The 133,213-nt window shown below is 47.3% G+C and overlaps 1 protein-coding gene across 1 annotated transcript; it reads right to left on the bottom strand.

Annotated features, from left to right (window-relative positions):
- Positions 1–18,623: 18,623 nt before the first annotated feature.
- On the bottom strand, positions 18,624–112,187 carry RHAG (Rh associated glycoprotein). Its single transcript, XM_066595394.1, has 10 exons — positions 111,990–112,187; positions 72,751–72,934; positions 69,589–69,739; positions 59,166–59,313; positions 37,171–37,337; positions 35,042–35,179; positions 34,624–34,745; positions 32,661–32,734; positions 31,857–31,930; positions 18,624–18,822 (listed from the first exon to the last, which is right to left on the bottom strand). The coding sequence occupies exons 1-10, from the start codon at positions 112,153–112,155 to the stop codon at positions 18,757–18,759; spliced, it is 1,290 nt and encodes a 429-aa protein (XP_066451491.1). The 5' UTR covers positions 112,156–112,187; the 3' UTR covers positions 18,624–18,756.
- Positions 112,188–133,213: the final 21,026 nt, after the last annotated feature.

Genomic DNA, 133,213 nt, shown 5'->3' with positions numbered 1-133,213 from the left:
TAACACAAAGAAAAATACGTAACCCATGTGCAGGGATTCAGGGTAAACACTACATACAAAAAGTTGGCAAAAAGTTAATCCTAGCGGTAAGGTTATCATGTTTTATTTAATCAAGTGGACCTGCATATTTGCATTACGATCGGTTGATGTGGAATTAAGTAGCTAGTATTGTCTTTTCCCATCATCCACCCTGATAAATGCAACTTTTTGCCAAAGTGTACATTTGGTTTACCCCAGATTCCCCATAGATGGGATAAGCAGTTTTCTTTAAGGCACTTTAGGCACATGGGAATAGTTATTATATCATGTCAGTATTTTTCATGCACAGGTACTTTATTTATACTATTTTCTATGCATTTTGGGTTCAGCTTCAGGTATTTGTATTTATAGCTGACATGAGATGTATCCTAGAGATTAGCGAGCACCAAAATGCTCGAGTGCTCGTTGCTTGAGTCGAGCTTTCCGCGATGCTCAAGGGTTCATTTCGAGTAACAAACCCCATTGAAGTCAATGGACGACTCGAGCATTTTTGTATATGACCGATGCTCGCTAAGGTTTTCATTTGTGCAAATCTGCAAAACCTTCGAAAGTGATGGAAACGAAACAGAAACGGATAGGACAGGCGAGGGGCAACATGCAGAGCTGCATCTCAGGTTGCCCAGGTCTTGCTATTAAGCCACAATAGCGGCGCCCCTTCCAACAATTTTTACTTTGGACAAACCCTCATCAGTAAGGCACACCTTAGCTAAGCATCACACTACCTCCAACCAAGCACAATCACTGCCTGCGGGACACACCGCTGCCTCTTCTCCTGGGTTACATGCTGCCCAACCCCCCCGCACGACCTTGCGTCCGGAGCGCACACAAAAGTGCCCCTGCGCAGCCTTCAGCTGGCCTCATAGCCACACCACCCTCATATTTATTTATAAGTGCGTCTGCCATGAGGAGGAACCGGAGGCACACACTGCAGAGGGTTTAAAGGGCCAGGCAGCAACCCTCTTCAAAAGGGGGAGGGGGGCGATAGCCCACAATGCTGTTGAGAATTGATAATGGATTGACGTTCCATCTTCATTCCAATCCTTTGCTACCTCTGTCAGGAGCTGCAAACGTGGGCATAAAGGGGACTCCGCTGCCAGCCCAGCACTTCTACACATCTCAACAATGCAGCAATACTCGGTGTGGGAAGTATGTGAGCGGGCCCAGCATGTGAGCCTCTGTGCCAGCAAACACCTTGTGTGGCCCAAGGTGCTGCGAGTGACATAGCAATGGGGACTCCATGTATCCACACACTACTCATTCTGTTTGAGTGTCGGATACCTCATCGACAACGCAAGGGGTAAACCATCTGCACTCTGCATCCTACCCAAGTCTGTCAGTGTTTTGGGGACAGACAGGTACAACTCCGCTATGGCAAGTCTGTGTGCACCCGCATCATGGGTGGCTAGCAGGAACACACAGACAGTAGAGAAAGAAATCCCATTGCAGTGCCCCGGATAGCTGAGGTTACGTGAGAGGAAATACATGTTGGCTGCGGCCCACAAGCCATGCCCTAGACATTCTGGCTTTTTTTTAAAGTGCCAGGCAGGTACAACTCCGCTATGGCAAGTCTGTGTGCACCCGCAGCATGGGTGGCTAGTAGGAACACACAGACGGTACAGAAAGTAATCCCATTGCAGTGCTCCGGATAGCTGAGGTTACGCGAGAGAAGAAAAACATGTTGGCTGCGGCCCACACGCCATGCCCTAGTCAGTCTTTTTTGGGGGGCCAGATAGGTAGAACACCGCGATGGGAAGACTTGGTGCATCCAAAGTATACAGAGACCCCTGTAATATTCCTGTAGCAAAGGTATAAGCTGACCCCAATAACAGTTATGTTGCAGAAGTCTAGGGAGACCCCAGTAACATTTCTGTAGTAACAGTATAGACAGACCCCAGTAACATTTCCGTAGCAGCAGTATAGGCAGACCCCAGTAACATTTCTGTTGTAACAGTATAGACAGAGCCGAGTAACATTTCTGTAGTAACAGTAAAGGCAGACCCCCAGTAACGTTTCTGTAGCAGCAGTATAGGCAGACCCCTGTAACATTTATGCAGCAGCAGTACAGGCAGAGCCCAGTATTTGAAACATTTCAGTAGTAACAGTATAGACAGACCCCAGTAACATTTCTATTGTAACAGCATAGACAGAGCTGAGTAACATTTCTGTAGTAACAGTATAGGCAGACCCCAGTAATGTTTCTGTAGCAGCAGTACAGGCAGATCCCTGTAACATTTATGCAGCAGCAGTACAGGCAGAGCCCAGTATTTGTAACATTTCAGTAGTAACAGTATAGACAGACCCCAGTAACATTTCTGTTGTAACAGCATAGACAGAGCAGAGTAACATTTCTGTAGTAACAGTATAGGCAGACCCCAGTAACGTTTCTGTAGCAGCAGTATAAGCAGATCCCTGAAACATTAATGTAGCAGAAACATTGGCAGACCCCAGTAACATGATTGTAGCAGAAGTATAGGCAGACTCCTGTGACATTTATGTGGCAAAAGTATAGGCAGACCCCAGTATCATTTCTGTAGCAGCAGTATAGGCAGACCCCACCACCATTTCTGTTGTTGAAGTATAGGCAGACCCCAGTAACATTCTTGTAGCAGAAGTATACGCAGACCCCTGTATCATTTCAGTAGTAACACTATAGACAGATCCCAGTAACATTTCTGTAGCAGAAGTATGGGCAGACCCCTGTAACATTCAAGTGGCAGCAGTCTAGGCAGACCCCTGTAACATGTAAGTGGCAGCAGTATAGGCAGACCCCTGTAACTTTCTTGTAGCAGAAGTATAGGCAGGCAGGCAGACCCCAGTAAAAAATTTTGTAGTAATAGTATAGGCCAACCTCTGAAACACTGGGATACCATGAGCGTAGGCGAAGGCCGGAAAAATTAGTTGGATAAGAGTGTAGGCGTGGGCCCCAAAAATTAGTGTACCAAGAGTACAAGTGTACCTCTGAAAAATGTATCAACCGGGAGGGCAGGTGAGACCCATAAACATTTTTTTAAAGATACAGCTCACTGTTGCTTAATTTGTAACAGAGCCTGGAGGCAGTTCTGTTGAAAAAATTGGTTCATGTAACAGTCTCAATACTTTTGAAACTTAGAACAATTGTAAAAACATTGGTAGATGTAGATGAGCATTTGGGCTGCAGAAAAATTGGCCGTTCAGTGCGATGACATGTTGTTTCTGGAGGAGGAGTAGCAGGAGGAGGACTAATGTCAGAGACAGATTGACAAAGATAAATGCCCCGTTTTCCCGGTGATGCAGAAGAGTGCTTTTATCTGCGGTTGCAGCGAAGAGATTCTTTAGGTTCCGCTGCTCTCTGCTGGTGGAGAAGAGAAGTCTGGGGAAATCCAGGCTTTGTTCATCTTTATGAGTGTAAGCATGTCGGCACTGGCAGTTAACAGGCGGGTACACTTATCCGTGATGATTCCCCCAGCTGCACTAAACACCCTCTCTGACAAGACGCTAGCGGCAGGGCAAGCCAGCACCTCCAGGGCATACAGCGCAAGTTCGTGCCACGTGTCCAGCTTTGACACCCAATAGTTGTATGGAGCAGAGGCATCATGGAGGACAGTGGTACGATCGGCTCCATATTCCCTCACCATCTTTTTACAGTGCTCCCTCCGACTCAGCCTTGACTGGGGAGTGGTGACGCAGTCTTGCTGGGGAGCCATAAAGCTGGCAAAGGCCTTGGAGAGTGTACCCTGCCTGCACTGAACATGCTGCCTGATCTCCAGCCTTCTGCCGCTAGCGCTGCAGATGGGAAGTTTACCATCAGTTTGTCCACCAGGGCCATGTGGTATTGCATCACTCTCGAATCCCTTTCCTCTTCGGGAATGAGAGTGGAAAGGTCCTCCTTATACCGGGGGTCAAGAAGGGTGTGCACCCAGTAATCCGTAGTGGCCAGAATGCGTCTAACGTGAGGGTCACGAGAAAGGCAGCCTAACATGTGGTCAGCCATGTGTGCCAGGGTGCCAGTACACAAGACATTGCTATCCTCACTAGGAATATCACTTTCAGGATCCTCCTCCTTGTCTACAGGCCATACACACTGAACAGATGGGAGGCAAGCAGCATGGGTACCCTCTGCAGTGGGCCCAGCTGTCTCTTCCCCCTCCTCCTCCTCCTCCTCTTCCTCCAAAACGCGCTGAGATATAGACGTGAGGGTGCTCTGAATTTCAAGCGACATACTCTCTTTCCCCGTCTCCTGTTCCGACCGCAAAGCGTCAACCTTTATGGTTTGCAGCGAATTTCTCAGCAGGCATAGCAGAGGAATGGTGACGCTAATGATTGCAGCATCGCCGCTCACCATCTGGGTAGACTCCTCAAAGTTTCCGAGGACCTGGCAGATGTCTGCCATCCAGGCCCACTACTCGGTAAAGAATTGGGGAGGCTGACTCCCACTACGCCGCCCATGTTGAAGTTGGTATTCTACTATTGCTCTACACTGCTCATAGAGCCTGGCCAACACGTGGAGCGTAGAGTTCCACTGTGTGGGCACGTCACACAGCAGCTGGTGCTCTGGCAGATTAAACCAATGTTGCAGGGTCCACAGGGTGTCAGCGTCCGTAGTGGACTTGCGGAAATGTGCGCAGACGCGGCACACCTTGCTGAGCAGGTCAGACAAGTGCGGGTAGTTTTTCAAAAACCGCTGAACCACCAGATTGAAAACGTGGGCCAGGCATGGCACGTGTGTGAGGCTGCCGAGCTGCACAGCCGCCACCTGGTTATGGCCGTTGTCACACACGACCATGCCCGGTTGGAGGCTCAGCGGCGAAAGCCAGAGGTTGGTCTGTTCAGTCAGACCCTGCAACAGCTCAGGGGCCTTGTACCTCTTGTCACCTAAACTGAGTAGTTTCAGCACGGCCTGCTGACGCTTGCCCACCACTGTGCTGCCGCGTCACATTGACTGCTGGTGACGTGCTGCTCACATTTCTTAATTGAGAGGTAGAGGTTGCGTAGGAGGAGGAGGAGGGGGAGGGTTTAGAGGAGGTGGCATAGACTGCCGCAGATACCAGAACGAGGGAGTACCCGCAATTCTGGGTGTGGGTAGGACGTGTGTGGTCCCAGGCTCTGACTCGGTCCCAGGCTCTACCAAATTCACCCAATATGCCGTCAGGAAGATATAGTGGCCCTGCCCGCCAGTACTTGTCCACGTGTCCTTGGTTAAGTGGACCTGGTGAGGGCACGATTGATGTTGCGGGAGACGTGCTGGTGTAGGGCTGGGACAGCACACCGGGAAAAATAGTGGCGGCTGGGGACCGAGTAGCGTGGGACCGCCACCGCCATCATGTTTTTGAAAGCCTCCGTTTCCACAAGCCTGTACGGCAGCATCTCCAGGCTGATCAATTTCACAATGTGCACGTTTAAAGCTTGAGCGTGCGGGTGCATCGTGGCGTATTTGCGCTCCAAGGCTTGCTCTAGCGACGGCTGGATGCTGCGCTGAGAGACATTGCTGTATGGGGTCGAGGACAGCGGAGGTGAGGGCATGGGTGCAGGCCGGGAGGCGCTCGTGTCCGTGTCCTGAGAGGGGGTTGGATCTGAGTGGCAGGTTGGGGCACAGGGGGAGAGGCAGTGGTGCGACCCGAAGGCGGTAAATGGCCTTCGTCCCACCTCGTGGGGTGCTTGGCCATCATATGCCTGCGCATGCTGGTGGTGGTGAGGCTGGTACTGGTGGCTCCCCGGCTTATCTTGGTGCGACACAGGTTGCACACCACTGTTCGTCGGTCGTCTGCGCTCTCACTGAAAAACATCTACACCTTTGAACACTTAGCTGTCTGCACGGAGGCTTTCCGCGAGGTAGTGCTTTGGGAAACAGGTGGGGATTCTTCGCTCTGGCCTTGCCTCTCCCCCAGGCTACCCCACTGCCTCTTCAAACCTGTCCTGCTGCTACACTTGCCTCCCCCTCTGAAGCCCTGTCCTCAGTAGGCTTAGCAAACCAGGTGGGGTCAGTCACCTCATCGCCCAGCGGCTCTTACTCCGAATCCTCAGTGCGCTCCTCCCTCGGACTTACTGCCCTTACTACTACCTCACAGATAGACAAATGTGTCTCATCATTATCGACCTCCTCACCCACTGCAAGCTCTTGAGACAGTTGCCAGAAGTCCACAGCCTCATCACCGGGACCCCGGGAACTTTCCAAAGGTTGGGCATCGGTCATGACAAACTCCTCAGCTGAGAGAGGAACCATTTTTTCCCAATCAAGGCAGGGGCCCAAGAACAGTTCCTGGGAGTCTGCCTGCTCATCAGAATGTGTCATTTTGATGGAGTGAGGAGGCAGGGAGGAAGGAGGAGCAGCAGCGAGAGGATTCAGAGTTGCAGCAGTGGACAGGGTAGAAGACTGGGTGGTCGATACATTGCTGGATGCATTTTCTGCCATCAATGACAGGACCTGTTCACACTGCTCATTTTGTAATAAAGGTCTACCATGTGGACCCAAAAATTGTGATATGAAGCTGGGGACCCCAGAAACTTGCCTCTTTTCTAATCCCGCATCAGTCGGCTGCGATTCACCTGGACCAGGCACTCGGCCTGTGCCCACACCCTCACTTGGACCTCCGCGTCCTCGCCCGCGTCCACGGCCACGTCCTCTAGGCCTACCCCTACCCCTCAGCATGGTGTATTACCAATAGAGCAGACACAGAGCGGTCTGAATAATTATGCAATTAGTGGCGTGCAGTTGGAGGCTGGCAGCGGTTATGTTACGCACACTGCAGTCCGCAAAAAATTATACGCTAGGCTGCAAAAAGGCCGAGCTGGGTTATAGTGAGCCACTACAACTCCCAGCGGCCATGCAGTTAAATGCACACGGTCACAGGTAGCCCTAAGAAGGAGCTTTTTTTCAAATTTTTTTGAAAAGCAAACAACCTAGATAGCATGTATATGTATTTCCCTCTATCAGCGGCTGTGGGCGTACACTGTACGTGAAGTTGACGGGACGCACAGAGCGGTGTAAATAATTTTGCAATTATTGGCCTGCACTTGGAGGGTCACAGCAGTTATGTAACGCACACTGTTGGCCGAAGAAAATATATACGCTGGGCTGCAGAAAGGCCTAGCTGGCTAATAGTGAGCCACTACAACAGTAATGCACACGCTCACAGGTAGCCCTAAGGAGGAGCTTTTTGGGGGTACTTGTTGACAGGATTCTACACTATCACTGTCCCTGCCTGACCAGTACTGCCCCTATACTCTGTATAATTGGCTGCAGACTGAGAATGCAATAGTCTGCACAGCCCAAGATGAAAAAAAAAAGTGCAAAACTGCTCCCAGCTGCCACAACAGTAATGCACACGGTCAGAGGTAGCTGTAAGAAGGACCGTTGGGGTACTTGTTGAGAGGATTCTACACTACCCCTGTCCCTGCCTGACCAGTACTGCCCCTATACTCTGTATAATTGGCTGCAGACTGAGAATGCAATAGTCTGCAGAGCCCAAGATGAAAAAAAAGAAGTGCAAAACTGCTCCCAGCAGCCACAACAGTAATGCACACGGTCAGATGTGGCCCTAAGAAGGACCGTTGGGGTTCTTGAAGACACCAACACTCTCCCTATAGCAGCAGCAGCACTCTCTCTAATCTCTGCCAGCATGTGTCTGAGGCGAGCAGCGGGCGGGACTGCTTTATATACTCGGCGGTCACTTGATCTCCCCAGCCACTCACTGCAGGGGGGTGGGATAGGGCTGGCACGTCACAGGAGGAAGTTGTAATGCCTTCCCTGCATGTCTATTGGCCAGAAAATGGCGCAAAACATGTAGGGAAAGAAATGAAATTGACTCTCGTACAGCGTGGTGCTCGTCTTGAGTAACGAGCATCTCGAGTACCCTAATACTCGAGCGAGCATCAAGCTCGGACGAGTACGTTTGCTCATCTCTAGTATCTATCCATGTGAGGGGGAATCCTTGGGGTGGTTTTTCCATTATTGCTTTGCCTTTTTAGCCATTACTTGGGTATAATTAAAACATCCCCTTTGATGTAGTTATGCATGTTTTTTCTTTTTGTTTTTGGGTTTTCTTTGCATTTTGTGTGGCCATGTATATACAGTATTATTGTACATTTGGCTTCATGTTTGGCCAAATGTCCCACTATTAGATAGGTTTTATAATTCTTATATCTTATATTTTACAACAACAGAAAAATAATGGTGGGATACATCAATACTGCCATTATTTATCCCAAAGCAAACCACCATCCGCTAGGCAAGAAAAGTCCCCTTCAATAAAGAGAGTAAAAGCACAAAGAAAAGTCTATTGTAGGAGGTCTGTTAAAATAAGCATAAACTGAAAGGCCATTGTATAAGAGACTTTAGAACCTTTCACTATTGTAACATTCCTATATGGAAATTAGAGCTGTGACCTTGGAGTGCAACATAAAATCTTGTGGATCAGTTTCAGTGTAAATCCACATTAGATGGGAAGATCTGAGTGACTTCCACGGGGCTGGTCATCAATGTTTTCTGTGAGTTATGTCTTTGAGCATTTTTTCTCACCTCTGTGATTTTAGCCCGGGGCCAGTAGGGTTTTCTTATGCAGTGGTGTGGTGAGTATACCAACAATGGTGTGATTGGGGAAAAACATCAAATGAAAGAGTATTCTGTGGATGTAAGCAATTCATCATTGAAAGGGGTCAGAAGAGGATGTCAACGCAGATGGGAGTTTCTAGTAAAGCGGTCATTCTGTATATGAGGACTCCTTCTAATTTTTCAATCTTCCTAAGGCAGAGATATTCAGAGTCTCACTGCTGTTATACAAGGGGGAGATAAGTTCTTGGCTTTGCTCAATCTTTGAGATTTCACTGCAAAGGAGAGCAGAGCAGTGATGAAGTTTCTGTTTTCTCAAAGGGATTCTGGTCAAAAGCATTCACGGTGACATGGTGCAAACATCAGGCCACAAGTGTCCTCTATAGTACTCCATAGTGGAAAATTGGCATGCCAAATTTAAAACCGGTGGCCACTAATGGCTTAATAGGCCACTAGTGCCCACATGTTTCAACACCAATGTAGAATAGCATTCCAGAACACCTCTAGTGATGACCATTCCAGAAATCATAGACGCTATTCATGATGTGATTCTGAAAGACCCACAAGGCTCTGTACATTTCCAGATAAAGAGTTGTGTCCATAATTCATGGTCATCTAGACTTAAGGAGGAGTCTGCCAACTGGGTCCCAAATTGTTTGTCAGCAGCTCAAAAGTGTGCCCAAAGGCAAGCCACCAAGGGAATACTGCAGTGTTTTTGGCAGGATGCTGATGCTTTCCTTTCTCTACCAGTAATGAAGGATGATACATGGATCTTTATGTATGATCCTGAGTTAAAAGATCAGTCAAAATAATGGAGACATAGTGGTTCCCCATGTCAAAAAAAGCTCAGTTCGCAGATATTGGCATCCAAGGTGACAGTGCCTGTTTTCCGGGATAAAGATGGGATGCTGCTTGTGGTCTACCTTCCACAGGGGTCTACTATCACGGATGAGTATTACACAGCATTTTGGATAAATTGTAGGAGGTATTGAAGTCAAAAAGGTGTGGGAAGTTGACCCACGGTGTCATGTGCTTGCATGACAATACGTCATCCTACAAAGCAACCACACAGCAACTATTGACCCAGATCATCCTTCTCATTCATCTGATCTGACATCCTTGGACTATCATCTATTTTGTAAATTGAATAAACATCTCAAGGGAACCAAATTTGCCTCTATTTATGAAGCAATTGCAGTGGTTGACATCTGATTGGCTGCCCAACCAAAGGAATTCTATCTCGATGGGATGAAGAAGTTGCATCACCGCAGTCAGAAGTGCATTGATATCCGAGGGGACAATGTAGAATAGCTGTAAAATGTAATTATTTTACTATATGTCAGTTTTTTGGGTTCAAAGCCAATCGGTTTCATCTTTTTATAGCATACATAAATTATTAGATTGTTTTACTGTCCTTTGATATATTTGTATATCCATCAGCCATATTCTTTCAGAACTAAATAAACTCAGTTTTATTACTCTGAGTTCTGCAGTCTACTCATTCCATGTACAGGGTGTCTCAAAAGTGTGGAAACACCCATATAGAAAAAAAATGCCTTGAGAAACGGTGATGCAACTTTGCATTCAACCTGTGGGGGGAGGGGGAAACTTGTTAGGCCATGTCACCAACTTGACGGCCATTTTGAATGTGGCTATCTTGTAACGAATTCTCATTTCTCCAAGAGGAAGTTAGGTGTGTCATATCAAACTGGCAGAGAATTTCACAAAAAAAACACGAGGGTCCTTCATTTTAAAATAACTTTATTTGTTCTCGTAAAATTTGGACGCTAATTCTTTTGCGCATGGAATTGAATAATCGAGTTGGGACCCATTAGCTTTTCCTATTTATGACATAATCAATGCTCGTGCCAAATTTCACGTTTCTATGACACCGGAAAGTGAGAAAATTACATTCCGTACGTAAAATTTGGACACTAATTCTTTTGCGCATAGAATTGAATAATCGAGTTGGGACCCATCAACTTTTCCTATTTATGACATATTCAATGCCCGTGCCAAATTTTAGGTTTCTATGTCAGAAAATTACATTCCGTACGAAAAATTTGGATGCTAATTCTTTTGCGCATAGAATTGAATAATCGAGTTAGGACCCATTAGCTTTTCCTATTTATGACATAATCAATGCTCCTGCCAAATTGCGAGTTTCTATGACACCGGGAAGTGAGAGAATTAGATTCCGTACGTAAAATTTGGACGCTAATTCTTTTGCGCATAGAATTGAATAATCGAGTTGGGACCCATTAACTTTTCCTATTTATGACATAATCAATGCCCGTGCCAAATTTTAAGTTTCTATGACATTGGAAAGTGAGAGATTTAGATTCCGTACGTAAAATTTCGACGCTAATTCTTTGGCGCTATAATTGAATAGTCGAGTTGGGACCCAATTACTTTTCCTATTTTGGAGATAATCTATGCTTGTGCTAAAATTCATGTTTCTACGACATCGGGAAGTTGGAGAACTTTTGGCGAGTCAGTGAGTGAGTGAGTGAGTGAGTGAGTGAGTCAGTCAGTCAATGAGTCAGTGAGTCAGTCAGTCAGTGAGTCAGTCAGTCAGTCAGTCAGTGAGGGCTTTCAGCTTTATATATATAGATTTTAGGGCGCCCACCCACTTGCGTTTTTTTACCTGCGTTTGCGTTTTGCGTTTTGCTTTTTTCCTGCACAGGCATAGAGATAACATGTGTTCCTGTCCACTGGCGTTTTGCGTTGCGTTGCGTTGCGTTTTTTAACATAGGAACTGTCAGTTGCATATGTGTCCTTATTTTTCTCCTAATGCACCCATGAAAGTCAATGGAAAAGCCGCGAAAACGCCGCGAAAACGCGGCAAAAAACGCCACGAAAAACGCGTTTTTCACGCACGAAAATCGCAAACGCCAGTGGGTGGGCGCCCTTAAGGTGATTGGAGCTTATTTTTTCTCACACAGAGCTCCAAATCCCCTGCAGGGACCTGAAGTTAAAGGGGAGGTCTCGCGAAAGCAAGTGGGGGTATACACTTCTGTATGGCCATATTAATGCACTTTGTAATATACATCGTGCATTAAATATGAGCCATACAGAAGTTATTCACTTACCTGCTCCGTTGCTAGCGTCCTCGTCTCCATGGTTCCGTCTAAATTCGCTGGCAGCTTGCTTTTTTAGACGCGCTTGCGCAGTCCGGTCTTCTCCTTTCAGCACGAGCCGCTTCAGTGTGCTCCCCGCTACAGCTCTTCTGCGCATGCGCAGACGAGCTGTCACTGCTCGGGAGCGCGCTGGAGCGGCCATTCTGTACCATCCTCTGTTAGAGGAAGGTGCAGAAACTGGAGCTGCCCAGCGGAGAAGCCCAGCCCAGCAGCCCAGCTGTCCCGAGAAGCCGCCCAGGTAAGTGATGGGTCGGGGGGTGATCTTCACTAACAGGTGAAGGTCCCGGGCCACAGCGGTAGGCCCCGGAGCCCAGCGCTGGGCTCCGGAACCTAGCGCTGGGCTCCGGGGCCTAGTGCTGGGCTCCGGGGCCTTCACCTGGGCTCCGGAACCTAGCGCTGGGCTCCGGAGCCTAGCGCTGGGCTCCGGGGCCTAGCGCTGGGCTCCGGGGCCTAGCGCTGGGCTCCGGGGTCTAGCGCTGGGGAACCAGGGCGGTAGCGCTGGGGAGCCGGGGTGGTAGCGCTGGGGAGCCGGGTCTAGCGTGGGGGGGCGGGGGGCTGCGCCGTTACCTGCTGCCTGGCGGTGGGTGACTGGTCAGCCGTGTTCACTCCAGGGGTCCGGTCGGCGGCTGCGGGGCGTCGTGTTGTCATGGAGACACAGCTGGCAGCGTCTCGGGAGCGCGCACGTCGGGCTACAGCAAGCGACGGGAAAAAAGCCGGCGGCCATCTTGGGGAAACTTTTATAAGTTGCTGAAACGCTGGAACAGTAAGTACAAACCAGCTAGAAAAGTCATTTACAGGGGGGCTTAGTAATGTATGTTTAATAAGGGGGACTGGGCAAAAAAAAAAATTCACTGCTTCCTCGAGACATCTCCTTTAAGCCTTTCGAGAAAAAGGCCTTCAAATGTCCATAAAATTTCACCTTCTGGAAGGATCTTTCACATGGAATTTCACCAGAACATCTAATGACCTGATAATCTGAATGTGTCAATCGATGAACGAGCAATTGTTTATTCATTCGGAAATCCCATGTATTATGCCGCACAAAAAGTCATTGTTTGAAGAGCTTTTTAGATCTTTTTTTTTGTAATTTATCTTTATTATATATTTATTGTTTTTATCTTTATTTCATCTTTTTTTATTTTAATCTTTTTTATTATTATTATTATTTGTTTTTTTGCAACACAGATGATGTTTAAATGTGGTAAAAAAGCACAACTAATATTTGAAGGGGTTGTATCAAGATTGAACCCACTGTTCACATGTCCAATTAGGGCAAAGGAGCATCATAGAGTGGGGTCCCCCCAATCAGGAAACCCCTCTATGTCCCAGAAAGTTGAGCCAATCAATAGGAGCGACTGCCATCCTGGTGGATCATGCACTGTACTCTTATTACAGGACTGCCATCCATGTGATTGACAGTACTCTAATACTATATGCGATTACTACAGGGTATGATGTTTGGTTGCCTGCAGCTTTACCTGGCAAAACTAGATGTTGGCTGAGGGTGCCGAGAACCCCTGGAGAACTGATTGCCTTGGCCCACAATTCTCAAAGCGATTCTGCATCTCTGTACGGCTGCATTCAGACGAACGTATATCGGCTCGGTTTTCACGCCGAGCCGATATACGTTGTCCTCCTGTGCAGGGGGGGGGGGGAGGCTAGAAGAGCCCAGGAGCAGGAACTGAGCTCCCGCCCCCTCTCTGCCTCCTCTCCACCCCTCTGCACTATTTGCAATGAAGAGAAGCGGGGTGGAGGTGGGGCTAATTCGCAGCCCTTAGCCCCGCCCCCGTCCCACCTCCTCTCATTGAAAATAGTGCAGAGGGGCGGAGAGGAGGCTAAGAGGGGGCGGGAGCCTCAGGTCCTGCTTCTGGCTCTTCCAGGCTCCCCCCCCCCTGCAGACGAGGAGGACGTATATCGGCTCGGCGTGAAAACCGAGCCGATATACGCTCTTGTGAACGCACCCTACAACCCATTTGATGTTTTTACCTTTAATTAGGTAAAAGTAAAGGCCCATTTAGACACAACGATTATCACTCAAAAGATGTCTTTTGAGTGACTTTTGAGCGATAGTCATTGTGTCATTTACAGTGCAAGATGATCGCGCAAGATGAGCTATCACCTTGCACTGCCAGCGGGGAATGCAGAAGACAAGCGAGGTGTCTTCTGCATAAAGCTGTTCCCCACTCCGAGCGCCTGGCTATTATACAGCCGAGCGCTCCATGCGGGGTATGGAGAACAGAGCCGGACTGCTCTGTTTTTCATACACAGTCTGTGATCAGGAAGCGGAATACAGCTGAAACAAAGACAACGATGAGCAACGGCTTAATGAAAACTGCACAATGTCAGTGCAGCTAGACACAACAATTCTCGCTCAAAAAATGTCTTTTGAGCTAATTTTGAGCGATAATCTTTATGTCTAAATGGGCCTTTACAAAGCAATGAATTTATTTTTTTCATCTACAGTATGTTTTAATTTGATTAGATCGTAAATTAGCTCAGAAAATCATTCAGGAGAGGTGAACGAAAGGATCGGAAGACCAAGCAATCAGACAGCCAGTATGACGGAGGTGCTAGTGAAGGGCATTCTGCAGCATTCTCTATTTTGTTACACATAGAAGCTGCAGAAGCCAAATGCGGCAAAATCATCAACAAATCCCTAAAGCTCAAATTAGTTTTATCCAGCAAAACATGCATTCATTTAATGAGTGTGTCCGCAGCCACCACCTCTATGTCTATGCAGAGAAAGTAAAGCTCCGTATCAGAAAAACAGTTCCCCGATTGTTGTAATAATCTATATATATAAAATTGAACTGTCTGTCTGTCTGTCCTCATTCATCTGATTGCCATGAAACTTTGGGAAGTTGTTGAGTACACTCCTGGGAAGATTACTGGCATAGTACATCTATCCTATGGCACGCATGCGAGCGTCGTCGACAGTTTTGCCCCCCCCCCCCCCCCACGTAGATCATTCGATTTCCATCATTGCCACTAATTCTCTCACTTCCCGATGTCGTACAAACATGAAATTTGGCATGAACATTGATTATGTCATAAATAGGAAAAGCTAATGGGTCCATACTCGATTATTCAATTCTAAGCCCAAAAGAATTAGCGTCCAAATTTTATGTACGGAATCTAATTTTCTCACTTCCCAATGTCATAGAAACTTGAAATTTGGCACGAGCATTGATTATGTCATATATAGGAAAAGTTAATGGGTCCCAACTCCATTATTCAATTCTATGCACAAAAGAATTAGCGTCCAAATTTTATGTACGGAATCTAATTCTCTCACTTCCCAATGAAATTTGGCACGAGCATTGATTATGTCATAAATAGGAAAAGTTAATGGGTCCCAACTCGATTATTCAATTATAGCACAAAATAATTAGCGTCCAAATTTTATGTACGAAATCTAATTATCTCCCTTCTTGATGTCATTAAAACTTGAAATTTGGCACAAGCATTGATTATGTCATAAATAGGAAAAGCTAATAGGTCCCAACTCCATTATTCAATTCTATGCGCCAAAAAATTGGCGTCCAAAATTTTACGTACGGAATCTAATTCTCTCACTTCCTGAGGTCATCTATTTATATAAAAAGGAATGTATGTCTGTCTGTCATTTTTGCGCTACTACACCATTCATCTAATCACCATGAAACTTCGGGAAGTTGTTGAGTACACTCCTGGGAAGTTTACTGGCATAGTACATTTATGCTATTATAAATAGCGCACGTGCGTGCGTCGTCGACAGTTACACCCCCCCCCACGTAGATCGTTCGATTTCCATCATTGCCACTAATTCTCTCACTTCCCGATGTCATAGAAACATGAAATTTGGCACGAGCATTGATTATGTCATAAATAGGAAAAGCTATTGGGTCCCAACTCGATTATTCAATTCTAAGCGCAAAAGAATTAGCGTCCAAATTTTACGTACAGAATCTAATTCTCTCACTTCCTGATGTCATCTATATATATAAAAATGAATGTATGTCTATCTGTTTGTCCTTTATGCATTACTACACCATTCATCTAATCACCATGAAACTTTGGGAAGTTGTTGAGTACACTCCTGGGAAGATTACTGGCATAGTACAACTATCCTACGATAGGTGGCGCGCGTGCGAGCATCGTCGACAGTTATGCCCCCCAGACAAAGATCGTTTGATTTCCATCTCAAGCACGAAAGCAAAAGGCATGACGAGCAACAGGATGAGTGTTCAACCAGAAAATGATGCATCCGCCGAACGTTTCGCAAGACAATTGCTGGATATTGAGAATGCTGAGGTAAAATGAAAGCTGTGTTGTGATTGGTTGCTATTTCTTATACTGCTGAGGTAACATGAAAGCTGTGCTGTGATTGGTGGCTACTTCTTATACTACTGAGGTTGCATGAAAGCTGTGCTGCGATTCGTTGTTATATATTATACCACTGAGGTAACATGAAAGCTGTGCTGTGATTGGTGGCTACTTCTTATACTACTGAGGTTGCATGAAAGCTGTGCTGCGATTCGTTGTTATATATTATACCACTGAGGTAACATGAAAGCTGCGCTGTGATTGGTTGCTATATATAATACCGCAGAGGTAACATGAAAGCTGCGCTGTGATTGGTTGCTATTTTTTATATTGCTGAGGCAGAATAAAAGTTGCGCTGTGATTGGTTGTTATTTCTCTTACTGCTGAGGTAACATGAAAGCTGCGCTGTGATTGGTTGTTATATTTTATACTGCTAAGGTAACATGAAAGATGCGCTGTGATTGGTTGTTATATATTATACCACTGAGGTAACATGAAAGCTGCGCTTTGATTGGTTGTTATCTAGATATATAAAAACGAATGAATGTATGTCTGTCTGTCTTCGCAGCAACACGCGACGGGTAAGCTAGTATGTTATAAAAATAATCAGCACAGAACGTGAACCTAAATGCTACATGGTGTTATGAGGTTGCGATTCATATCCAGGCTTTATACACAATGGATAAGCCCCCATTTGTTCCTACAGATGGGACAAGTTTTGCCTTTATTGTGTGTTACTTCACATTAATGCTGCTTTTACACAGAACTTACAATCCAGCGAGAATCTTACCAATTATCGTCCAGCAGGCCCTGACTGAATAGCAAACTTCTCATTTCCTTTCTTTGTGCGAACATTCACCACGTGCTAAAAAAAATAGGACCTGCTTATTTTTGTGCACATATGCGCCCAAAAGGTCCCCCGGGAAGTCTAAGGCTGCATTCACATGAATGTATATCGGCTCAGTTTTCACGCCGAGCTGATATACGTTGTCCTCATCTGCAGGAGGGGAGGATGGAAGAGCCAGGCACAGGAACTGAGCTCCCACCCCCTCTCTGCCTCCTCTCCGCCCCTCTGCACTATTTGCAATGGGGAGAGGCGGAACGGGGGCAGGGCTAATTCTCATAGCTTAGCCCCACCCGTCCCGCCTCCTTTCATTGCGAATAGTGCAGAGGGGCGGAGAGGAGGCAGAGGGGGCGGGAGCTCAGTTCCTGCTCCTGGCTCTTCCATCCCCCCCACCCCTGCAAATGAGGACAACGTATATCGGCTCGGCGTGAAAACTGAGCCGATATACGTTCATGTGAATGCAGCCTAAGGGAGGTGCGCACATGCTCGCTCAATTGACACTCAATTCAGTGAAAAAAGAACACATCTGGACCTCATAAGGCTAAATGGCCATTTAAATCCGGGCAGGGGTTTAATGCGTGTGCACATGAACAGGCCCTGCGCAAAAAAGTACAGTACAATGTCCAGACACACTTAAATCAACCTCGTTCAGAGCGCAAATACATTGTGGAGCCCTAAGAGTCAAGCTAAAGTGAAGACACTTTTAGATGAGCCAAATGTCAAAGTTCACGCGGGCAGCCTGTTTGTACAAGCAGATATATCGTTGGCTCGTTCAAACGAGAATCTTCAGTATTTCACATTCCTTTATAAGGGCTTATTTAGACGGGCGTATATCGGTCGGGTTTTCATGCCCGGCCAATATACGCTGCCTCTCTCTGCAAGGGAAGGAGGCGGGATGGGACGGGAGCTAGTGCACTGAGCTCCTGGCCCCTCTCCGCCCCTAGCCTTTTGCAATGGGAGAGGCGTGACAGGGGCAGAACTAAGTTCCGCCCCGCCCCTCCAATTGCAAACAGTGGTGAGGGGCAGAGAGAGGGCAGAGAGGGAGCCGGAGCTCAGTGCACTGGCTCCCATTCCATCCGGCCTCCTCCCCTTGCAGAGAGCAGCAGCATATATTGACCTGGCGTTAAAACCAGATCGATATACGCCCATCTGAATAAGCTCTAAAAGAGGAACTGAACAAGCGCTGTTTAAACCAAACGATAAGCAAACAAGCCAACAATGATTTTTATGCCTGCATAACATTAAGACGAGTGAAGAGCGAACAATTTATCATAGACTGAACAATTATCGTTCACTTTTGCTCGTTTAACAATTTTTGAACTATAATCATTCCGTCCAAAAGCAGCCCTACCCATCTGTACAATGTTATATGATTGAAGTGGAAGCATCTGTAGTACCTGCCAACATAGAGATTAATGGTATCTATTATAAAAGAGCATTCTGTATTAACTGCTGCACTGATGGTCATGATTGGCATATGACAAGTAGAGATAAGCGAACGTACTCGGTAAGGCCGATTTCGCAATCGAGCACCGCGATTTTCGAGTACTTCACTACTCGGGTGGAAAGTACTCGGGGGCGCGGCGTGGTAGAGCGGGGGGTAGCAGCGCGGAACAGGTGGGAGCTCTCTCTCTCCCTCCCCCCCACTCCCCTCTGCAACCCCCCGCTCACCCATGGCGCCCCCCGAGTACTTTTCACCCGAGTAGTGAAGTACTCGAAAATCGCGGTGCTCGATTGCGAAATCGGCCTTACCAAGTACGTTCGCTCATCTCTAATGACAAGCTTACTAGATGCCTTCAACACTTGACCTGGAAATAATTATAGTGTAGTCTTAACTATTGTGTATAGAGCCTATAATTCCCAAACATTTTCTTCAGAAGAGGGACAATGGTGACTTTATAAATCTACTCGGATACTGCAATGTTATGCTTGATAAGGTTGTTCACAGTTTCTTCCTCCTCAAGGGGAACCTAAAAGAAATAATCAAGTTACAATAAGGTACATATGAAAGGAATAAGACTGCAACACAAAGTAACTCCAGAGTAATTTTCATAAATCGGATACATAGTAACATAGTATGTAGGGCCGAATGAAGACATTGTCCATCTAGTCCAGCCTGCCTATCCTACTGTGTTGATCCAGAGGAAGGCAAAAAACCCCAGGGCCAGAAGCCAATTAGCCCTTTTGGGGGAAAAATTCCTTCCCGACTCCCTAATGGCAATCAGACTGTTCCCTGGATCAACCCCTAATAGTTCCTACCTGCCTATATACCAGGATTGACACTTAACCTAATATTTATATCCTGTAATATCCTTCTCCAGAAAGACATCAAGTCCCCTTTTAAACTCCTCTATGGATTTTGCCATCACCACTTCCTCCGGTAGAGAGTTCCACAGTCTCACTGCTCTTACAGTAAAGAACCCCTTTCTGCGTTGGTGATGAAACCTACTTTCCTCTAATCGTAGCGGATGTCCTCTTGTTACCGTCGTGGTCCTGGGTGTAAACAGATCGTGGGAGAGATCCATGTGTTGTCCCCTCATGTACTTATACATGGTTATTTGGTCGCCTCTTAACCTTCTTTTTTCTAGAGTAAATAGTCCCAATTTGGATAGCCGTTCTGGGTATTCCAGTCCCGTCATTCCATGTATTAGTTTAGTTGCCCTTCTTTGAACCCCCTCAAGCACTGTAACATCTTTCCTGAGCACTGGTGTCCAGAATTGTACGCAGTATACCATGTGAGGCCTGACAAGTGCCTTATATAATGGAAGGATAACGTTCTCGTCCTTCGCCCCTATACCTCTTTTGATGCACCCCAGGACTTTGTTTGCCTTTGCAGCGGCTGACTGGCATTGGTTACTCCAATTTAGTCTATTATCCACTAATACCCCCAGATCCTTTTCCATATCACTTTTCCCTAGTGGTACCCCATTAAGTGAGTATTTGTGACATTCGTTCCTCCTGCCCATGTGCATAGTCTTACATTTTTCAACATTGAACTTCATTTGCCATTTTTCTGCCCAAGCCCCCAGCTTATCTAGGTCCGTTTGTAGCCTCACATTGTCCTCCGTTGCATTAATTATATTGTATAATTTTGTGTCATCTGCAAATATTGATATTTTGCTGTGTAGCCCCTCTATCAGGTCATTAATAAATATGTTGAACAGAGTGGGGCCTAATACTGAACCCTGTGGCACCCCGCTAGCGACTGTGGTCCAATCAGAGTACGAACCATTTATTACCACCCTCTGCTTTCTATCGTTGAGCCAATTTTTTACCCACTTACACACGTTTTCGCCCAGTCCGAGCTGTCTCATTTTGTATATTAGCCTATTATGTGGCACGGTGTCAAAGGCTTTAGAGAAGTCCAGATATACGAGATCAATAGATTCTCCCTGGTCCAGCTTAGAGCTTACTTCATCGTAGAAACTGATCAGATTTGTCTGACATGAGCGACCCTTCATGAATCCATGCTGGTGAGGAGTTATTCCCTTAATCTCCTTGAGGTACTCATCGATGGCGTCTCTCAGAATCCCCTCGAAAATTTTTCCCGTTACTGAAGTGAGACTTACTGGCCTGTAGTTACCAGGCTCACTTTTGCTCCCTTTTTTGTAAATTGGAACCACGTTGGCAATGCGCCAGTCCAATGGTACTACTCCGGTCTTGATAGTGTCTAGAAATATTAGGTATAGCGGCCTGGCTATTCCGTTACTTAGTTCCTTTAGTATCCTTGGGTGTAATCCATCTGGGCCCGGTGATTTATCAATTTTAGTTTTCTTTAGACGCTTCCGCACCTCCTCCTGTGTTAGGTATGAGATATTTTGTGAGGGGTTCGTTTTATTCCCCTGCATCTCGTGTGGCATTTCCTTTTCTTTGGTGAACACACTTGAGAAGAAACTGTTTAGTAGATTTGCTTTCCCTTCGTCATCATCAATGATTTCTCCTGCATTGTTTTTTAAAGGACCAGCGCTCTCCCTGCAAATCCTTTTGCTGTTTATGTAGTTGAAAAATAGCTTCGGGTTGTTTTTGCTCTCTTTGGCGATCCGTCTTTCTGCTTCCTCCTTGGCAGTTTTAATCGTATCTTTGCATATTTTGTTTTTTTCCCTGTATGATTTTAGCGCTTCTTCGCTGCCTTGTTGCTTTAGTAGTTTGAACGCTTTCTTCTTTTCGTTTATTGCCCCTCGTACCGTCTTGTCGAGCCACATTGGTTTCCTTTTAGCTGAGTTTCTTTTATTTTTAAAGGGAATGAACTGCTCACATGAGGCGATTAGGATCCTTTTGAACTTTTCCCATTTTTCCTCCGTACTGATATTTTTGAGGATGTTGTCCCAATTAATGTTACCGATAGTAGCTCTAAGCTCCTCAAATTTTGCTTTACTAAAGTTTAGTTTCTTCGTCTCTCCCTGATAAGGCTTCCTATTGATTGACAGCTGGAAGTTGATTATATTGTGGTCGCTATTCCCCAAGTGCCCCTCAACCTGCACCCCCCTTATACGTTCCGGTTTGTTAGTTAGTACTAGGTCCAGAGTGACCCTCCCTCTTGTTGGTTCCTGCACAGGTTGGTTCAGGTAATTGTCTTTAATTACTCTCAAGAACTTATCACCCCTGTGAGATTTGCAGATTTCGTTCTCCCATGTTATATCTGGGTAATTAAAGTCCCCCATGATAATTACTTCGTTTCGTTTTGACACCTCTTCTATCTGCCTTAGTAGTAAGTCTTCAGTTTTTTCTGTTGCTTTTGGTGGTCGATAGAAGACCCCTATCAGGATTTTGTTATTTTTTCCTCCCTGTATTTCTACCCACAGAGATTCCACCTGTTCGTCTCCTACCCCTATATCCTCCCGTAGCCTCGGCTTCAAGTTCGATACATCACACAGTATGAAGATGATTCTGCTATAATGTGATGAATAGTCCGCCTCGTCTCTTGTGACCATCCTACAATGTATTCAACACAATCACTGAAAATGGCCTATTTATTACACCACGATAATTCGGCGGGTTGCCCTGCATTTCCAACAGTGAACCACATTAAGGAGTACCAATGTGGTTCGCGGTTGGAAATGCAGGGCAACCCACCGAATTATCATGGCGCCATTAATAGGTTGCTGGTCTGCATGGTGAACCACATATATCAGAATTAGAGATGAGTGAGCATACTCGGTTCAGGTGTTTTTGCACTCGAGCACCGCTTTTTCCGAGTAACTGACTACTCGAACGAAAAGATTCGGGGTGAGCGGGGGGTTGCAGAGTGGAGTGGGGGGGGGGAGAGAGAGAGCTCCCCCCTGTTCCCCACTGGTACCCCCCACTTCACCACGCCGCCCCTTGGCGCCCGCCGAATCTTCTCGTCTGAGTAGTCAGTTACTCGGAAAAAGCAGTGCTCGAGTGCAAAAACACCCGAACCGAGTACGTTCGCTCATCTCTAATCAGAATGGTCTGGCACCTTGTATCCACTATGTGTGGGAGTGTACGCCAAGCAGCCACCCCCCTTATTATCAGGAGGCAGTGTGAGTGGCTGTCTTATCGGTGTCCTGCACAGGTGTTATTGGCTCCTCCATTTGGTAGTCCGCTACCTGCATGGGGAGAGGAGGATGCATCTATATGCACTCCTCAGTCAGTAAGTAACGGCCATTTTCTGTGATTGTTTTTAATTTTTTATTTCCCCTTCTGTGATGCGCTACAATTAGAGATGAGCGAACGTACTCGTCCGAGCTTGATACTCGTTCGAGTATTAGCGTGTTCGAGATGCTCGTTACTCGTAACGAGTACCACGCGATGTTCGGGTTACTTTCACTTTCATCTCTGAGACGTTAGCGCGCTTTTCTGGCCAATTGAAAGACAGGGAAGGCATTACAACTTCCCCCTGTGACGTTCAAGCCCTATACCACCCCCCTGCAGTGAGTGGCTGGCGAGATCAGGTGTCACCCGAGTATAAAAATCGGTCCCTCCCGCGGCTCGCCACAGATGCATTCTGACATAGAGGAGGGAAAGTGCTGCTGCTGGTGCTGCTGATATAGGGAGATCGTTAGGAGTATTTTAGGCTTCAAGAACCCCAACGGTCCTTCTTAGGGCCACATCTAACCGTGTGCAGTGCTGTGGAGGCTGCTTTGTGCAGTGTTGCACTTTTTTTTTTTGGTATATCGGCCGTGCAGAGCATTGCACCCTGCAGTAATACTCCAGGGACAGAAGTGCGTAGGAAGGGACAGAAGACATAATGATTGAATATAGGCAGTGGGCCTTTGCAAAAAAATTTGGGGCAAAAAATCCATTTGGCCTGCCTGTGACTGTGCTCAGTGTTCTGGGTCTGTGCTGGGTGTAGTACTTCTACAAAATCATACGCAGCCAGCTAAGTGTTACAGCAGGCTTGCACCAAATTATTTCCTGGCTCTGTCTGGGCTGTGAAATCACTGCTGTATTGCAGTCCACAGTGCAACACTTTGCAGTTCTTTGACATACCCCAGGGCCAGAAGTGTGGAGGCAGGGACAGAAGACATATTGATTGAATATAGGCAGTGGGCCTTTGCAAAAAGATTTGGGGCAAAAAATCCATTTGGCCTGCCTGTGACTGTGCTCAGTGTTCTGGGTCTATGCTGGGTGTAGTAGTTCTACAAAATCATACGCAGCCAGCTAAGTGTTACAGCAGGCTTGTGCCAAATTATTTCCTGGCGTTCCGTAAGCGAAGTCAGCCTCCAACCACAGGCCAATAAGTGGCACATTTAATTACAGCGTTCTATTTCTGCATTACTGGTAATACAGAATGCTGAGGGGTAGGGGTAGGCCTAGAGGACGTGGACGCGGGCGAGGACGCGGAGGCTCAAGTCAGGGTGTGGGCACAGGCCGAGCCAATGAGGTGGCCAGGGGTAGAGGCAGGGCCAGACCGAATAATCCACCAACTGTTTCCCAAAGCGCCCCCTCGTGCCATGCCATCCTGCAGAGGTCAAGGTGCTCTACAGTGTGGCAGTTTTTCACAGGGACGCCTGACGACCGACGAACAGTGGTGTGCAACCTTTGTCGCGCCAAGATCAGCCGGGGAGCCACCACCACCAGCCTCACCACCACCAGCATGCGCAGGCATATGATGACCAAGCACCCCACAAGGTGGGACGAAGGCCGTTCACCGCCTCCGGTTTGCACCGCTGCCTCTCCCCCTGTGCCCCAACCTGCCACTGAGATCCAACCCCCCTCTCAGGACACAGGCACTACCGTCTCCTGGCCTGCACCCACACCCTCACCTCCGCTGTCCTCGGCCCCATCCAGCAATGTCTCTCAGCGCAGCGTCCAGACGTCGCTAGCGCCACTGTTTGAGCGCGAGTGCAAGTACGCCGCCTTGCACCCGCACGCTCAAGCGTTAAACGTGCACATTGCCAAATTGATCAGCCTGGAGATGCTGCCTTATAGGCTTGTGGAAACGGAGTCTTTCAAAAGCATGATGTCGGCGGCCCCGCGCTACTCAGTTCCCAGTCGCCACTACTTTTCCCGATGTGCCGTCCCAGGCCTGCACGACCACGTCTCCCGCAACATTGTACGCGCCCTCACCAACGCAGTTACTGCCAAGGTCCACTTAACTACAGACACGTGGACAAGCACAGGCGGGCAGGGCCACTATATCTCCCTGACGGCACATTGGGTGAATTTAGTGGAGGCTGGGACAGAGTCAGAGCCTGGGACCGCTCACGTCCTACCCACCCCCCGAATTGTGTGCCCCAGCTCGGTGGTGGTATCTGCGGCGGTGTATGCTTCCTCCACTAAACCACTCTCCTCCTCCTCCTCCTCCTACGCAACCTCTGTCTCGCAATCAAGATGTGTCAGCAGCAGCACGTCGCCAGCAGTCGGTGTCGTGCGGCATGGCAGCTCAGCGGTGGGCAAGCGTCAGCAGGCCGTGCTGAAGCTACTCAGCTTAGGAGATAAGAGGCACACGGCCCACGAACTGCTGCAGGGTCTGACAGAGCAGACCGACCACTGGCTTGCGCCGCTGAGCCTCCAACCGGGCATGGTCGTGTGTGACAACGGCCGTAACCTGGTGGCGGCTCTGCAGCTCGGCAGCCTCACGCACGTGCCATGCCTGGCCCATGTGTTTAATTTGGTGGTTCAGCGCTTTCTGAAAAGCTACCCACACTTGTCATACCTGCTCGGAAAGGTGCGCCAGCTCTGCGCACATTTCCGCAAGTCCCACACGGACGCTGCCACCCTGCGGACACTGCAACATCGGTCTAATCTGCCAGTGCACCGACTGCTGTGCGACGTGCCCACACAGTGGAACTCTACGCTCCACATCTTGGCCAGGCTCTATGAGCAGCGTAGAGCTATTGCGGAATACCAACTCCAACATGGGCGGCGTAGTGGGAGTCAGCCTCCTCAATTCTTTACAGAAGAGTGGGCCTGGTTGGCAGACATCTGCTAGGTGCTTGGAAACTTTGAGGAGTCTACCCAGATGCTGAGCGGGGATGCTGCAATCATTAGCGTCACCATTCCTCTGCTCTGCCTCTTGAGAAGTTCCCTGCAAAGCATAAAGGCAGACGCTTTGGAATCGGAAATGGAGGCGGGGGAAGACAGTATGTCGCTGGATAGTCAGAGCACCCTCATGTCTATATCTCAGCGCGTTGAGGAGGAGGGGGAGGAGCATGAGGAGGAGGGGGAAGAGACAGCTTGGCCCACTGCTGAGGGGACAGATGCTGCTTGCCTGTCATCCTTTCAGCGTGTATGGCCAGAGGAGGAGGAGGGGGAGGAGCATGAGGAGGAGGGGGAAGAGACAGCTTGGCCCACTGCTGAGGGTACAGATGCTGCTTGCCTGTCATCCTTTCAGCGTGTATAGCCAGAGGAGGAGGAGGAGGAGGATCCTGAAAGTGATCTTCCGAGTGAGGACAGCCATGTGTTGCGTACAGGTACCCTGGCACACATGGCTGACTTCATGTTAGGATGCCTTTCTCGTGACCCTCGCGTTACACGCATTCTGGCCACTACGGATTACTGGGTGTACACACTGCTCAACCCACGGTATAAGGAGAGCCTTTCCACTCTAATTCCCAAAGAGGAAAGGGGTTCGAGAATGATGCTATACCGCAGGGCGCTGGTGGCCAAACTGATGGTAAACTTCCTATCCGACAGCGCTAGTGGCCGAAGGCGCATTTCCGTGGCCCAGGTAGCAGGGGAGGCGCAGAGATCAGGCAGCATGTACAGCGCAGAGAGGGGAACATTATCCAAGGCCTTTGCCAGCTTTATGGCTCCCCAGCAAGACTGCGTCACCGCTCCCCAGTCAAGGCTGAGTTGGCGGGAGCACTGTAAAAGGATGGTGAGGGAGTACGTAGCCGATGGCACGACCGTCCTCGGTGACGCCTCTGCCCCCTACAACTACTGGGTGTCGAAGCTGGACACGTGGCCTGAACTCGCGCTGTATGCCCTGGAGGTGCTTGCTTGTCCTGCGGCTAGCGTCTTGTCAGAGAGGGTGTTTAGTGTGGCTGGGGGAATCATCATGGATAAGCGTACCCACCTGTCAACCGACAGTGCCGACAGGCTTACACTCATCAAGATGAACAAAGCCTGGATTTCCCCAGACTTCTCTTCTCCACCAGCGGACAGCAGCGATACCTAAACAATATGTAGGCTGCACCCGCGGATGGAAGCATCGTTCTCTATCACCATCCAAAACGGGGACCTTTTTGCTTCATCTATCTGTGTATAATATTCCTCCGACTCCGCCTGCTCCTCCTCCTGAAACCTCACATAATCACGCCGAACGGGCAATTTTTCTTAGGCCCACAAGGCTCAGTCATATAATTTTTCTAAACAATTTTTATACGTTTCAATGCTCATTAAAGCATTGAAACTTTCACCTCAACCAATTTTTATTTTTACTGGGCTGCCTCCAGGCCTAGTTACCAATTAAGCCGCATTAACCAAAGCGATTAATGGGTTTCACCTGCCCTCTTGGTTGGGCATCGGCAATTTTTCTCAGGTACATTAGTACTGTTGGTACAGCAATTTTTGGGGGCCCTCGCCTACAGTGTAATCCAATTAATTTTTTGCCCACCTGCATTACAGCTGACGTAACATCAGCTGTGTTGGGCACTGCAATGGGATATATTTATGTACCGCCGGTGGGTTCCAGGGAGCCACCCATGCTGTGGGTCCACAGGGAGTTGTAACTGCATCTGTCCACTTCTAAAGAACCCCGGTCTGACTGGGGCATGCAGTGTGGACCGAAGCCCACCTGCATTAAACATGACATTATTACCTCAGCTGTGATGGGCACTGCAATGGGATATATTTATGTACCGCCGGTGGGTTCCAGGGAGCCACCCATGCTGTGGGTCCACAGGGAGTTGTAACTGCATCTGTCCACTTCTAAAGAACCCCAGTCTGACTGGGGCATGCAGTGTGGACCGAAGCCCACCTGCATTAAACATGACATTATTACCTCAGCTGTGATGGGCAATGCAATGGGATATATTTATGTACCGCCGGTGGCTTCCTGGCACCCACCCATACTGTGGGTCCCCAGGGAGTTGTAACTGCATGTGTCCACTTCTAAAGAACCCCAGTCTGACTGGGGCATGCAGTGTGGACCGAAGCCCACCTGCATTAAACATGACATTATTACCTCAGCTGTGATGGGCACTGCAATGGGATATATTTATGTTCCGCCGGTGGGTTCCAGGGAGCCACCCATGCTGTGGGTCCACAGGGAGTTGTAACTGCATGTGTCCACTTCTAAAGAACCCCAGTCTGACTGGGGCATGCAGTGTGGGCCGAAGCCCACCTGCATTTAATCGGACGTTACCTCAGCTGTGATGGGCACTGCAATGGGATACATTTATGTACAGCCGGTGGGTTCCAGGGAGCCACCCATGCTGTGGGTGCACACGGAATTCCCATTGCGGAGTTGTACCTGCCTGTGACTATTTATAAAAAAACGCGGTCTGACTGGGGCATGCAGACACCTTGACAGAATGAATAGTGTGTGGCACATAGGTTCCCCATTGCTATGCCCACGTGTGCAGCTCCTGATGGCGGTGGCACAGGATTATATTTCTCATTGCTTCTGTACAGCATTGTGGGCTATCGCCCCGCCCCTTTTAAAGAGGGTCGCTGCCTAGCCGTGCCAACCCTCTGCAGTGTGTGCCTGCGGTTCCTCTGGCAGACGCACTTATAAATAGACATGAGGGTGGCGTGGCATGAGGGCAGCTGAAGGCTGGGCAGGGACAGTTTGGTGTGCGCTGTGGACACTGGATCGTGGGGGGGGGGGGGTTGGGCAGCATGTTACCCAGGAGAAGTGGCAGCGGAGTGTCATGCAGGCAGTGATTGTGCTTTGTTGGAGGTAGTGTGGTGCTTAGCAAAGGTATGCATTGATAATGAAGGCTTTTCAGAAGTAAAAGTTGTTGGGAGGGGGGGGGCACTCTTGCCGCTATTGTGGCTTAATAGTGGGACCTGTGAACTTGAGATGCAGCCCAACATGTAGCCCCTCGCCTGCCCTATCCGTTGCTGTGTCGTTCCCATCACTTTCTTGAATTGCCCAGATTTTCACAAACGAAAACCTTAGCGAGCATTGGCGATATACAAAAATGCTTGGGTCGCCCATTGGCTTCAATGGGGTTCGTTACTCGAAACGAACCCTCGAGCATCGCGAAAAGTTCGTCTCGAGTAACGAGCACCCGATCATTTTGGTGCTCGCTCATCTCTAGCTACAATGTATTCAAAAAAATTTCATTCTTTATTAAATAAAAAGCATAGAGCTCACAGGTCCGCGCTGAACGCGTTTCAGCTACAATAGCCTTTGTCAACAGGCTAAAAACATTTTTTACGGTAGCAGCTCCTCTCCACTTCTACTTTTCTTCATTCAGAATTTAGCCGTCTGCATTCTGTGTGAAAAGGCAGCTGACGAACTATGAAGGGGTATCTTGTGTGATTGTAGGGCAGGGGAGAGAATGAGAAGTTGTCTACGAGGAGGGGAACTATGAGGGGCATTTTGTTTAATGGTGAGGGGGTAGAACCATAAAAGGATTTAAGCAGTCTGTAAAGAGAAGGCAATAATAGAGAACAATTTGTATGAAAGGTGAGCAGTCTGTGGGAGATGGAGGCATTTTAAAGGGGGCAGCAGGAAGGAGGTTTGTGAATAGTGTTGGGTTGTGATGTGTGGTGGGAAAGCATGGAGCCAAAGATGTTTGTGTTAAAAATTCTACAGAGACGAGTGGTGGCTGGTAAAAGTTGTCATGGCAGTGTGGGCCAGGCAGAGGTGAAAACCAAAAGTGAATGGTAATAATCAGATATGACATCATCTGTGATTACCGAAGGTAACTGCACTGCAATCCCTGGCACTGTGTGGAACCAGTACTATTAGAGGTACACTAGAGCCAAACACTTTGTTTGAGCCTTATTAATATAATATAGCGAAAGGGATTGGAGTTGGTCAAAATATTTCTGTGCAAATAGTAAGCAATTGCCATTATTTGTAATTTTGCTGACCAAGTGATTTACAAACTTCAGCTGTTCGCTGAGGAAACATGTTTGTTTGTGGCTTTCACATATGAGCTGCATTTGATTTATGAACTTCAGTAGCTCGCTTAGGAGACATGTTCACTTGTTGCTTTTTCATATGAGCTGCGCGTGATTTACAAACTTCAACTGCTCACTGAGGAGACATGGTGGCTTGTTGCTTTCACATATTAGCTGCATGTAATTTACAAACTTCATCAGCTCGCTGAGGAGACTAGTTCGCTATTTGCTTTTGCATATGAGCTGCACGTGATTTACAAACTTCAACTGCTTACTGAAGAGACATGTTTGCTTGTTGCTTTCACATATTAGCTCTATGTAATTTACAAACTTCAGCAGCTCGCTGAGGAGACATGTTCACTTGTTGCTTTTGCATATGAGCTACACGTGGTTTACAAACTTTAACTGCTCACTGAGGAGACATGTTTGCTCGTTGCTTTTGCATATCAGCTGCATGAGATTTACGAACTTCAGCTGCTCCTTGAGGTGAAATTGTGGCTTGTCGCTGCATCATGTAAGCTGCATCAACTTCAGGGCAGCGTTGAACCCTCTGTGGTGACATGTTTGCACGACAGCAATGGTTTGTTTCAACACTGAACAACGGTTCACAATTAGATAAATGCTCAACTGGTGTGGCCGGCATTTGCACTTGAGATGACATGATATCACATTCAGGAGACTGAAGATAGTGGAGAAGGACTATGCTTCAACATTGAGGGTCAATATGCACTGCCAGCTATGTATGTGAACATTTGTGAGATGAGTCTCCACATAGGTATCCAGCTGTCTCATAACCAGCTACAAACTGCCACAGTTTTTATTTGTACCATGTTTTGAGTACATATAATGTATTTTAAAACTTTTATTAATACTATTTGGAGGACAGGGAGAAAAAGCACATCAACTCTGCCATTGGTTTTTTTGGGGTTAATTATGCGCGCAATTACATAGCTGAGAGCTGATGATGTCACAGAGGGAGTGTGTTCCATCTGTGAACCCTTGACATACTGCAATCTACATTGATTGCAGCATGCAAGGGGTTAACAGCGAGGACGGGTGTTCTCACTGATCCCTGCAGTTGCAGTCAGAAGCCAGCTGTTAGTACCTGGCTTCCGCTGAAAGATCCCCCCAGCTCCCTTCTGAGCCTGTGCCATCTACAGGACGTAAATTTATGTCCTGTGTTGAAAAGGGGTAAAACAATAAACAGAGGTATATTTACCACTTTGTGGCACCAGGATCCAGCACTATAACCCACTGTGATCTCAGTTATTGTTGTGACAGATGATGACATCACTGACCATTACAGCCTCTCATTTGCTGCAGCAGTCACCCGAGTTCCTGTGACATCACCTGTTAAAACAATCACCAGGACTGTGGAAGGCTGCAGCCCTGGATCCCAGCAACTGCAGAGAGGTAAGTATACTTCTGTTTATTGTTTTAATGCAGACAGTGACATTGAATCGGGGAGGAGTGAACATATGAGTAGAGGGATAAAACTAGAAGAGGTGAGGAGGGAAAAAGAGAAGTGAAAAGAGGGTAGGAGACTTAAAACTTGGGTTATGGGAGGAGGGGAGAGATACAAGGTAGATGAGAGGAGGGAAAAAGAAGTGTAGATGGGAGAAGAAAAGAGGAGAGAGCAGAGGTGAGGAAGATAATGATATAATGAAGAGTGGAAAAAGAGACAATGAGGAGAGATTATAAGGGGAGAGATGAGGTAAAAGGAGAGGTGAAAAGGGAGGGATGAAAGGAGAGGGGAGAGATAAAAAGGGGAGAAATTAAAAGGAGAAAGGAGGGTAGAGCAAAAAAGGAGAGAGAAGGGGAAATGAAAAAAGGGAGAAAAGAATAGGTGTGGAGATACAAAGTGAGGAGGGGTAAAGATAGCTGAAATGGGATAGGTTAGGAAGGAAGAGATGAAAATGGAGGGAGGGTGAGGAGAGATAAGGAGGGAGAAATAAAAAGAGAGGGGAACAGGAGAGATGAAGAGGAGAGAAATGAAAAGAAAAGGGAAGAGGAGAGTGTAATGAGGAGGTAGATGTGTCATAGAAGGGGAAGACGTAGAGGAGACGTAAGATGGAGAGAAAAGCAAAGAAATGGAGAGGAGAAGTAAGGAGGAAGACGAATGGGAGGGAAAACAGGAAACTGAGTACTGGGGGCAAGGATAAGGATAAGAATAAGAGAGGTGGGAGGGGAAAGGAGAGGAGAATTGAAATATGAAGATATGAGAGAAAAGGTAAGCAGGGAAAGAGAGAGCAGGAACAGGGATGAGAAAGAAAATGGGAATAGTGTAGGGGTCGTTAGACAAGAGCTGTGGAGCAGCAGAACGGAGAGGAGAACTGAGAATGGTTGAAGGGGAAAGGTGAGGAGGAGAAATATGAATATAGCAGAGGTGACAGAAGAGGAGAGGTGGAAAGGAGAGATAAGGGGAGAAGAGCCTGGCAGGGCCTGTTGGGAAATGTACAGTTAATGAGTAAGAAAATTAAGTGAGTCTTCTTGTGGATTCCTGCAGGATTACTTTACTTACTTCCCAGTATATGGTATCATCATAGCAGTTCTGATCAGGTGGCTGCCCCCAGAATGGCAACTTTAGAATGAAGCCTAGAAAATAGGTCAAAAACACATTACAGTACAATAATATCATGTTTCTGCTCTTTATTGATGGGTACAAAATAGCTTACACAGTAAAACAATTAGTGTTATAAGGACAAATCACCATTGTAAAATATTCCCTACTGCGGAATATTCAGCACCAAAATCCATGCTGCTAACATATGGATTTCGGTGCAGAATTAAAAATAGCAGTGCGGATTTTGGTGTGGAACTTGGGAGGCATATTCCGCAATGCGGTTGTGGAATATCCCATCCCATGTAAAAGGTCCCTTACGTGACTGAGCTGCAATACCATGCACAGCCACTACCAAATGTATGGAGCCAAGCCTGGTAAACAATAAAGATGTGGCCCTCATTGTGGCCCCTTCTGCCAACTAATAGCCTGTCTTAAGGATAAGCCATTATTTCAAAGCCCTGGAAAACCTTTTTTTTGCATTCCGTCAATCACAACTTTTTCTTTTATGTTTGCATAGCCTTTAGGGTCTTGGTATCTGTAGGATGAGTTGAAGGTTTAAGCTCTTTTGCTGTTACAGTAATGTACTGGCATATTGTTTGTCTATCTCTAGTGTGCCTTACCAGGCAATACTGGAGGGTTTACTAAGATCCCAAGGCTGGCTACGTCAAACAGTGAATCCTCAGGAATCATGGGAGTTCAAAGAAAGCGCTCTGACTTTGTTAACATTATGATCATTCTACACATTAGACCACTTCTACACACCTGTTATGACACCTCCGACAATAGCGATAGCAAAAGTGGTGGCCAAAGCAGCTCCTTGAATAGTGGGAGAAAATCTGGAAAATAGGACAAATGTATATATTTTGCATCAATCACATTTTTCTAGTATGTACTGTATATTGTATAGACTCATTGGGCCGGTGTCAACACTAGGTAAATCTAGGAACATGCAGGACCCATTGGCCTTGGAAAGCCAACAGGAGTGTTGCTAAACATACACTATGCTTGTCAGGAATAGCTTGCGAATAAAAGGAGATCAGTGTGATTATAACCTAAAGATCTGCATATACCTGGCGTCCTGGGACAAGAACTCTGCATTTTGTATTACATTCACCGTCCTGGGACAGGATATCTACTAGCGTGTACACGCGCTAGTGGATATCCTGTCCCAGGACGGTGAATGTAATACAGAATGTAGAGTTCTTGTCCCAGGACAGTGACTGCAATATCTATCTATCTATCTATCTATCTATCTATCTATCTATCTATCTATCTATCTATCTATCTATCTATCTATCTATCTATCTATTTCATACAGTTTCTATCTATCTATCTCATATCTATCTATCCATCTATCCCATATCTATCTATCTATCTATCTATCTATCTATCTATCTATCTATCTATCTATCTATCTATCTATCTATCTATCTATCTATCTATCTATCTATCTATCTATCTATCTCATATCCATGCATCCATCTGTAATGCAAAGACATCAGGTGTTTTGATTATACAATACTCAAGGCAAACCAACGTGGAGGTCCCTTTGCATGTTGATCCACTGGCCTACTTTTGTATTTTTCCTAAGCTTGCTAGCACATGTGATTACAATGATTCCTGATAAACAACATTCCAGGTAAAATCTTTGTAACTATTTTTCACTAAACTTCCCTGCAAAGTGGTATCTAAAACATTTTAAGCCAGTGAGTGCTGCGCCCGCCACCCCCAGCCCCCTCTGGCTTGATGCCACCCACATAACACAGTTCATCCCTGTACATTGCTTTGATGTTAATGCAGAATGCATCAGGTGGCTAAAGCAGGAATATCTGAGCCAAACGCGGAAAATAGTGTAAGGCTGGGTTCACACAGGGCGGATTTGCCGCAGTTTTGCCACGCGGAATTTCGCCGTGGCAAATACGCCCGCGGCCGCTAATCTCGGGATTAGCCAGCCATGTGGACGAGATTTCTCAGAAATCTAGTCCACACAGGACGGCTAATCCGCTGCGGTAAGTCCGGCTGAGACCACGGCTGCGGCTGCCGCAGCCGCGGTTTCAGAATGTGCAGCATGTCTATTTACTTTTCTTTTTTGTTTATGTTCGTCGTGGCCGCGCTCTCCTCTATGGGAGCGCCGGCCGCAACAGAAAAGCGAGTGGCTGGGCCGCTTCAAAGCCGCCGCTGCGGCCAAACCACGAGATTTCCGATGGGAATACGCCCTGTGTGAACCCTGCCTAACAGGAGCTGCTATCTGATACACTGCTGAGTGCCCGGCATAGGGCACAGTAGAGTGAGTTTGGATGAGACGGCTCCCCTTTCTCGGTACCGACCACATCATGCTGTATATACCTGTACATTGCTTCAATGTGGGCACTGACTGTGAGTGTAGTAGGAGCTGCACTCCGCTACACTGGTGAATGGGTGGCGCGGCATCATTCTCCCTCAAATCCCACCCCCAAGCTGGTAAGTGCAGGCCAAACAATTAGGTATCAAGTCATATATATATATATATATATATATATATATATATATATATATATATATAATGCCACTGTGTGACTTACGAATACATAGTGAATCACCTTTACACTCTGGAATTCGCTAACTCACCCTATCAGACTCTCCAGAACCTGCAAAAGCTTCAAGAGAAACCTGAAAACCCACCTCTACAAGTGAGTTGTAGAGTTGACTAATCGATCTCCTTAATATTAGGTAGAAAGGGACTCACCCGGGCTTAGCTTGAAGGGCTGTGGCCACAATACCTGCGATCCCACCCATAATTCCTGGTAAGCCATGCAAGTTGTGCACACCACATGTGTCCTGAACCCGAAGCTTGGAAGCAAAAATGGGCTAAAAGAGAGAATGTCAGATGAAAACAAAGAATTAAAAATAATGAAAAAATATTAAAAATGAAAAAAAACTTTAATGCATCATGTAAATCTTATCTACTGAATATACATCTATGCTGATTTCACATTAGCTGGACACAGGCATTTTTGTGCCACATTACGACTACAGATCCCGACTAGCCTTGAGATCATTTGAGATTTGCAGCCATATTATGGGTAAAAAAAAAATCACCTGTATTACACTCATATGAAATTGGCCCATTCATTTGGAGGCGGCCCATTCTGGTGTCTACTCACAGTTAAGAACTTGAATCCTAGGGTGGAGATAATTCCAGCAAGAAAACCAATAATCATTGCTCCAAAAGGTCCAATGTTCATGTCAGCACAGGTACCCACTGCTACACCTCCGGCTAGTGTGGCATTCTGGATATGGACCTGTTTGGAACAAGTTGGTGAGTATGTGACATTAGACTTACGGGCTGCAACATGTCTATGTTGTGAGTCTTTCTCCCTCTGCAGAAGCCTCATCTTCTCTTTCTCCTCCCCATAGACGTCTATGGACTACATGGGACAACCCACTTTCTATGTTCAGTGTGCATGTTTCCGTAAGTGATAGACTTTCCCTAACAACAGGCAGTGGACAGTAAATTAGAGATACCCATAGTGCCCAGCATTTCAGAGGGATTATACAGCACAAAAATTAAATTTCAGGTAAATAAAGTGATTTATACTTTTTTCCAGTTGTCATATTGCCTATCATTTTAAGGCCTCCTTCACACGGGCGTCACGGCATGATATTGCATCGCTGGTCCATACAATATCACTGTGACTTTGTAGCACCCCATGCGAGGATTTTCGGGGGATGTGTGTGTGTGGGGGGGAGGGGGCTTGAAATATAAGCCCTACCCTGAAAATAAGCTTTAACTGCAGAAAAAAAATTGATTGGTTCATTGAGTGCTGGCTGTGATTGGCTAAGCGTCAGCCAATCACAGCCAGGACTTCCGGGAAGCGGGGATTTTTCACTCCCCAGCCAGAAGACACAAAGGAGAATAGTGCTAATAAGGTGATGTATACTGTTTTCTTTTTTTTTCTCTTGTGGCTAGGGTTTAGATTAGGGCTTTGACAGTAGGATTTTCTAATGTCAAAGTTGTATCGCATCGCACGAAAATCGCGTTTTCATGTGATGCGATGTAACAGAGAGTAAGGCTCCATAGGCCTTACATGGGCTACAAAACCTCACGAGTCGCGGGCATATCGCGGGACCCGCAAGGTTTTTGTGTCGGGTTGTTGCATGCTACAAAACATCGCATGTGTGAAGTAACCCTTAGAAAATCATGGGCTTCACATGCATGTGATTTGTAGCATTGTAGCAATGCAGCTTTTTCGCCCATGTGGAGGCCTAACACACATTGTCTCAAAGTTTGGTTACCATTGAAGGAAAGTCTGAGCCAGTGAGCATTACCCCTGAAATGAGGTTGTACAGGATTAAAAAAATATATTTCTGGTTTCTTTCAGAAACAGCACCACATTAGTCTCTTGGTTGTGTCTGGCATTGCAGCTGAGTTTCACTGAAGTAAATGAGGCTAAACAGCAATACTACATACAACCTGTGAACAGCTGTGGCGCTGTGTTTGGAAAAAAAGTTCATGTATTTTCAGTCCTGTACAGTATACCAAGGAGAGGATTTGCCTAGACAGCAAATAAAATAGTATGCGTAGATTATGTAGGGGGTAGGTTTGCCACCGGGCCAGTTCCTCAATGGACCGGCTAGTAATTAGGACCAAAATTTAAGCTGATGGCATCTCCGGCGGAGCAGCAACCCCACTGCATCTAGTAGATCCCTCACTGTCTCTTTCGCTTCCGTCCCGCCACTGTAATCAGGCCTCTGACCCCTCACCTCTCCTCCCAGTTCGCATTACACATGTCAGGAGAAGAGGTCAGTGGTCACAGCTCTGATTACAGCGGCTGGATGTGAGCCAATAAGAGAGAGTGAGTGACATACCAGATGCTGTGGGGTTGCTGTCCGGCTACAGGCCCAGGGTGTCAACAGCACAGAGAGGGTATTATTATTATTGGGTCTACAAATGGGGGAATTATTACTTCTGGGGGCATTGTTACTATAGGGGCCACAACTGGGTGCACAATTACTATTGTGGGCATTATTACAATTGAGGTCACAACTGGGGGCACTATTACTATTGGGGCCACCAGTGAGGGCACTATTATTATTAGTGCGTCTATTACTATTGGGGTCACTGAGGGGACACAATTACTAGTTGCAGCCACTAGAGAAACGGGAGTAAAAACATACATTGTGATAACCCATGCCCTAAACACGCCCTAAACAGCACACCCCTTTTACTTTGGCCAGTATTTTTTGGTTGGAAAGGTAGTAACCCTAGTAGGGGATATTTATAATTTCTTACCATGTCAAACTTGCCTTTGTGTTCTACCAAACTGGAGAAGGCATAAGCGGTGAGGACACAGGCCGCCAGTGAGAAGTAAGTGTTAATAATGGCCATCTGCTGTTCTATTCCAGGATTTGCAATGGCAGAGTTGAAGCTTGGCCAAAACATCCACAAAAAGAGGGTTCCTGAAAGTACATAAGCCAGTGATGGAGAACTTGACCAGAATATAAGCACATCTTTGTGAGTAAAAATGTATTATTTAATCAATTTTTTTTCACAAAATAGCAGTGATAGCAGCAGAAGAGGAGTCTGATGATCTTGTGGAGTATAGTGACCTTTCCAGTTATATGGTTGGACATTTGAAAACATGGCTACACGTGAAAGGGGCAATTTCGGAGAGTAAGTGGGGATAGTATATACGAGGGGGTGCTGAAAAGTCTTTGGCTTTGTGTTCCTTTTTTTGTTTCTATGGTAACGAATGTTACATCACATGAAAGCCTTATGTGTCTAATATTGGTTTTTTAAATTTTGTGTTTGTAGCTTATGGCAACAGTGATCTAGGCACGCGGGAAACAAAATGGTGGAGTCTAAGGCGGTATTCACGGCAAATGAGAGCAGAGGAGTGATAAAATTCTTGTTTCTGCAAGGAAAGTCCGTGAAAGATATTCATGGTGATATGTGCCAGACATTGGGGGATCAATGCCCTTCATATTCTACAGTTAAGAACTGGGTTGCCAAATTTAAAGCGGGCCACTTCAGCACCAATGATGAGGAACGTCCTGGACGACCGAGAGAGGTTGTTGTTCCGGAGATCATTGATGCTGTGCACAACCTCAGCGAATTTCAGCTGCAGCAATAGCAGACATCATGGGGATTTCTGGTGGATGTGTTTGTGTCATTATCCATGAACATTTGAGGATGAAGAAGCTATCTGCAAAGTGTGTCCCCAAATGTTTGACAACAGATCAGAAAAGCATGCGAGTGAAAACTTCCCGGTCTATTTGTCAGCGTTTCCGGACTGATAAGAACTTCCTGGATCGACTGGTCACTATGGATGAGACCTGGATTTATTTGTATGACCCTGAAACCAAGGAGCAGTCAGACTGGAGGCAGAGTGGTTCTCCTCGCCCAAAGAGGTTCAGGGTGCAAAAATCAGCCACTAAGGTGATGGCGTCTGGTTCTGGGATAAGGAGGGCGTGCTGCTAGTGACTACCTTCAAAATGGTTCCACTATCAATGCAAGGTATTACATTGAACTTTTGAACCAATTTAAGGCAGCTTTGAAGTCCAAAAGGCGCGGCAAGCTGTGCAAAGGAATCTTGTTCCTGCAAGACAACGCCTCCGTTCACGCTGCACAAACGACCATGGCAAAACTGGTGGAGCTAGACTTCCAGCTGGTTGACCACCCACCTTATTCACCAGATCTAGCTCCCTCCGACTATCTGTTTCCAAACCTGAAGAAACGCCTCAAGGGTACCAAATTTCACACCATTTCTGAAGCCATGGCTGCTACGGAATACTGGTTTGAGGCACAACCGATATCCTTCTTTTGGCAAGGTTTACAGAACTTGGAATACCGATGTAAGAAGTCTGTTGACATCAGTGGAGAGTATGAATAAATGTAAAGTTTCATCTTCCTATCTCGCTTCTTCCTATCTGAGCTTGGTTCTTTGCTCATGTTATGAGCTTGGTTCTGTGCTCACGTTATGAGCTTGGTTCTAGTACACTATTCATTCACTGAGCTGTTCTGTTGTGGGTATGCTACTGTTTTCTTGTTTTCTGCACAAGCAGAATACATGCCGACTGCTTATTACCATAAAATGTGTCATTTTTCTTACTGGGAAGGCACCAAAACAAATTCTGCAAAGGGTGCCATCTAACCTAAGGTTGGCACTGATGTTACGTAATCTGATCTAGCTGGAGGCAATGAGTTTAATGATTCTGTTAGTGAGGCCAGGGGTGATGGGATGAAATATTTTAGAATGTGTTTATTTTGGGTGTCCTAGAAACTTTTGGCAGACATTTCATCAGATATTAACAGAAGCTGGTCACTGTATTACTGCATTAAATCTTAATTTTTATTAATTGCTGACTCATGCTGACTCTGGATGTGATTCATGTAGCTAGTAAAGAGCTGCATCAGGAGTAACAGAGATTTAGCAAGGTTTCTGTTATGTGCAGATCGCAAAAAAAAATTAACTTTGCTGGATTTTTTGTGATCTTTAGGGATTAAAACAGACAAATGTTTTTTTTTTTTGGGGGGGGGGGGGTCAGTCTAGCGGGCAAGGCGGGTAGACACGTGAGCAGGGTAGCTCCACAAGCCAGGGACTAACCTGCGGCCATCCAGCTCCCTTTGCACTTCAGAAGCGCTCCCGACCTGCATCTGAGTCCTCCTTGAGCTGCCCAGAACATGTAGAGAGGTCCTGCGGCCTGCTTCTCTCACATTAGAAATTGTGGCTTAGTCGGTCGGGGACTAAATCCGGCCCGTGTGGCAGGATCGTGGCACTGCAGCGGGCCTCCCAGCAACAGGAGACACCTCACAGGGAAGCTGCAGAGTCCCTGGGAGCAGGGAAGAAGGCGAGATCCCCTCCGAAACAGGCCAAAGCCCCGATATTGGCGGCCTGAAACTGCCTGAGAAGCACAGGCTGAGACCAGTCAGGAGGTGTGAGGCCCTTATCACAGCCCCTACAGGGCTCACAGCAGAGGGGGGTCACCACAAGAGACCCTGGGAGCAGGGAAGAAGGTGAGATCCCCTCAGAAAGTGTCCGAAGCCCCGATATTGGCGGTCTGAAACTGCCTGAGAAGCACAGGCTGAGACCAGTGAGAAGGTGAGAGGCCCTTATCACAGCCCCTCCAGGGCTCACAGCAGAGAGGGCTCACCACAAGAGACCCCCCCCCCTCCCTTTTGCCCATAAAGCGCAGCAGAAAGCAGGCCAGAGGCCTGGAAACATGCTGCCACCCAAGGCCTGGATAGATGCCTGGAACTCCACCCAACCCACGAACACTGAGCTGCCTGCTGGGGAGACCTCCTCCACTGGCTGGGCCTGAGTCAATGCAGTCCAGAGATGCAGCAGAACCTCACCCTCTCTTGCATAAAGACAATTGCTATGACAAATCTCGTCTGCCTCCTTCACCTTAGCATCCATTGTACAGATGTACAACTAAAACTCCTCCCATCACCACGAGGAACCACATAAGTCTACAGAACATCCCAAAATGGTGAAATCCCGGAGAGAAAGAAGCAAAGACCTCCTTGATACGCCAAAAGCCTTCAAGAGCCAAGCAGATTAAGACAAATAACTAAAGAAAAAACACGCCTTACCTGCTGCGCAAAAGATTAAAGCTCCACACAACAACCTGCAGGAGCAGGATCTAGAGGACTTTGATATGGAGTGCGTATCAACCAGCTTGAAACAGGCCGAAGATCAAGATCGTAATCTAATTTTGTGCTCCTTTTATAAAACAGATCTTCGCTCAGTCGCTTTCTCCAGTAATGAAAGGACTGCTGGACATACAATCTGACATGAGGCAAATAGGCCACAGAGTAGAAGCTCTGGAAAATATACAACACATCCTGCTCCAACATAGCAGCGCCACGCAACCGAATCTCATCGCTCAGCAAGTACATTTGCAGCATGCCATGCTTATGTTGGAGACCATGAGAACAGGAGCTGACGCAAAAACATCAGGTTTCGTGGCCTTCCAGAATCCGTGACGAACGAGGCACTTCATGTAGCAGCGCTCCAAATTTTCCAATCCCTGCTGGGGGATACAAGAGCAGAAACCATCGTCATCGAGCGCATCCACAGAGCCTTGCGCCCTAAACCCTCTGCCTCGGAGCCTCCTAGTGATGTCATATGTGCCCTTTTGAGTTATGTTGATTCCTCTGCCATACTTCAAAAAGTGAGAGAGACTCAGAACATCAGCTTTGAAGGCACGAAAATCACATTATTTCAGGATCTGTCTCCAAGCACATTAAGCAAGCAGCGCATCTTTAGGCTTGGTTCACATGGGGTGGAATTGCAGAAGAATTTCTGTGCAGAAAGTCCACACGGCAATTCCGCTTGCAGCTCCTAATCCCAGGATTAGCCAGCAAAGTGGATGAGATTTTTCAAAAATCTCGTCCACACGCTGCAGCCAAGCCGCATGAAAACTGACATGCGGCGCGGAATTCAATTCCGCAGCATGTCAATTCTTTTCTTTTTTCTGCAACGGCCTCTCCTCTCTATGGGGAGAGAAAGACGCAGCGGAATCCAGATGGTAAAACCGCTACAAAACCCGGCTAAAGGCCACAGGTTTTAAAGCTGTGCTTTTCCAGTGGAATTTTTGCGTTTTTTTGGTGCGGCCATTCCACGAGAATCTGCTGAAATTCCGTCCCACGTGAACCCAGCCTTAAACCTCTGATAGACGCCCTCAAAGCCAAAAAGATCCCCATAATATGGCTTTTTCCCTTTCGTCTGGCAATCTTCAAGGATGGCAACCAAATTACTATTCGATCACCTACCTGAGAGAAGCTGGACATCACACCTATCGATATCCCGTCGTAGTTGCCAATCCACCTCAACTATGAATTCCCAGTGCTTCCACCACCAGAAGAATGGAAGCTTCACTCTAAGTTTAAGTCTCCAAAGAACAAATAGTCAACTATGATTTAGGAACATTCATTGTGAAATATGTTCTTTTATTCTTTCTCTCCCCTTTTTGCCAGGCTGAGCAGATTACCCCCTGAATGATTTGTTATGAACTTGAGCGGAACTTGGTCCTTATGCAAAAGTACTGTAATCGTGAGTTACCTATGTAATCCACCCACATACCACTTAGAGCACAATATATGGTATACATGCCTGGGGGATCTCCCGGCTCCTGCCCGTACTACTGCCCCTTTGCTTGAGAGCGGCTGGTGGTGGGCCCCGGGTGAATCCTCAGCACACATCTTCATTTCCCGCCCTTTGCTTTGTATGATGTATTGTTTAAATGGCGGTGGGTCCCCTTCGTTCCCGCTATGTAGTTGGCCCCTTGCATATAAGCCGTTTCTCATGGCTGGCTGTGGGGGTGGGACCGGTGTGAATTCCCGGCTTGTGACTTCATTCCCCTCCTCACACTTTATAACATTTGCTGCGGTGGGGGACATGCGTGGTTGGGGGCTCTCCATTCAAAAGGTTCCTCGCGGCTGGTGGTGGGGATGGGTCCAGGGGGACCCCCACTGCATACCTTCATTGCTCACCATTTGCTTTCTGTGGTATACTGTTTGGCCCTTGCATATGAGTGGTGGCTCATGGACGGCTGTGGGGGTGGGTCCCGGGGAGGATTTCTGGCCCATATATTCATCCCACACCTCAGGCTTTATAACTGTTGCTGAAATGAACAGCATGTGAGGTTGGGGGTTTTCCCTGGCTCTCACCAGTGCTGCCCACCCTGTGCGTGGGTGGACAGCCCATGGTCGACTGCAGACATTGGGTGAGCACCGGGTTGCACCTTATTCCTCACCTTTGTACCATGCATACTGCAACATGCCCATACTGTAGCTCACAATGCCCTATAGACCTCATGAACATATCGCGGAAGTGGACCTTATAAATACGACCTCACTTTCCCTTAGAGGATTTGGCAAATTTTCTCTGCTACAGTTGTCTGGTTGATGAATGATTTGCATTTCTGACTTCTTGGCTCCCCTCTGGCGTAATAGTAATACATGTCATGTTAGCAAGACAAGACAGGCACCATATTGGGAGACACGGCCCCCCTGGTGCACCCCCACCGGGTCCCTTCTGATGGACGAAGGCAGAAGAGCCTGCGTGGGGTCTGCCAGAGGCAACGAACATGAGCATTAGCCTGTAGCATCCTAAGGACTTAGCCAATATCGATATCACCCTTAGTTCCCTGCGGTTTGTGTGAGTTTGAAGCGCAATGCGCTGTACACACCACCCCCAACCAAGCCCAGCTAGGTACAAACTATCCACTTCTAAATTGGTAAAAAACCTACAAAACACTCCAAAAGAACCAGCACCTACTCGGCTATGTTAACCTTTAAAACCATATGTTGGCAGTTGCCTATTTTGCATACAAGTTGTTCCCCCTCTCTTACTCAATTGGTCATCATCCCTCTAGGCCTATTTGGAGACAAAATATTTTGTGATCTGCATATTCCTGATCACTATGGCCAACATTAAATGCACGTCCATCAATGGAAGAGGGATGAACACTCCCTAAAAATGGTACCAAATATTTAATATCATAGAATCTAAAATCGGATATAATATTTCTTCAAGAAACACAGTTTAGACACAACCACGTCCCCAATTAACCAATGTACAACTATAACAAATGGTTACATAGAACACATACCTCAGCATCAAGAGGCACTACAATTGACATAGGAGAAAATCTACCCTTCCTACCCTGCCTCTCGATCTCGGACCCTAAAGGTCACTACTAGAGATGAGCGAACGTGCTCGGCCACGCCCCTTTTTCGCCCGAATACCGCGATTTTCGAGTACTTCCGTACTCGGGCGAAAAAATTCGGGGGGCGCCGTGGCGGCACGGGGGGTAGCAGTGGGGAGTGGGGGGGAGAGGGAGAGAGAGAGGGCTCCCCCCTGTTCCCCGCTGCTACCCCCCGCACCGCCACGCCTCTCCCCGCCCCCCGGCGACCCCGAATCTTTTCACCCGAGTACTGAAGTACTCGAAAATGGCGGTACTCAGACGAGTAATTACTCGAAACGAGTACGTTCGCTCATCTCTAGTCGCTACTTATTTGTGAAAGGAACCCTCTCTAACACTAAGATTTCCTTAGCAAAATCTCTATGCCCCAAACAAAAAACAAATTCCCTGACTAATCAACACGATTAATAAATTTAGTGACTTCTCCCAAGGTCTAATGGTAATTGGCAGAGATTTCAACACAATCCTCAACGCACTTCTTGACACTACTTCCAAAGCTCCCTTGACTTCAACAAAGGGCCTAACAAAGTTCAGGAGTGTAATTATGGACCTAAACCTTAGAGACTCAGGGAGAACCCTCCATCCAACACAAAAGATTTCACTTTTCACTCCCAGGTTTATGCTACGCTACATAGACTTGACTATTTCCTGATCTCACACAAATAAATTCAGGCCCTTGGATCCGCGATATGTTCATGTAGATGCAGAGATTGGTGCAATCACGGTGTCAGATCATGTGCCAATTTCTCTGACAATCTCCATTTCCAGCCTCCCTGTCAGAGAATGGATGGGGTGCCTAAACAACACACTTCTAGAAGATAATAGACATACTCCCCTTTTGTCTAACAAATTTAAAGAATTTTTTGAGCTTAACGATTCCCCAGAGATTTCCCCTTCCATGCTCTGGGAAATCCATAAGGCATTTATAGGAGGAGAATTAATTGCACTCAGAGCTAGGGTTAAGAAATTGAGGGAGAAGGAATATTCAGCCTTGAAAAACTTTATAAATTATCAATGTAAAATGACACGGTAGCAGACCTTAACGTCCTCAGAAATAAACTAAACCACTTACTAAATACAACGTCTGCAAAAACACTCCTCTTCCAAGCTTAAAATGTATGCATATGGGGACAAAGGTACCAATGCGATGTCTAAATTAATTAAGAAACAAAGAGAAAAAACATTCATCTGCAAATGAACATCAGATATCGTCACTGAATTTAAAAACTATTACGAAACCCTATATAACTTGGCCAAAAAAAGACAGAACAAACCATAACACATCAGACACCTACCCCATCACCTCATTCCTAGATTCCCTACACCTCCCCACACTATCACCAGAGGACTGAGCACAGCTATTAAAACTAGAGATGAGCGGGCGTACTCACCTCTATACCTAATGGAAAGAGCCTGGGTCCAGATGGATACCCTGTGAATTACTACAAAAAGTTCCCAGAAATCCTACTTCCACACTTTGTTTATCTTTGCAATTCACTAATGGAAGGAGGCCAATTGCCCACGCAAGCCCTAGAAGCATACATAATGCTGATCCCGAAATGGAAAGATCACGGACAGTGTAGTAACTACTGGCCCATATCCTTACTAAATACAGATCTCAAGCTTTGGGCAAAACTCATTTCCCACCGCATCTCCACCCTCCTGCCCAAACTGATACACCCTAACCAAGTTATATTCATTTCTGGCAGAGAAGGGAAACATAACACCTCCCGTCTGATACATGCAGCCCACTATGCAAAGACTGAAAAACTACTGCTCATCCTCCTGGGCAGTGACGGTGAAAAGGCTTTTGATAAACTCAACTGGAATTATATGGTAGCGGTACTATGCAAATTTGACTTCCCAACACAAATCATAGCAGCCATCCTCACGCTTTATTCCACTCCTACAGCCAGAATTTTAATAAACGGCACACTCTCGAAGCATTTTACACTCAGCAACGGCACTAGACAGGGGTGCCCCCTCTCCCCAACTCTATGCATCTTGGTAATGGAGATGCTCCTCAAAAAAATTAGACCGTCACTTGACACAAAAGGCTTGAAAATAGGAGACATCACACATACAACTATGGTATTTGCCGATGATCTATTATTAATAGTAACCAACCTAAGAGAGCCTTCCCTGCACTCTTAGATATCTTCAATACCTATGGTAAACTTTCTAATTTTAAAATCAATTATAATAAATCGGAGGCCCTAAATGTAAGTGTCCCTAGGGAAAATCTAATTGCATCCTATATTATGCCAACTATCCTTTATACTATTAAAACTGTCCCTATCCCTATCCCCAAATCATTTTTCCAAAAATTGTGTCAGCTCTTCAGTACTTACGTCTGGAATAGTCGCAAATCGTGCCTATCCAATGCCTATCTAACAAAAGAAATAGCTCAAAATTACCATATGGCAATACACATTGCCAAATGGATCTCCTTGGTAGACCCAAACACAAGCTTCCAATTGTTCCGCATGGAAAGAAATCTCTTAAACACAGAGGACTACTGTCTCCTCTGGTCAAACAAAAAAATACAAACGTATAATAGGATAATAAGCCCAGCCACTCATGCAACGATCAAGGTAATAAGAGAATTGCGTCAAACTGGAACAGGGTCTGATAAACTCTCCCCCTTCACCCACAGCCTCCCTAATACCCTTCATTTTGGAGAAGAAATCTTTACCAGCATCCCATATCTGGAATAAAATGTTTATGACAATCCATGACATCCTAAAAGGCCTCCAAATCGCCAAATTAGAACAAATTGAACCCCTTATCCCTGGCCTTAAACCCAACTTCATGGAAGCCTTGAATTTATATAAATTACTCTCAAGGTTCTATGGGCTATACCATAATAAATTAAGGGACCCATTATGGTTTGAATCCTATTTATCTCTCCAGAATCGCTGCAAAAAATTAATTTCTAAGCTTCACAAGGGAATTCCCTTAGACTCAGCTCCACACAAACCATGGTTCTTGAGAGAATGGGAAAAGGAAATAAACATTACTCTATCCAAAGATAACACAGACAAAATCCTGAGCAACTCTCATGGTTTCTCAAGATGTATCCGCATTCAAGAAAGCTGATTCAAGCTTCAAACAAGATGGTATAAAACACCCAATCAACTTTTTAAAATAAACTTAGCTTCATCTGATTGCTGCTGGAGATGGGACCTCCAGGGTGGCACCATCTCACATATTTGGTGGAACTGCTCAGGAATTGCCCCTTATTGGAAGCAAATATTCTCCCAAATCAATAAAATTTGCTCTACCTCGCTAAATTTGGCACCAGAAGAAGTATTATTGTGGCTCCCATCCAAAAATTTTACCCCCAAGAAAGACAACTTGCCAACAATCTTACTAACTGTAGCCAACTAACTAATCATTCCCTTAATGTGGCGAAACAAGGAACCCCCCTCTCCAACTCAATAGGAAAACAAAACACATCAAAGTTTCCACTTCGTGGAGCTCATGAGTTGGGAGAATGGTACCAGAGCTAAATTCTTGAACACATGGTCACCATGGATTGAATTTAAAAAGCAATAAGACTGCCAAACAACATCATCAGAATCACCCAATCTCCGTCATCCTCTTACATAGGCCCTCCAGATACTTGACGCCTCTCAAACGGTCTTTAGAAACACACCCATTACTAATAAATGATAAATCCCCAGACTAGAAACTTTTCAAAACCAACCTAGATGACGGGCTCACCCTCCACCCCACCCCCCTTCCTCACCCTCTCTTCTGCTTTATAGATTATTGTTTTATAAATAAGGTTAAGATTAGAGATGAGCGAGTATACTCGCTAAGGCACATTACTTGAGTGAGTAGTGCCTTAGCCGAGTATCTCCCCGCTTGTCTCTAAAGATTCGGGGGCCGGCGCCGGTGACAGGTGAGTTGCGGCGGGGAGCAGGGGGGAGAGAGGGAGAGAGAGATCTCCCCTCCGTTCCTCCCCGCTCTCCCCCGCCGCCCCCTGAATCTTTAGAGACCAGCGGGGAGATACTCGGCTAAGGCACTACTCACTCGAGTAATGTGCCTTAGCGAGTATACTCGCTCATCTCTAGTTAAGATCATAAATCCTTGCAATAGTTGCAAAGTAGAATCCGATCAGAGTCAAACTTGAAAAGTGTATTAATGCTGTTGTGAATTGTAAATGATTGTTTCTTATGCGAGACCTGTGTGTCTCAATCCCAATGTTTCATAACCTTTATGTCACGCTTGACCCATCTGCCTAGACATTCATTGTACTTTGCAGTTTGTTTGTTTGCAACATATTTTCTTAATTTAGTCCCATTATGTGGCTGTGATTTCAATGGTTTTGTTTTCACTATCAGGAATTAATTGTTTAGACGAGAAAAGATAGGACTTGCCCTACATTTGCGGTCCATAGTATTAACTACATGCTGGAAAGATAGAGCAGGACCTATCTTTCAACTCTTTTTTTTTCCTGTGCTATAGTGTGAAGTTTGAAAAGCCTGAGAAGAAAAAAAACCCGTTCATGCACTACTATGCTCCATAGCAGAGAGCGTAGTTGCACAAATGGTTGTCTGAAACCGCCTCATACACAAAGCAACGCGTTTTTACACCAACTGCATGGCGGACAGTAATCTCATCAAGAAACAATAGCCGTCATCGAGTCCCGAGTTTAGTTAGCGTTCTTTTTGTCCCTTCCTATGAATCCGGTGAAAAAAACCCTGCAGAATGGAATTCCATCAGTCAGCAGAAATCCTCGTAATGACTTCTAATTCTTAACTAGCCGCAGCTGTTTTTTTTCCGACCGCCAGATGCAGGTAAACTCCCTCCCCCTCCAATTTGTTTCAGCTCCCATAGGAGTCTATGAGAGCATCCAGCATTGTTTGTCAAAAGATAGCTCAAGACATTTCTTTAGACACAGTGTGAAAAATCACCGTCTGAAAACGGTTGGCGTTTTGATGGTGCAATTTTTTTCACATGCCCGAAAAATCACGCTTGTGAATGAATGCATTGGTATCCAATGCTTTTGGCTGATGTTTTATCGCAGTTAGATAGCTACGTATAGCTGCTCTGTGAATAAAGTCTCAGACTGTAGTCACAACAACTTGCAAGTAGCAATGTCACTCGATTTCAGCTCTATTAAAGGGGTTGTCTCGCGGCAGCAAGTGGGGGTATACACTTCTGTATGGCCATATTAATGCACTTTGTAATATACATCGTGCATTAATTATGAGCCATACAGAAGTTATTCACTTACCTGTTCCGTTGCTGGCGTCCTCGTCTCCATGGTGCCGTCTAATCTTCAGCGTCTAATCGCCCGATTAGACGCGCTTGCGCAGTCCGGTCTTCTCCCTTCTGAATGGGGCCGCTCGTGCCAGAGATCGGCTCCTCGTAGCTCCGCCCCGTCACGTGTGCCGATTCCAGCCAATCAGGAGGCTGGAATCGGCAATGGACCGCACAGAAGACCTGCGGTCCACCGAGGGTGAAGATCCCGGCGGCCATCTTCACAAGGTAAGTCAGAAGTCGCCGGAGCGCAGGGATTCGGGTAAGTACTGGACGGTTTGTTTTTTTTATGCCTGCATCGGGTTTGTCTCGCGCCGAACGGGGGGGCTATTGAAAAAAAAAAACCCGTTTCGGCGCGGGACAACCCCTTTAAATTAGAAGATTGCAAGTCTACGCTGCGATATCTGGCCGAATGACCTTTATTGCAGCTAATGTCGTATTGTAGTGGCTAGCCTATGGTCTAACAAAATGGAGAGTTAGATTTGGGATTTATTTACATATATGTACCTGAATTCTGCAGGAAAAAGTCTAAAGTTTTGGTGCGAACCGCATTAGCGCACACATTTTCAACCTTTCTTTACTTTTATGCCTCACTTGCCACTTTTGTCGGTGGGGCTTAGTGGGAGGAGTTTCAGCAGCTCAAAAAATGTACTAGAATTTATGTCAAAAACTGACGTAAATTACAGTGCAGATCTACACCATATTGTAACTAGAATAGATTTGATTTCTTGTTCGCAAAATAAATGAACATACTTCCACCATATAAAGCACAGACCTAGATGCACACCCCGACATAGTGCTTCGCCCAAAAGATGGCATCCTCTGGGGAATACATTTATTTTGAGTGGTAACATGTGACTGTTATTAATGTACTGTGATATGATGCTGGTTATACATTGTAACACGCATATGGGACATAAACCATTATAATAATGCATATTTGACTGATGATGTACGTTTTTTGTGTGAGGGCTGCACTCTTTTGTGAAACCTATACATTTTAAGTAGTAATATTTGAATATGATTGGTAAATAAACATTTTTTTTATATATTCGTTATCTCTACTTGGGCTCCTCTTGGGCTCCTTACTAGAGATGAGCGAACGTACTCGTCCGAGCTTGATATTCGTGCGAATATTACGGTGTTCGGGATGCTCGTTACTCGTAACGAGTACCACGCGATGTTCCGGTTACTTTCAGTTTCCTCTCTGAGACGTTAGCGCGCTTTTCTGGCCAATTGAAGCCCTATACCACCCCCCTGCTGTGAGTGGCTGGGGCGATCAGATGTCACCCGAGTATAAAAGTCGGCCCCTCCCGCGGCTCAGCTCAGATGCCGTGTGAGTTAGTGAGGGAAAGTGCTGTTCTATTGGAGTTGCTGTAGGGAGAGTGTTTGTAGTGAGTGTAGGCTTCAAGAACCCCAACGGTCCTTCTTAGGGCCACATCTACGTGTGTGCAGGCTGTTGTTAGCAGTGGAAATTTTTTTTTTTTTTTTCTCAAAATCAGCAGTGCAGAGCATTGCACCCGGTATTAGGGACAGAAGTGGTGCTTAGGCAGGGAGAGTGTTAGGAGTGAGTGTAGCCTTCAAGAACCTCAACGGTCCTTTCTAGGGCCAAATTTAACCGTGTGCAGTACTGTGCTGGCTGCTGTTAGCAGTGTTGCATATTTTTTTTTTTCAAAAAATCGTCTGTGCAGAGCATTGCACCCTCCATTGATACTACAGGGACAGAATTGTGTAGGCAGGGCCACAACACAGTTATTGTTCATTGAATATACGCAGTGGGGCCCTCCCTTTGCAAATTTGCGAAAAAATTATATTTGGCCTGCCTGTGTCAGTCCTAAGGTCTCCGTGTACGTGTGTGCTGCGTGGAGAACGTACAAAAATCAAACACAACCAGCTACGGTTTACTGCAGGCTTGCGCCATTGTCTTTCCTGACTGGCAAATACCTGCTCTGCCAGAGTTAATAACTCTGCTACACTAAAGTTGGGTGACACTTTTTCAGGGCCACAGCACAGTTATTAAACGTATTGTTCATTGAATATCCGCAGTGGGGCCCTCCCTTTGCAAAAAAGCGAATTAATTATATTTGGCCTGCCTGTGTTAGTCCTAAGGGCTCTGGGTACGTGTGTGCTGCGTGGAGAACGTAAAAAAATCAGACGCAACCAGCTACAGTTGAGTGCAGCCTTGCGCCAATTTCTTTCCTGCCTGGGAAATCAAATCACTGGTAATACAGCATGCTGAGGGGTAGGGGTAGGCCTAGAGGATGTGGACGCGGCCGAGCACGCAGAGGGCCAAGTGAGGGTGTGGGCACAGGCCGAGCCAGTGCGGTGGCCAGGGGTAGAGGCAGGGCCAGACCGAATAATCCACCAACTGTTTCCCAAAGCGCCCCCTCGCGCCATGCCACCCTGCACAGGTCAAGGTGCTCTACGGTGTGGCAGTTTTTCACAGAGACGCCTGACGACCGACGAACAGTGGTGTGCAACCTTTGTCGCGCCAAGATCAGCTGGGGAGGCACCACCAACAGCATGCGCAGGCATATGATGGCCAAGCACCCCACAAGGTGGGACGATGCCCGTTCACCGCCTCCGGTTTGCACCACTGCCTCTCCCCCTGTGCCCCAACCTGCCACTGAGATCCAACCCCCCTCTGAGGACACAGGCACTACCGTCTCCTGGCCTGCACCCACACCATCACCTCCGCTGTCCTCGGCCCCATCCAACAATGGCTCTCAGCGCAGCGTCCAGACGTCGCTAGTGCCACAGTTTGAGCGCAAGCGCAAGTACGACGCCACGCACCCGCACGCTCAAGCGTTAAACGTGCACATTGCAAAATTGATCAGCCTACAGATGCTGCCGTATAGGCTTGTGGAAACGTAGGCTTTCAAAAGCATGATGGCGGCGGCTGCCCCGCACTACTCGGTTCCCAGTCGCCACTACTTTTCCCGATGTGCCATCCCAGCCCTGCACGACCACGTCTCCCGCAACATTGTACGCGCCCTCACCAACGCGGTTACTGCCAAGGTCCACTTAACAACGGACACGTGGACAAGCACAGGCGGGCAGTGCCACTATATCTCCCTGACGGCACATTGGGTGAATTTAGTGGAGGCTGGGACAGAGTCAGAGCCTGAGACCGCTCACGTCCTACCCACCCCCAGAATTGCGGGCCACAGCTCGGTGGTGGTATCTGCGGCGGTGTATGCTTCCTCCACTAAAGCACTTTCCTCCTCCTCCTCCTCCAACGCAACCTCTGTCTCGCAATCAAGATGTGTCAGCAGCACGTCGCCAGCAGTCGGTGTCACACGGCGTGGCAGCACAGTGGTTGGCAAGCGTCAGCAGGCCGTGCTGAAACTACTCAGCTTAGGAGAGAAGAGGCACACGGCCCACGAACTGCTGCAGGGTCTGACAGAGCAGACCGACCGCTGGCTTGCGCCGCTGAGCCTCCAACCAGGCATGGTCGTGTGTGACAACGGCCGTAAGCTGGTGGCGGCTCTGCAGCTCGGCAGCCTCACGCACGTGCCATGCCTGGCCCATGTCTTTAATTTGGTGGTTCAGCGCTTTCTGAAAAGCTACCCCCACTTGTCATACCTGCTCGGAAAGGTGCGCCAGCTCTGCGCACATTTCCGCAAATCCCACACGCACGCTGCCACCCTGCGGACACTGCAACATAGGTTTAATCTGCCAGTGCACCGACTGCTGTGTGACGTGCCCACACAGTGGAACTCTATGCTCCACATGTTGGCCAGACTCTATGAGCAGCGTAGAGCTATAGTGGAATACCAACTCCAACTTGCGCGGCGCAGTGGGAGTCAGCCTCCTCAATTATTTACAGAAGAGTGGCCCTGGTTGGCAGCCATCTGCCAGGTCCTTGGAACATTTGAGGAGTCTACCCAGGTGGTGAGCGGCGATGCTGCAATCATTAGCGTCACCATTCCTCTGCTATGCATCTTGAGAAGTTCCCTGCAAAGCATAAAGGCAGACGCTTTGCGCTCGGAAACAGAGCCGGGGGAAGACAGTATGTCGCTGGATAGTCACAGCACCCGCCTGTCTATATCTTAGCGCGTTGAGGAGGAGGAGGAGGAGCATGAGGAGGAGGAGGAGGGGGAAGAGACAGCTTGGCCCACTGCTGAGGGTACAGATGCTGCTTGCCTGTCATCCTTTCAGCGTGTATGGCCTGAGGAGGAGGAAGAGGAGGAGGAGGAGGATCCTGAAAGTGATCTTCCTAGTGAAGACAGCCATGTGTTGCGTACAGGTACCCTGGCACACATGGCTGACTTCATGTTAGGATGCCTTTCGCGTGACCCTCGCGTTGCACGCATTCTGGCCACTACGGATTACTGGGTGTACACACTGCTCGATCCACGGTATAAGGAGAGTCTTTCCACTCTCATTCCCGAAGAGGAAAGGGGTTCGAGAATGATGCTATACCACAGGGCGCTGGTGGACAAACTGATGGTAAACTTCCCATCCGACAGCGCTAGTGGCAGAAGGCGCAGTTCCGAGGGCCAGGTAGCAGGGGAGGCACAGAGATCAGGCAGCATGTACAGCGCAGGCAGGGGAACATTATCCAAGGCCTTTGCCAGCATTATGGCTCCCCAGCAAGACTGTGTCACCGCTCCCCAGTCAAGGCTGAGTCGGCGGGAGCACTGTAAAAGGATGGTGAGGGAGTACGTAGCCGATCGCACGACCGTCCTCCGTGACGCCTCTGCCCCCTACAACTACTGGGTGTCGAAGCTGGACACGTGGCCTGAACTCGCGCTGTATGCCCTGGAGGTGCTTGCTTGTCCTGCGGCTAGCGTCTTGTCAGAGAGTGTGTTTAGTGTGGCTGGGGGAATCATCACGGATAAGCGTACCCACCTGTCAACCGACAGTGCCGACAGGCTTACACTCATCAAGATGAACAAAGCCTGGATTTCCCCAGACTTCTCTTCTCCACCAACGGACAGCAGCGATACGTAAGCAATACGTAGGCTGCACCCGCGGATGGAAGCTACGTTCTCTCTCACCATCCAAAACGGGGACATTTCTGCTTCATCAATCTGTGTCTAATATTCCTCCTCCTCCTCCTGCTCCTCCTCCTGAAACCTCACGTAATCACGCTGAACGGGCAATTTTTCTTAGGGCCACAAGGCTCACTCATATAATTTTTCTAAACAATTTTTATATGTTTCAATGCTCTTAAAAGCGTTGAAACTTTAACTTGAACCAATTTTTCGTTAAACTGGGCTGCCTCCAGGCCTAGTTACCACTTAAGCCACATTAACCAAAGCGATTAATGGGTTTCACCTGCCCTCTTGGTTGGCCATGGCCAATTTTTTTGATGTACATTAGTACTGTTGATACAGCAATTTTTGTGGGCCCTCGCCTACAGTGTAATCAAATGAATTTTTAGCCCACCTGCATTACAGCTGATGTTACATCCGCTGTGTTGGGCACTGCAATGGGATATTTTTGTGTATCTCCGGTGGGTTCCAGGGAGCCACCCATGCTGTAGGTGCACACGGAGTTTAACCTACATCTGTCCACTTGTAAAGAACCCCAGTCTGACTGGGGCATGCAGTGTGGGCCGAAGCCCACCTGTATTAAGCACGACATTACTACCTCAGCTGTGTTGGGCAATGCAATGGGATATTTCTATGTACCGCCGGTGGCTTCCTGGCACCCACCCATGCTGTGGGTCCACAGGGAATTATAAATGCATCTGTTTCCACTTGTAAAGAACCCCAGTCAGACTGGGGCATGCAGTGTGGGCCGAAGCCCACCTGTATTAAGCACGACATTACTACCTCAGCTGTGTTGGGCAATGCAATGGGATATTTCTATGTACCGCCGGTGGCTTCCTGGCACCCACCCATGCTGTGGGTCCACAGGGAATTATAAATGCATCTGTTTCCACTTGTAAAGAACCCCAGTCTGACTGGGGCATGCAGTGTGGGCCGAAGCCCACCTGCATTAAACATGACATTACTACCTCAGCTGTGATGGGCACTGCAATGGGATATTTTTATGTACCGCCGGTGGGTTCCAGGGAGCCACCCATGCTGTCGGTCCACAGGGACTTCACAATAGGGAGTTGTACCTGCCTGTGTCTATGAATTAAAAACCGCGGTCTGACACCTTGACAGAATGAATAGTGTGTGGCACATAGGTTCCCCATTGCTATGCCCACGTGTGCAGCTCCTGATGGCGGTGGCACAGGATTCTATTTCTCATTGCTTCTGTACAGCATTGTGGGCTATCGCCCCGCCCCTTTTAAAGAGGGTCGCTGCCTAGCCGTGCCAACCCTCTGCAGTGTGTGCCTGCGGTTCCTCCTCATGGCAGACGCACTTCTAAATAGACATGAGTGTGGCGTGGCATGAGGGCAGCTGAAGGCTGCGCAGGGACACTTTGGTGTGCGCTGTGGGGGGGAGGGGGGGCGGTTGGGCAGCATGTAAGCCAGGAGAAGTGGCAGCGGAGTGTCATGCAGGCAGTGATTGTGCTTTGTTGGAGGTAGTGTGGTGCTTAGCTAAGGTATGCATTGCTAATGAGGGCTTTTCAGAAGTAAAAGTTTTTGGGAGGGGGGGGGGCCCACTCTTGCCGCTATTGTGGCTTAATAGTGGGACCTGTGAACTTGAGATGCAGCCCAACATGTAGCCCCTCGCCTGCCCTGTCCATTGCTGTGTCGTTCCCATCACTTTCTTGAATTGCCCAGATTTTCACACATGAAAACCTTAGCGAGCATCGGCGAAATACAAAAATGCTCGGGTCGCCCATTGACTTCAATGGGGTTCGTTACTCGAAACGAACCCTCGAGCATCGCGGTAATTTCATCCCGAGTAACGAGCACCCGAGCATTTTGGTGCTCGCTCATCTCTACTCCTTACCCGAAGAGTTAGCCAACACGGCAGATCAGATCATTCAGGCGGAAAGTACTTTTGCAAAGCTTACCTGGATTCAGCAAAATTCCTACCATGGTCATCGGGGGCTTCTGTACTCACTCGCTGCATGCTCTGGCTAAAGACCTGAGACGCAGATGCAGCCTCTAAGAAGGCTCCCACAAAACTTCCGTCATTGGCTCCAGACTCTTCAGAGCCAGGCTTGACGAAATAATCTCGGAAGCGACTGGCGGTAAAAGTACCTTTCTACCCCAGAACAGATCCAAAAAACTAAAAGCCCAACAGAGAAAGAGAACCACCTTCCATTCCTTACGCCATTCCAGCTTCAGGAGTTTGTACGGGCAGTGGACGCATAACAAAAATATTTCACAGGATCAAAAGCAAGGACCCTCCTTTAAGACCAAAATATCCTGGCTTCCCCCACCTCAATTTTCCAAGCCCTCAGGTGGAAAGTCATCCGCATGAAGGACAGCCCCCACCTGATCCTTGCAGGGTGGGGGGACAGGTAATGTATCTTGTCACCACCAGCAGAATGGGTGGAGAGCTAATGATGGGCTGTATGCTGCCAGTTCATGCCCACATGCTGCTGATTGGCTGTGTGCAGCCAGGCCCTCAAAAGGCCTAGCAGCGTGTGTATTTACTTCATGCTGGGATGGAGGATTAGGGTTAGGGGTTGTTTCAGTGTTAGAGCCAGTTGGCATTAACATGGATGTATTTACAGCTAATAATAGAACCTGAACAGTGAAATGAACCCTCACCCTAACCCCCCAAGCCAAGCACACTGTCACCCAGTGCTGTCCCGGGAGTTTTCTTGCATTGTCCCCACTGCCTCCAGCCTCCACATCCCCCTCCCGTCCTCACCCACGCTCAGCCAACACTGTGCTGTCGCCAATCCCACGCTCATGCTGTGTCCCCGCTCCCCTGCAACCTTCCGCACAGCCTCCCCGTCCACCTCCCTCCCACTCTCACCCAGTGCTGTGCTGGCGCCGTGGCTCCACCACTCAAGCTGTGTTCCCTCTCCTTTGCAGCCTTCCGCACAGCCTCCCCCTCCCTCGCTCACCCACTCTCGCCCACTCTCACCCAGCGCTGTGCTGCTGCCACTGTTCCCCCGCTCCCTAAGTGTCCACTGCCGGGGATGCCGCTCTGTGGCCACTGCTCCCTCACTGTCCGCTGCCACTCCCCACTGCAGGGAGGCCGCCGATGGAGAAGAAGGTGCTGTGCCGCCGGGGAAGCTACTGGAGTGCCGGGAAATCCGCTGTTAGTAACTGCCAGGACCTTAAAGGGCGGCATGGCCGGCCTGTCAAGCAGCCTGTATCTTGTCACCACCCACACTTTCGGTGGTGAAAAGATACAAGAATACCGGGGGCTAGTTCTCCTTATTCAGGGACACGTGGCTAGCCCACGTCTATGACTCATAGGTATGGGAGATGGTCTCCTCCGGGTATGTGATAGAGTCTATGGCGTTTGCCCCGGATAATTTTTTTTTTAGATCAAAGATCACGGGGACCCCAGTGAGAACACTATCCCTTCTCCTGGCAGTTGACAACCTGTATGCTCAGGGGGCTATTGTGCACATTCCCCATTCCCAATTCTTGCAGGGGTTTACTCAAACCTGTCTGTAGTACCCAAAAAGGACAGCACTGCCAGACCAGTCCTAGATTTGAAGCACCTCAATCGTTACGTTTTGGCAAGGCATTTTCGTATAGAGTCCCTGAGGTCAGTCATCACCTCCATGGAGCAAGGTGAGTTCCTTTCGTCGATAAACAAAAAGGACGCTTATCTCCACATCCCCATACACAAGGCACATCAGAGGTTCCTCCGCTTCACAATATGGGGAAACCATTACCAGTTCATAGCTCTGCCTTTCAGTTTGGCCATGGCCCCCCGAGTGTTCACAAAGGTCCTAGTGCAAGTGATGGCCCTTTTTATGCCAGATGCATAGTCACAATCTTGTACCTGGATGACATACTGGCAAAGGCCACGACTCGATCGGACAACTTTGAAAGCCTCCCGATAGCGCTACAAACCTTGACAAGGTTTGGTTGGATTATCAACCAACACAAGTCATGTTTGTCGCCAGCGCAATGACTGGAGTTTCTGGAATTAGTCTTCAATGAAATTATTCCTGACCCAGCATCTCAAGAAGAGAGTTTGGTTCATGCTGTCTCAGAATGCAGTCTCCATACATCTCTTGATGGTCTCCTCTTTCAATGTGATCCTCTTTGCTCAATTTCATTTAAGACTTCTACAGCAGCACATTGTGTCGCAACGGAACAGATTGGTCCATGCCCTTGATCGCCAGCTATCAATGCCTCACCAACTTCAGTACTCCCTTCAGTGGTGGCTGGATCCCATGCTTCTTCCTGCCATGTCAGTGGCAAGTGTTGACCATGGATGCTAGCCTCCCTGGTTGGGGGGAGTACACTGGAGAATCTTTCTGCACAGGGGAACTGGGCCCCCCTGGAGGCCACTCTTCCAATAAATATACTGGAACTACGGCCTATCCTTCTCTCATTGCAGCACATTGCCCAACAGCTCATGGGACTACCATGACTACAGATGGACAACGTGACATCCGTAATGTATATCAATCACCGGGGCGAGTGCAAGCATTTTCAGCTGGTCCGAAGAACATCTGCCAGCAATCTCGGCAGTCTACATTCCAGGGGTGGAAAACTGGATTGTGGATTACCTCAGCAGACTTGGGAGAGGGAGAACTGCATCCCAAAGTGTTTCTAGCAGTATGTCAGGGGTGGGGATAACCGGATATAGACATGATGATGTCCAGACTCAAACACAAGTTACAACACTTCATAGCCAGATCTCAAGATCCTCTGGCACTGGACATGGGACTGAGTTTGAGTTCCTTGAAAGCCCCAGTATCCGCCCTGTTCCAGAGGCCCCTAGCCTCCAATTCAGTAATCTGTACCTTCCTACAGGGGGTCTCTCATGAAGTCCCTCCATATTGTTTGCCTACCCCTCCTTGGGACCTGAATCTTGTCTTTGACACCTTTCCGTCTCATCCCTTTAAGCCAATGAAAGAGGTACTGGTATGTTTTTTTGACTTGGAAGGTAGCCTTTTTGGTGGCAATCACATCCACTAGACGAGTTTCGGAGCTGGCGGCCTTGTCAGCGTGGTCTGATTAGTGTGGTGCCTGCAGGAGGGATATAGCTAGTAGGAGGAGTTAACACTTTCTGCTGGATGTTACCTCCTAGTGGCAGTAGCTATACCAATGGTCTTCAGTTGTGTTCCCAAATGAACGTAATGAGAAAGAGATTTTACGGTAAGTACCAAAAATCCTGTTTTTATGTGAATAGATTGGCCAGAAATGCACCAAATTTAATAAGAGACTTGCGTTTCTTAGTAAAACTGGTTAATCTTACTCCAGCACATTAATTATTAGCAAGTTTCCACCTACATTAGTTGCCTTACCAATCATTGCAAATAAATCAGAGTGATAAACTGAGCCTTCATGTTCATGTCCTTTTTTCAGTCCAGAGCGATACAAAACAGCTGAAGCAGCCAATCCAAAATAAGCTCCAAATGCGTGGATGATCATGGATGCACCAACATCTGTGGCCTGGGAGACAATAAAACAAAATGAAGTTTTCTTTAAAGGAAATATCCAGCTTTGCATATTTTAGATCACTTATCGTTTACTGATGCTGAGAGACAGAATGTAATATACTCCAGAGCTGAATTCACAGTTCTACAGTCATCAAAACTGAGATCTTCCCCAACATTTCTTGTTGCCTCAATGTCTACACAGACATTTCTCTACTAACTTGAATTTGAGGAAATGTCACCTTTACACAGTAATGTGAAAGACTTTCTGTACCATTACTGTGTAGAGGCTCAGGTCATTTAAATATTAATTGAAAAATTATGTATGAAACAGAGAATATATGGTGGGTGTTGTGCTCATAATGCAAGAACAAAAAAAGGATAGCCAGCTTATCCAATGGAAAAAATGTATGAAGACATAATTAAAATAAAATATTGAGGTCGTGTGGACCAAAAATGGCCTTAACGCACGAAAAAAAAGCTCTAAACCAACTGATGTGTTTCCGACAGTCTGAGTGACAGCTTTGAGCGATTATTTTGTATTAAGTATCTACTCAGCTACTTAAATACCAATTAAGTGTGCAAATGAAGCCTTAGCTGAATGCAGTTAATAGCCCGAGGGCTATTATCTGCGCTCAGATCCTTTGTTCTCCACGGGGAAACAATGCTATCAGCACTCCCCGTGGAGAACTACTGATAAGAGTGAACAACGTTTTGTAGGTTAGCTTGAATTTACCGATCAGCTAACAGTGCCCGAAAAGTGCACGATGGGTGCACATTTACACGCACCGATTATTGCTAAAACGATCGCCGATTAGCGATTTTTTAGCGATCATCGTCTGGTGTAAATGGGCCTTTAGTATCGCTTTCTATCTCTCCTCATACATTAAAGGGGTTGTCCCACTTCTACTTGTTTTCAGAAGAGCTCTGTACATTGCACAGTGGCCTAGGTTGGTACTGCAGGCTGAATCCTATTGAAGTGAACAGAGCTCGGCCTGCAGTACCAACCCAAGCCACTATGCAAGGTATGGAGCTGTCTGAAAATAGCTAGAAGTGGGACAACTCCTTTAAATATGCACAGATAGCATTGTCTCTCTGTCTGTAAATCATATACAGTGGGGAAAAAAAGTATTTAGTCAGATACCAATTGTACAAGTCCTCCCACTTACAAAGATGAGAGAGGCCTGTAATTGACATCATAGGTGGACCTCAACTATGAGAAACAGCATGAGAAAACACATCCAGAAAATCACATTGTCTGATTTTTAACAAATTTATTTGCAAATTATGGTGGAAAATAAGTATTTGGTCAGCTACAAACAAGCAAAACTTCTGGGTCTCACAGACCTGTAACTTTTTCTTTAAGAGGCTCCTCTGTCCTCCACTCATTACCTGTAATAATGGCACCTGTTTGAACTTGTTATCAGTATAAAAGACAACTGTCCACAACCTCAAGCAGTCACACTCCAAACTCCACTATGGTGTAGACTAGAGATGAGCGAGCACCAAAATTCTCGGGTGCTCGTTACTCGAGACGAACTTTTCGCGATGCTCGAGGGTTCGTTTCGAGTAACGAACCCCATTGAAGTCAATGGGCGACCCGAGCATTTTTGTATATCGCCGATGCTCGCTAAGGTTACCATTTGTGAAAATCTGGGCAATTCAAGAAAGTGATGGGAACGACACAGCAACGGATAGGGCAGGCGAGGGGCTACATGTTGGGCTGCATCTCAAGTTCACAGGTCCCACTATTAAGCCACAATAGCGGCAAGAGTGCCCCCCCCCCAACAACTTTTACTTCTGAAAAGCCCTCATTAGCAATGGATACCTTAGCTAAGCACCACACTACCTCCAACAAAGCGCAATCACTGCCTGCATGACACTCCGCTGCCACTTCTCCTGGGTTACATTCTGACCAACCACCCCCCCCCCCCAACGACCCAGTGTCCACAGCGCACACCAAACTGTCCCTGCCCAGCCTTCAGCTGCCCTCATGCCACGCCACCCTCATGTCTATTTATAAGTGCGTCTGCCATGAGGAGGAACTGCAGGCACACACTGCAGAGGGTTGGCACGGCTAGGCAGCGACCCTCTTTAAAAGGGGCGGGGCGATAGCCCACAATGCTGTACAGAAGCAATGAGAAATCCAATCCTGTGCCACCTCCATCTGGAGCTGCACACGTGGGCATAGCAATGGGGAACCTATGTGCCACACACTATTCATTCTGTCAAGGTGTCTGCATGCCCCAGTCAGACCGCGGTTTTTTATAAATAGTCACAGGCCGGTACAACTGGGAATCCCTAACTCCGCAATGGGAATGCCGTGTGCACCCACAGCATGGGTGGCTCCCTGGAACCCACCCGCTGTACATACATGTATCCCATTGCAGTGCCCTGGACAGCAGAGCTAACGTCAGATGAAATGCAGGTGGGCTTCGGCCCACACTCCATGCCCCAGTCAGACTGGGGTTCTTTAGAAGTGGACACATGTAGTTACAACTCCGTGTGGACCCACAGCATGGGTGGCTCCCTGGAACCCACCGACGTAACATAAAAATATCCCATTGCATTGCCCATCACAGCTGAGGTAATAATGTCATGTTTAATGCAGGTGGGCTTCGGCCCACACTGCATGCCCCAGTCAGACTGGGGTTCTTTAGAAGTGGACACAGATGCATTTACAACTCCCTGTGGACCCACAGCATGGGTGGGTGCCAGGAAGCCACCGGCGGTACATAAATATATCCCATTGCATTGCCCATCACAGCTGAGGTAATAATGTCATGTTTAATGCAGGTGGGCTTCGGCCCACACTGCATGCCCCAGTCAGACTGGGGTTCTTTAGAAGTGGACACAGATGCATTTACAACTCCCTGTGGACCCACAGCATGGGTGGCTCCCTGGAACCCACCGGCGGTACATAAAACTATCCCATTGCATTGCCCATCACAGCTGATGTTACGTCAGCTGTAATGCAGGTGGGCAAAAAATTAATTGGATTACACTGTAGGCAAGGGCCCCAAAAATTGGTGTACCAACAGTACTAATGTACCTGAGAAAAATTGCCCATGCCCAACCGAGAGGGCAGGTGAAACCCATTAATGGCTTTGGGTAATGTGGCTTAATTTGTAACTAGGCCTGGAGGCGGCCCAGTTAAAATAAAAATTGGTTCAGGTGAAAGTTTCAACGCTTTAATGAGCATTGAAACGTATAAAAATTGTTTAGAAAAATTATATGACTGAGCCTTGTGGGCCTAAGAAAAATTGCACGTTCGGCGTTATTACGTCAGGTTTCAGGAGGAGGAGCAGGAGGAGGAGGATGAATATTATACACAGATTGATGAAGCAAAAAGGTCCCCGTTTTGGATGGTGATAGAGAACGATGCTTCCATCCGCGGGTGCAGCCTACGTATTGTTTATGTATCGCTGCTGTCCGCTGGTGGAGAAGAGAAGTCTGGGGAAATCCAGGCTTTGTTCATCTTGATGAGTGTAAGCCTGTCGGCACTGTCTGTTGACAGGTGGGTACGCTTATCCGTGATGATTCCCCCAGCCACACTAAACACACTCTCTGACAAGACGCTAGCCGCAGGACAAGCAAGCACCTCCAGGGCATACAGCACGAGTTCAGGCCACGTGTCCAGCTTCAACACCCAGTAGTTGTAGGGGGCAGAGGCGTCACCGAGGACGGTCGTGCGATCGGCTACGTACTCCCTCACCATCCTTTTACAGTGCTCCCGCCAACTCAGCCTTGACTGGGGACCGGTGACACAGTCTTGCTGGGGAGCCATAAAGCTGTCAAAGGCCTTGGAGAGTGTTCCACTGCCTGCGCTGTACATGCTGCATGATCTCTGCACCTCCCCTGCTACCTGGGCCGCGGAAATGCGCCTTCGGCCACTAGCGCTGTCGGATGGGAAGTTTACCATCAGTTTGTCCGCCAGCGCTCTGTGGTATAGCATCATTCTCGAACCCCTTTCCTCTTCGGGAATGAGAGTGGAAAGGCTCTCCTTATACCGTGGGTCGAGCAGTGTGTACACCCAGTAATCCGTAGTGGCCAGAATGCGTGTAACGCGAGGGTCACGAGAAAGGCATCCTAACATGAAGTCAGCCATGTGTGCCGGGGTACCTGTACGCAACACATGGCTGATCACTTTCAGGATCCTCCTCCTCCTCCTCCTCCTCTGGCCATACACGCTGAAAGGATGACAGGCAAGCTGCATCTGTACCCTCAGCAGTGGGCCAAGCTGTCTCTTCCCCCTCCTCCTCATGCTCCTCCCCCTCCTCCTCCTCCTCCTCTGGCCATACACGCTGAAAGGATAACAGGCAAGCAGCATCTGTACCCTCAACAGTGGGCCACGCTGTCTCTTCCCCCTCCTCCTCATGCTCCTCCCCCTCCTCCTCAACGCGCTGAGATATAGACATGAGGTTGCTCTGACTATCCAGCGACATACTGTCTTCCCCCGCCTCCGTTTCTGATTGCAAAGCGTCTGCCTTTATGCTTTGCAGGGAACTTCTCAAGAGGCATAGCAGAGGAATGGTGACGCTAATGATTGCAGCATCCCCGCTCACCATCTGGGTAGACTCCTCAAAGTTTCCAAGGACCTGGCAGATGGCTGCCAACCAGGCCCACTCTTCTGTAAATAATTGAGGAGGCTGACTCCCACTGCGCCGCCCATGTTGGAGTTGGTATTCCACTATAGCTCTACGCTGCTCCTAGAGTCTGGCCAACATGTGGAGCGTAGAGTTCCACTGTGTGGGCACGTCGCACAGCAGTCGGTGCACTGGCAGATTAAACCGATGTTGCAGTGTCTGCAGGGTGGCAGCGTGCGTGTGGGATTTGCGGAAATGTGCGCAGAGCTGGCGCGCCTTTCCGAGCAGGTATGACAAGTGGGGGTAGCTTTTCAGAAAGCGCTGAACCACCAAATTAAAGACATGGGCCAGGCATGGCACGTGCGTGAGGCTGCCGAGCTGCAGAGCCGCCACCAGGTTACGGCCGTTGTCACACACGACCATGCCCGGTTGGAGGCTCAGCGGCGCAAGTCAGCGGTCGGTCTGCTCTGTCAGACCCTGCAGCAGTTCGTGGGCCGTGTGCCTCTTCTCTCCTAAGCTGAGTAGTTTCAGCACGGCCTGCTGACGCTTGCCCACCGCTGTGCTGCCACGCCGCGTGACACCGACTGCTGGCGACGTGCTGCTGCTGACACATCTTGATTGCGAGACAGAGGTGGCGTAGGAGGAGGAGGAGGGTGGTTTAGTGGAGGAAGCATACACCCCCGCAGATACCACCACCGAGCTGGGGCACGCAATTCGGGGGGTGGGTAGGACGTGAGCGGTCCCAGGCTCTGACTCTGTCCCAGCCTCCACTAAATTCACCCAATGTGCCGTCAGGGAGAAATAGTGGCCCTGCCCGCCTGTGCTTGTCCACGTGTCTGTTGTTAAGTGGACCTTGGCAGTAACCGCGTTGGTGAGGGCGCGTACAATGTTGCGGGAGACGTGGTCGTGCAGGCCTGGGACGGCACATCGGGAAAAGTAGTGGCGACTGGGAACCGAATAGTGCGGGGCCGCCGCCGCCATCATGCTTTTGAAAGCCTACGTTTCCACAAGCCTATACGGCAGCATCTCTAGGCTGATCAATTTTGCAATGTGCACGTTTAACGCTTGAGCGTGCGGGTGCGTGGCGTCGTACTTGCGCTTGCGCTCAAACAGTGGCGCTAGCGACGTCTGGACGCTACGCTGAGAGACATTGCTGGATGAGGCCGAGGACAGCGGAGGTGAGGGTGTGGGTGCAGGCCAGGAGACGGTAGTGCCTGTGTCCTCAGAGGGGGGTTGGATCTCAGTGGCAGGTTGGGGCACAGGGGGAGAGGCAGTGGTGCAAACCGGAGGCGGTGAACGGGCATCGTCCCACCTTGTGGGGTGCTTAGCCATCATATGCCTGTGCATGCTGGTGGTGGTGCCTCCCCAGCTGATCTTGGTGCGACAAAGGTTGCACACCACTGTTCGTCGGTCGTCAGGCGTCTCTGTGAAAAACTGCCACACCGTAGAGCACCTTGACCTCTGCAGGGTGGCATGGCGCGAGGGGGCGCTTTGGGAACCAGTTGGTGGATTATTCGGTCTGGCCCTGCCTCTACCCCTGGCCACCGCACTGGCTCGGCCTGTGCCCACCCCCTGACTTGGGCCTCCGCGTCCTCGCCCGCGTCCACGTCCTATAGGCCTACCCCTACCCCTCAGCATGGTGTATTACCAGTAGTGCAGAAACAGAACGCTGTAATTAAATGTGCCGCTTATTGGCCTGTGGTTGGAGGCTGACCGTTTACGGAACGCCAGGAAATAATTTGGCGCAAGCCTGCTGTAACACTTAACTGGCTGCGAATGATTTTGTAGAACTACTGCACCCAGCACACACAGACCCAGAACACTGAGCACAGTGACAGGCAGGCCAAATAATTTTTTTTCTAATATTTTTTAGAAAAGGCCCACTGCCTATATTCAATCAATAATATATGTCTTCTGTCCCTGGAGTGTGTCACAGAACTGCAGAGTGTTGCACTGTTATTAAGTGCAACAGAGCGGTGATTTCAGAGCCAGGAAATAATTTGGCGCAAGCCTGCTGTAACACTTAGCTGGCTGCGTATGATTTTGTAGAACTACTACACCCAGCACACACGGACCCAGAACACTGAGCACAGTGACAGGCAGGCCAAATAGATTTTTTCCCCAATATTTTTTAGAAAAGGCCCACTGCGTATATTCAATCAATAGTGTATGTCTTCTGTCCCTGCCTCCACACTTCTGTCCCTGGAGTATTACTGCAGGCCGCAATGCTCTGCACGGCCGATATACCAAAAAAAAAAAAAAGTGCAACACTGCAAAAAGCAGCCTCCACACTACTGCAAACGGTTAGATGTGGCCCTAAGAAGGACCGTTGGGGTTCTTGAAGCCTACAATAACTCCTAACGCTCTCCCTGCCTCCACACTTCTGTCCCTGGAGTATTACTGCAGGGCGCAATGCTCTGCACAGCCGATATACCAAAAAAAAAAAAAATGTGCAACACTGCAAAAAGCAGCCTCCACACTACTGCACACGGTTAGATGTGGCCCTAAGAAGGACCGTTGGGGTTCTTGAAGCCTACACTAACTCCTAACACTCTCCCTACAGCAGCTCCAGCACGATAGCACTGTCCCTCAGCTATGTCACAACGCATCTGAGGCGAGCCGCGGGAGAGGCCGATTTTTATACTCGGGTGACACCTGATCTCGCCAGCCACTCACTGCAGGGGGGTGGTATAGGGCTTGAACGTCGCAGGGGGAAGTTGTAATGCCTTCCCTGTCTTTCAATTGGCCAGAAAAGCGTGCTAACGTCTCAGAGATGAAAGTGAAAGTAACCCGAACATCGCGTGGTGCTCGTTACGAGTAACGAGCATCTCAAACACGCTAATACTCGAACGAGTATCAAGCTCGGACGAGTACGTTCGCTCATCTCTAGTGAAGACCAAAGAGCTGTCGAAGGACACCAGAAACAAAATTATAGCCCTGCACCAGACTGGGAAGACTGAATCTGCAATAGGCAAGCAGCTTGGTGTTAAGAAATCAACTGTGGGAGCAATAATTAGAGAATGGAAGAGGTACAAGACCACTGATCTCCCTCGATCTGGGGCTCCATGCAAGATCTCATCCTGTGGGGTCAAAATGATCACAGGAATGGTGAGCAAAAATCCCAGAACCACACAGGGGAACCTAGTGAATGACCTGCCGAGAGCTGGGACGAACGTAACAAAGGCTACCATCAGTAGCACACTACGCCGCCAGGGACTCAGATCCTGCAGTGCTAAACATGTCCTTCTGCTTAAGCCAGTACATGTCTGGGGCCGACTGAAGTTTGCTAGAAAGCATTTGGGTGATCCAGTAGAGTATTGGGAGAATGTCATATGGTCAGATGAAACCAAAGTAGAACTGTTTGGCAGAAACACAACTCGTCGTGTTTGGAGGAGAAAGAACGCTGAGTTGCATCCAAAGAGCACCATACCTACTGTGAAGCATGGGGGTGGCAACATCATGCTTTGGGGCTGTTTCTCTGCAAAGGGACTAGGACGACTGATCCGTATACATGAAAGAATGAATGGGGCCATGTATCTTGAGATTTTGAGTGCAAACCTCCTTCTATCAGCAAGGGCACTGAAGATGAAACGTGGCTGGGTCTTTCAGCATGACAATGATCCCAAACACACCGCCAGGGCAACGAAGGAGTGGCTTCGTAAGAAGCATTTCAAGGTCCTGGAGTGGCCTAGCCAGTCTCCAGATCTCAACCCTATAGAAAACCTTTGGAGGGAGTTGAAAGTCTGTGTTGCCAAGCAACAGCCCCAAAACATCACTGCTCTTGAGGAGATCTGCATGGAGGAATGGGCCAACATACCAGCAGCAGTGTGTGCCAACCTTGTGAGGACTTACAAAAAACGTTTGGCCTCTGTCATTGCCAATAAAGGATATATAACAAAGTATTGAGATGAACTTTTGTTATTGACCTAATACTTATTTTCCACCATAATTTGCAAATAAATTCGTTAAAAATCATACAATGTGATTTTCTGGATGTGTTTTCTCATGTTGTCTCTCATAGTGGAGATCTACCTGTGATGTCAATTACAGGCCTCTCTCATCGTTTTAAGTTGGAGAACTTGTACAATGGGTATCTGACTAAATCCTTTTTTTCCCCCACTGTATGAAGGGGTACCCAAAAGAAACATGAATCTTCTTTTGGTAGGCAGGGGTGTCACTAGTAGAGGCTTCTATTGCTAGCTGAATGAAAGCCTTCTGTATGGATACACCAGCAGCATTGTTGGGGAAGGTTGCGTTCAGCTCCAGTAACTTTTTTTTTTTCAATTTTTTTTCTGTTTTTGACCTATTTCGTGATGGCTGATTCATGCAAACAACGTGCAGCTGGGAAATTTTGTTTCCTTTTTTACTGCTCAAAGCACTCATAAAAACAAAAAAAAAGTTGCACGGAGTAAGATTGGGCAAATACAGAGCGTGAAGCAAAAGTGTCATGCTGTTTTTCATCACAAATTGCTTAGAACTCTGTTACAGGTGCCTTGTCATGATGGAAGAACCAGTCACCTGTTAAGCAATTAGATGAAAAACAGAATGACACCCTTACCCTCCGTTTTCACCCAATTTTGATCTGTGCGACTTTTTGTTACAAGTGCTTTGAAGAGTAGAAAACAAAATTTCACAGCTCCAATTGATCGCATGAATCAGCCATAACGAAATAGGTCAAAAACAGAAAAAAAATGAAAATAAAAAGTTACTGGAGCTGAACGCAACCTTCCCCCACAATGCTGACTGGCATACCGGCTCAGAAGGGATCCACAGGCATCCTAGCAGTAAGATCCTGAACTAGTGATTTCGTCCACCAGAAAAAGAGTAAGCAAGGATATTACTGCCTTCCCATATTTCTCTAATTGATGTAGGCACATATAGTACTACCTCCTTGTCTCTCTCTGTCAGTTATTTAGGCACAGATAGTATTACCATCCTATCTGTAAACCATATATACACAGCCAGTATTGCCTTCCTCTCTCTTTCTGAAAGTGATTTACAGGAAGCAAGAATATTACTTTTCTTTCCTTCTTTCTCTGTAATAGATGCAGGCACAGATAGTACTGCCTCCCTGTCTGATCCTGACAGCTATTTAGACACAGATAGTACTGCCTGCCTCTCCATGTCAGTTATTAGGCAAAGATAGATGTCTGGTCAATCCTACAGCAAACTAGCATTTGTTGCACATGACTAGGTTTGGTGAACTAGGAAGTCAAAGGAAGCCATCCAACCTGCGGCCCTTCCACAATTGACATTGCGGAAAGGTCGGGGGACCCATGTCATTGCCTAGCGACAGCGCAGGAAAGATAAATATTTGAAAAATTAAATCTGTACTGTTCATGTCTAATGGCGAACCAGCCGGACCATCCGCAGTACAGAGGAGACAAGAAATGACAGGTACACGCCGACTCGGCACGAGGTCGGATTCCGCTGTGGGATTTCAAATCCGGAATCCGACCCATTTATGAGCAGCCGACCTAATGCTAACAGGAACTTGGTTGTCTCTGGAAGATCTCAGGAAGACATGAATCAAAGAACTGAAGAGAGCGATATACGGGACCATTTATGTAATATTTGATGGTGCACATGAAGTATTATAGACGTAAACACTTATATAAACTTCCCCTTTAAAAGGTGTAAGTATTACAAAGCTATAATGTGCAGGATTGTACCATGTGCTGCATATGTATGAACATGACACTTACCTCGAGGATGGACCCCACAATATGTTCATTACATGCAAATACGGCTATCTCAAAGATAGCCATGATAAGCATTTGCACTGGACTCGTTTTTCCCAGCACGGCTCCAAAAGAAATTAATACAGTCGCAGTACTGAAGTCGGCATTTATCATGCTAGAAAATAAAAGGACAAAAAGCAAAAGGATAAAATAATAATATACAAGGGCTAAAACTAAAACCAGCTGTGGCAAAACTCCAACCCTCCGCATGCACTGACAACCTATCAATTCAGGCTATGCTGAAAGTTATAGTTAAGCAACAGTTTCAGAGTCGGACATTTAGGGAACTCTGATGTAATACTGTACATGACCACTAGAGTGATATCTGCTCCTTGTTGCCAGTTCTGTTTCCTTCCTACTAGAGAGGGTTCTGAGGAATGGAATCCAGGAGCGAACCTTTGAAAAGTCTAGTGAGGCCAGTTTGATGAACTTCTGCAAAAAGTTTGGTCCGTCTGAATTATTTTGAACCGAACCAGAAGTTCACCAAAATTCTTTAAACTGGTATAGAACACTGCATAAGAGCCATAAAAGTCCTTTATAACACTATGGGAGTGTTCTACATGGCTTTTATGGCTCTTAGACAGTGTTATACACCAACAGTCAGGACTAGTGTTGACTGAACTGAACCAGTAGGTTCTTTGCTAAAAGCTCGGTTCAGGTTCATGCCAAACTGAACTTATAGCAAGGCTTGACCCAAAACACTCTTCTAATGGTTCGATTCGCTCAATACTTCAACATATTAGGGTATTCTTCATTGCAGCCCCTTCACACAACTCTGTGGTGGTCCAAGCTCATGAACTCCAGCAATGAGATCTTCAGATATATTTCTATGATATATTAGAAAATCATTTTTTGTTGCATTTCCCCTTTAAGATCCACAGTTTGGCACTTTATCTTCATTCTTTCAGATTCTGTGTTGTGTCTTATGAGCTAGCCTGTACTATAGCAGGAATTAGAGCTTACTCAAATGTGCATCGGTGTCTCATGTATTACGTGCATATTTTTCACGCACATAAAATACACAGCAAATGCACTTGTAAATGTGTATTTGCTATGTATGTTGACTTCCCATAGCTTATATTGGTGCATATTACGCTTGTAATACACACCAAAATAGGGCATGCTGTGTTTTTTTTCACACACATAATAGGCACGTGAAAAAAAACGCGTGTGAGCGGTCCAATAGGAAACAATGGGCTTTTAGCACATCATATTACATGCATTAAAATTACACACATAATATGCGGGTGACATGGGCCTGTGCAAGCAAGCTCTTTACCCTACTGTCATTGTGCTAGACCAGGGGTGTCAAACTAATTTTCACTGCAGACCACATCAGCATTATGGTTGCCTTCAAAGGTTCGAACTTTATAAATGCAATTACTTAATATACTGTTAGATAACCTGAGACACAGCATCACCGTCCTCATCGACTGATCATGCTCTCAAAATAACAACAAACACATGGAGTGTATACTTTTTATCTAGGTTGCTGATAAAGTAGTTCAAATTGTTCCACCAGAGATGTTTATGGTGCCACTTGGTCGGTCAGTGAAAGACCAAAATGTCCTATAGCACTAGGTTAGATAATAACCAGCGCCTTCCACCTTTTTAACACTGCGTTTCCTACCTTGGAGGGTGGCTAGGGTGCCGGCCAGGGCTGTCAGACCTGTGAGTTGTGGAGCAGTGGGGAGTGCTGGAGCTCAGAATCCAAGATAGCACCAGCTCCCTGTTCTCGTCCCACCTTCCGGCGAAAAATGGATAGCCATTCCTTCTACGTCCTTGCGGGCCTCACAAAATGACGTGGCGGACCAGATTTGGCCAGCGGGCCTAGATTTTGACAGATGTGCTAGAGCATTTTGGCAGTAGCACTGAGCTAATGAGTAAGTACCACCATCGCTAGACACATTGGATGGACCTGTTACTCCTTCTTATAATAAAAGTGACTCCAGATGACGGTGAATAGATATTATTTATTTGTATAGTGGTCTTGGTTAGTTTTCAGAGTAAACAGTTTAAGTAAGGCCACCTGCCGAACGGACTTGCATTATGGAATACATGGTCGACATCCGCACACAGATCTGCAGCAAATACCGGGAAATCTCTTCTTCCTGCACACTCGCGGAAACCAATTGCGATTTCTGTGATTGGCGGAAAAATCACAGCATACCCTATTTTTGTGCAGTGTCTGCATGGACAGCTTCCATTGAAGTCAATGGAAGCCGTCCAACCACCGTCATCTGTAATTGACATTGCGGGTTGGTTGTGGGTAGCCACGTCCCCGCCTAGCTGCATTGCGGAAAAAAGAAACATGTCTTACGGTGGGTCACCACAGCCACCCGCAGTATGGACAAAGAAGAGAAAAGTCTGTTACGTGGGGTCGCCGGCTGGGCACAGGGTCAGATTGTCACTGCGGCCTGACGCGGAATCCGACCCGTTCATGTGCAGGCAGCCTAAAGGTGGTTTCACATCTGCGTTGGGGATTCCATTTTCCTATTCTGTTTAGGGAGCAGGAAAGGGGAATCCTTTGGGTCCCTCTTAAGACAGAACCAAACAGTGCCGAATGAACCCCATTGACTATAATGGGGGCAGTATTGCTTCCGCTCAGAAGCCCGACATTTTACCATAAGAAAAAGCACTGCATGTGAGAGAGAACCAATCCCTGCTGTTAACCCTTAACATCAATATAGACTGCAGCACGTAAGTGTTTCACATAGGGAGATCTCTGTGACTATGTAGTAGCAGAGGGTCAATGGGTATACCACGATAGAAAGCTATCCTGTATCAACAGAATAGGTGATATTCTTGTCATCAGTAGGAGTTGGACTGCTGGGACCCTTGCTGGTTCTGAGAATGGGATTTCAAAGGTCCCTGTATTAATGGAGAGCTGATCATGCATGCTCAGTTACACACTGCCTCTCCATTCACTTCTATAGAGGAGCACCGGAGATTGCCGACCACTGGAACTCCGCTACGTCCAGCTGTCCCACTGAATTGAATGGAGCTGCAACGCATATGTGCAACCACAGCTCCATTCATGCCTCGGGCTCAGTGGGGGTCTCAGCAGTCAAAACCCTCCCAATCAGATAGGGGTTTCTCTATGCACATCACTATAACACAAATTACCTTTTGATGCCAATTTCTATCTTCCCCCCGTGTAAGTGCCACAATCCTTGCATTAACGTTCCCCACTGTAGACCAAAAGCTGCAATAAGTAAGTTGATGCCGACGCTGCTGAATCCATATCTTTTCAAAAAGGTCATCAAGAACCCGAAACCCACGAAGATCATGACGTGCACATCCTGAAAAACTGCGGAGAGAAAGCAGATGCCATCATACAGCACATACATTCCCACTCACCCACCTTATCGAACTAACAGTATGCTCTACATTCTACCCATTTTATGATCATAGACAATTAAGAAATGTTTAGCATTTCGGGTCTTTGTTTTTGAAAGGATATCCAAGTGCCTAAAGGGTGTACCAGGCTTCACAGTAGAGCACAAAGATGGCTACTGAACTAGGAACATTTTAGTGAGATGATGTCAGCACTATAAAAGAACAATTTCTTGCTGCATCACAGGAAAAGGTGCTTGGACTGGTGGTGTGCGTAGGAGGTGTTGGAGAACTGAAGGGGCAACAGTCTGCAGAGACCACCCGAGCTGCAAGGCAGACGTCCAGGTTGCTGCTGCAGGAGGTGCTGTCCATAGTGCCGTCTGCTTCTTCGGAGATGAAAGATTGTGAGAAGAGAGACTTCCTCTCCTTCCATGTTCGGCCCCTGATCGTCTGGCGCTTTAGGCAATCTTCTCTACCCTTGGTCATCAGGGTTGCTTTTGTGGCCTCCTCCTGCGCTGCCCCCAAGCCTCGGGACAGTGCTGCTCTTGTAAGCAATAGCTTCCGCAATTTCAACAGCAGGCCTCGCGTTGCTCTGCTGTTCTCATGTGCTGCATGCCTCACATACACTGCTGTGTGCTGCAATACTGTGGCTGTGTCACCCTCCTGATACAGTTGCAATTCTTTACATAGTCCCCTGGAGCCTTCTCGCAAGGTTACCGTTCATACTTTCCCCTATTAGTGGGGCAGTATCTTCTGGCGATGACATGCTAGCTGCATCACTGCTGCAGAGCTTCCACTTGTACCCTCTGGGGGCCATAACAACATGGTGCCATGTTCCTCTCCTTGCCCGCTCCCTGCTGCTGTTCTAGCAGGGAAGTGTGGTTTTTTTTTATATACTTTCAGTTATTTACAGTTATTTGATTAAATATAACATTCATGTTTTTGTAACTCTGTCTTTTGCATCGTATCCTGGAATCTGCATCGCGTACCATCTCCTGCGACACTGCTACTACTCTAATGACAAATGAAAACTTATCTATAAAGACTAGAGATGAGCGAGCACCAAAATGCTCGGGTGCTCGTTACTCGGGACGAAATTATCGCGATGCTCGAGGGTTCGTTTCGAATAACGAACCCCATTGAAGTCAATGGGCGACCCGAGCATTTTTGTATTTCGCCGATGCTCGCTAAGGTTTTCATGTGTGAAAATCTGGGCAATTCAAGAAAGTGATGGGAACGACACAGCAACGAATAGGGCAGGCGAGGGGCTACATGTTGGGCTGCATCTCAAGTTCACAGGTCCCACTATTAAGCCTCAATACCGGCACGAGTGCCCCCCCCCCTCCCAACAACTTTTACTTCTGAAAAGCCCTCATTAGCAATGCATACCTTAGCTAAGCACCACACTACCTCCAACAAAGCACAATCACTGCCTGCATGACACTCCGCTGCCACTTCTCCTGGGTTACATGCTGCCCAACCCCCCCGCACGACCCAGTGTCCACAGCGCACACCAAAGTGTCCCTGCGCAGCCTTCAGCTGCCCTCATGCCACACCACCCTCATGTCTATTTATAAGTGCGTCTGCCATGAGGAGGAACCGCAGGCATACACTGCAGAGGGTTGGCACGGCTAGGCAGCGACCCTCTTTAAAAGGGGCGGGGCGATAGCCCACAATGCTGTACAGAAGCAATGAGGAATATAATCCTGTGCCACCGCCATCAGGAGCTGCACACGTGGGCATAGCAATGGGGAACCTATGTGCCACACACTATTCATTCTGTCAAGGTGTCTGCATGCCCCAGTCAGACCGCGGTTTTTAATTCATAGACACAGGCAGGTACAACTCCCTATTGTGAAGTCCCTGTGGACCGACAGCATGGGTGGGTGCCAGGAAGCCACCGGCGGTACATAAAAATATCCCATTGCATTGCCCAACACAGCTGAGGTAGTAATGTCGTGCTTAATACAGGTGGGCTTCGGCCCACACTGCATGCCCCAGTCAGACTGGGGTTCTTTAGAAGTGGAAACAGATGCATTTATAATTCCCTGTGGACCCACAGCATGGGTGGCTCCCTGGAACCCACCGGCGGTACATAAAAATATCCCATTGCATTGCCCAACACAGCTGAGGTAGTAATGTCGTGCTTAATGCAGGTGGGTTTCGGCCCACACTGCATGCCCCAGTCAGACTGGGGTTCTTTAGAAGTGGAAACAGATGCATTTATAATTCCCTGTGGACCCACAGCATGGGTGGCTCCCTGGAACCAACCGGCGGTACATAAAAATATCCCATTGCATTGCCCAACACAGCTGAGGTAGTAATGTCGTGCTTAATGCAGGTGGGCTTCGGCCCACACTGCATGCCCCAGTCTGACTGGTAATATGTACCTTAACAGTAACCTCGTTGGTGGTAATGTGGTGGTGACTGCGGACCTGGTAGCGCGGTTTTATGTAGTTGGTTTTCGGAATGTGGCCAGGATTAAGTGGGCCGTTGCGGGGGGATGGTGGTGGTGCTCTCTTGTTGTGTCGTTAAAGGTGAAATTCTTGGACTGCCACCAGACGGACCAATGCAAAGGTAATTGCCAAGAATGTTTTCATTGTTGGAGGAGGAGGGGGATGTTTTGGAGGCACTATGTGTCCTCTACACGTGTCCGTGGTTATATGCACCTTAACAGTAACAGCGTTGGTGGGAAATGGCCTCGCCGCCATCATGTCTTTGTGAAGCCTCTGTTTCCACACCCCAGTGACATACCATTAGCAGCGGTATAGGCAGAGCCCACAATTATTAACATTTCAGCGGTAGCATTAGGGACAGGCCCCACTAACATATCACTAGCAGCAGTATAGGGGGAGCGCAGTCTTAGTTCCATTTCAGTAATAGTAGCACTCAAGACAGGCCCCAGTAACATTCCCATTGCAGCAGTTTAGGGAGATAACAGTCTCTTTCACATTTCAGTAGCTGCAGTATAGACATTTATGTAGCTAAAGTGTAGGCCAACCCCACACACCTTTCTGTACCATGAGTGCAGGCGAAGAACATAGAAATTACTATGATTACACTGTAGGTGAGGGCCCAAAAAAATTGGTGTACCAACAGTACTAATGTACCTCAGAAAAAATTGGCCATGCCCAACCAAGATGGCAGGTGAAACCCATTAATCGCTTTGGTTAATGTGGCTTAAGTGGTAACTAGGCCTGGAGGCAGCCCAGTTGAACGAAAAATTGGTTCAAGTTAAAGTTTCAACGCTTTTAAGAGCATTGAAACGTATAAAAAATTGTTTAGAAAAATTACATGAGTGAGCCTTGTGGCCCTAAGAAAAATTGCCCGTTCGGCGTGATTACGTGAGGTTTCAGGAGGAGGAGCAGGAGGAGGAGGAGGAGGAATATTATACACAGATTGATGAAGCAGAAATGTCCCCGTTTTGGATGGTGAGAGAGAACGATGCTTCCATCCGCGGGTGCAGCCTACGTATTGCTTAGGTATCACTGCTGTCCGCTGGTGGAGAAGAGAAGTCTGGGGAAATCCAGGCTTTGTTCATCTTGATGAGTGTAAGCCTGTCGGCACTGTCGGTTGACAGGTGGGTACGCTTATCCGTGATGATTCCCCCAGCCACACTAAACACACTCTCTGACAAGACGCTAGCCGCAGGACAAGCAAGCACCTCCAGGGCATACAGCGCGAGTTCAGGCCACGTGTCCAGCTTCAACACCCAATAGTTGCAGGGGGCAGAGGCATCACCGAGGACGGTGCTGCAATCGGCTACGTACTCCCTCACCATCCTTTTACAGTGCTCCCGCCAACTCAGCCTTGACTGGGGACCGGTGACACAGTCTTGCTGGGGAGCCATAAAGCTGGCAAAGGCCTTGGAGAATGTTCCCCTGCCTGCACTGTACATGCTGCCTGATCTCCGCGCCTCCCCTGCTACCTGGCCCTCGGAACTGCGCCTTCTGCCACTAGCGCTGTCGGATGGGAAGTTTACCATCAGTTTGTCCCCTTTCCTCTTCGGGAATGAGAGTGCAAAGGCTCTCCTTATACCGTGGATCGAGCAATGTGTACACCCTGTAATCCGTAGTGGCCAGAATGCGTGTAACGCGAGGGTCACGAGAAAGGCATCCTAACATGAAGTCAGCCATGTGTGCCAGGGTACCTGTACGCAACACATAGCTGTCCTCACTAGGAAGATCACTTTCAGGATCCTCCTCCTCCTCCTCCTCCTCAGGCCATACACGCTGAAAGGATGACAGGCAAGCAGCATCTGTCCCCTCAGCAGTGGGCCAAGCTGTCTCTTCCCCCTCCTCCTCATGCTCCTCCCCCTCCTCCTCAACACGCTGAGATATAGACATGAGGTTGCTCTGACTATCCAGCGACATACTGTCTTCCCCCGCCTCCGTTTCTGATTCCAAAGCGTCTGCCTTTATGCTTTGCAGGGAACTTCTCAAGAGGCATAGCAGAGGAATGGTGACGCTAATGATTGCAGCATCCCCGCTCACCATCTGGGTAGACTCCTCAAATTTTCCAAGGACCTGGCAGATGGCTGCCAACCAGGCCCACTCTTCTGTAAATAATTGAGGAGGCTGACTCCCACTGCGCCGCGCAAGTTGGAGTTGGTATTCCACTATAGCTCTACGCTGCTCATAGAGTCTGGCCAACATGTGGAGCGTAGAGTTCCACTGTGTGGGCACGTCGCACAGCAGTCGGTGCACTGGCAGATTAAACCGATGTTGCAGGGTCCGCAGGGTGGCAGCGTGCGTGTGGGATTTGCGGAAATGTGCGCAGAACTGGCGCACCTTTCCGAGCAGGTATGACAAGTGGGGGTAGCTTTTCAGAAAGCGCTGAACCACTAAATTAAACACATGGGCCAGGCATGGCACGTGCGTGAGGCTGCCGAGCTGCAGAGCCGCCACCAGGTTACGGCCGTTGTCACACATGACCATGCCCGGTTGGAGGCTCAGCGGCGCAAGCCAGCGGTCGGTCTGCTCTGTCAGACCCTGCAGCAGTTCGTGGGCCGTGTGCCTCTTATCTCCTAAGCTGAGTAGTTTCAGCACGGCCTGCTGACGCTTGCCCACCGCTGTGCTGCCACGCCGCGTGACACCGACTGCTGGCGACGTGCTGCTGCTGCTGAGACATCTTGATTGCGAGACAGAGGTTGCGTAGGAGGAGGGTGGTTTAGTGGAGGAAGCATACACCCCCGCAGATACCACCACCGAGCTGGGGCACGCAATTCGGGGGGTGGGTAGGACGTGAGCGGTCCCAGGCTCTGACTCTGTCCCAGCCTCCACTAAATTCACCCAATGTGCCGTTAGGGAGATATAGTGGCCCTGCCCACCTGTGCTTGTCCACGTGTCTGTTGTTAAGTGGACTTTGGCAGTAACCGCGTTGGTGAGGGCGCGTACAATGTTGCGGGAGACGTGGTCGTGCAGGCCTGGGACGGCACATCGGGAAAAGTAGTGGCGACTGGGAACCGAGTAGCGCGGGGCCGCCGCCGCCATCATGCTTTTGAGAGCCTCCGTTTCCACAAGCGTATACGGCAGCATCTCTAGGCTGATCAATTTTGCAATGTGCACGTTTAACGCTTGAGCGTGCGGGTGCGTGGCGTCGTACTTGCGCTTGCGCTCAAACTGTGGCGCTAGCGACGTCTGGACGCTACGCTGAGAGACATTGCTGGATGGGGCCGAGGACAGCGGAGGTGAGGGTGTGGGTGCAGGCCAGGAGACGGTAGTGCCTGTGTCCTCAGAGGGGGGTTGGATCTCAGTGGCAGGTTGGGGCACAGGGGGAGAGGCAGTGGTGCAAACCGGAGGTGGTGAACGGGCATCGTCCCACCTTGTGGGGTGCTTGACCATCATATGCCTGCGCATGCTGTTGGTGGTGCCTCCCCAGCTGATCTTGGCGCGACAAAGGTTGCACACCACTGTTCGTCGTTCGTCAGGCGTCTCTGTGAAAAACTGCCACACCGTAGAGCACCTTGACCTCTGCAGGGTGGCATGGCGCGAGGGGGCGCTTTGGGAACCAGTTGGTGGATTATTCGGTCTGGCCCTGCCTCTACCCCTGGCCACCGCACTGGCTCAGCCTGTGCCCACACCCTGACTTGGTCCTCCGCATCCTCGCCCGCGTCCACGTCCTATAGGCCTACCCCTACCCCTTAGCATGGTGTATTACCAGTGATTTGATTTCCCAGGCAGGAAATAAATTAGTGCAAGCCTGCTGTTAAACGTAGCTGGCTGCGTATGATTTTTGTTTACGTTCTCCACCCACCACACACGTACACAGAACACTGAGGACTGTCAGAGGCAGGCCAAATAGAATGTTTCCCTTTTTTTGGTAAAGAAAAGGCCCACTGCATATATTCAATCAATAATATATGTCTTCTGGCCCTGCAAATGTGTCACAGAACTGCAGGGTTGCAGAGTTCTTAACTACAGCAGAGCGGTGATTTTTCCCAGGCAGGAAAGAAATTGGCGCAAGCCTGCTGTTAAACGTAGCTGGCTGCGTATGATTTGTTTACGTTCTGCACCCACCACACACGTACCCAGAACGCTGAGGACTGTCAGAGTCAGGCCAAATTGAATGTTTCCCTTTTTTTGGTAAAGAAAAGGCCCACTGCGTATATTCAATCAATAATATATGTCTTCTGGCCCTGCAAATGTGTCACAGAACTGCAGGGTTGCAGAGTTATTAACTACAGCAGAGCGGTGATTTTTCCCAGGCAGGAAAGAAATTGGCGCAAGCCTGCTGTTAAACGTAGCTGGCTGCGTATGATTTGTTTACGTTCTGCACCCACCACACACGTACCCAGAACGCTGAGGACTGTCAGAGGCAGGCCAAATAGAATGTTTCCCTTTTTTTGGTAAAGAAAAGGCCCACTGACTATATTCAATCAATAATATATGTCTTCTGGCCCTGCCTACACAATTCTGTCCCTGTAGTATTACTGCAGGGCGCAATGCTCTGCACAGCCGATTAAAAAAAAAAAAAAAAAATGCAACACTGCTAACAGCAGCCTGCACAGTTCTGCACACTGTTAGATGTGGCCCTAAGAAGGACCGTTGGGGTTCTTGAAGCCTACACTCACTCCTAACACTCTCCCTGCCTAACCACCACTTCTGTCCCTGTAGTATTACTGCAGGGCGCAATGCTCTGCACAGCCGATTTTGAAAAAAAAAAAAAAAGGGCAACACTGCTAACAGCAGCCTCCACACTACTGCACACTGTTAGATGTGGCCCTAAGAAGGACCGTTGGGGTTCTTGAAGCCTACACTCACTACTAACACTCTCCCTACAGCAGCTCTGGCACCAGCAGCACTGTCCCTCAGCTAACTCACAAGGCATCTGAGGCGAGCCGCGGGAGGGGCCGACTTTTATACTCAGGTGACATCTGATCTCCCCAGCCACTCACAGCAGGGGGGTGGTATAGGGCTTGAACGTCACAGGGGGAAGTTGTAATGCCTTCCCTGTCTTTCAATTGGCCAGAAAAGCGCGCTAACGTCTCAGAGAGGAAACTGAAAGTAACCCGAACATCGCGTGGTACTCATTAAGAGTAACGAGCATCCCGAACACGCTAATATTCGCCCGAGCATCAAGCTCGGACGAGTACGTTCGCTCATCTCTAATAAAGACTTGTTTTATTATTGCGCTACATTACAATGCCCTGTGCATTATGAAAGTCTATATAGTATTTGTTTTAGCAAGTCAACATAAAAAGCTGTCCAGAAAGTATACATCTGTATCTCTACTGATTTCCAGTGAGTCTTCTTTTAACATTGTTCTGCAATGCTGAAACTAGATTTTCCTTAAAGCAACCATCTGATAAATTTCAGTCTCAGAACATTGTCAATGCAAGCTACCTGACCAACCACAGTACATTGGTAGCAATAGACTACCAATGCAGTATACCTGCTTGGCCAACACTGCTCACATGATCAGAGCTGGCCAGTCGGGGAACATTAGCTAGTTAGAAAATTGTGACAGTCATCTTGGACAGACAAAAAGTGGAGCTGAAACTGGCACATCAGAGGGCTGGTAGAGAGGAGCAACTGCAGTTATGTCCTGTTGGAAGATGGCTCTGTGGTCAGCCAAGACTTCCTGAAAATATGGGTTTAGATGGTCACTGGTCAGCTAACTGGTAACTCTAGAGTCCGCCATTCAAAGATTGCGGTATGATGATCAAGGGTTTTAGATAATTCTAGGAAAATGCTCCCCAGACCTTTCTGTGGAACGATGGGCTCCCCAGACCTTGACACACCTGCCACTGACATGTTGAAACAGAACAGTGCATGCATGGGATATGGATTCATGCTTTTTATGCAAGATGCAGACCGGGCCATCCATATGGTTCAGCAGGAAACAGGACATGTCACTCATTCTAGACATCTTTCCTGGGTCCATGTAAGGTGCTGTTGGCAATGACTCTGGGTCATCAGAGGTACCTTTGTAGGTCTTCAGCTACTGAACCTTAGTCTATGCAAGGTACACCGCATGGTCATTGTAAAGATTTGCCTAACTTCTCCACGTTTGTACTTCTGAGTCGATTGGTCCACTGTGACACGTCATTGCTGAGATACCAGATGTGTTACTAGACGCCTCTAGGATCAACCACACATGGCCTGCCGTTGCATGATCTTCTGTTGGAAGTCTGTCCGTGGTTCAACCAGTCTTGGCAAACTCATGATAACATAGTTTGGGATGCCGTGGTCAGGAAACAGCCAACAAGTGCAAGTGTTTCAGAAATACTGGCACCACACCTTAAGGCACCGAGAATCTGCCCATGGTCAAAGTAACTCAAGTCACTACGTTTACCCATGATTGACAAATGTTGGCTTGCGCTGTGTAGAAGAGAGGTCAGCACTAGAGATGAGCAAGCACCAAAATGCTCGGGTGCTCGTTGCTCGAGTCGAACTTTCGAGTAACGAACCCCATTGAAGTCAATGGGCGACTCGAGCATTTTGTATGGGACCGATGCTCCGCATAGGTCATGACTTGTGAAACTCTGGAAAACCTCAGAAAGTCATGGAAACACCACAGAACCGGATAGGGAAGGGCAGAGGAAGCATTCATGGCTGCATCTCAGGCTCCCAGGTCCCACTATTAACCCCTTAACGACCAGCCCATAGTGTTTTTACGTCCTGCCCAAGTGGGCTTTATTCTCTGAGGACGTAAAAACACGTCTCCTGCAGAGAATAAAGCCCCGTGGGCTCTGGACGCGACAGCTCCATGCTGCGGTGCCTGCAGGTAGCCGACAGCATGGTACTGTCATCCCAGGCTGCGGGCAGTCCCCTCTGGCATTGCGATCGGCGCTATCCAATGGATAGCGCCGATCGCAAAAAGTAAATAAAAGTGCCTTAAAAGTTAAAGATTCATCGGATCCATCAGGGCAGCTGAAAATACTCACCCAGGTTCCGCGATGTCTGCCGCGGAGAAAGGGTCCTCCTGGACCTGGCGCGGCTCTTCTGCGCATGCGCACCAGACGAATGACGTCACACGCATGCACAGAAGAATGTGAACCCCAGGAAGTTTAAAATCTCCTGGTTCCCGGCTCCTGAAGGTAGCCGGGAACCAGGAGATGTCCCCAATGGATGGCGGCGATCGCAAAAAAGTTTTAAAAAAAGTAAAAATCTGCTTAATTTCACCTCCCCTCATGGATCGGATCCATGAGGGGAGGTGAAAATACTCAGCCCCGGTCCTCAGAGGCGTCCCGGTCTTCCGGGACCTGAGTCCCCTTCTGCGCATGCGCGCCCGATGACATCGGGCGCGTGCACAGAGAGGCTCAGGACCCGGGAAATTTTAAATCCCTCTGCTCCTTGTTTGCCATGTGTAGCCAGGAGCAGAGGGATGTCCCTGCAGAGATGGTCACTGTTATCCAATGGATAGCAGTGATCATTTAAATTAAAAGAAAGTGTAAAAAAGTAATAAAAAAAAAGTTAAAAAAAAAGTTTAAAATGCTTACATTTCATCTCCCCTCACGGATCATATCCACAAGGGAGGATGAAATTATGTACCTAAGGCCTCCGGATTTATCCGCAGACCTTACCACAGCTTCTGCGCACGCAGCCATCACCAAAGCGGCAGAAGCATTGGATTGCCAGGATAACTTAAAATCTCCCTGCTCTTGGCTACAAAACTTAGCCGAGAGCCTGGAGATTTCACGGGGGGCTGCAGTGAGCGGTTCCTGATCACGTGTTCGCCGTTATCCAATGGATAATGGCAATCACGTAAAAGTTAAAAAAAAAAAGTTAGTTTCATCTCCCCTCACCGATGCGATCGGTAAGAGGAGATAAAACTTTTCACCGGAGGCCTCCGTATTTGCACCCCGACGCGATTCTCATCTGTGAACTTTCCCGGATTCTGCACATGCGACCACCGGCAAAACACCGGACACAAGGGCAGGAGTCGGGGAGCCCAGGAAACTTCAAATCTCCTTGCTCCCAGCGACCAATGGTCGCCAAGAGCCTGGAGCAGTGACGGGTGGCCTCGTTGAGCAGTCCCCGGTCACGTGATAAAAAGGTAGCGATCTACCTTAGGTCTCACATGACCGGATATGAATTACAGATTCCGCATGCGTCTTATCCGTAATACGCAGATCAATTGCATTGGATTACACAATTCCGCTCACATTAGTGGGTTGGAATTTCGTAATCCACTCGCAGAAAAGAGAACGCAGCAGGTTCTATTTTACTGCAGATATACGCAACATAGAGCCCATTGTGCTCCATGGTCGTGGATATACCCGCTGCCCATATGCAACTACATTGTATACGGGCTGCGGGTACCAGCGTCATCGCTAAGCGATGGTGCGGAAATACAAGCAAAAAAAAGTACTGCGCATGACCGCCTGTGTGAGTAGGAAGTTATGCGCAGTACATTACGCGGCCGTACGCAGGGTCACAGCCGGGCTCACAGCTGGGATCCGCTGCGGGCCTCTGCAAGCGGATTCCACCTACGGCTGCGAGAGCCCGGCGTTATTCAGACCACTACCTGTAATACGTAATTTACAAGAAGCCCCGGGAACGCTCGCCTTCATGCAGTTCCAGGAGCAGCTTGTTGAGCGCCTTCTGTGTGAGATCCCCGCACCTCATCAAGCTTACAAAGACTCACAGAGCGCCACTTTTTACACCCCATCCCCGCCGCTGAGGTCACAAAATACCCCCAAGCGAGAGAGGAGGGGGAATACCCGGTTTTCTTGCCCCATGTGCCCAACCCAACCAGCCACCATAATTACCCCTGTCTTTGGACATAAAACGCGATTTATATTATTACTTTTATCTAATATTTAGGGAATGCCAAAAAATGGGGATGGCGGGATTATTTTTAGGAAGTCAATTTTTTTTCCGTATAAGTGGGCAATGGGGCCTTGAATTTATTCAGTTGTATCCTGAAATCCAGCGGGCATTCCCTCCATTATGGGCCTAGCTATGTTTCCTTTAAGTAGATTAGGGCCGCAGTGGGTATATTTCTGAACACGGGACAAACGGGGGTACCCATTTTGGGGTGAACGTCTTCATTCCTATGTACACTGTACAAAAAAAAACTGTTTTTAAATTGACACAATTGCCAAAAAATGAAAATCATAATTTTTTCCTTCTGCTTGGCTTAGATTCATTCAAAAACTGTGAAGTCAAAAAGTCATCGTACCCCTAGATAAATTCGTTAAGGGGTCTACTTTTTAAAATGGGGTCACTTGTGGGGGTTCTCCATCATTTTGGTCACTCAATGGCTCTACAAGTGTGCAATAGGGCCTAAATCTCCTTCAAGCAAAATTTCTGTTCCGAAAGCCACCGGTTGCTCCTTTCATTTTGGGCCCCATTGTGCATACAGACGTAATACTAGGGCCACAATGGGTATGTTTCTGAGCACGGGACAAACAGGGGTATCCATTCTGGGGTGCAAATCCTCATTTTCATGTGTAATATAGAAAAAAGTCCTGTCTTTAAAATGACATATTTGCAAAAATATGAAATTTTAGTTTTTCTCTTCTAAATTCCATTGACTCCTGAAAAAAACTGTGGGGTTAAAACACTCATAACACCCCTCAGTGAATACGGTAAGGGGTGTAGTTTTTAAAATGGGGTCACTTGTGGGGGTATCTATCATTTTGACTCCTATGAGCCTTTGGAATCTTGGCTTGATGTAGGAAAACAGTGTTCCTCAAAATGCTGAAAAGTAATGTTAAATTTGTACGTCTCTTAAATGGTTAAAAAAAACGAAAGTTTTTCCAATGTGCACCCAAAATAAAGTAAGCAGATGGAAATATTTATCTTAGCAAAAATTTCTATATTATGTTTGCACATATTTGATATATTGGAGTTGGAAATGTGAAAAAATGACGATTTTTTTCAAAATTTTCCCAATTTTGGCGCTTTTAATAAATAAACACAAATTCTATCGGTCTTTTTTTTTCCGCCTAAATGAAGTACAACATGTGGCGAAAAAACAATGTCAGAATCGCTTGGATATGCAAAACCATTCTGGTGTTATTCCATGTTAAAGTGACACATGTCAGATTTGCAAAATTTGGCTTGGTCATTAAGGCGCAAACAGGCTTGGTCACTAAGGGGTTAAGCCAAAATGGGGGCAAGAGTCTGGCATCACCCCCCTAACAATTCTTACTTCTGACAAACCCTCATTAGCAAGGCACATGCGCTGGCACATCTTAGGTAAGCACCACACTACCTACAACCAAGGACAATCACTGCCTGCGGGTGACACCGCTGCCTCTTCTCCTGGGTTACATGCTGGCATTGCTGTCCAACCCCTCTGCGCAGTGTTCAGCTGGCCTCATGCCGCACGCTCGCTTTATAGCCACACCACCCTCATGTCTCTTTATAAGCGCGTACTGGATGAGGAGGAACCGGAGGCACACACTGCAGAGGAGGCAGGAGGCACACACAATTGATAAAGACAAAACCGCTGGTCGAAACATCGCTGTACTATTTGCTATGGGAAAATAAATACATTTGAAACTGTTTTGCACTAATTGATGCTGCCATCTCATCTTTATTACTGCAGAGGGTTGGCAGGGCCAGGCAGCAGCCCTCTTTGAAAGTGTGGGCGATAGCCCAAAATGCTGTTGAGAATTGATGATAAATTGATGTTCGATCATCATTCCCATCCGGTCCCACCTCCTTCGCAAAATTGTCAGGAGCTGCAAACCTGGGCATAAAGAGGACTCAGGTGCCAGCACTTCTACACATCTCCACAATGCAGCAATACTTTGTGTGGGAAGCACGTGAGCGGGCCCAGGGTCAGGGTCGGTCCCAGCCTCCATCTTGTGTGATCCAAGGTGCGGCGAGTCGCATAGCAATGGGAAATCCATGTGTCCCCACACAATTCATTCTGTGTAGGTGTTAGATAGCTCAACACCGCAATGGAAAGTATTTGAGTTCCTTGGGGTTGCCTATGCTGTCAGTGCACAAAGATGGTATTACACAAGAAGAAATCAGAGCACCCAAACATGACAGAGTTTCACCTCGCCAAGGACCTTGGCCCACATTTCTACCCTAGTCAGTCAGTGTATTTGTGTCAGACAGGTAAAACACTGCAATGGGAAGTCTTTGTGCACTCACAGCATAGGCGAGCCAAAGAATCCCAAGGAAAGTATCAAACATGAAGCAATTACAGTGCCCTAACATGGCAGACTTTCACTCCGCCGAGGACTGTGGCCTCTGCACACACCCTCAGCAATCGTGGGCATAAAGCGGACTTCGATGCTAGTACAGCTAAGAATGTCTCATTTTATTAGTTGCGGTTTCTTTCATCACTCCAAAGACTGGATTAACCAGAAAGAAGTTCCACAGGCCCAACCTGGCGTAGTTGCATTTCCCCCAGGACATAGGCCTCTGCCCACACCCTCAGCAATCGTCGGCATAAAGCGTACTCCGATGCTAGTACAGCAGTTAACATCTCATTAAAGCCGTAACGCTCCTCTTGTTTGGCCCAAACCAGTGTCTCAGATAACTGTGGTAACACGAGAGAAAATACATATTGCCCAGTGCTGATCCCCTGACCCCAAGCAGGAGGAGGAGGTGGCATTACAAGGCCAAGAAACCATGACCAGGACGCGCTATAGTCTGTCTGGGAAGTATGCGAGCAGGTCCTGGGTCAGGCTCGGTCCCAGCCTCCACCTTGTGTGACCCAAGCTGCCCTGAGTTACATAGCAATGGGAAATCCATGTGTCCCCACACAGATAGCTCAACACTGCAAGGGGAAGTCTTTGAGTTCCTTGGGCTCGCCTATGCTGTCAGTGCACAAAGATGGTATTGCAAAGGAAGAAATCAGAGTACCCAACCATGGGAGAATTTCACCCCGCCAAGGACCTTGGCCTCGGCCCACATTTCTGCCCTAGTCAGTGAGTGTATTTGTGCCAGATAGATAAAACACCGCGATGGGAAGTCTTAGTGCACCCATAGTATAGACAGACACCTGTAACATTCCTGTAGCAGAAGTATAGGCAGACCCCTATAACATTTCTGTAGTAAATGTAAAGGCAGACCCCTGTAACATTTCTGTAGTAAAAGTATAGGCAGACCCCTATAACATTTCTGTAGTAAAAGTATAGACAGACCCCTGTAACATTTCTGTAGTAAAAGTATAGGCAGACCCCTGTAACATTTCTGTAGTAAAAGTATAGGCAGACCCCTGTAACATTGGTGTACCATGAGTGTAAACGAAGGCCGGAAAAATTAGTTAGATAACAGCATGGTGAGGGCCAGAAAAATTTGTGTACCAAGAGTACAAGTGTACCACTGAAAAATTGCTCAACCGCGAGGGCAGGTGAAACTCAGAAACATTTTTTAAAGATACAGCTCGCTGTTACTTAATTTGTAACAGAGCCTGGAGGCAGTCCTGTGAAAAAAATGGTTTCTGTTAAAGTATTAATACTTTTGAAACTTTGAAAAATTGTAAACAAATTATAAGCAGAGCCTTTTGGGCCACAGAAAAATTGGCAGTTCAGCGTGATGACATGCTGTTTTAGGAGGAGGAGGAGTAGGAGGAGGAGTAATAATATCGGAGAGATTGACAAAGCTAATTCCCCCTTTCTTTTCCGGTGATAGAGAATGCTTATTTCTCCGGTTGCAGCGAAAAGAATGTTTAGGTTCCGCTGCTCTCTGCCGGTGGAGAAGAGAAGTCTGGGGAAATCCAGCCTTTGTTCATTTTTATGAGTGTAAGCATGTCGGCACTGGCAGTTGACAGGCGCATATGCTTATCTGTGATGATTCCCCCAGCTGCACTAAACACCCTCTCTGACAAGATGCTATTGGCAGGGCAGGCCAGCAGCTCCAGGGTGTACAGCGCAGGTTTGTGCCACGTGTCCAGCTTTGAAACCCAATAGTTGTATGGAGCAGAGGCATCACGGAGGACGATGGTACGATCGGCTACATACTCCCTCACCATCTTTTTACAGTGCTCCCTCCGACTCAGCCTTGACTGGGGAGTTGTGACACAGTCTTGCTGGGGTGCCATAAAGCTGGCAAAGGCCTTGGAGAGTGTTCCCCTGCCTGCACTGGACATGCTGCCTGATCCGCGCGCCTCCCCTTCTAGTTGGCCCTAGGAACTGCGTCTTCTGCCACTAGCGCTGTCAGATGGGAAGTTTAGCATCACCTTTTCCACCAGGGCCCTGTGGTATTGCATCACTCTTGTACGCCTTTCCTCTTCGAGAATGAGAGTGGAAAGGTTCTCCTTATACCGTGGGTCGAGAAGGGTGTACACCCAGTAATCTGTGTTGGCCAGAATGCGTCTAATGCGAGGGTCACAAGAAAGGCAGCCTAACATGTAGTCAGCCATGTGTGCCAGGGTACCAGTACGCAACACATCGCTGTCCTCACTAAAAAATGACTTTCAGAATCCTCTCCCTCCTCCTCCTCCTCTTTAGCCCATACACACTGAACAGATGAGAGGCAAGCAGCATGGGTACCCTCTGCAGGGTGCCCAGCTGTCTCTTCCCCCTCCTCCTGCTCCTCCCCCTCCTCCTCCTCCTTCTCCTCCTCCAAAACGCACTGAGATATAGACATGAGGGTCGTTTGGCTATCAAGCAACATACTGCCATGCCCCGTCTCCTGTTCTAACCGCAAAGCGTCGGCCTTTATGCTTTGCAGCGAACTTCTCAGCAGGCAAAGCAGCACAATATGGTAATGCTAATGATTGCCGAATCGGGGCTCACCATCTGGGTTGACTCCTCGAAATTTCCGAGGACCTGGCAGATATCTGCTATCCAGGCCCACTCCTCAGTAAAGAATTGGGGAGGCTGACTACCACTATGCCGCCCATGTTGCAGCTGGTATTCCACTATTGCGCTACGCTGCTCATAGAGCCTGGCCAACATGTGCAGCGTAGAATTCCAGCGTGTGGGCACATTGACAAGCAGTCGGTGCTCTGGCAGCTTAAACTGATGTTGCAAGGTCCTCAGGATGGCAGCGTCTGTGGTGGACTTGTGGAAATGTGCGCAGACGCGGCGCACTTTGCCGAGCAGGTCTGACAAGTGGGGGTAGTTTTTAAGAAACCGCTGAACCACCAGATTGAAGACGTGTTCCAGGCATGGCACGTGTGTGAGGCTGCCGAGCTGCAGAGCCGCCACCAGGTTACGGCCATTGTCACACACGACCATGCCCGGTTGGAAGCTCAGCGGCGAAAGCCAGAGGTCGGTCTGCTCTGTCAGACCCTGCAACAGTTCGGGGGCTGTGTGCCTCTTGTCACCTAAACTGAGTAGTTTCAGCACGGCCTGCTGACGCTTGCCCACCGCTTTGCTGCCGCGTGACACCGACTGCTGGCGGCGTGCTCATACTAATTGAGAGGTAGAGGTTGCGGAGGAGGAGGGGGAGGGTTTGGAGGAGGTAGCATAAAACGCTGCAGATACCAGCACCGAGGTGGGACCCGCTATTCTGGGTGTAGGTAGGACGTGAGCGGTCCCAGGCTCTGACTTGGTCCCAGCCTCCACCAAATTCACCCAATGTGCTGTCAGGGAGATATAATGGCCCTGCCCGCCAGTACTTGTCCACATGTCCGTGGTTATGTCAACCTTCCCAGTAACCGCGTTGGTGAGGACATGATTTATCTTGCGGGAGACGTGCTGGTGTAGGGCGGGGATGGCACACCAGGAAAAATAGTGGCGACTGGGGATGAAGTAGCGCGGGTCCGACGCAGCCATCATGTTTTTGAAAGCTTCCATTTCCACAAGCCTGTACGGCAGCATCCTTAGGCTGATTAATTTGGCAATGTGCACGTTTAAAGCTTGTGCATGCGGGTGCGTGGCGGCGTATTTGCACTTTCGCTTCAAGTCTTGTGTTAGCGACAGCCTAATGCTGTGCTGAGAGGCATTTCTGGATGGAGTGGAAGACAGTGGAGGTGAGTGTGGGGGTGCAGGCCGGGAGGAACTTGTACCTGTGTCCTGGGAGGGGGATTGGATCTGTGTGGCAGGTTGGGGCACAGGGGAAGAGGCAGTGGTGTGACCCGGAGGTGGTGAACGGCCTTCGTCCCACCTTGTGGGGTGCTTGGCCATCATATGCCTGCGCATGCTCATGGTGGTGAGGCTGGTAGTGGTGGCTCCCCAGCTGATCTTGGTGCGACACAGGTTGCACACCACTGTTCGTCGGCCATCCGCGCTCTCACTGAAAAACATCCACACCTTTAAACACCTAGCCCTCTGCATGGAGGCTTGCCGCAAAGGGGTGCTTTGGGAAACAGGTGGGGGATTCTTCGCTCTGGCCCTGCCTCTCCTCCTGGCCACCCCACTGCCTCTTCCAACCTGTCCTGCTGCTGCACTTGCCTCCCCCTCTGAAGCCCTGTCCTCAGTAGGCTTAGCAAACCAGGTGGGTTCAGTCACCTCATCGTCCAACTGCTCTTCCTCCGAATCCTCTGTGCGCTCCTCCCTCGGACTTACTGCCCTTACTACTACCTCACTGAGAGATAACTGTGTCTCATCATTATCATCCTCCTCACGCACAAAAAGCTCTTGAGACAGTTGCCGGAGGTCCCCAGCCTCATCAACCGGACTCCAGGAACTTTCCAAAGGTTGGGCATAGGTCACGACAAACTCCTCAGGTGAAAGAGAAACCATTTTTTCCCACTCATAGCAGGGACCCGAGAACTGTTTCTGGGAGTCTGCCTGCTCAGAATATGTCATTTTCATGGAGTGAGGAGGCTGGGAGGAAGGAGGAGCAGCCAGAGGATTCAGAGTTGCAGTCCTAAGGCCGGGAGCAGTGGACTGCATAGAAGACTGGGTGGTCGATACATTGCTGGACTCATTTTCTGCCATCCACGACAGGACCTGCTCACACTGCTCTGTTTGTAATAAAGGTCTACAACGTGGACCCATAAATTGGGATATGAAGCTGGGGATCCCAGAAACTTGTCTCTCTCCTAATCTCGCAGCAGCCGGCTGTGATTCACCTGGACCAGGAACTCGGTCTGTGCCCACACCCTCGCTTGGACGTCCGCGCCTCGTCCCTTACCCTTACTCCTCATCATGGCAGATTAAGAATAGAGCAGGGGCCAAATAAATTACCCCACTGTACAGCACTGACAACTGTGGCTTAATTCACCGCACACAGAGACTTGTAGATAGCGGAGGCTCTATGCTGTGACCCGCTGTCTTGTGCTGATACCTAGGGGTAATTTACTGCTCGCAGAGACTTGTAGATAATAGAGGCTGTGTGGAGTGGAAGAAGACTCTAAAGCCAGTGGATAGTGCTGGTAACTGCGGCTATCTCAACCCCACCAAGGAAAGGGTATTGTGAGACGCTCTGCACAGCGGCAGAGCTGAAATACTTTGCAGTGGCCCCAGTAATATTACAGTACTGTTTAGCGGTGAGACCGCGGTCTAATTCACTGCAGACAGAGAACGGTATAAATGAGGTAGTTCGCAGCAGGTTAGGAATGATTTGAGTGCACTTTCACGGTGAGAGCGGTATTGTACGGCACTGCAGCCAGAAAAAAGTATTACTGAAAGGCTGCAATCAGGCCTAGCTGCGTAATACAAAAATGGAAGCACTACAACTCCCAGCAGGCCCCAACTAAAATGCACACAGTCAGATATGGCCCAACGAAGGAGCTTTGGGGATTTTGCACGGAGGATACAGACTGTATAGTGTATATAACTTTCCCTATAGAAGTGGCTGTGGCCCCAACACTCTGCGCTAATTCACTGCAGACGGAGAATGGTATAAATGAGGTAGTTCGCAGCAGGCTTGGAATAATTGGAGTGCACTTTCACAGTGAGAGCTGGTTGTACGGCACTGCAGCCTGAATAAAAATTTTACTGAAAGGCTGCAAAAAGGCCTAGCTGTGTAATACAAAAATAGAAGCACTACAACTCCCAGCAGGCCCCAACTAAAATGCACACAGTCAGATGTAGCCCAACGAAGGAGCTTTGGGGTTTTGAAGACAGGATCGTACGCTAACACTTTCCCTATATCAGCAGCAGCACTTTCCCTAACCTCTGCCAGTGTGTGTCTGAGGTGAGCCACGGGTGGGACCAGTTTAAGTACTCGGCTGTCATTGGTCTCGCCAGCCACTCACTGCTGGGGGGTGGGATAGGGCTGGCACATCACAGGAGGAAGTGGTAATGCCTTCCCCGCGTATTTATTGGCTAGAAAATGGCGCTAAACATGCAGGGAAGGAAATGGAATTGACTCGAGTACCGCGTGGTGTTCCACTCGAGTAACGAGCATCTCGAGTACCCTAATGCTCGAACGAGCATCAAGCACGGACGAGTGTGCTCGCTCATCTCTAGTCAGCACATTAGCTAAGAGCAGATCATGATGGAACGTTACAAAGTGCTGCTTTGATAATCACAAGATGTTATGCGACAGCAGTTCCTAATATAGTGACTGGGCATAAAAGCCCAGAATCTTCAAGTTACCCCTCTACATAACATAGGCATGTAACATTTTTGCAGAGGAAGATATTATAGACAGGTTTGGTCCTTCTCTCAGCTGAGTAGTGGATATAATTATATCCAGTCTAGACAATGCTCTGTGAGCTAAATGCATCACCAGCAATTGCACATATCTCTCTGGCTTTTAGCCCTGCTAGAAGCAGGAGCTGTGCGGCTGCATGGATGGTGACAGAATAGAGGAGAGTGGCATCGGGGAGGACATGGACGGACAGAGCGCAGTTTACCAGTGGCAGCATGGACGCTGACAGCGGGTAGGAGAGTGACAGCTGGACCGGCTGCAGCTGCCACAGGGGGAACGGGAGCAGAGATGGCGAGGAGAGGTATGAGTGTGGTGCCGGGGGGATGCAAAGCGCAAATTGCACTCCGCCTGGAACATGTGTGAGTTGACAGGGCCATGTGGGTATGAGCGTGGTGCCGAGGGGGCCCACATGGCTAGCTGCCAGCGCCATGTCTGGGGGATGTGTGAGCTAAGGGGAGCATGCCCTGGAAGTTCCCTGTCACCAACAGCAGCCAACCCATGTCTCCACCCATACATCCGGTGGAGACATAATGCACCAGTACCGTTTGCTACAATGTATTAGTTTGTGGTCCAAGCTGTATAGCTCACAAAGCATTGTCTAGCCTGGATATAATTGTATTCACTTCTCTAGTCTGAGAACAGGACTAGATATGTACAGGCATACTGACTATATATATATATATAAGCAAGAGTGTTCTCATTAACTGATAACAGGCTTATATCTTAAAATAGTGACACAAACATAAAGTATATCGGAATGTTGTAGAACTTTTCATTTATACAGTGATTTAGCTTTATTTATATACAATCAGAAAGCCCATTAAAGTTCCTTGTATAATCACAGAGGTTAATAGCACATTGAGCAGAACACGTTCTCCCACCTTGTATCTCGCAGCTTACTGATAACTTTGTTTATAGCGTTCGGATTAGTATTTTCCATATGCATTTAAAATATGTTGCGAGTTCCATGTGCCAAACACGGACTATGTCATTCTCCCTTCCCCAGAACCAAAGCAGGGGCCATCCCTGAGTGACAATCATACAGCATCTGCAGTAAAGCGTTAAGGCCCTTTTACACAAGACGATTAGCGTTCTCCCACGGGGTTTTGAATGATATCGTCCTGTGTAACAGCATTCTAAAAACTGAACGATTGGACCAGAATCGTCCAGTCGTTCACTTTTAGGGCTTTTACCCAATAGCGTTTTTTTTTTCGCTGCGATTTCGCAGAGTTTTTTTTCCAAATGTCAATTTCCAATATCAATGGCAGAAAAGCAAACTTACAATGTTTGTGCGATGCGATTTTAACATTAGAAAGTCCCATTGACATTTGGAAAAAAAAAAGCAGCAAAATTGCAGCGAAAAAACCGCTAGTGGGTAAAAGCCCTAAAAGCAGCTTAAAGTCCGAACGACATGCATTCAGTGTAAACAGCAGCTGTTCAGTATTGAGCAGCCGCTGCTTACAGTGAATGGAGAGGAGTGAGGAGAGAACTCTCCGCCAGCCGCCCCGCGTCCCTGCTGGCTGCCTGTGAGCGATCCAGTGATATTCGCTCCTGTGTAGCAGCATGGGAGCGAGTATACATGGGGATGAGTGTTGGGCGGTGTTTGCCCGACACTCGTTATGTGTAAAAGTACCCTTAATTCTGGGCAGCTCTTTTTAAATTACAGGTCCTCAGGCTACAAGCTTCCCTATTATAACAGCAAGCTATACAATTTACCCCAGTCCTGTGTCTAAATATCCGGAGCTTGTTGTGGTTTATGGGGCTAGGGGCATATAACCTAAAAGAGCTCTTCCCACCAGCAGAACAATGAGTGCAGCTCTGTAGTATATTACAGGATGTAACTCAGGATCAGTACAGGATAAGTAATGTATGTACACAGTGACTCCACCAGCAGAATAGTGAGTGCAGCTCTGGAGTATAATACAGGATGGAAATCAGGATCAGTACAGGATAAGTAATGTATGTACACAGTGACTCCACCAGCAGAATAGTGAGTACAGCTCTGCAGTATAATACAGGATGTAACTCAGGATCAGTACAGGATAAGTAATGTATGTACACAATGACTCCTCCAGCAGAATAGTGAGTGCAGCTCTGGAGTATAATACAGGATGTAACTCAGGATCAGTACAGGATAAGTAATGTATGTACACAGTGACTCCACCAGCAGAATAGTGAGTGCAGCTCTGTAGTATAATACAGGATGTAACTCAGGATCAGTACAGGATAAGTAATGTATGTACACAGTGACTCCTCCAGCAGAATAGTGAGTGCAGCTCTGTAGTATAATACAGGATATAACTCAGAATCACTACAGGATAAGTAATATATGTACAGAATAACTCCACCAGCAGAATAATGAGTGGAGCTCTGGAGTATAATACAGGATGTTTTTACAATCTCTGTCTTCTTTTTATACAGGTTAGGCTTGTGGGAAGACTAGCACTTTCATACAGAGTTGTTCTTCTTGTCAAACTAACACTACTCCAGCTAACAAACCCCATTGTAAGACAGTGAGGAGCACTGGCCACTAGTGGTTTTGTGATAATAATGCATACCCTGACTCAAGTGTAAACAGTCTTATATCTAATCTGTATAGTGGTGTTCAATAATAGACATATGTTTAAACAACATAATGAAGTACTCTGACTAGTTATCTCACTGCAAGACTTTCAATGTGGGAAGCATAAAATTGCATCGGCACTGAATTAATGGTTATTATCCATGTTCTAAGTCAATTATAAAGCTTTGAAAGAAAAAAGGAACGTTCCCTTTAACAATTTAATGAAGAGAATCTGTACTTGTCCCCATAAAGTCCACCAGAGTCCTTCCTTTTCCTATATATCACTATACAGACCTAATATTTTCATAGAGGCCCGGATACACGTGATCGTCATGGTCTATGGAGCACACATAACAATATCATATTTCATAGTCTTCATGATTAATGTTCTTGAGAAAGACCTCAGTACAAAAGAAGTCATGTTGTCAGTGGAGGAGTTTCCCTGGCCCTGATGCCAGAAAGGAAAGGAAAATCATGTGTAAGGAAAAACGTCTTAATTTGTCCTCCATTCTTCATAGATTAATGATAACACCCGATAAACTCACGCACTAATTGTTCTACTAATCAAGGAATTCTATGGATGGAAAAAAATATGTCAAACCAATGGAATGTTCTGAGAAATGTAAATCTTACAAGACAGAAGAAAAGGGGATATTCCTGCAGGAAATTATTATTGGGACCCCCACCCCCCCACCCCCTTTCCCGTTAGATTTACAACAAGGCAGCCAATGTGTTAGTCCTCAGTTTGCGCTGCAGGACCTCACGGACAAACACTGTCATAGTCTGTAATAAAGGATAATAAAGAGTGACAACATGCAAGCAGTTAATGCTAAAAATGGGAAAAGGGGCTTTTTTCATTTTTAATAATGATTTAAAAACTTTATTTCATTAATCTTTAGAGATGAGCGAGTGTACTCGTCCGAGCTTGATGCTCGTTCGAGTATTAGGGTGTTCGAGATGCTCGTTACTCGAGACGAGTACCACGCGATGTTCGAGTCACTTTCATTTTCTTCCCTGAGAAATTTGCGCGCTTTTCTGGCCAATAGAAAGACAGGGAAGGCATTACAACTTCCTCCTGTGACATTCCAGCCCTATACCACCCCCCTGCAGTGAGTGGCTGGGGAGATCAGATGACACCCGAGTATTTAAATCTGCCCCGCCCGCGGCTCGCCACAGATGCATGCTGAGAGAGATCAGGGAAAGTGCTGTCTTGCTGTAGCTGCTATAGGGAGAGCGTTAGGTGTTATATTCGTCTTCAAGAACCCCAACAGTCCTTTTTAGGGCCACATCTGACCGTGTGCAGTACTGTTGAGGCTGCTTTTAGCAGTGTTGCACAATTTTTTTTTTGTATATCGGCCGTGCAGACCATAGCGTCCTCAGTCTGCAGTCATTTTACAGAGTATAGGGGCAGTACTGGTGAGGCAGGGAAAGAGGTATACAGGCTATATAGGCAGTGGGCTTTTTCCCAAAAAGTGGAAAAAATACTATATTTGGCCTGCCTGTGACTGTCTTCAGTTTACTGCGTCTCTGCTGGGGGTAGTAGTCGGGGATTAATACCCAGCCTTGCACATAATTGTTTCCTGGCTCTGCTGTGCGTTCCGTACGCGAAGTCAGCCTCCAACAGGGAAATCGAAATACAGTGTATATCACAGGCAGTGTGGTTTTTCCTAAAAAGTTTAAAAAAATACTATATTTGGCCTGCCTGTCACTGTCTTCAGTTTACTGCGTCTCTGCTGGGGGGAGTAGTTGGTGATTAATACCCAGCCTTGCGCATAATTGTTTCCTGGCTCTGCTGTGCGTTCCGTAGGCGAAGTCAGCCTCCAACCACAGGCCAATAAGCAGCACATTTAATTACAGCGTTCTGTTTCTGCTCTACTCCTAAAACACCATGCTGATGGGTAGGGGTAGGCCTAGAGGATGTGGAAGCGGGCAAGGACGTGGAGGCCCAAGTCAGGGTGTGGGCACAGGCCGAGCTCCTGGTCCAGGTGTATCGCAGCCGACTGCTGCGGGATTAGGAGAGAGGCAAGTTTCTGGGGTCCCCAGATTTATCTCACAATTAATGGGTCCACGCGGTAGAGCAGGTCCTGTCATGGATGGCAGAAAGTGCATCGAGCAATCTATCGACCACACAGTCTTCTACGCCATCCACAGCTGAAACTCTGAATCCTCTGGCTGCTGCTCCTCCTTCCTCCCAGCCTCCTCACTCCATTACAATGACACATTCGGAGGAGCAGGCAGACTCCCAGGAACTGTTCTCGGGCCCCTGCCGAGATTGGGCAGCAATGGTTCCTCTCCCACCAGAGGAGTTTGTCGTGACCGATGCCCAACCTTTGGAAAGTTCCCGGGGTCCGGGGGATGAGGCTGGGGACTTCCGGCAACTGTCTCAAGAGCTTTCAGTGGGTAAGGAGGACGATGACGATGAGACACAGTTGTCTATCAGTGAGGTAGTAGTAAGGGCAATAAGTCCGAGGGAGGAGCGCACAGAGGATTCAGAGGAAGAGCAGCTGGACGATGAGGTGACTGACCCCACCTGGTTTGCTAAGCCTACTGAGGACAGGTCTTCAGAGGGGGAGGCAAGTGCAGCAGCAGGGCAGGTTGGAAGAGGCAGTACAGTGGCCAGGGGTAGAGGCAGGGCCAGACTGAATAATCCACCAACTGTTTCCCAAAGCGCCCCCTCGCACCATGCCCCCCATGCAGAGGCCGAGGTGCTCAAAGGTGTGGCAGTTTTTCACTGAGAGTGCAGACGACCGATGAACTGTGGTGTGCAAGGTTTGTCGCGCCAAGATCAGCCGGGGAGCCACCACCACCAGCCTCACCACCACCAGCATGCGCAGGCATATGATGGCCAAGCACCCCACAAGGTGGGACGAAGGCCGTTCACCGCCTCCGGTTTGCACCACTGCCTCTTTCCCTGTGCCCTAACCTGCCACACAGATCCAATCCCTCTCCCAGGACACAGGCATGAGCGCCTCCCGGCCTGCACCCACAGACTCATCTCTACTGTCCTCCACTCCATTCAGCAATGTCTCTCAGCACAAAGTTCAGCTGTCGCTAACACAAGCGTTGGAGCGAAAGTGCAAATATGCCACCACCCACGAGCACGCACAAGCTTTAAACATGCACATTGCCAAATTAATCAGCCTGGAGATGCTGCCGTACAGGCTTGTGGAAACGGAGGCTTTCAAAAACATGGCTGCGTCGGACCCGCGCTACTCGGTTCCCAGTCGCCACTACTTTTCCCGATGTGCCGTCCCAGCCCTGCATGACCACGTCTCCCGCAACATTGTATGCGCCCTCACCAACGCGGTTACTGCCAAGGTCCACTTAACAATGGACACGTGGACAAGCACAGGCGGGCAGGGCCACTATATCTCCCTGACGGCACATTGGGTGAATTTAGTGGAGGCTGGGACCGAGTCAGAGCCTGGGACCGCTCACGTCCTACCCACCCCCAGAATTGCGGGCCCCAGCTCGGTGCTGGTATCTGCAATGGTGTATGCTTCCTCCACTAAACCACCCTCCTCCTCCTACGCAACCTCTGTGTCGCAATTAAGATGTGTCAGCAGCAGCACATCGCCAGCAGTCGGTGTCGCGCGGCACGGCAGCACAGCGGTGGCCAAGCATCAGCAGGCCGTGCTGAAACTACTCAGCTTAGGAGAGAAGAGGCACACGGCCCACAAACTGCTGCAGGGTCTGACAGAGCAGACCGACCGCTGGCTTTCGCCGCTAAGCCTCCAACCGGGCATAGTCGTGTGTGACAACGGCCGTAACCTGGTGGCGGCTCTGCAGCTCGGCAGCCTCACGCACGTGCCATGCCTAGCCCACGTCTTTAATTTGGTTGTTCAGCAGTTTCTGAAAAGCTACCCACGCTTGTCAGACCTGCTCGGAAAGGTGCGCCGGGTCAGCGCACATTTCCGCAAGTCCAACACGGACACTGCCACCCTGCGGACCCTGCAACATCAGTTTAATCTGCCAGTGCACCGACTGCTGTGCGACGTGCCCACACGGTGGAACTCTACGCTCCACATGTTGGCCAGGCTCTATGAGCAGCGTAGAGCTATAGTGGAATACCAACTCCAACATGGGCGGCGTAGTGGGAGTCAGCCTCCTCAATTCTTTACAGAAGAGTGGGCCTGGTTGGCAGACATCTTCCAGGTCCTTGGAAACTTTGAGGAGTCTACCCAGATGGTGAGCGGCGATGCTGCAATCATTAGCGTCACCATTCCTCTGCTATGCCTCTTGAGAAGTTCCCTGCAAAGCATAAAGGCAGACGCTTTGCGCTCGGAAACGGAGGCGGGGGAAGATAGTATGTCGCTGGATAGTCAGAGCACCCTCATGTCTATATCTCAGCGCGTGGAGGAGGAGGAGCCTGAGGAGGAAGAGACAGCTGGGCCCACTGCAGAGGGTACCCATGCTGCTTGCCTGTCATCCTTTCAGCGTGTATGGCCTGAGGAGGAGGAGGAGGATCCTGAAAGTGATCTTCCTAGTGAGGACAGCCATGTGTTGCGTACAGGTACCCTGGCACACATGGCTGACTTCATGTTAGGATGCCTTTCTCGTGACCCTCGCATTACACGCATTCTGGCCACTACGGAATACTGGGTGTACACACTGCTCGACACACAGTATAAGGAGAACCTTTCCACTCTCATACCCGAAGAGGAAAGGGGTTCGAGAGTGATGCTCTACCACAGGACAAACTGATGGTAAAATTCCCATCCGACAGCGCTAGTGGCAGAAGGCGCAGTTCCGAGGGCCAGGTAGCAGGGGAGGTGCAGAGATCAGGCAGCATGTACAGCGCAGGCAGGGGAACACTCTCCAAGGCCTTTGACAGCTTTATGGCTCCCCAGCAAGACTGTGTCACCGCTCCCCAGTCAAGGCTGAGTCGGCGTGAGCACTGTAAAAGGATGGTGAGGGAGTACGTAGCCGATCGCACGACCGTCCTCCGTGACGCCTCTGCTCCCTACAACTACTTGGTGTCGAAGCTGGACACGTGGCCTGAACTCGCGCTGTATGCCCTGGAGGTGCTTGCTTGTCCTGCGGCTAGCGTCTTGTCAGAGAGGGTGTTTAGTGCGGCTGGGGGAATCATCACGGATAAACGTACCCGCCTGTCAACTGACAGTGCCGACAGGCTTACACTCATAAAGATGAACAAAGCTTGGATTTCCCCAGACTTCTCTTCTCCACCAGCGGACAGCAGCGGTACCTAAACAATACGTAGGCTGCACCCACGGATGGAAGCATCGTTCTGTATCCCCATCAAAAACGGGGACCTTTTAGCTTCATCAATCTGTGTATAATATTCATCCTCCTCCTCCTGCTCCTCCTCCTGAAGCCTCACGTAATCACGCCGAACGGGCAATTTTTCTTAGGCCCACAAGGCTTAGTCATATTACTTTTGTAAACAATGTTTATACGTTTCAATTCTCATTAAAGCATTGAAACTTGCACCTGAACCAATTTTTATTTTAACTGGGCTGCCTCCAGGCCTAGTTATAAATTAAGCCACAGTAACCAAAGCGATTAATGGGTTTCACCTGCCCTCTTGGTTGGGCATGGGCAATTTTTCTGAGGTACATTTGTACTGTTGGTACACCAATTTTTTGGGGCCCTCGCCTATAGTGTAATCCTTGTAATTTTTATGGGCTTCGCCTGCACTCATGGTACAGCAAGGTGTGTGGGGTTGGCCTACACTTTTGCTATATAAATGTAACTGGGGCCTTGTCTATACTGCAACTACTGAGATGTGAAAGAGACTGTTATCTCCCTAAACTGCTGCAACGGGAATGTTACTGTGGCCTGTCTTGACTGCTACTACTACTGAAATAGAACTAATACTGTGCTCCCCCTATACTGCTGCTAGTGATATGTTACTGGGGCCTGTCTAGACTGCTACTACTACTGAAATGGAACTAATACTGTGCTCCCCCTATACTGCTGCTTCGGAATTGTTACTGGGGCCTGTCTGGACTGCTACTACTACTGAAATGGAACTAATACTGTGCTCCCCCTATAATGCTGCTAGTGATATGTTACTGGGGCCTGTCCCTAATGGTACCGCTGAAATGTTACTAATTCTGGGCTCTGCCTATACCGCTGCTAATGCTATGTCACTGGGGTGTGGAAACGGAGGCTTCCCAAAGACATGATGGCGGCGAGGCCATTTCCCACCAACGCGGTTACTGTTAAGGTGCATATAACCACGGACACGCGGAGAGGACACGTAGTGCCTCAAAAACATCCCCCTCCTCCTCCAAGAATGAAAACATTCTTGGCAAATACCTTTGCATTGGTCCGTCTGGTGGCAGTCCAAGAATTTCACCTTTAACGACACAACAAAAGAGCCCCCCCACCATCCCCCCGCCAAGGCCCACAGGATCAATACAGCGCTAATGAGACGTGCACAGCTATGCTAGCATTGGAGTCCGCTGTAGGCCCGCGACTGCTGAGGGTTTCTGCAGAGGCCTATGTCCTGGGTGCAGTGGAAGTCCGCTTCTAGCCTAGGATTGCTGAATGTGTGGGCCGAGGCCTATGCCGTGGGCAAGGGCAAGTCTGCCATGTTTGGCCGCTCAGATCAATTTTTGGTTCATGTCTTGGGTTTTCTAGGACCCACCTATGCTGTTGGTGCAAACTTAGTTCCCATTGCGGTGTTTGACCTGTCTGGCACAAAGGCACTGACTGACTTGGGTAGGGGGCAGAGCACTGACGGCTTTCCCCTTGCAGTGTGGATTGAGCTATGCAACACCTTGACAGAATGAATACTGTGTGACACATGGATTCCCCATTGCTATGCCCACGTTTGCAGCTCCTGACGGAGGTGGCACAGGATTGGAGTTCTCATTGCTTCTGCACAGCATTGTGGGCTATCGCCCCGCCCCTTTTAAAGAGGGTCGCTGCCTGGCCCTGCCAACCCTCTGCAGTGTGTGCCTCCCGTTCCTTCTCATGGCAGACGCACTTATAAATAGACATGAGGGTGGTATGGCTATGAGGCCAGCGTGTGGCATGAGGGCAGCTGAAGGCTGCGCAGGGACACTTTGGTGTGTGCTGTGGACACTGGGTCGTGCGCGCGGGGGGGGGGGGGGGGGGTGTTGGGCAGCATGTAACCCAGGAGAAGTGGCAGCAGAGTGTCATGCAGGCAGTGATTGTGCTTTGTTGGAGGTAGTGTGGTGCTTAGCTAAGGTATGCCTTGCTAATGAGGGTTTTTCAGAAGTAAAAATTGTTGGGAGGGGGGGCCACTCTTGCCGCTATTGTGGCTTAATAGTGGGACCTGGGAACTTGAGATGCAGCCCCACATGTAGCCCCTCGCCTGCCCTATCCATTTCTGTGTCGTTCCCATCACTTTCTTGAATTTCCCAAATGAAAACCTTAGCGAGCATCAGCGATATACAAAAATGCTCAAGTCGCCCATTGACTTCAATGGGGTTCGTTACTCGAAACGAACCCTCGAGCATCGCGGAAAGTTCGACTCGAGTAACGAGCACCCGAGCATTTTGGTGCTCGCTCATCTCTATTAATCTTCCTTTTATTTCAGTCCTAATAGGGTAAGTGAACTAGCGCTCATTCTGTCGGGCCAGTCAAGTGCTGCTATCAGAATTGACATAAGCATGTAAATGGCTAACGGTTGCGATCAGAGTTATCTTTAAACTCAGCTGTTTCAACATAGTTTCAGCTGTGAGAGACAGCCAACACATGCCGTGTGTGGAGTGCGTTTGGCTCCCTGGGCTACTCTATATATAGTCCCTGCTGCCATAGAGTGTAGATGTATGCTCTCTTGTAGGAAGGGGTTAAAATTTGACAATTGACTTCTTGAACTGGGGTTAAAGGTGATATATAATAATAAAACGGTTTACAAATGAAATAGGGCAGTAAAGGGCCATAGTATGGCCCCCTCCACCCCAGGCTCACAGTTGGGTAGCACTGTAGTAAGGTATATTTCATCATATTAATTTATCCTTCATATCTTTATTATCACATAGTCGAATGGGTTAGTATGATCAATAAGAATGCCAACTTCTTTGCCCCTACTATCCTGTGGATAGGGAATAACTTGAAATTTTGGTATATTCCCTTTAACCTAAGCCACTGAAAGCTATTATAATAATAATTATCTTTATTTATATAGCAGATACAGATGACATCACTTAATATTGGATTCTGTCTCCATTGGACTCTATATTCACCTATCTGTATGTTTTTGGAATGTGGGAGGCGACCCATGCAGACACAGGAAGAACATGCAAACTCCAGGTGTTTTTCATGGGGTTTGAACCCAGGACCCAACACTGCGAGGCAACATTGCTAACCACTAAGACTACAGGTTGACCTTATTGTATCAATTATTATTGCTCCAAGTGAACTGCCGAAACACTGTGCTCCCCACCTCTGCTTAATCTGCACCATTGCTACCTTATAGTGTGGAGGTGTTGTTTATGTAAGTGAGCCATAAAACCTCTGGGTGGGTCACTAGCTAGTTGCTTAATGAATCTAATTAAATTAGTCCCTCCCAGCTGTTGGCTGTTGCTTGGTTTTAAAAGTAGTTTTCATTTACTGACACACATGTGGCAGTTCCCTATGAGGAAGTGTGACTGGGATCAAGTGTACTTTTATGCAGTTAAACATGGCAGTTCGACAGGGCAAGAGACAGGTATTCGCATAAATTGTCTAAATACCCTGCACTTCCTGACCATCACTACTACTGTAGTCTCTATTTTTATCTTTACTGCTTTCTATCAAACCTATGGTGCATTCTATCCATATCAGCTCCTCTCTCATTTTTTCGCCCATGTACAGTTCGCATGCACTCCTCACTTTCCTAAGAAGCCTCAATCCCCATGAAGCCACTGTGTAACATAACAATCGCCCTTATAAATCCCCTAGCCACCTGCTCACCCTCATTATCCTGCTGTTACTAGCAGCAGGGGACATTTCTCCCAATCCTGGCCCATCCCCTAGTGCGCCTAACTATTACCACCCCTGCTCCACTGAGACACCCTTCCAGCCCAAGCACTAGTCTGTGCATACCCTCCCTGATCTCATTTAAATGTGCGCTCTGTAATTACCAATCAGCATGCAACAAACTCCCCACCATCCGTGACATTTTCGCTGCTAAATCCATAAACCTGCTAGCTCTAACAAAAACATGGATACAGCAGTCTGACACAGCCTCCTCTGCTGCATTGTCTTACAATGGCCAGCAGTTCTCCCATACAGAAGACAGGCAAGGTGGAGGAGTAGGTGCTCTTCTCTCCCCGCAATACACCTTCCAGGTCATCTCCCCGGTACCCTCACTCACTTTCCCATCGTTCGAGGTACATGCCTTATGACTTTTCCTTCTGCTGTCCATGCGAGTGGCAGATATCTACTGCCCACCAGGTCCTCCTCGCCTGTTTCTGAATTACTTTGCTGCCTGCCTGCCTCCCCCACTTCCTCTCCAGCGAAATCCGAACCCTCATCCTAGGAGACTTTAACATCCCCACAAATGATCCCATCTGCCTCTCAGCTTCTGTCACTCACCTCCTCCCTTGGTCTCTCACAACTCACAGCCTCTCCCACTCACTGGGATGGCAATACTCTTTATCTGGTCTTCCTCCATCTCTGCTCTGCTTCCAACTTCACTAACTCCCCTCTCCTGCTCTCGGACCATAACCTCCTCTCTTTCTCTGTCAAGCCTCCTAGTATCTCCCCAGACCTACCGTACATATAGGAACCTTCAGGCCATTTACACCCAAAACTTTCCCTAAAGTCCTCTGTTCCCTATCTCTCTCCTCTTCTGCCCCAACCGGGCTGCCACACATTACAACACCACTTTCAAACTCGACCTGACAGCCAAATCGAGGGCAACTCTTCCCTACTGATCCTCCTTGATCTCTCTGCAGCATTTGACACTGTTGACCATAAACTCTTCACCTCTTCCCATGACATTACAGCAACATTCTTCCAGAATGCCAACGACTCTCTGTCTGCTGCCTCTAACACTATGTCTTCTCTCTACCTAAAAATGAACCTCTCAAAAACTGACCTCCTGTTTCCTCCCTTTTCTAACCAACCTCATCCTGACATCTCCATCTCAGTGTGTGGCACCACCATAACTCCCAGACAGCATGCCCGCTGCCATGTGGTTATACTCGACTACAATCTCCTCTTTACCCCCTATATTTAATCTCTTGCCTGAACATGTCAGCTGCACCTCAAGAACAACGCAAGAATCCATCCTTTTCTCACCATGGACATGCTAAAAACACTAACTGTTGCCCTCATCCACCCTCAGCTCAATTATTACAATTCGCTGCTAATAGGCCTCCCCTACACCAGACTCTTCCCTCTCCAGTCCATCCTGAATGCCGCAGGCTCTGCCAAACTCTGCTATTATTTCCCTTTTGCTTTTATTTTTACATTCACTTTCAGAAACAGCAAGATTTCGTGGAAGATTAGGTCTTGCGGGGAAAATGGAAGATAGTGCTGCAGCTATTAACTCTATTTTAGAGTAATACCATCTGCGATAAATCTCTTTCCTCTGGGTTCTTAATACAAACTGGTTCCTGATGAGTTGACATAACAACAGAAATGTGTCGAACCAAACCAAAAAAAAAATTGAATCTTAAATAACCATATTGGAAATAAAATTTATCCTTAAAAAATTTGACCTCTCTGTGAATATAAACAGAGAGCTTATCAAATCGATGACACTTGAGACTAACTAGTACTTGTCTGTATCAATAGGCACCTAACTAAGTGCCAGAGATTCTACATATGAGCCTTTGATATGGGCAGTGAGTTAATAACCAGACATACATAGTCTAGCGAGGGACACACGTAGCCTCGGCCAGAGCAGTGCTGGACCTCTTCCGGACACCCCTAGGAGAGGGATGGCCAATAAACATAAGTACATGAGATAAGGTTGTCATGGGTGGCACCACTGTTCGTTACCCACCGGAATGACCCTCGCGGTAAATAAAGGAGCCGCAGACTGTGCAACATAACTCAGGTCCCTGTGAATGGTCAGGGCCTAGCAAAACTTTACTTGATACGCATGATACAAGGCACAAATGCAAAAGATGGGCATGCTGGCAAAACAGTAGACTGGAGGTAAGGGAGAAAACACAGGATGACAATGGTCCTGCAGGCCAAGTTATCTGACAGGAACCACACCTGGAAGGGGAACTCTCCAGAGAAGGATAGGGGTAGGGTTATTCCACAGACACTCCTGGGTATAGTACCTCTGCACGGTAATCTCAGTCTTCTCACTCCAAGCTTAATCTCAAACTCTCTGTCTTGCTTCTCTCACTTTCTTTCTTCCCCAGTTCCCAGTACATAGACCCTCAGGAACTGCTCCTCCTCTTCCATCTCTCCAGCACATGAGGGTTGAAGGTACCCCCATGTGGCTGGCACTCCACTCTCAACTGCAGAAGATGGCTGACTGACTGACTACCACACCCAAAACACTCATACTACACAAATCACGTCACTAGACAAATATTGACACATTTGCAGGCATCTCCCAGTCTCATGCGAACATTAACCTCTCATTTGCTGCAGCTGTACAATACACATAACAAGAGACTAGACAGCTTGCACAGCGCATCTACACAAAATACATTACATGTATGACATTTATAGAGGGGCCAGGAATATACATTCTGGGCCACTACAATACCATATTCCCTAACCCAAACCCTCTTTACTCCGCCTGATAACATGCTTCCTGTCCTACTGACTGTAATCCCTGCTAGCCACGATCAGCCGGTACTTGTAGTCATACCGATTCAGCCATCACAGGGCCTGACCTTTGTCTATGTGTAAAGCATCCTTCACACTCCACCTCGCCAGGCCGTACACATCTCCAGCCCCTTTACGTTCTGTATCACCCTATAATTTGTCGTATGTAAGCTCGATGGAGCCCCTCACCCCTACTGTTTCCATCAACTGATTACTTCATGTAACCGTGGTCTTGTTTTTATCCCCCTGTCTTGTAAGCGCCACAGAATATGTTGGCACTATATAAATAAAGATGATTGTTATTACTATCACAACAAAAGCCATTGTAAAGCAATTTAAAGGGTAAACTAACTGCAGCACAGAAAGCTATTACATGTTAAAGAAGTTGGGTTGCACTTTGCTACATATGTACATCAGATGTCCATAGGCAATGCATGTAGTGGATGGGAGTACAATTGTGCATGTGAACTCTGTTCAGGCCTCTGGTGCAGATCCAGAACAAAATACCAGGATGAATGCTTCACTCTTTGTTGGATAAATTACCAGAGGTCATTTCAGAAGCCGGACAGACGTCATTATAGTTAACAGGGACTGTCTGGCACTGTTTGGGTCCGGCACGTGCTGGATTCAGTATTTCTCATTTTTCCATTGTTCGGCCAAGGACAGAGCTGAGTAATAGTAAACAAAGTCACTGGTGTGAACCCAACCTAAACGATAAACCACCAATTACTTGTAGAGAATGTAGTTTATACTACACAGACAACAAATTTTGATATACACTGCATTTGCATTTATATGTAGCACCCCATCACCACTGCAATCTACTTAACAAACAAAAAAGGGTCCATAGTTTTCAAATGTTGCACCCACTTTGATATTTTTCACATAGGCTGATAAGGTCCCTGAACTGAGGTCTTGAGGACTACAACAGAGGTGCTAAATGAAAAAAATTATGGAAAGATTGCATACATAGACAATAATATTTACATGGGGTATAGCTATGCGATAGGGAAATGTAGCATCTGATGATTGGCCTTCCATGTAGGAAGACACCAGTATTATAAGTGTCATCTGGTAGTTGGAGGACCCTGTTGTAGATTTGGCATTGAAGCCCAGGAGTTTCTCTCTCTGGTCCTGAACCGTATAAGACCCGATATATCACTGGAGGGCAAGATGACCAGATTCAGACTCACGTATTTTGGCCAAGTAATGCCAGCAGAGTCGCTAGAAAAATCTATAATGTTTGGACAGATCAATGGCAAAAGAAAACCCGGCGCCAAAGAACACGACGGCTGATACTGTCAGAGCTGATACGGGCATGGATATCACACAACTGAAAGGAGCAGTGCAAAGCCGAAAAACATGGAGGGGGCTCACCTTTAGGGTCGCCGAGGGTTGTGAACGACTAAACAGCTAATAACAACCTGAGGGCAGGTCATCGATCGTATTTTTACCTGTCGTGTTGTACATTACAATGCACTGCCAGTGCTCAATGCCCATCAGGTGGTGTAAGCGATGGCACAGACATCTCGGAAAATTGCAGATGGGCACCAGGAATAGACAGAGTTATGACAGAAAGGATGACCCAAATTAATATAACTCTCTCTGCTGGTCAATGGCTACATTTTGTCCTAGGACTAGAAGGTAGTGTTAAGAAACACATTATTATCCTTCTATGACAAGGAAAGCTGAAACAATGCACCAGAAATATTGCTCCCTGTAACTTTAGAACAAAATCCTCCACTGTCTTTGGCCATGGAAAAGTAGCCTGGCACAACGCTCTTATGAAAGGTGTCTGAAACAAAATCTGCCTGTTGTCCTTTGCAACCAATCACAGCACAGCTTACAGTTTACCTCAGTAGTTTAAGAAATGAAAGCTGTGTTGTGATTGGTTGCTAGGGGCAACAAAGGCACATTTTCTTTGATAACGTTTTCATAAGAGTGTGGTGCTGGCCAACGTTTCTGTGGCCCACCCTCTATAATATTTTAGTGCAATATTTTAATATTTGTGACATATTACAGACTGATCACATTTCTAATTTACATTTAGTGTATATGTTAAGTGTTCACAAAACAGTATACAAACATATGCAAATTTAGGCATGTGTACTTTTCTTAAGCTATACATTAAAATTATAACTATACATTTTCACACATTTGTGTCTGCTTGTACATAAAAGGTGGAGACGTTTCTCACTGTAAATTCTCTCTTTCTAATAAAGTTTCATGGTTGAACACTTTTTTTCCTTTTTTTAGGTATTTGAGAACACAAATGTATACACTGAACATATGGAAATGCAGAGCTTTATGTTTCCATACATTTGCAATTGACTGTAATCTAAAAAAAAGTATCCTATTGGTATGTCAGAGAAGTGCAAAATGCCGCACCTCTCTGTCACAAAAACATGCCCAAATGTAAGGCAGCCCACATGTAATCAAAAGTATGTCAAACAATACTTTGTTTTTGCTAGACTACATACACTCAATGGATGGTGAAGAAAGACGAGACGTGAACAACCCCTTATTCTATTAATAAATAATTTATATAGAGACTTTAAGGCCTCATGCCCACAGCCGGGAAGGATTCCGACTGTGAAATCTCGCATCGGAATCAGACCCAGCGCCCCACAGAGACCCCATACTCACCTCTCCGGGTCCGTCATCAGCGCATGACGTGCCAGCGCTGGGCTGTGACGCGGATTCTCGACGGATGTTCCGCGGTGCCCACTGTGTGGAATATCGCGGGACAGAGGGCTTCCATTGACTGCAATGGAAGCCGTCTGTGCGATTTTCCGCACAGAATAAAACATGCTGCGATAATCCCCCCCATGAGCAGAAAATCGCAGCTGATTTCCGCTCATGGGCAGGGGAGAATCTTTTAACCTAGCATGTCTATGGATAGTCATTGCTGTGAAATTCGCGGCGGGTGTCTGGCCGTGAGTTCCACAGCGATAATCCACCCATGGGCATTAGCCCTAATACAAAGCTTAATCCTACAAATAAAAGGATAAAACTAACTAAAACAAAGTAATTCTACACAAAACAATCTGGATACTTAATTGATGTGTTACAGATGTGGCGAAGATGAACTCAATTCTGTTCATAATTCTGTTCTTCTCTTCCATTATGGAACAGAAGACAGAAAATGAAAAGGCAGTTGGTTCTGTCAGAATGATGGAAACACCAACTATAATGGGTTCCATCCGTTTCCATACAGGGTTTTTCCCATTTTACTGGAAAAAATAGTACAAATATTCTGTGCTATATTTCCAGCATTTTTGACTGAATCCCTGAAAGGAACAAATTGACGGAAGTCTGAACAGAGTCTTAATGCATTCAATAACCTGTGGAATAGCACTTTTGTCATGTCCTTTTAGTAGCTTTTTGATGGTTTTTGTTGTGTTAAGATGAAATAAACGGTCGCAGTAAGCTATCAGTTGGGTTAGACATTGCTACATATGTATATGGTATTTTACACATTATAAATTATCTATCCATCTATTTTTCTCTGTCATATCTATCCATCCATCCATCCATCCATCGATATCTCTCTCTCTATCCATCCATCCATCCATCTCTCTCTCTCTCTCTCTCTATCCATCCATCCATCTCACTCATATCTATCTATCTATCTATCTATCTATCTATCTATCTATCTATCTATCTATCTATCTATCTCTCTCATATCTATCCATCTCATATCTATCTATCTATCTATCTATCTATCTATCTATCTATCTATCTATCTATCTATCTATCTATCTATCTCATATCTATGTATCTATTTATCTCATATCTATCCATCTCATATCTATCTCATATCTATCTATCTCATATCTATCTATCTCCTATCTATCTATCTATCTATCTATCTATCTATCTATCTATCTATCTATCTATCTATCTATCTATCTATCTATCTATCTATCCCATATCTATCTCCTATCTATCTATCTATCTATCTATCTCATATCTATCTATCTATCTATCTATCTATCTATCTATCTATCTATCTATCTATCTATCTATCTATCTATCTATCTATCTATCTATCTATCTATCTCATATCTATCCATCTCATATCTATCCATCTCATATCTATCTTATATCTATCTATCTTATATCTATCTATCTATCTATCTATCTATCCATCGTAAATTATAACACTTTTACCCATTGTCTCATCGTTATATTACAAACAGGTCAATAGTTCTTCTCTTAACATAGCTTTCCAAAGACGTAAATTATATCTCTGAAAAGGAAATCCTGCTTCATGGATGTAATTAGACGTACTTCGACTATTTTCTTGTGCAATATTTCCTGTGATAAAACGTATCTTGGTTTTGGCAGACATTCTTAATATCAGTTTTACAACCATAAATTATAGGGAAGGAAAAAAAAGTACAGCCTGTAATTAAAATGTGATACATTCTTTGCGACTGAAAAAAATGACATTAAATAATTGAAAACAAAGTCATCAGAATTAAATTTGAAAATTAACCAAAATTCAAATTGAATTAAAATGTACATATATTCATTAGCCATTTGTTAAACATATTTTTCTATATAGTTACCTGCATTGTAATATTAAGTATAATGTAATATTGCTTTCATGAACCCAATCCTTAATTTATCAACTGCAATTACCCAAACTTTAGTAAAATCCTAAAAAAATAAATTCAATTTACATCATAACTCCTTTAATTAATTGATGAATTAATTGATTTGTATTCAAGTGAATTCTCACACACAAAAACTTGTATAATTTGTTTTTTTTAAATGTCTATACAGAGAAAAACAAAGAACAAAGCGCAGAAAACCAACCGGTAAAGTAAAGTGATACTTACGTGGGTATAATTTAATAAACTCATCATCCACGTGTGTCTCATTGAGAGAAGCTGAATGACCTTGTGTGTCATATCGCACAAATATCCCAAATAGTACTATGAGCAGAATCTGGAGTCCAATGGCCAATATGGAAAATTTAAACCTCATATTCGTGTCATATGCCATGATGACAGTAACGTAAGAAGGTTCTTGTCAAGTCCTGCAAGGAACTGATAAAGGGAGAGTGTGCAGCCTCTGTTTAATGGGTTACACTAGATATGGATGACAGTGCAGAAAGAAAGGGGTCTGGTCAGAGAGACACTCCCTCCAAGTTAGGAGTTTCTGTTTAAATTTTTATTGTATGTGAAGACTTGAGGAACAATGCAGAAAAGAGTATTAGGCAGAGGAAATTATTTATTACGTAAAACATAGAACACAGGCAAGAAATAGAAGAAAAATCTATCTATTGTGAAAACCTTGAGGGTTGGTCAGCTGAAGAGGATCCCCAGATGGGGGTATAGTTCAAAACTGGCCAGCTTCATGGCAGTGCAAATTCACACAAACAGTGTGAAAATAAATTCTGGCCATCTGACCACTAGATTCATATATAGCATCCCTTGTTGTTAAGATCTGGGGCCAACATCTACTACCTCAAAACTTCTCAAAACCAAGCACGACATGTGTCTTTTGACTTTTTGTGCAACCTTCCACAGCCCTTTGACATGGACTATCTTTCCCCAGACTGGGAGACTCAGACTTTTTTAAACTACTTTCTCCCAGGTGATTCCTAATTTTTGCGCTAAAGCGGTTGTCCAGTAAACTATTGGTGTCCTGTTGACAGGATCGCCCATCAATAGTAGATTGGTGGGATTTGCTGCAGGATAACTCTGCCAAATCAGCTGTTCTCTGGGCTGGTGCGCTCGTCCACTGAGCTGGTTCGTGCAGGAAGCAGACAGCTCCATTTCTACTGCAGTAGCCAGGCATTGTATCACAGGTAAAGTTCACATTGAAGTGAATATTAACTGTACCTGTAATACCAAGCCTGGCCACTGCAGTGGGAGCGGAGCATCCTGCAGAAAGCGACTCAGTGAATGAGCACATCAGCTCAGGGAACAGCTGATCAGCGGCGGTCCCTGGAGACAAATTCCTGCTGATCTACTATTGATAAGCTATAACCCCATTTAATAAAACTGAATTTTAACCCCTAAAGGACCAAGCTGTTTTGTACCTTAAGGACCAGACACTTTTTAGGGATTTTACCCATGTGGCGGTTTTACTGTTCAATTTTTTTTGCTTTAGCTACCAAAATTATTTTTGCTGTGTTTTTTTTTTCCCGTGACATGTAGCGCAATTTTTTTTATATCTTTTTCACTTTCCTTTTATTTTTGTTTTTCAGTTTTATTGGGGGTAAAAAGCTAAAAAAATTATTTTTTTAACATTTATAATTTTTTTAAAATTATTTTTATATTTACACTAAAATAAAGTATGGAAATGGGTTCCTCTATTTGTTTTGGATGTTTTGATATAGAGTATGTATGGTTTTGGTTTACAGGGCGCATACAGCGACAGTTTTGGTTGGCGTCGGCTTTGTATTATTTTCTTTCTTATGTATATATTATTGTTTTATTCTGTTATTTTGTTTTACTTATGTATGTAATTGTGTTTTTTACTATCTGTGTCCCCCATGACATCATATAAGACCTCTGGGGGACATTCCCTTTTTTTTTTTTTTATTTATTTGACACTTTCCCACTGTAGCTGAGTCCATCCATAGGAGCCCTAGTTACAGGGGAAAGCAACCTCTGTGGTGACATTAGTCACTTGCAGAGCTGTCAGGGACTAGTCTGACCCTCCAGCTCTGCAGTAGCAGGGAATCCCAGGAGGTCACATGACCCCCAAGGCTCCCGTAGTGAAAGTACATGTTAATTTCATTTTCCCCACTGTATATCGGGGAAGCAGAAGGCAGGAAGGGTTAAAAACCCCTCCTGCCTTCTACTCTGGGTTATCAGCTGATAACCCGTTCCTACCTCTGACTAATTGCAGAGCAGGAGACTTAAAGCACCACCGTAATTTTACAATCGGCGGTGCTCTAAGCCCAGGACCAGCCGCCGTTAATTTACTGTGGCTGGTCCTAAACGGGTTAAATGAAAAAAGATGCAAATCTTCTAAAGCCATTAATAACCCAGTAGAGCTCTGACCTCGGGTCGATGGAATAGTTTTGGAGGATATTTAGCTCTTTTTCCTGGGATGGAAGCACTATATCACCCACAACCCTGCCGGACACTTTTATATTCTCTATAATTAGTATTGCTAAGGGTCCAGCACTTATATCCCGAGACCGCAATGCCGTGGGGCCTGGAGAGACATTCTCCCTTCCCTCCTCCTCGCCGACTTACTTCCTTTCTCTTCATTAGCGTTTAAATAGCCTGGCCCATTCACAGGCTCTGGGGCGGTGTGCTCTTTGGGATTCCCTCGGTCGGTAGAAGTCTATGGACACTCCTGCATTTTCCGCACCAAAGATAGGTCAAGACTAGAGATGAGCGAGCATACTTGCTAAGGACAATTACTCGATCGAGCATTGTCCTTAGCGAGTATCTCCCTGCTCGGGAACAAAGGTTCGGGTGCCGGCGCGGGTGACAGGTGAGTTGCAGCAGTCAGCAGGGGGCAGGGGGGGGGGGTGGAAGAGAGAGATCTCCCCTCCGTTCCTCCCCGCTCTCCCCCGCCACTCCCCGCCCGCCGCCAGAAGCCGAATCTTTGCTCCCGAGCGGGCAGGTACTCGCTAAGGGCAATGCTCGATTGAGCAATTGCCCTTAGCGAGTATGCTCGCTCATCTCTAGTCAAGACCTATATTGTTGCATAGCAGGGAATTTCGGTCGCTGATGTCCTATTATTTTAGTTGTGATTTTTTTTCTGCTGCTAAAATGCCTTTGTCTGAAAGTCTCCATAGGAAACCATTGGCTCTAATAGTCACAATTTTTTTACGCATGTAAGTTAGCTGCGCAGATTCCCTCATGTGAACAAGTCTTAAGTGTCTGGTTGAACTGTCTTATCTCTGTAATGCACCATATTTTGAGATTAAACTTTACTAGGAAGGAAATTAGAGGGAAGGACATTTATGTTGTCTTAGTCTCTAAATTGCCCTCCACTTTTTAGCAAAGACATTGTCGGTCGGGCCATCAGTAAATCATCAGCCCAGGCAACACAAAATAACCAGTCCCAAAAATACGAGATGAAGGTGAAAGTGGAGCCAATGAAGTAATTAAACATTAAATGGAAGGAAATCACTTCTATTTGTGACAACTTCAAGATTGTATTTGAAGCATTAGGACAGGAAATGACGGCTTCACTGATATATAAACATCTGGCACAGTTCTTGTGAGGACTCTAATTTGTCTCCAGTCTACTAGTGACCCCTTCTAAATATTCCGCACTGATAATGACTGCTCAAAGTCAACCCATGTAAAAGTGCCCTAACACCTAATGTTCTTCTAGTCCTTCCCGACCCTCCCAGGAGCAGGACTTGGAAGTTTCAAAAGTGTTTAACAATACCTTGAATAATGTATCACAGTTTTAATATGTGGACTGAGGTTATTGTCCCTTTGTGTATAGCTACAATTCCATCAGCCAGCCATGCAGTACAGTATGTGATGAAGTAACCTTCATGTGACGTCAAAATATGTGATCAACTCCTAATGGTATGACATTAATGAGAACAGAAAATTATAATGATCATGTGAAATAATAAAAGGATGAGCGACCAGACAAAAACTATACTCCTTTGAAGCAAATCAAAAGCGTGTCCCTTTGGTATCCGCCAGTATGTGCAAACCATATGCCTATACATGGCCATGCAGTTGGGAAATCCTCCAGTGGAAGGTTTAGAAGTAATGTCTGTGGTTTTTTTACTGTCTCCTGTCCGTGCAAGTTCTGGAGGTGTTCATCCGCTACTCACTCCTCATCCACTTCCAAAGACATACACTATCCTACCAAAGAATTTGGAAACCCCTCTAAGTGGAATAGTCATGTCTTATTAACATGTCATGTGTTCTGAACCATGCCACATAAGGTACAGACTCTTGATGGACCTTGCGTCGTGCAGAGTGTTAAGGCAGCAAAAATGCAGTCACAAGTTCATGGCCTCAAGGTTGTAGGCTCAATCCCTGCATGGTTCAGGGATTTACAGCCTTCCAAGGTTGGCAAAATGAGTACCCAGATTAAAAGATGACTGACCTTCAAAAACAGTCTGCTGTGATGTCATCCAAGAAGTCAGTCATAACTCGGTGCTTGTACCAGGAGACTTTGCCTTTACCTACCTTGGAGGTGTCAGCCATAATTTGGGAAATGCACACAATTGGATATACGGGTTATGCACACAATTGGATATACAGGTTATGCATACAAACCACTCATCTCAAAGCACAATACAATGACCTGTCTACAATAGTGCAGGTGGTGCCTAGCCATTGTGGGGGAGGTCTTTGGTGTCGTCAATGGTGGCTCCGTAGCCCCTCCTATTGCAATGGCTGTACAGGGCCTAACTCAGCTGCACAAAGTGGTAATAACAGGTAACAATGTTGGGGTATGCCACGTGTAGTGTCACGTGATGCCAGTACCCTTGAGAAGGAACTTGTGTTGTCTGAGAATGAAATAAGGAGACAAATCCATGTAGCTTTTGTGGTAAACTGAAGGTGCACATTTTACTCAATGCCTGTAAATAGAGATGAGCGAACGTACTCGTCCGAGCTTGATACTCGTTCAAGTATTAGCGTGTTCGAGATGCTCGTTACTCGAGACGAGTACCACGCGATGTTCGAGTTACTTTCACTTTCATCTCTGAGACGTTAGCGCGCTTTTCTGGCCAATAGAAAGACAGGGAAGGCATTACAACTTCCCCCTGCGACGTTCAAGCCCTATACCACCCCCCTGCAGTGAGTGGCTGGCGAGATCAGGTGTCACCCGATCTCACACTTTTTTTTTTTTTGTATATCGGCCGTGCAGAGCATTGCGTCCTGCAGAAATTTTACATTGTCCAGGGCCAGTAGTGGTGAGGCAGGGACAGAAGACATATTTAGTGTATATGGGCAGTGGGCCTTTCCAAAAACATTTGGGAAAAAAAATCTATTTGGGCTGCCTGTGACCGTCCTCAGTGTACTGGGTCTCTGCTGGGGGTAGTTGTCCTAATTCATACGCAGCCAGCTAAGTGTTACAGCAGGCTTGCGCAAAATTCTTTTCTGCCTCTGTGTTGCCTCATACATCACCGCTGTATTCCTGTCCACAAGTGTACTGGGTCTCTGCTGGGGGTAGTTGTCCTAATTCATACGCAGCCAGCTAAGTGTTACAGCAGGCTTGCGCAAAATTCTTTCCTGCCTCTGCTGTGCGTTCCGTAAGCGAAGTCAGCCTCCAACCACAGGCCAATAAGCGGCACATTTAATTACAGCGTTCTGTTTCTGCACTACTGGTAATACACCATGCTGAGGGGTAGGCCTAGAGGACACGGACGCGGCCGAGGACGCGGAGGCCCAAGTCAGGGTGTGGGCACAGGCCGAGGTCCTGATCCAAGTATATCGCAGCCGACTGCTGCGGGATTAGGAGAGAGGCACGTTTCTGGCGTCCCCATATTCATCTCACAATTAATGGGTCCACGCGGTAGACCTTTATTAGAAAATGAGCAGTGTGAGCAGGTCCTGTCGTGGATGGCAGAAAGTGCATCCAGCAATCTATCGACCTCCCAGAGTTCTGCGCCGTCCACTGCTGCAACTCTGAATCCTCTGGCTGCTGCTCCTCCTTCCTCCCAGCCTCCCCACTCCATTACAATGACACATTCTGAGGAGCAGGCAGACTCCCAGGAACTGTTCCCGGCCCCTGCCCAGAATGGCCAGCAATGGTTCCTCTCCCACCGGAGGAGTTTGTCGTGACCGATGCCCAACCTTTGGAAAGTTCCCGGGGTCCGAGGGATGAGGCTGCGGACTTCCGGCAACTGTCTCAAGAGCTTTCAGTGGGTGAGGAGGACGATGACGATGAGACACAGTTGTCTATCACTCAGGTAGTAGTAATTGCAGTAAGTCCGAGGGAGGAGTGCACAGTGGATTCGGAGGAAGAGCAGCTGGACGATGAGGTGACTGACCCCACCTGGTTTGCTACGCCTACTGAGGACAGGTCTTCAGAGGGGGAGGCAAGGGCAGCAGCAGGGCAGGTTGGAAGAGGCAGTGTGGTGGCCAGGGGTAGAGGCAGGGCCAGACCGAATAATCCACCAACTGTTTCCCAAAGCGCCCCCTCGCGCCATGCCACCCTGCAGAGGCCGAGGTGCTCAAAGGTCTGGCAGTTTTTCACTGAGAGTGCAGACGACCGACGAACAGTGGTGTGCAACCTGTGTCGCGCCAAGATCAGCCGGGGAGCCACCACCACCAGCCTCACCACCACCAGCATGCGCAGACATATGATGGCCAAGCACCCCACAAGGTGGGACGAGGGCCGTTCACTGCCTCCGGTTTGCACCGTTGCCTCTCCCCCTGTGCCCCAACCTGCCACTGAGATCCAACCCCCCTCTCAGGACACAGGCACTACCGTCTCCTGGCCTGCACCCACACTCTCACCTCCGCTGTGCTTGGCCCCATCCACCAATGTCTGTCAGCGCACCGTCCAGCCGTCGCTAGCGCAAGTGTTGGAGCGCAAGTACGCCGCCACGCACCCGCACGCTCAAGCGTTAAACGTGCACATAGCCAAATTTATCAGCCTGGAGATGCTGCCGTATAGGGTTGTGGAAACGGAGGCTTTCAAAAGTATGATGGCGGCGGCGGCCCCGCGCTACCCAGTTCCCAGTCGCCACTACTTTTCCCGATGTGCCGTCCCAGCCCTGCACGACCACGTCTCCCGCAACATTGTACGCGCCCTCACCAACGCGGTTACTGCCAAGGTCCACTTAACAACGGACACGTGGACAAGCACAGGCGGGCAGGGCCACTATATCTCCCTGACGGCACATTGGGTGAATTTAGTGGAGGCTGGAACAGAGTCAGAGCCTGGGACCGCTCACGTCCTACCCACCCCCAGAATTGCGGGCCCCAGCTCGGTGATGGTATCTGCGGTGGTGTACTCAACCACCCTCCTCCTCCTACGCAACCTCTGTCTCGCAATCAAGATGTGTCAGCAGCAGCACGTCGCCAGCAGTCGGTGGCGCTTCGTGGCAGCACAGCGGTGGGCAAGCGCCAGCAGGCCGTGCTGAAACTACTCAGCTTAGGAGAAAAGAGGCCCACGAACTGCTGCAAGGTCTGACAGAGCAGACCGACCGCTGGCTTGCGCCGCTGAGCCTCCAACCGGGCATGGTCGTGTGTGACAACGGCCGTAACCTGGTGGCGGCTCTGCAGCTTGGCAGCCTCACGCACGTGCCATGCCTGGCCCACGTCTTTAATTTGGTGGTTCAGCGCTTTCTGAAAAGCTACCCACGCTTGTCAGACCTGCTTGGAAAGATGCGCTGGCTCTGCGCACATTTCCGCAAGTCCCACACGGACGCTGCCACCCTGCGCACCCTGCAACATTGGTTTCATCTGCCTGTGTTGGGCACTGCAATGGGATATATTTATGTACCGCCGGTGGGTTCCTGGCACCCACCCATGCTGTCGGTCCACAGGGAGTTGTAACTGCATGTGTCCACTTCTAAAGAACCCCAGTCTGACTGGGGCATGCAGTGTGGGCCGAAGCCCACCTGCATTAAACATGACATTACCTTAGCTGTGCTGGGCACTGCAATGGGATATATTTATGTACCGCCGGTGGGTTCCAGGGAGCCACCCATGCTGTGGGTCCACAGGGACTTCACAATAGGGAGTTGTACCTGCCTGTGTCTATGAATTAAAAACTCCGGTCAGCTTGGGGCATGCAGTGTGGGCCGAAGCCCACCTGCATTTAATCTGACGTTAGCTCTGCTGTCCAGGGCACTTCAATGGGATACATTTATGTACAGCCGGTGTGTTCCAGGGAGCCACCCATGCTGTGGGTGCACACGGAATTCCCATTGCGGAGTTGTACCTGCCTGTGACTATTTATAAAAAAACGCGGTCTGACTGGGGCATGCAGACACCTTGACAGAATGAATAGTGTGTGGCACATAGGTTCCCCATTGCTATGCCCACATGTGCAGCTCCTGATGGCGGTGGCACAGGATTATATTTCTCATTGCTTCTGTACAGCATTGTGGGCTATCGTCCCGCCCCTTTTAAAGAGGGTCGCTGCCTAGCCGTGCCAACCCTCTGCAGTGTGTGCCTGCGGTTCCTCCTCATGGCAGACGCACTTATAAATAGACATGAGGGTGGTGTGGCATGAGTGCAGCTGAAGGCTGCGCAGCGACACTTTGGTGTGCGCTGTGGACACTGGGTCGTGCGGGGGGGTTGGGCAGCATGTAACCCAGGAGAAGTGGCAGCGGAGTGTCATGCAGGCAGTGATTGTGCTTTGTTGGAGGTAGTGTGGTGCTTAGCTAAGGTATGCATTGCTAATGGGGGCTTTTCAGAAGTAAAAGTTGTTGGGAGGGGGGGGGGCATTCTTGCCGCTATTGTGGCTTAATAGTGGGACCTGGGAACTTGAGATGCAGCCCAACATGTAGCCCCTCGCCTGCCCTATCCGTTGCTGTGTCGTTCCCATCACTGTCTTGAATTGCCCAGATTTTCACAAATGAAAACCTTAGCGAGCATCGGCGATATACAAAAATGCTCGGGTCGCCCATTGACTTCAATGGGGTTCGTTACTCGAAACGAACCCTCGAGCATCGCGATAATTTCGTCCCGAGTAACGAGCACTCGAGCATTTTGGTGCTCGCTCATCTCTACCTGTAATGGAAAAACAATACACAGTTCACATTTTGCAGACTTTAGTCAAGCATTAACTTTCACAGTAGTTCCGTGGGTAAGAATACTAAACAAACTTCCTTTAAGTCTCGCTCTCAGTGTTAGCAAATATGAGCCCGCCAGTCTCAGTTATCTGGGTCTTTTCCTCCAAAGAGATATTCGTAGAAGTATGGGGGTGACTGAAGCAGGCCGACTGAACTGAACTTCCTCTAACTCTTGATAACTTCAGGGGTAAGTTACACTCATGGTTGTGAAGATTTTGTTCAGTCCCTTTCTGCTTACTGTGGCTTGCTCCTGGTGGTTTCCTCCTTCTTTTAACCTCCTTTAGGGTAAAGGTCTTCTACAGCTCTGCAGACTACCTCCTCTCCCGATCACCTCCATACCACCACACTCGACTCCACCTTCACTTCCTGTTGTCTTTCCCACACTTTTTCTCTCCTCTCCAATTCACTTCCTGTTTCACCCTACTCATTTTCCCAGGCTTGCTTCAACTCCTCCTCCTCCTACCAATCAGAAATGGACTAGTAAGCAGCCAAACCAAAGTGAGCAGTTGCGGGGCAGAATAGCTTTAGCCCATGATTTAGGGGTCTCTCCTGCAAGATACCCTCTATGTCTCCACAGGATCTCACAGTCAGATATCAAGGACTTCTTGACTATTTGACTACCCTGCAGTACTCTCTGGGCCACTACACAAGCAGCAGCTTCATTGGATAGTTGAGCAATAGAAGAACAATCTATGGAGTGACGAATAACACAAATCATCTTCAAATCAGATTGGTGTACCTGGATGTGGAGAAGGCTGGGGAATGCCTTTTGCCCGATTGTATTGTGCCAACAATAAAAGACGTGAACCCGTCGGGTATTTACAGTGTTTTGGGATACTTTATTACCCTTTATTAAAGCTTGAAAAAGGTGACAGCTAGCCGCCGAAAAGCGTCGCTCGTATTATGACAATAAATTAGCTATTCGATTTATCAAACTTTTTCTTTATCCCAACGAGCGCAAGCATAATTTGTTTTTTGCATTTTATTGTACTTGATCCAAGCGCCCTAAGGGTAGTGCTTGTCTATACTTGCGGCTCTCCGTGGTTTACGGATCTGGGACTAAAGATACCTTTACATGTCTTTCCGCATTATGGGTGTCAGCGAGGTATATCATGCCAGGTTTACCTCGCTAGGCACCAGGTGAGTTAATATTTACTCCTTCATGTATTCTAAACTTTACATGGCGCATCCCTAATTTATTTTCTACCCTCTATTAAATGAGTCTGCTGATTGTAACTGTCCATGTTATCTTTCTTTCTATTTCATGGAATGTCGTAAAGATAAGAAGATGGTAAAACGCGCTCACACTGATCTCAGACTTCATAGAGTAGAACTGTAGCTGATTAGTAATAGTTGCTGCTGAAGGCTCCAGCAAACTTGACCTTTTTTATGCCCCATATCTGTCTATGCACAAGACGAATCTACAGGGGTGCAGAGGTAGCAATTATACTCGGTCCCTGATAACTAAAGCCATCTTCACACAGGCCATGAACGCTGCGGAAATTCTGCAGAGTTTACAATAAGAGCCATGTGGAAGAGATTTCAGAAATCTCCTTCACACAGTGCAGGAATATGTCGCTACAAATCTGCATCGTTATTCAATTGAATCGCTATTGAATGACAGCTGAGAGCTGCCTCTGATTGGTTCCTGCGCTCAGCCAATCAGAGGCAGCGTTCACTCACCCATTCATGAATTCATGAATGGGTGAGTGAGAGCTGCCTCTGATTGGTGAGGGCTATGACCAATCAGAGGCAGCCCATTCAGCAGGCGGGGATTTTAAATCCCCACCTGCTGAATACTGCACAGAGCAGTTCAGGAGAACAGCCGGCCAGACGCGGCTGAACTCCGGCTGCAGGGACAAGGTGAGTATGTATATATTTTTTATTTTTACACATTTTTGGATGGTTTTCAGGGAAGGGCTTATATGTTTAAGCCCTTCCCGAAAATTCATCTAGCGCTTGCCGGCAGTCCATTGCTTTCAATAGAGCCGGCTGTATTGCCGGCTCCATTGAATTCAATGGGCGAACATTGTTCTTCTCTGCCACAGCTGTGCCACAGCTGTGGCAGAGGATAGCGGGCAGCGCTGGGCCGTTTAGCTGAAAACGCTGCTAGGTGCAGATTTTTCAGCGAATCGTCGGCCCCGGTCACGTGATTTGCGGATGCGCATCCGTTATGAGGCCTCACACAGCCCAATCACTGAGAAAATAATGAAGTAACAAGTCTCAGAATACGGCAATTGAAAGCAATATTTGTTTTAAAAAATGTATTTACTTTTTAACCCCCCCAGTGACCACCCTATAGTGTTTTTACATCCTGCCGTTGCAGGACGTGTATGGAGAGAGATCGTGCTACCACCTCCCTCCATACATCTTGGGTGTCAACTGTTTCTTACAGCTGACATCTGTAGGCAACAGCTCTGATGAGCCGAGCAATCAATCGGGGCTGTTAACCCTTTTAATGCTGCTGTCATTTAAATCCTCCGACCGATGTTTGGGGGTTCCGTACGCCCCCCCCCCCTCCTCTCCGCAATTAGATCGCAGGGAGCAATGTGGGTGTCATCGCAGCCGGGAGCTGCCTGAAAGGCCCCAGGGCTGTCTTGGCAGAATGCCTATCGAGCCATGCCCGCTAGCTAAGGCATTCGCCACTTAAATTTTTTTTTTTAAAGTTTTTCAGTACATTATACGGTAGATTAACCCCTTCCCGCTCCAGGACGTACCGGTACATCCTGGGGATAACGCGACATCACATATGATCCCGCGCTATCCCGCAGCGGGGGCCGGCTGTCAGTCACAGCCGGCCTCCTGCTGCAACAGCGGGGGGGCATCGAAAAAGTGCCCCCTGCTGTTAACCCCTTTCCTGCCGCGATCTAAGTAGATCGCGGCAGGGAAAGAGTTCACAGAGGGATCGCAATCCCTCTGTGTCTCCGGCCGGCTCTCGCGATGTCATCGCGAGAGCCCGGCCTGTCGCCATGGCAACAGGATGCCAGACACTGGCGTCCTGTATTGCCTGTGCTTATAATCTCTGTACAAGCGATAAGGCATGGCAGAGCAGTAGCTCTGCCTTATGACAGCGATCATAGGCACAGTGCTGCAAGTCCCTCAGAGGGACTCGAATAGTGTAACAAAAAGAAAAGAAAAACGTGAAAAAAAGAAAAATGTTAAAAAAAATCTAAAAAAACCCCCTTTTTAATGCTTTTTCTAATATTAGCATAAAAAAAGGGGGAAAAAAAATTAAAATCCCACATATTGGGTATTGACGCGTTCGTAACGACGTGTACAAAAAGTTGAATATGCTTTTTATTTTGTTCGACAAAAAGCGTAAAAAAACCGCTAAAAAACAAAGGCAAAATGCTAATTTTTAGCATTTTGCCTCACAAAAAATGCAATAAAAGTGATCAAAAAAGCCGTACATTCCCCAAAATGGTACCAATAAAAACTACAGCTCGTCTCACAAAAAATAAGCCCTTATAGAGCTCCGTACATAAAAAAAAAAAAAAAAAGTTACAGGTCTTTGAATGCAGCTATAGAGAAAAAAAAAAGATTTCCAAAAAAAAGGGGGTTTTATTGCAAAAAAGTGTAAAAAACCTAAAAAAAATATAACAATTTTGGTATTGTTGTAACCGTACCGACCCGCAGAAAAAATTTAGTGTGTCATTTATGCTGCATGATTAACGCTGTAAAAAAAAAGAATAAGAAATCTATGGCAGAATTGATGCGTTTTCTCTCCCTGCTATCATAAAAAAAAAAAAAAATTTTTTACGATATTGTCTATGTACCCAAAAGTGGCACCGATAAAAACTACAGCTCGAGGTGCAAAAAACAAGGCCTTATACGGCCGCGTCCACGGAAAAATAAAAAAGTTATGGCTTTTGAAAAATTGAGATGGAAAAATACCAAAAAATCGCTTGGTCCTCAACGCCAAAATAGGCCATGTTATTAAGGGGTTAAATAGTAGTATAAAAATGCAACTCATCCCGCAATAAACAAGCCCTAAGACAGCTACGCTGATGAAGTTACAATTTTTTAAAAGAGGCAAGGAAAAAACAAAAATGAAAAAAAAATAAAAAAGCTAGGTCACTAAGGGGTTAAAAGTAGTAAAATATTAACCCCTTAAGGACATGGCCTATTTTGGCGATGAGGACCAAGCGATTTTTGGTATTTTTCCATCTCCATTTTTCAAAAGCCATAACTTCTTTATTTTTCCCACAATGCGGCCGTATAAGGGCTTGTTTTTTGCGTGGCGAGCTGTAGTTTTTATCGGTGCCACTTTTGGATACATAGGCTATATCGTAAAACTTTTATTATTTTTTTTATGATAACAGGGAGAGAAAACGCAACAATTCTGCCATAGATTTTTTTTTTTTTTTTTACAGCGTTAATCATGCAGCATAAATGACACACTAAATTTTTTCTGCGGGTCGGTACGGTTACAACAATACCAAAATTCTTATACTTTTTTTAGGTTTTTACACTTTTTTGCAATAAAAAGCCTTTTTTTTGGAAATCTTTTTTTTCTCTATAGCTGCATTCAAAGTCCTGTAACTTTTTTATTTTTCTATATATGGAGCTCTATAAGGGCTTATTTTTTGTGAGATGAGCTGTAGTTTTTATTGGTACCATTTTGGGGAATGTACGGCTTTTTTGATCACTTTTATTGCATTTTTTTTAGCGGTTTTTTTTACGCTTTTTGCTGTACAAAATAAAAAGCATGTTCAATTTTTTGTACACGTCGTTACGGACACGTCAATACCCAATATGTGGGGTTTTAATTTTTTTTTTACCTTTTTTTATGCTAATATTAGAAAAAGCATAAAAAGGGTGTTTTTTACATTTTTTTTTACATTTTTCATTTTTTTACATTTTTTTTCATTTTTTTTTCACTATTTGAGTCCCTCTGAGGGACTTGCAGCACTGTGCCTATGATCGCTGTCATAAGGCATGGCAGAGCTACTGCTCTGCCATTCCTTATCGCTTATACAGCGATCATAGGCATAGGCAATACAGGACGCCAGTGTCTGGCGTCCTGTTGCCATGGTGACAGGCTGGGCTCTCGCGATGACATCGCGAGAGCCGGCCAGAGACACAGAGGGAGTCCTCTCCCTCTGTGAACTCTTTCCCTGCCGCGATCTACTTAGATCGCGGCAGGGAAGGGGTTAACAGCGGGGGGCGCATCTCCGATGCCCCCCCCGCTGTTGCAGCGGGACGCCGGCTGTGACTGACAGCCGGCTCCCGCTGCCTGATAGCGGGAGGTCAGTCATGATCTCGCGCTATCCCGATGACGTACCGGTACGTCATTTTGCGCGAAGTACCAGGCTCCCATGACGTACCGGTACGTCATGGAGCGGGAAGGGGTTAAACATTAACTATATAAATTTCATATCACCATAATCCTACTAATCAATATAAAAAGTTTATTGTCATTTTTACTGCGCTGTTAACTCCGTAAAAACTAACCCCACCCAAAAAAAACGGCGCAATTGCATTTTTTTCATTTGTCCCCACTTAAATATTTTTAAAAAGTTTTTCTGTACATCATTGATGTTAGCTGTTTAGTTGTTCACGACCCTCGGCAACCCTAAAGGCTCCCTCCCTCCATGTCTTTTGGTTTTGCACTGCTTCTTTCAGTTGTGTGATATCCATGCCCGTATCAGCTCTCACAGTATCAGCCATCGTGTCCTTTGGCGGACGGGTCTGTCCCTCCCTGATATATTAGGTCTGTACCTTATTTTTTTTTTTTTAATTATTCTTTATTTATTCAAGAAAGGCATGTACAAGTTCAACCGACAGGGTTGTAATAAACATTTGTTACAGAGAAAAATAGTTGAACAATGTTAATTGTTACAGAAGCAAAAAAGTTTCTTGATTATTTTTTCTTTAACGGAGGTTGGGATGGTGAAAAAGGTGAAGGTAGGAAGGGTGTGTGGAAGGAAGGGGGGGGGGGGGGGGGGGGGAGAACATCTATTATTATATTATACCTCTAACTCCAAAAGAAAATCATGAGACGAGTGAGATATGCAAGTTCTGTTTGAATTAAATTGTAGCTAAAGAGACTGTATGCCATTTAGTGGGATGTAGAGGAGGGGGTGCCTGGCCATTGGCCCCATATTTTTTTGAATTGTTCATGTGTTCTACATGACCAACTTGTCATTTCTTCGAAGCGTCTGTACCTTATTTAATACATTAAATGGTACAATGAAAAAATACAACTCATCATGTAAAGAACAAGCCCTTAGAATCATAGAATCCTAGAATGGTAGAGTTGGAAGGGACCTCCAGGGTCATCGGGTCTAACCCCCTGCTCAGTGCAAAGAAATAGGAAAAAAAAACTAATTCTAACAGAAATTTAAAAAAATTTAAAAAAATAAAAACATATAGTCCTGAAGGGGTTAAAAAACATGCTCTTTTAAATCTGTATTAATTCAGTTTGTAAAAGTTTTAATCGTATTTGTTTTTTTATTGAGAAAAAAAAATATTATTCTGCTTTGAAACAAAATTAAATCTAGGAAAACCTGCTTCCACCATCCGTCTCTGCACGGCATTCCTCGTCCCGGTATTTCTCGCCCCTCAGCTTACACTGCTTAGTGTCTGACTGTGTGCATTGAGTAGTGATAGCAGTGACACAGCTGTGTTGGAAGAATGAAGAGGGACCCTAGAAAGAAACAGATCTGCGGCAAAACAAGAAGAAATGGGCAGCAGGTAATACAACTCGCTCCTTCTGGTCCTTGGACAACTTTTTGTGGGGTTGTACAGTATATAGTTCTAAAAAAAAATCATTTCCTTCATGTTGGTTCTGCCAAAGAGGGAATTAAAGGTGCAAGACCTAAAGGTATATACTTCTCTCCATGACCGTATATGTGCACAACGGCTCCACACAAGTTATCACAGAATTCTTCTAAGATCACTTACATCGTGGAGAGGGTCACCACCGGCTCCACCATTCACAGCCAGTCTGACACTTTCTCCGTACCTTAGGATGACTAATGTAAATAACCCTTCATCCTATCTCGGGGCCAATGCTATTGCGTGCCACAACAGAGCTGATTAACCAGAAGAATTTTAAAAATTAAGGACTGAAAAGTTGATAAATATGAAATTGTTTATATCACACTGTGATAAAATAAGAATTGTCGGGCTGCCAGCGTGCTGCCCGCATCCAGAGCTTATTAATGTCTCCCGTGGATATTCCTCATACTTCCTTATAATCCTTAAACAAGATAAAGATTATACACAAACATGGCAGTTTTATCACGTAGGCCCTCGGATCGTGTTAATTTTTATAGATATGGCTACCCTTGGCTGAACTTGCTGGCATGACCCACAGTACTGCTACACACGAACATGTCAGTCATTGGAGCCTAATGGTTATAAGAACTAAGGGGCTATATGGCTTTCATGCTAGTGCATCAGCATTTACAGGACTGGATGTATGAAGGGCAAAAGGGGCAAATATTCTATAATCTGTGCGTTAAACATGGCACCGGCCACCAACATGTAGATGGGCATCAGGCGGTTTAGGCTAGGGTGATTACTAAAGATGAGCGAACACCAAAATGTTCGGGTTCGCGTTATTCGAAATGAACTTCCCGCGATGTTCGGGTGTTCGTTTCGAATATCGAACCCCATTGAAGTCAATGGGCGACCGGAACATTTTTGTATTTCGCCGATGCTCGCTAAGGTTTTCATGTGTGAAAATCTTGGCAATTCAAGAAAATGATGGGAACGACACAGCAAGTTCTCCTCTGCCACAGCTGTAACAGCTGTGGCAGAGAAGAACGATGTTAGCCCATTGAATTCAATGGAGCCGTCAATACAGCCGACTCCACTGAATGCAATGGGCTGCCGGCGATCGCGGGATGAATTGTCGGAAAGGGGTTAAATATATAAGCCCTTTCCTGCAATTCATCCAGAAATGTGTAAAAATAAAAAATATATATATACTCACCTGGTGCCGACAGACGGAGTTCAGCGCGGCAGGCTGCAGTTCTCCTGAACTGCTCTGAACAGCTGTGAGTAGTATTCAGCAGCCGGGGATTTAAAATCCCCGCCTGCTGAATAAGATGCCTCTGAATGGTCACAGCCTGACCAATCAGAGGCCAGCCCTCACTCACACCCATTCATGAATTCATGAATGGGTGAGTGAGGGCTGCCTCTGATTGGCTCAGGGGCAGGAGAGCTGAATTCATGAATGGGTGTGAGTGAGGGCTGGCCTCTGATTGGTCAGGCTGTGACCATTCAGAGGCATCTTATTCAGCAGGCGGGGATTTTAAATCCCCGTCTGCTGAATACTACTCACAGCTGTTCAGAGCAGTTCAGGAGAACTGCAGCCTGCCGCGCTGAACTCCGTCTGTCGGCACCAGGTGAGTATATATATATTTTTTATTTTTACACATTTCTGGATGAATTGCAGGAAAGGGCTTATATATTTAACCCCTTTCCGACAATTCATCCCGCGATCGCCGGCAGCCCATTGCATTCAGTGGAGTCGGCTGTATTGCCGGTTCCATTGAATTCAATGGGCAAACATCGTTCTTCTGTCACAGCTGTTACAGCTGTGGCAGAGAAGAAAGATTTGTCTTCTATATGTTCTCAATGGGGTTGGCGCTGCTGCCGCCGGCCCCATTGAGCGCATATAGAAATGATTTCTCACGGAAGAAAGTTAAAGTAACCCGAACATCCGAACATCGTGTGGTGTTCGTTACGAATAACGAACATCCCGAACACCCTAATATTCGCCCGAGCATCAAGCTCGGACGAGTACGTTCGCTCATCTCTAGTGATTACCCTTCGGTTTTCCCATCCTGCAACATCTTGTGGAGCTACATTAATCATCCTCTTGTTGCCTCTGTCTTCTTTCCCCCAATGTTCCAAGGTGCCGCTGTCATCCCTCAGCGACCCAACAACACAATTGATTAGTTCTGCTACTGTATTTATGTTATGAGCTTGGTTCTGGTATTAAAAAAATCCCAAATGGCGGCCAAATACTTACTAATGTACTAATACAAGAGGGCAGATAGAAGCACCACATCCCTCAACATGCAAACGCTAAATGGAGGAGCAGGTAATGCAGGTGAAGGTACTGATAAACAGCCACTCAGACACCATCCTTACACTAAGGGGGTAGCTGCTTAGTACTATACTTGCACATAGATAAAGCACACCAAGGGTGTCAGGCTACACAGTACATATAGTGAACCAGAGGCGTAACTTGAAGCTCCTGGGCCCCAATGCAAAACCTGGAACGGGGCCCCCAACTATAATGCTTTATTCATAGTACTGGACTTCCTATATGGAGAAGAGAGGCCTTATGGGCTCCCCAAGGCTCCTGGGCCTGGGTGCAACCGCATCCCCTGCATCCTCTATAGTTACGCCCCTGTAATGAACCATGCAGGCTTACAGCCTATTAGTAACGCCATATTTCAGTCCAGTGGGCTGCCTTGCACCTCCTCGGTGAACCATCACAGAAAGTGGCCAAATACTTACCAATGTACTGATTCAAGTGGGCAGGTAGAAGCACCACATCCCTCAACATGCAGACAGACAAACTGCTATATGGGGGAGCATTGCATGGTTCTGGTATAATACCTACATATTAAGATTGGTTTTTGATATATTTATGTACTAAGCTTTGGAATTGTATTTATGTTCTGAACCTGGTTTTAGTGCTGCATTTATGTTACAAGCTTGGGTCTGGTATTGTATCCATGTATCAAACTCGGTTCATGTGTAGTACTTATATACTGAGCTTGGTTTTGGTGCTGTATTCATGTTATGAGCTCGTTTCTGGTAGTGTATTTATTCACTGAGCTGTTCCAGTGTGAGTCTGCTGTTATCTTGGTGCTTTCCTGCTGCTTTTCTTACAAGCCGAATACAAGCAGACTGCATATCACTGCAATGTACATAGTTTTTTTCTTATGATGGGGGCCCAAAATTTTTTTTTGCAAGGTTGGCACTGTATGGCCTCCACCCTCGAGTAGCCTTCAATAATCACCCATCAAATGGTAATTCATAGCTGGGTGTAACTGCAAGTCTGTAATGATTGATTTGAAAACTAGGACCTAGCAGTTATATAGCAGCATATGGCGGTATTATTAGAGCCCTGTGTGGCCTTATTTGGGTGCTATATGGCTCTGATATTTGAGCAGCATCATTTAGACACTTTTTGGTACTGCTGCTACAATTTTTGCTTATTTTTGAGAGTAATTATTGTGCTTGTAATCTTTTCTTGTACCGTAACTATATAATTTTCATCTTTCACCTGATCCATTGATCCCTTTCCACCTTCTATAAAAGAAGAAGATGAGCTTTCACTTAATGGGGAAAGTTTATTAACACTGGAACTTTAAACACCAGTCCTGATAATATTTCCCCTTGCACAAAATTATTCAACTTTTTTATGCTACAAATTGGCATAAAATGCGTTAGAGATATCCTCAAGAGATATCCTGCATATATTTCCCAGAGGAGTGTGAATGGCCTTATGTCTCCTCACACATCTTCTTGGTGCTCTCTTAAAGAGAGATGTTACCCCTCATGTTATCGTGAGAGGTCGGATTGTCCCTTGATTCAATGATCTGATGTGATGACAGTTCAAGAGTAGACCAGAGGAACTGGTTAGACGCAGGATGATGTGCAAAAGTCGTTCTTTACTGGTTGACTTGGTGTGGAAACTGGTTACGCAGCCGCATAGTAATGAACAGTCTTAAAGTGGTTTTCCATGAGAATACTATTTATGACCTCTCTTTAGGATAGGTCATCAATAATTGATCAACTGAGTTCCATTGCTCAGGCCCTGGTCAATCAGCTGATCGGGTGCCTGCTGTCAGCACCACAATTCACTGAGGTCAGAGTATAAAATGTTGCTCAAATCCCTCAGTAGTGTCCGACACTTATAACTGCAGGTACAACTTTCATTAAAATGAATGGGAGCTAGATATAGATCAATGGGACCAGCACCTGCAGTTACATGTCCCGGCCAATACACTGAGATCGGTAGAGCATCTTACCTTCCGACCCCTATGTATTGTGGAGCTCACAGTGGATGCACGATCAGTGAATCATCCAGGGTCCCAAACAGCGGATCCCAGCTGAATAAGTACTATCCAGGTACTGGTGCATCTTGTCTCCACCAGAGAAATTGGTGGAGACCTGGGATTGTGCAGTGGGTGGTATAGAGTACGTCCACAGCTACTGATTGGCTGGGCTCCTGTCTCGGCTGTGCACTGGACTTCTTTCTCCTCTGTTTTACTTCAGGCATGTTAGATCCCTGATGCCCTCCTTTCTCAGCTGGAAGTGGATTCACTGCCGGGCTCCCTGCTGTAACTCTGTTACCACCGGCATCCTGGCAATATGTCATGCCGTCCCCGCACTCCAGAAGGAAGCCCCACTTTCCGTCTTAGCGCAGTTGTCGTCGGCGGTGGCGGCACTGACAGCGTGAAATGGGAGCAGGGGGCGTCTGGCGAAGCCACTGCAGGAAAATAGCGCTGTTGCCGTTGCTGGTGGGGGCACTGACAGCGCAGGCCGACAGCGGCCGGAGCCAAAAAGTAACAGCGTGTGACAATGGTTGCCCGGTGGGGACATTCATAGCAGCAGAGCAGGCAGGGGAGAAGGGAGCACTGTGGACACGGAGAGGAGCCTGGAGGGGACATGATGGAAGAGCGGCAGGGAGCAGTGTGGAGAGTGTCAGAAGCGGTACTGCTAATATCTCCTTCTGTCTGCCAGCGCCACTACACCTCAACCTGCTCTGTGTTTCCCTGTCCCTTGAAAAGGTCTGAGCCACCATCAAGGTATCCGGGGCCGCTCTCTCCGCTGCCTTCTGCGATCGTTAACTTAGCCAATCAGGAGCTGTGGGCGTTCCCTATTACTCCAGCAGGACAAGCCCATGTTTCCAGTGGAGACAAGCAGCAGTACCTACTATCCAGAGGATAGATCATCAAAAGTATTTTCATGTTAAACCCCTTCAACCTTACAAGGCCAGAACAACTAAAACTGGCAGAGATGGTGCAATCCCTGGGGATAGGTCACTTGTTTCTGACTCAAAGTAGATTCATGTAGTATAGGACACCCTTTCATTATTCCCTCTCTGCTTGCACAACCACACTCTGGACTCTATCAGTATATCAAGTCTGGTGTTAAGCATTGTATGTTACAACCTGATGCAGTGAGCCACTGAGAGTGTATCAGATCCAGTGGGAAACAGGCGCTGTGAAGGGGAGAAGCCATCTGCAGCAGAGAATGGCTTCTTCTTATACAGCGCCTGGGGACAGAGCCGCTAAGACTGTATACTAATAACATAAGCGCTGGGAGACAGATCTTGGGGACACAGAGAGCCCAAGTAGGGTTGAAAGATCAATAAAATCTTAAGCT

The sequence above is a fragment of the Eleutherodactylus coqui genome, chromosome 1 (genome assembly GCF_035609145.1).
Source record: "Eleutherodactylus coqui strain aEleCoq1 chromosome 1, aEleCoq1.hap1, whole genome shotgun sequence".
Taxonomy (NCBI): domain Eukaryota; kingdom Metazoa; phylum Chordata; class Amphibia; order Anura; family Eleutherodactylidae; genus Eleutherodactylus; species Eleutherodactylus coqui.
The sequence above is the reverse complement of the archived record's forward strand: the minus strand, read 5'-3'. Positions and strand labels throughout refer to the sequence as shown.

Coding starts and splice junctions, on each gene's coding strand:
- RHAG (XM_066595394.1), bottom strand. CDS start 112,155: ATGGCATATGACACGAATATGAGGTTTAAATTTTCCATATTGGCCATT. Junction 59,314..69,588: donor TTGTGGGGTCCATCCTCGAG/GTAAGTGTCATG, acceptor ATTGTCTCCCAG/GCCACAGATGTTGGTGCATC. Junction 35,180..37,170: donor ACAAAGGCAAGTTTGACATG/GTAAGAAATTAT, acceptor TGTTCCAAACAG/GTCCATATCCAGAATGCCAC.